The 123082-nt window shown below is 39.1% G+C and overlaps 4 protein-coding genes and 1 long non-coding RNA gene across 5 annotated transcripts; 3 read left to right on the top strand and 2 right to left on the bottom strand.

Annotated features, from left to right (window-relative positions):
* Positions 1 to 24196: 24196 nt before the first annotated feature.
* LOC140236174 (uncharacterized) lies at positions 24197 to 24960 on the bottom strand. Its single transcript, XR_011901763.1, has 2 exons — positions 24754 to 24960; positions 24197 to 24391 (listed from the first exon to the last, which is right to left on the bottom strand). It is a non-coding gene; the product is annotated as an uncharacterized lncRNA (long non-coding RNA).
* Positions 24961 to 35095: 10135 nt separating this feature from the next.
* On the top strand, positions 35096 to 41272 carry LOC140236139 (RWD domain-containing protein 3-like). The gene is made up of 5 exons (XM_072316109.1): positions 35096 to 35210; positions 38171 to 38497; positions 39295 to 39458; positions 40085 to 40200; positions 40947 to 41272. The coding sequence occupies exons 1-5, from the start codon at positions 35096 to 35098 to the stop codon at positions 41089 to 41091; spliced, it is 867 nt and encodes a 288-aa protein (XP_072172210.1). The 3' UTR covers positions 41092 to 41272.
* A 6009-nt stretch (positions 41273 to 47281) lies between these two features.
* On the bottom strand, positions 47282 to 57635 carry LOC140235948 (mitochondrial inner membrane protease subunit 1-like). Its single transcript, XM_072315942.1, has 6 exons — positions 57500 to 57635; positions 55564 to 55767; positions 54818 to 54909; positions 53123 to 53249; positions 52758 to 52868; positions 47282 to 48783 (listed from the first exon to the last, which is right to left on the bottom strand). Exons 2-6 carry the CDS (start codon positions 55657 to 55659, stop codon positions 48751 to 48753), a joined length of 459 nt encoding a protein of 152 aa, XP_072172043.1. The 5' UTR covers positions 55660 to 55767; positions 57500 to 57635; the 3' UTR covers positions 47282 to 48750.
* Positions 57636 to 57960: 325 nt separating this feature from the next.
* Positions 57961 to 78755, top strand: LOC140235615 (elongator complex protein 4-like). Its single transcript, XM_072315621.1, has 10 exons — positions 57961 to 58102; positions 66304 to 66339; positions 67552 to 67673; positions 68411 to 68554; positions 69157 to 69290; positions 71112 to 71220; positions 73837 to 74034; positions 75483 to 75591; positions 76174 to 76280; positions 76984 to 78755. Exons 1-10 carry the CDS (start codon positions 57961 to 57963, stop codon positions 77119 to 77121), a joined length of 1239 nt encoding a protein of 412 aa, XP_072171722.1. The 3' UTR covers positions 77122 to 78755.
* Positions 78756 to 82727: 3972 nt separating this feature from the next.
* LOC140236122 (uncharacterized) lies at positions 82728 to 111260 on the top strand. The gene is made up of 5 exons (XM_072316096.1): positions 82728 to 82796; positions 96231 to 98302; positions 98919 to 99065; positions 107512 to 108022; positions 110793 to 111260. Exons 2-5 carry the CDS (start codon positions 96314 to 96316, stop codon positions 110876 to 110878), a joined length of 2733 nt encoding a protein of 910 aa, XP_072172197.1. The 5' UTR covers positions 82728 to 82796; positions 96231 to 96313; the 3' UTR covers positions 110879 to 111260.
* The last annotated feature ends 11822 nt before the right edge of the window (positions 111261 to 123082 follow it).

Raw genomic sequence — 123082 nt, 5'->3', positions numbered from 1 at the left:
GTGTACATGGTCAAAAGAATCTTTAAAGGAAATATATGTTTTAGATAATTCATTATAATACCATCATTGACAGTGATCTGGTTATTATGAACAATTATGGAATGTATGCCAGTCATAATAACTGATGATGGTGGTAGGTGACATGGAGGTATATATGTTACTAGTATAGGTCTATTTGAAACCAAATATATGAAGATCACCGATTATGATCTCATCCACCTACTAGTATATGTGTTTTCTTATAGGAAATTGCCCATGAGCATGAGAATTTAGACATTTTGCAAAACTAACCAAAGCTAACATAATGAAATATATATTACACTGGCCTATACGTACGTATACGAGTTCTAAAACTAGTCCTATATTCATTGTATATCTCATTATTTCTTTGTATCGCGCACATGTGTATTATTGAACAAAAATTGACAGATAGGTAAGAAAGATGTGTCAATGGTCAATCCTACTTAATGAATGCCAATAAATCCAACCAAACATCAACAAAAAGATCCTGGTTTCACGTTTGAGTTATAGGCCTATATTACATTAGCTCATGTAGTCCCTGGATGTACCTCTCTACCTCATCTACGACAACCTATACACCCCTCCTGCTGGTATTGGTATAGTCCGCTCCGCGAAACCGGACCGGTGTGGTACAGGTAGTCGAATAAAAATAGGTCCAAAGAGAAACCTCGGGATAAAGGCATGGAAAAATAATAGTTGCCTGTGGTCAAATCTCGAAGTTTTATTGGCTGAGCACTGATGTCAATCAAAACACATCGCAGACCCATCAGGAACGATAGTCTATATTCCTACACCCAACATATTTCCTTTTAAAGGGGAAGTTTCTACAAAATACATAATGTGGATTCAGCAGAACACATCTGTGAAAATATGAGGAAAATCCGAGAATCCGTTCAAAAGTTATGAATTTCTAAAGTCGGAGTGCCGCCATTGCTGGATGAGAAGACTACAACAGTTGGTGATGTCACTGCAGAACAACTATCAGAGAAAAATCCAATATAAAGAAATTCCACAATATCTTCCTTTTCCTATCATAATGAAGGAGTAATTGACTTATCTCTCTTAAAAGCAGGGAAATGATTATACGTCAACAACAAGTCAAAGGAACGTCACTTTTTTTTAAAATCAAATTTTATGAAATTCTCTTTCTATCTTCTTTATATCGTTCTGCAGTGATGTCAAAAGCTGTTGTAGCCTTCTCATCCAGCAGTAGCGGCACTAAAACTTAAAAAATATATATTTCTTGAACGGATTATCCGATTTTCCTCAAGCTTTCACTGATGTGTTCTATTGATAATGCTGCATTCACTCAATCGACATGGTTATTTGATGAAACTTTCCCTTCAATGAACGGTAGAATTTGCCCATTCTGTTTCTCATTTTAAAGTGTTTTCAAGATGTACTTTATCCCGATTTACATCAAATGAAAAAATGAATGACGTTAACACAATTCTGACTTAAACTTAACAGGTTTTGGATATATTATACACTACTACAAAATTTCTGCCGAAGGTAAACCCTTCAATATTAACATTAAATGCAAAATGTTTTTCATCAAATTGCCCGCTTTTGCATTAACATAATTACTCCCATTTAGTGTTTTCCATTCGAGATGTTTTATCATTTCAATCTTGATATTAATCAAAAGTGTCTCACTTGAATCGATGCTGAATTACTTGCACATTTTACCCAAATCTTTGGTGTTCAACGCTGAACTCAAACAAGAAAGGTGTTTATTATTAGATCAGGGAGGTGTGAGAGAAGGAAATGCAACTCCTGCTCTCCTTTGAAGTCATGCTCGTCAAAGTCGAGGTGGAACCAAAGTGCTTGCCGAAAGAGAGCATCAATAATCGGGACTGGCGCCCCCACATTTGCAGGAAAGATTTCCCCTCACTGCAGTTCGCTCTCTCTTTCAATGTGATGGCAACAATGAATTTGTGTGCCTTGAATTGCAGCAGCGAATCAAAATGCAGTGGAAAACCAAGGAGGTTTTATACATGGAGTTCCAACTGGCTGCAGTTATTCAAACAGTTGTCAGATTTCTATTGATGTACAAAAGAATTCCACAGGTGCACTTGTGCCTTTGATGATCGATGTTCCAAGCCGCCGTCTTGCTGAGCAAGACTATGAAGATTCATTTTGAACGTTATCATTATGTTGGCCATATTTTGCTTATTTATTTATTAAATGAAATGAAATTTTACGTAATGATAAAGCATGTAAAACAAAAGTCAATTCAGTCCAGAAAATTGCGCATAGGTGTAAATCAGAGCTGTATCATGTGAAAATGTTTAAAACTGTACCATCCTGGAAAGCTGCTTTTATCACTTTTCCGCTTAATTTCCAAAAATGAAACTAATATGAAATAATCTTCAAGTATGATTATTTATTGATAGATATATCAGATTAGTGCCCGGGTATGCCCAGTCGAGTAATTTTTATCTTTATTTTAGCATTTTTGGCTCAATTTCTATTCGGGCATCCTCGTGTCTGTACCACCTACCTTTTATAAGAAGGGATCGCGAAAAGTAATTACCATCACACAGACATATCTTCCTTTGAAAGTGGCTGGTGATTATGCAATGAGAGACGAGTCAATATTGTCTTTCTATCTGCGTGGCAGATCCTGTTTGGCACATGCTTGAAATATTTCTGAGCGGCGGCATCGAACATCTAGTAAAGGAAATAAGACAGTCCATTCTCTAGAACATCCTTGGTAAAACCACTGACCTGTAGGTCAGTGTGTAAAACTGACAATTTGAACAGCACAAAGTTTAAAAGCACGCTGGAACACGCTCTAGCGGAGGACTTTTTTTGAAAGATCAAACTATCACAGATTAAGAGATTAAAAAATAACATGCGCAAATGTGCGCATCATTGAAAAATATTAGGATTTTAAGAGGACCTAATAATCATATCCTGTCAATTTGCGCATTACGTAGAAACTATAGATACATGTACACATGTAATATGTCGAATTCTTTCCCAAACTCTTCTTTATCAATTCGAGAATTTCACTTAAGATTTTACAGTGAAATAAAGCTCATAATTCAATGAAAAGTGAAATGCATTCGTTGTCTCCAAAGTTCGTCTTGCAACTATCTAGAGCGGTGTCCAGCGTATAGTGGAATGTTAGACATCCCATTTACGCGTTGAACCCAAACACGACTGATTTGCGTTTGCATAAATTACGAAGAGTTGCCACTCTTGTGTAACACATCCCTGATTATAAATGCTCTCCTTTATCTGAAGTCAGGAGCGACACGGCCGTGGAGTTATGCGCTCAACTGCAAGTGGCACCCAGGTGTTTTGACAAAAGAAAAGGTGTTTTGACAAAAGAGCGCATCAGTAATCGGGACTAACGCTCTCACAGCAGAAAAGACCTCCCCCTGCTGCAGTTTGCTCTCTCTATGTGCTGGCAACAATGAATGTGTGTGCTTTTAATTGGAGTAGCCATCAAAATACAATATAAAATTGCCTTGTTAACTGCAAAAAGTAGAAAAATACACTGGAACACCCTTTATCAAAGCACTTTGTTTCAAAGATCAAATATGCCAAATTAAAAGATAAGAAACTAACACGCTGAAATGTGCGCATCATGGTAATATCAAGTGTTTAAGATCAACTACTTTTAATTTCTTTTAGATTTGGCCATTACGAAGAGAACAGAAATACAGGTGTATAACTTTAGATTCTTTCCTAAATTGTTCTAAACAAATTATATAATATTTCATTCAAAAATATTACACTGAAATGCATCTTGTAATCCAATGAAGTGTTTCGTCTATAGGAGATGAGGGGCATCGAGGTTATGGCTTGAAAGCGTAGAGGAATGTTAGACATCCTGTTGAAATGCTTAAGAACCCAAACATGTGTTTGTAGGATCACGACTTGTTACCCCATCAATAGGCCTTTTCGGTTTGGGTGCTGTGTTGTAGTGTTTGTTTTTTAATGTTAACGTGTATTTCAACCAATCCTGGTGGGCTTTAATAAGTATGCCCAACAAAAGTTGGTTTATGCACTGACATAGCAACGCACCTGACTCTTGCATAACCTATTGAAGCATCTCTTCCTATTATCTTAGCAGCACCCGTGGTATGTGGCTGACATAAGCTACAGTGTTGGAACTGAATAAATCTACAACACATCCAACACATCCCGGCTCAAACAATCGATGGTGTACAAAATGTGCCGTGAAACAATATCTACTGATGTATGCTGGATTGCAAAGTTGTTGTTTTACACCCTTGTGTGGTTTACATGGTATGATAGATGTATTTAAAGACTTAAACTAGACATAATAGGCCTACTTTCACAAGTCATTCTTTACCCTTCATTAGAGAGTAAAGAGCTGCAAATTGTTGGATTTTGTCCGGTCACGTTATAGCAATATCACGTTTATAATGTGCACATGAAATGAACAAACTTACCATTTATCCATAGCAATTCTTCAAATTTGTAACAATATTGTACTAAGTAAAGTCCCGACATGGTATGCGTCAAGAAAGAGGTACATTGTATCAAAATCCGATCAGATTTAGAAATGAGAGCGGTATTTTTTTTTTTCTCTGCGAAATGTCTAGTTTACATTGAATTGTATGCCTCTGCCCTGCCACTGGTGCTAAATGCATCACGTGTCTTGGGGTTATTCTGTTTAGCCGTCCAGTCTCAATAAAATGATAGTACTATGACGGTCACTCTATTTTGATTGGAACTCCTTTTCTTAGGCCATAACTTCATCCAATGTCCTATATCAAGATAGTAATATGAGTTGATGAAAATAACAGCCATTAATTGGCAAACTTTTACATGAGATTTTTATAGGGGTGATTATAGGGTGAAGGTAAAATCACCATAAATGACTGAAAATACTCTTTCCTGCAATAATTTCAGCTTAAAATGATATTGTCAAATGTTGATATTGCTTGGTTTTGGATTACAATTCTAAATAAACTTTCGAATTACCATGGGGTGATAAGTGAAAGTTAAGGGGAAGCATTTTCCAAGAACTGCCCAGTGTTAACTGGGAAATGAGCTTTATTCAATCCAGAATTATTATAGCTATCAGATGTCAAAATAAAGAAAGGAATACAAGTATATTGATACGCTTAACAGCTTACTTACAGAGCATTACCATTAGTCGTCCCATGCTTTGAAGCACCAGACCAACTATAATCAGAGAGGTGTTGTCTATAGATAGAGTGGCAACTCGTTGTAATTCATGCAAATCGTTTGGGTTCTAAAGCATGCATTACAAGATTCCCCTGCGCTTCAAATCATAAATATACAATAATGTTGTGCAGTACGTGCATGTGTAATAATGATTTAATCAGGGAGGTGTTACAGAGATGGAGTGGCAACTCTTCGTAATTCATGCAAACACAATGTTTGGGTTCAAGGCGTCAATGGGATGTCTAGCATTCCATTACGCTTTGAAGTCATGCTCGGCACCGCTCTAGTTGCAAGACGAAGTTCGGAGACGAAGAACGCATTTCACCTTTTGTTGAATTACAAGAATTACAGTTCTTGGAAAATGCTTCCCCTTAATAATCTTGGAATTTTCATGTATAAACTAACAACTAATGAGTTACCATCCGTTTTTATTCACATGTTCAAAAGAAATCGCTCTATTCATTGCTACCCCACTCGTCAGAGTGACGCTTATCACCTTCCCCGTACTCGCACTATTTTTGCAAAGAAAACAATTATGTTTACTGGACCCAGATACTGGAATGACCTCCCTCAAGATATTACTTCTTCCTTATCCTTATTCACCTTCAAATGCAAACTAAAACGGCTATTACTTAGTGGATGGATACACACTACCCGGCTCTTAGCAACATTTTTTTTAATACCCCCAGTCTTTTGTCTTTGTCTGCAGCTCCAAGTTATTTGACGATACCGTTATAGCACTTTTTGTGTGAGTGTGTGTGTGTAAACACGGCGAAATATGTACAGTCTCGTTTAAGCGATACTAAAGTATTCATGTGGTTCGATAGTTCGTTTTTAATACTGATTTTGCACTGGTACAATTTAAGTTGGTCGAGATAAACATGTCCGTTCTCCGTATAATTTCACGCCTATAAACTCGGGAACCTACAGTTTTTACAAGCATCTTTGCTTTTATGTAGGCCCCATCATATTTCTGACATTTATTTGTGATATCCTCAGATGAAAATGACCATTTATATTTGTGTGTAATGTTTGTTTGTCTTTTTTTTTCTTCAAACATAAGATATGGTTGTATATGTTTTGTAGGCCCTACTTTTGTTTTATTGTCAATCATTTTGTAATCCCATCACCGAGAAATGGAAATATGAAATAAACTTGAAACTTGAAACTTTATTTCACCGCAAAATTTTATATGAAATACTCGAATTGATTTAGAATAGTTTAGGAAAGAATTCAATATTATTAACATGTATTTCTAGTTTCTTCGTAATTCGCAAATCGAAAGGAAATGAAAATTAGGTCCTCTTAAAAACTTAATTTTTTCTTAAATGCGCACATTTCCGCATGTTAATTTTCTATCTTTTAATAAGGGATATTTTGATCTTTCAAATGAAGTACTCCGTTAAAGCGTGTTCCAGCGTGTTTTTAAACTATTTGCTGTTAAAATTGTGGGTTTTACACTGCATTTTGATTCGCTACTCCAATTCAAGGCACACAAATTCATTGTTGCCATCACATTGAAAGAGAGAGCGAATTGCAGTAGGAGCAAATATTTCTAGATGTGAGAGCGCTAGTCCCGATTCTATTACGTAATACTCGTATAAGTCTTCAGAGGTTAGCATTTCCCAGGTGTTTAAGGCAGTGAAGTCACATAATGAAATTCAAAGTAGGTAAAAATTCCAGGCAGTCCCAGTTGGCTATAAATACCCGTGTCAGTGAGGAGTAAGCATCTTTTTCAAGTGTGACGGCAGTGAATTATACCAGGGAGGTGAGACACCTCCGTGATTATACATCTCGAACTCCAATGTCTAGTGATCAGGAAGACGACGCTACCTCTCAGCCCCCATCCCCGCGGGGAGATCAGGGCATGGAAGGCCGCCTTGAAGCTCAGCTAGAGAGACCGAGATACTCTCCCGCTTCATGGATAGGGCGGCGGCACACCGTGGTAATGACAAACGGCATGCGAGCCATGCCAGCTGGTGCAGGAGAGCTTCTCCTCCCGGCGATTAGTCCGGACATGCGAGCCATGTCCGCGGGGACAGGGGCGCTGCCCCGCCCATCGAAGACTTCAGCGAGCTAGCCATCCCCATCGGCAGCTCAACAGACGACGATATTCTCATGTCAGCCTCCTTCCTGGCAAAACTGATTGCGTTGCCCTGTATGGGTGGCCTTGACTCTGCCCTTGTGGTTATGGTCATTTTGACAACCGAATTGATCCGGATGCCATGTCCTTACAGCCAAACTCTTTCAAAGCCTGGTACCAAATTTGATTTTAACTTAAATTCTGATCTCATTTGGGCCAAATTTAAAAATTGGCTGATTTGCTAATGAAGGCAGTCACACTGCCCATATCAGAGGGTAAGTGCTCTATAAAATCGCGAAGCAAATGCTCAATTGCCATCGAATGCCCAAGCAGTTCTCACACCAAAAATCGAGAGCAAAATTCGGGCGATCCTCCTTCACGAGGCCTTGGGTCTTGTGAGCTCCCAACTTCTACAACAAAATGTAGTGAAGGGACTTCTACCACATAGATAAATCCTTTCTGAAATTCACATATCATGCACGGATAATCATCCATGCAATTGACACAACGAGAATTGTAACAACTCATGTCACCATCGATGGCCTGACACTCCCGGGCTTTGCTTATCGTATGATCCGAGCATGCACCATCGAGGTATCTTAAAACCCCTTCTCAACCCTTCTCAGCAACACTTGCGCAGCAAGTCGATTCCACTTGGTAGAAAGTTGTTCAGAAAGACATCTGAGAGAAATTGACAAGTGTCACATAAGCGGTACATCGTGTGTCATGAATGTCTCTACGCAAGCCAGCAAAAAAAAAAAGAAAAAAAGAAAAAAAAAAGGGATGAGTACTGTCCAAGACCGCTCAGTGCTGGAAATCTCAAGCTTTCCAAAGATAACTGGTCAAAATAATTCCCGAGCCTTGGATATTGGCCACAATATTTGGCTATGAAGCCAATAATTTCATTTCAACCCCATACCAATAAATTTTTCCTCTACAAAGTGTACATTCTACCGAGGAGGAAAAGGCAACCCATGAAGAATTGTCTCCGAACATTCTCGCAAAGCAAGCTATTAGAGAGATTCCTCACATGGAGTATCAACTCTATTCTAGCGCTACCAAAGACCGGCGGTCTAAGTCCAATCATAAATCTGAAAAACTTGAACAAATTTGTAAGATACGAACACTTCAGAGTGGAACAGTTTCGCTTGATTACGGCCTTAATTTTGCCCCTCCAAAGAGTGCATATTTATCCGTATCCGTTCACCTTGTTCATCAAGCATAGTCTTTCGAATGGAAATACTAAGTAGTATTTTCACTGCATTCCTTCAGTGCCTTCCATCTGGCCTTAATTTGACCCCACAGAATTCCCTTAAAGTTATGAAACCTGTCTTTGCCTCGGTGAATAGTGGCATTACAACAATTGATTCCACATTAGTTCAACAATTCTCAGTTCTACTGAGTTAGAAAGATACATGTAAATTGTGATAGTATGTGTATATACCTGTATATTAGTATCTCAGTTAAGAACAATGTCATAATACGAGTCAGATAAGACACAAGACCATAAATCACGTTACGTTGTGCATTGGAAAATGGCGACACATTATTCGGCCACTCGTTTAGGAGATTCGGTCCACCAAACTGATGAATTTAAACTCTAATATCAACCCAAAATGCAATGGACTTGCCTCTAATTATTGCTGCAATATTACTATGCCGAGTATGAACTGGTTAATGTCTAATTCTTCCTTCAAATGTACATGAATATTAAGGAACATGATTAGGATTATGTCTTGATTGGAAAATCGGTACAAGAGGTCCATTGTATTTGATTAACTTGTCTGTGCGCTATCATGCTTAATCCTGCTCCAGTTAAAGCACGCAAGGTATCAAAATGATATCATACTCAAAACCTATGCCTTGCACCTTATACTAGTAGGTTCTCAAGCAAACTTTGCTCGAGTTCTTCTCTTGTTTGCGACAATGTGTGTCACCATCGATAGATATTCTCTATGCATGAGGAGTCATGACCAAAGTTTCAACCTTGTTGTGAAAACTGTTCATCATCCTTCTTGTCCTCTTGCCCTCACTCATGCCACTAGACTGACTTCTGTACGGAACTTTGAACATGCTAACCTCTGAAGACTTATACGAGTATTACGTAATAGAATTCCTAAATTATACAAGTAATAAGAAGTATAATTAGAATTCTATTAGTAATAATGAAGTATAAGTCGAAGAGGTTCCCACCCAGCATCTCATTTGATCGATACTCTTCAGTTCTAAACCCTCCCTTTACAACACTGAACAGAAGTCAAAACTGGTGGGCCCTTATACTGTATACTGATGTTTTGCTTAATTGCTTGACTTGAGATGTCCATACGTATAAGAATGCTCCGTGCCTTTGGAACAGCAATGATTGTGCTTTACTTATTGCTTGTCTGTATGATGAGAAGGACCAGTGAGCTAATTGTCTGCATTGCACCCAATACTGCATGGTGTTGCTGGTCTGTCTATTTAGAGCCGTATTCTCTTTGAAAAGATGCTTACTCCTCACTGACACGGGTATTTATAGCCAACTGGGACTGCCTGGAATTTTTACCTACTTTGAATTTCATTATGTGACTTCACTGCCTTAAACACCTGGGAAATGCTAACCTCTTCGACTTATACTTCATTATTACTAATAGAATTCTAATTATACTTCTTATTACTTGTATAATTTAGGAATTATTGATGCTCTCTTTTGTCAAAGCACATGGGTAACACCTGTAGTTGAACGCATAACTGTGTTCATGTGTTCATGTATATTATTATTACATCATCGGATGATTAAATCAGGGATGTGCTAGAGAAGGAGAGGCAACTAAACCTCTCCTTTGAAGTCATGCGCGGCACCGTCGAAAAGTTATGCGTTCTACAGGTGTTACCCATGTGCTTTGACAAAAGAGAGTATCAATAATCGGGACTAGCGCTCTCACATCTAGTAATATTTGCTCCTACTGCAATTCGCTCTCTCTTTCAATGTGATGGCAACAATGAATTTGTGTACCTTGAATTGGAGCAGCGAATCAAAATGCAGTGTAAAACTCACAATTTTTACAGCAAATAGTTTAAAAACACGCTGGAACACGCTTTAACCCTAACTAGGCCGGGCTATTTAGGTAGTTGATAGAGCCGGGGGGGGGGGGGCTCCCAGGCCCCCCCCCCCCCCTTCCAGATCTCGGCCGTCGACCGTGCGATCGCGACGAAAATTGGCACACACATTGCCTATGATGTAATCTAAAATACCTTGAAGTTAATTTTTCACAAAATTATCATTAATATGCTAAATTATGCTAATTTATGCTTAATGATGCATGAAATCAGACTATTTGGTATAAATCACAAAATAAAGCTCAAAACAGGAACATTTTTTGTGTAAATATTCTTTTCAGTGTCCTTAGCAAATGTAATAAAAAAAATTGTGACATCAGAAAAAATTCTTAAGTATTTTATTGTTTTTTGAATTTCTTATATATTTCTTTGTTTTTTTGGCTTTATGTTTTTCATTGTTTTTTCGATGAAATTTGTCCGCGACATCGCTCCGAACAAGAAAATATGTTATTCATTGATTTTAATCAATTAAACACCAAAATAATCATGCTTTTATGAAATTTGCCTGTAAGCACAGTTTGCATTGAGATTGTACACGAATTCACGTTTTTCAGCAATTTTTGGTCTGACATGCACGTACATATCTATGCGTAATTTCAGAACCACGCGCCCGGGCGTCGCAAATTTGGTGTCAAAAGATGCGGGAGACTCGAAAGAAAAAAGTCATGAAACGTCGCGGCGATAGCTTTTTGCGATTGCGATACATCGCGCGGAACGTCGAGGGGGGGGGGGGGGGCTCGGAGGCCCCCCCCCCCCTCCCCCCGGCCTAGTTAGGATTAACGGAGTACTTTATTTGAAAGATCAAAATATCCCTTATTAAAAGATAGAAAATTAACATGCGGAAATGTGCGCATTATAGAAAAAATAGGTTTTTAAGAGGGCCTAATTTTCATTTCCTTTCGATTTGCGAATTACGAAGAAACTAGAAATACATGTTAATAATATTGAATTCTTTCCTAAACTATTCTAAATCAATTCGAGTATTTCATATAAAATTTTGCGGTGAAATAAAGCTTGTAATTCAACGAAAGGTGAAATGCGTTCTTCGTCTCCGAACTTCGTCTTGCAACTAGAGCGGTGCCGAGCATGACTTCAAAGCGTAATGGAATGCTAGACATCCCATTGTAACGCCTTGAACCCAAACATGACAGTGTTTGCATGAATTACGAAGAGTTGCCACTCCATCTCTGTAACACCTCCCTGCATTAATTGCATCAGTTATACTTCAGCACATCCATTTACAATCTTTGTTCAAAAACTGTGGAGGCGTTGCATATTACAGGCAGTTGTCGTTTTGCAAAATTTTTGACTGATTCCTACGATGCCAACATATTGTAGAATGTACTTTTTTGTTGTGCTGTTCACATTAATGATGATGATGATTGAAAACAACAATAACAATAATAGTAATGATAACAGCAACAACAAAAACAACTAAGAACCGGCATGAGATCACTGTACTGACACAAAATCCGCAACCTGGGATTACTATCAAAAAGGGTAGGGGTATGCCTCAGGACCATTGTCTGGGTGTCAACTACACACTCCCATACACACCAATTGACTTCTGTGTAAAGTTAAAGTTTGGTACAGAGGGTTGAAAATAGAGCAAAATCTGAAACCTAACTGAAAAATTAATGTTTCATTAAATGAAAATGAATGAAGCTGTTATTTTAAAATTGCCTCCAACAAAATTGTACGCTATTCAGCTATTGCTCATATTAATGTTATTGTTATCTGATATATAGTTTTTGAACGATAAAAGGATCAAAAGTGGGAAATGTTTTTTTGTAACACCTAGTACCTACTATATACTCAGGGAGGTGTCAGAGAAAGGATGAAATCTCTTCGCAATTTGAGCAGATTTTGCGTAGGTTCTATAGCATGACAATTTGATGCTTAGCATTCCACTGGCTTTGATATTCCATGCGCCAAACCGCTCTTCCACAGAGTTTGGATATAGAGACAAAAAAAAAATGGTCCTTGATTTAAACAATTTTAAGCTGTATGTAGAGGAAGAGGTGAACTCCCGTTTGGAACTTGATGGTAATCTTGTACGGAACAACTACTTTAAATTTTCTTCAAATCTCCTTGTAATTAACACCCCGGACTGGCAGATACATATAACCGTCTTGCGCCCAATGTGTGTGTTCTTTACCAGGTTTTGCACTTGAATGTTAAATCTTTCAAATCAAGTATTGACTAGTGCGTTTGTCTGCGTGTTTACTAGCAATTTACAGTTAAAGAAGTGCAATTTTTACTAATTTTCTTGTCGTGTCCTATATTCTTTGCACACAAAACAATTGCTGTCGAAAAAAAAAAAAATGAAGAGACAGCGCATTGCTGCTGGCTAGGAATGTGTATTTTAGGCATGTGCATACCTAAACATAAGTGTTGTCTTTTGTATCAAAGCAATCTATTAACACCTGCGATAGAGCGCATAACTTCTCGGCAGCACGGAGCATGAGTACAAAGGAGAGATTCTTGTTTCTTCTTCTTTAACACCTCCCGGCTACTACCAGGGAGGTGTTAGGGAAGGAGTGGAATCTAAACTTTACCTATATACGCTTATAGGTTCTAAGCATGCCAACTGAATGTCTAGCATTTCACTGGCTTTGGTGTTCCATGCGCCAAGCTGCTCTTCCATATTAGAGCTTGGATGATGGAGGCCAAAGAAAACGTTCTTGATTTTTGCAATGTTAGGGCTGTATTTCAGAGGGAGTGTTGAAATCCTGCATGGGACTTAGTGGTAATCTTGTACGGAAAAGCTACTTTAAAGTTTTCTTAGAATTTCTTTGTTATTAATACCCTGAACTGAAAAAGAAGTATTGATATCTTTGATAACAGAAAGTTAACAAGTAACCATCTTGCGAACATTTCGTGCACAAATCGAGTTATATTGGCTAATGCGTGTTTCTGCTGTTTAGTAGCATTCTAAAATTAAAGAAAAACAAATTTTAACAATTTTCTTCGCGTGTCCTATATATTCTTTGCATACTGAAAACAAATTCCTGCCGAAAATAGTGAAGGGGACAGCGAAGTGCTGCCGGCGAGGTATGTTGTATTCTAAGAATAATGCATACTTAAAGGGACTGTACAATTCTGCGGTTGAGGTGAGGATTTAGCTTTTAACGTTTTGCGAGATTTTCAGAAACCACTCAATGTGATGTCAAAGGGAATGCAATATTCTAGGGGGTATCAAAAGTTTATTTGATGAAAATCGGTTTTGAAATGCCTGAGATATCCAAAAACAAGGTGAAACAAAGAGATCCTAATAAAAGACGTGGCCTGCCGCCTCTTATTATTATCACTTTTTTTATATATCTCGGCCATTTGAAAACCAATTTTCATCAAATAAACGTTGAATCCTTCATAAAATTACATGCTCTTTCATATTTCATAAGAGGTTTCTCATTATCTCACTTAGGAATGTTATAAACCTGAATCCTCACCTCAACCAGTACTGTACAGTCCCTTTAAACAGAAGTGCCGTCTTTTGTCGCGAGAGCGCATAACTTCTCGGCGGCACGTAACTATACACAGCCCTGTTGCTGTACACCGTGAAGACAGTGTCGCTTCGCACGGCGTCTGGTCGGGCTAGGAGCATGGGTATATACGAAGAACTTTCTTATTTCTTCTTCTTCTCTTTCTCTAACGCCTCCCTGCTACCACTAATAATGATAATGATATCGATAATAATAACAATAACAATTATAATAATAATGATGATATTACTTCATCATAACTTAATTATTAAACTCCAGATCAACGTACGATGTACATCAGCTTGATGGAGTATGCACATTATAAATGCATTCTTAGCATTGGCACATCCCGGGAATGCATATAAGGGAGCACACATCTACTCCTTAACTTTTCTTACTTTTGGTTTTTGTATAAAACCCATCTATTTCATTTCGGTCCATGAGAGTGACAAAAAGCACCCTCATTATGCATGGAGCCTTGTGAGGCTATTATTTTAGATACTTTGTCGTTACCAAGAAACTGTTTGAAAGCTGCTGATAACTTGTTTAGTGTAAAATAGATTCTTGTTTTCTTTGAATGAGCACATCCCGTGGAGATTGGGTAGATCCTTTTACCTCCATCCCCTCTAATCCCTATACACACACATTCACACACATTTTTACAAGGATTTACAAATTCATAAATTTTGACAGATTTTTGAGCGATTTTCATAAACTTCCCTTTATCATAGGCCTATATGTGTTCTACTGTTTCTGGATACTAAACGATTCACATTTATAAGCCTATATACATCATACGGATATGTAATGACAGTGATGACAATAATAGTAGTAATGATGATGTTAATATTAGGCCTATAACACTTGTCGTGCTCCTCCGTGTTGCATATATGCATATAATACACAGTCTTTGACAGTGACAAACACACACACACACACACACACACGCACATACACATTATTTATGCCATGAGTGAAAGCTTTTACATGTTGGTTTGATCATCATTCTTTAATACTAAATAAAAGCTGAAGTTACCGATGAACTGCAATGTGTGAACAAAAAATAATAATGACTGCTAATATCTCTTGCATCGCCCCTAACCTTGTAAAACAAAACGCAACTAGAAATGTCGCTTTGGCGACTGGTATGCCTCCGCCATAATGCATGATTTTCCCAATGGGTCTAGATAGTACATGTGGACAATGTGTGATTACATTTTCACAAAATTGGCAAAATATTGAAATGACAAGTTTGTCACAAATGTGTTGAATGTTCATCTTCCTTGACCTAGGTTTAATTGGATGAATAGGAGAGCATGTATCTAGGGATTTAAGGACTTTAACTTGACTTTGACCCATTCATACATTTAGGCATTGAGTAATTTTCAAGGTACAGGTGTGGAGAAAAAGTGCAATTTCTGAATTGAATAGTAAATTGTTACCATTTTCATCAGGCCCTTGACCCTAAAATTCATAAGATAATCACTTTCAGGTAGAACATGCATAATATGTACTAAGTTTCAAGATAACTTGAGCCACTTCCGAGATATGGAGGAAAAAGTTAGTTCAGCACTTTCACTTGATCTTTGACCTTTTGACCTTTGAGGCAAAAAAACAAGAAAAAAAAAACTTTCCAGAGAATTTCTATTAGGTTACACATGTATGCATACACCAAGTGTTAAAAAAAAAAACCCTGCTGGCATTGCATGATAGGAGGGAAATAGTAAAATTTTGAAGTGTTGCACTTGACCTTTGACCCCATGAACCCTACATTCTCTAGATAATCACTGTTAAACTATTCCAGTCAGTATATGTATATACTATGTTCCATGAAGATACCTTGAACAATTTTCCAAGGTATGGAGAAAAAAAAGAAGCTTTAATATTTTTACTTGACCTTTTGACCTTTGACCTCATGACCAAAACTTTCACCAGAGAATCTTAATTGGGTAATACATGTATACACAAAGTTTCAAGAAAATATCTTCAGGCATTCAATAGATATGGTGGAAATAGTGAAATTTTATGTATTTGACCCTGACCTTTTGACCTTTGACCTTTGACCTCATGACCCAAACTTTCACCAGAGAATTTTAATTTGGTAATACACGTATACACTAAATTTCAAGAAAATATCTTCAGGCATTCAATAGATATGGTGGAAATAGTGAAATTTTATGTATTTGACCCTGACCTTTTGACCTTTGACCTTTGACCTCATAACCCAAACTTTCACCAGAGAATCTTAATTGGGTAATACATGTATACACTAAGTTTCAAGAAAATATCTTCAGGCATTCAATAGATATGGTGGAAATAGTGAAATTTTATGTATTTGACCCTGACCTTTTGACCTTTGACCTTTGACATCATGACCCAAACTTTCACCAAAGAATCTTTATTGGGTAATACATGTATACACTAAGTTTCAAGAAAATATCTTCAGGCATTCAATAGATATGGTGGAAATAGTGAAATTTCATGTATTTGACCTTGACCTTTTGACCTTTGACCTTGAGCATGTGCACCCAAAAGTTGATAGGCACAACTTCACCCTCTAATATACATACATGCCAAGTTTCATTAGGATACCTCAACAGGTTTTGATAGTTACCTTGTCCACAAAATTCATTACGGACGGACGGAAGGACGGACGGACGGACAACCTGAAAACATAATGCCTCCGGCACCACTTCGTGGCGGAGGCATAACAAAAGGAAATGTGAGGATGCCATCGGGGAAAATGGCCCGCTCTGATTGTTCTTTGTCTACTACTTGTTGCAGAAAATGAAATTGTTTGAATCAAGCCAGTTACCAGTTCCCACGAATGTACAATAGTGTGCAAACTTTTGGAAATTGCTCCAATGAGAAGTAAACATTTTTTTTTTTGTTTTTTCTAACCCACCTGTTAAAATCCGGTATATTTCAATACTTACAATGCAGTTTACATGCATTAGCTATACATTGCTAGTCGGGCTAGCCTCGAGCATGCTGTCATGTCCCCAGCATGATCAACCCTTATCATAAATATTTCCATGAAATTTGAATAGCGCCTCTTGTATGAGTAAAATGGCCGCACGCCCTCCTTTCTGTATCACGAAGATTACGTAATGGACCTAGCTTGTACTGTAGAGGAGTCGTCGAATGGGGGGGGGGGGGCGGGGGGTGCATCTCCACAAACATACAAACACACACACACACACACACACACACACACACACACACACACACACACACACACACACAAAGGGCGGTGAGTTGGCTCAGTCGGTAGCGCATCTGCCTCACGATCACGCGGCCCGGGTTCGAACCCGAGTCTGGACTGAGCAATGTTGTGTGTAAACATACCGTCCCCTCTGTAAGAGTCAAAACACTCTGTCCCTCGGATAGGACATAAAATGGAGGTCCCGTGTATGAGAGAGTCACAGCTCATGCACGTAAAAGATCCCGCTTCATTCATTCATCGCAAAGAGCAGGGTGTCTGACCCGGTGAAGTGGTCCCACCCCACATCCAACTGGACCCCATGGAAGACCAGCTTAGTGTAGCTGAATATGGGCTATCCAGCCATCTTCACAGATGGAAAATGAACAACAACAACATTTTTTTTTAACACACAAAAACGGACGAAAACGGGGAAAGAAACATCGAGAAAAAAAAAACACTCTGAAGACTCCGGGCTTTCTAGCGTTCTGCTATGGGATTCTCACCGTTGAATGGGAAAGGAGGGGGTTAGGGAGGGGCATTGATCCTTGACAAAACCAACCATTAACAGCCCCCCCCCCCCTCCCCACGCGGCTGGACCAAAGATAACGGCGCTCTTAGAAATAAAAAAAAAATGCCGCGGCATATCATGACATCCCCATTTCCGCCTTCAGAGACTGTATTACAAGGAACGCTCTCAGAGAGAATACGTTGCTTACCTCACGCATTGGTCGAATGGAAAAAAAGGTCATATTCCCTGGACCCCTCCTTGTATTTGGTGCTGCGTCATAAGCTGAACATGGTGCACGTTGACATCACATACTAAACACGCAAAAACGAACACACATTTAAAACACCTTTTGGAAAGTATAGATCTGTTCAGTTTTAAAACACGTGTATTACGTCATCCGTAACAGGGGGCTTTCAAAACAAGACGAAAAAAGAATGAGATTGAATTTGTTATGCAATGAGTCAGTTGTGCATTGCTATGCTATGTCAGTGCACAAACCCAGTAGGATCGACCGCTAGTTGTTAGGCATAGGGCTGCATGTACTTGACAGTCGTAAATATAAATCTAACCCCCAAATCTCTCAAGGGGCGACCAATGTTGTACAGAGGCGGATAAATGTAGTCTGGTCAGTTAGCTTCTCTCTGTACTGGTCGGGGATTAGGTAATCGCATAGACACAATCATCATCAAATTTCCAAAAGTTAGAAAGAGACTAAATATTGCTTCACAGCAGCAAATATAAAATGCGGGAGAATACTAAAATTTACATGGATAATGTCAATGTTGCTAACAGCATATTTATTCACCGACCTGCCTTCTCGTAGGTCTGAAACAGAGACAAGATTACACAAGCAAATTTCTTTTCTTACTACACAATGGAACACATCACTCATCACTTAATTCTACACCTTTGGAGACCTTTACTTCCTTAACACTTCTTAAGGGAAGGGGAGGGGTTTTTAGTAGGGATATATGATGTTGATGGGTGTGGCCACTTATCTCGACGTCGGCATGGACGCGGGATGAGGTTCTCGCCTGCGTCCGTTGAGCAGTCTGCTGTCACGACCTCATGAAACACTTCGTCACCATCACCGTCTACCTTATATCAGTCTGACAGGGCGATTCAACATCTCCGATGACACCAGTCGACTATTTGGAGTTCGTTACACCCCAGATTGGTGTAAACCAAAATTTTGTCTTGTCGTGGTGTACAGTTTCTCAACTTGTCGTGATGTTGTTCACCAGTTAACTCGTTAACTCTTGGGCAGTTCAACCAAGATCCTCGTCACATTCACAGCGTCGATAGAGTTTAGTTGATTAATATGGAGGGGAGCATGATGTACAAGGAAGGGGATCTCCTGACTCTATCTATGTGGTCTCCAACTATTCTTGACCTTCTCTATCTTCCGGTCTCTCTTATCACGTAGCTCCTCTGTTCTGTTTCCCCTCTAATAATCTTTGCTTAAACATGGTCTTTTATAACAAATTTACTATTGGCATCCTTTCCCTAAAATATTTCATTGGCTAAATCTTATTTTGGGGTGTGATCTTCACTAGAAATTAATTTCTTATTGGTCAAATGTTTCATCAGCTCCTCCCATTTGTTTCTATGAAACTCCATTTTCTCTGATTCATCTCAATTTCCGATTAACTCGCCCACTGTCTTTTAGTTTCTTTATTTCCTTCTTCTCTGTAACCACTGGTCAAGACTTTATTGTTTCTTGGACAGCAAAACGATAAACCAAATGAATGCCAGAGTCCTTATGACGTCCAACGTCACCGTCATCGTTGTTCTGAGTCGTTGTCCCTGAATTTGTCATTGGATTTCCTGTCTGACCCACTCCACTAAAGTACATTAAAATAAAAGTGAGAAATTCTGGCTGGAGAACGACCTTCTAACCCAGAGGGTCATTCATGTTTAGGGATCAGAGGGCAAAAACACGTCATTCCCGTAATTTGGATTGGGGCTTTGGGGATGGAGAGTGCAGGGGACTGACCACTAGCTGGAGAATTTAAGTAGCCAATGTCAAACGCATAAATTCCTAAGACCAATAACTTTTCTTGGGAGAGGAGAAGTGACAAAAAAAAAGAACTCTAGCTGGAAGCAAAATAAAGGGTTTCATCGACTCCAAGAAGGGGAAAAGACTGATTCACTGACGTCACAGGGTGACTTGGAAAACAACTGCAATGCTTCTGTTTTCTTTAACTTTCTATCCTATTCTGTTCCATTCTTTATTATATGTGCTAGTAGCCATCTGGGCTACATAAAGTAATTCCAGTAATCTTTTATACATTTCAAATTTGATAGCCGTAACCGATAAAAAGAGTGGCTTCTAGATGTAGCTTCAGACTTCTATTGATGTAACCGTGGGTATGAATGAAACCATTTTTTAAAAAACATGATACCCCGTTGGTACGACTAAGAGTATTCATTGCATTAAGATGGCCCTATACATATCATGTTTACAGGCGTCACGACATCTTGAAAAGAATAGCTCATGCATGGTTGGGTCGCGGGAAATGCATAAATATATGAATGCACAAGTAAACCCCGTAGAACCAGCCTACGGTTTGGTGACACTCAGGAGCAAAACATCATTCTGTCCATATGTAATAACCGAGAAGATGAATATTTTCTCGTTGTTTTTTTTTAATCGAAATTTGTTCAAAATAAAACAGAGGTTGAAAATATTAAAAAAAAGTTCGTTAGTAAACAATTTCATTTTCCATTTCCTGATTGACGAACCGTCGGAATAACGAGCGCTATTTCATTTAAGAACTAATAAACATTCAGAACAAATCAACAAATGTTGGGAAAATGAATTATATTAACTTACGAATTTTTAAATGAATGAATGAATGAATGAAAGATTGTTTATTGATCATCAAACTTCACAGCCGAATGGCTGAATTGGTCTGATTTACATCGATAAAAATACAGTGAGACAAAATTGATTACATATACAAGACACAAAGAAATATAATTCATTAAGACGACGACGACAACAACAACAACAAACATCAGTACATCAATAGTGGCAATACATTAAGTATATAAATCACATTACAACAAAGGTTGAGTTGAGTGAAAAGAAAATTAAACCCGGTTTACATATATGTACCTTATATCCTCCATTATTGACATATCACAACTATTTCAGCTAATAAAAAGGTTAAGGAGAGGGAGGAGGCGTGGAAGGAGGAATATTGAGAGATAGAGAATGCTACATGAAGTGTGAGGCTGAGACAGGAACAGAGTGACGTGGAGAGAGGAGATACTAATAGAGGCTTGGGGAGGAGAAAAGGGAGGCACAGAGGGAGAGCAGGAGAAATGTAAGTATAACGGAGAAGAAGAAGAGGAGTGAGTAGGGGGAAAAAAGGAAGGAAAGAAAGGGAAAGAAACTGTATGTATCTGGGTAAGAGTAAAAATAGACAATTCAAACATAATGAAAATAAAGATGTAAGCACATTATTGCACTTCAGTTGAAATAAGGACAAATAATGACATAAACATGTATCTATTTAAACTTCTACATATAAACACTTAGAATTATTCAATCTTACGAGTTCTTTAATTATCAAAATATATACAGAAATAGATACACTATATAGGCAATTGTGAACTAATGCAAAACCAATGATAATAATATGATTCCGTCATTAAATAATTAAGTCTCAAACTTTCACCAAATCTCTGAAGGATATATGCGTGTATTCAAATTTCATGAACATAACTTGCTTCCTTTCTAATCTCTTAACCATTACCCTTCAGACTCTGACTTGTACCACAAACAATCAAATTTTGTTGGCTAAAGCTCTCTATGGACAGAACACAGCCAGCTGCCCGCTGGCTCTGCAGCACTACGCACTCCGTACACCCCCTGCACACAGCCAGCTGCCCGCTGGCTCTGCAGCACTACGCACTCCGTACACCCCCTGCACACAGCCAGCTGCCCGCTGGCTCTGCAGCACTACGCACTCCGTACACCCCCTGCACACAGCCAGCTGCCCGCTGGCTCTGCAGCACTACGCACTCCGTACACCCCCTGCACACAGCCAGCTGCCCGCTGGCTCTGCAGCACTACGCACTCCGTACACCCCCTGCACACAGCCAGCTGCCCGCTGGCTCTGCAGCACTACGCACTCCGTACACCCCCTGCACACAGCCAGCTGCCCGCTGGCTCTGCAGCACTACGCACTCCGTACACCCCCTGCACACAGCCAGCTGCCCGCTGGCTCTGCAGCACTACGCACTCCGTACACCCCCTGCACACAGCCAGCTGCCCGCTGGCTCTGCAGCACTACGCACTCCGTACACCCCCTGCACACAGCCAGCTGCCCGCTGGCTCTGCAGCACTACGCACTCCGTACACCCCCTGCACACAGCCAGCTGCCCGCTGGCTCTGCAGCACTACGCACTCCGTACACCCCCTGCACACAGCCAGCTGCCCGCTGGCTCTGCAGCACTACGCACTCCGTACACCCCCTGCACACAGCCAGCTGCCCGCTGGCTCTGCAGCACTACGCACTCCGTACACCCCCTGCACACAGCCAGCTGCCCGCTGGCTCTGCAGCACTACGCACTCCGTACACCCCCTGCACACAGCCAGCTGCCCGCTGGCTCTGCAGCACTACGCACTCCGTACACCCCCTGCACACAGCCAGCTGCCCGCTGGCTCTGCAGCACTACGCACTCCGTACACCCCCTGCACACAGCCAGCTGCCCGCTGGCTCTGCAGCACTACGCACTCCGTACACCCCCTGCACACAGCCAGCTGCCCGCTGGCTCTGCAGCACTACGCACTCCGTACACCCCCTGCACACAGCCAGCTGCCCGCTGGCTCTGCAGCACTACGCACTCCGTACACCCCCTGCACACAGCCAGCTGCCCGCTGGCTCTGCAGCACTACGCACTCCGTACACCCCCTGCACACAGCCAGCTGCCCGCTGGCTCTGCAGCACTACGCACTCCGTACACCCCCTGCACACAGCCAGCTGCCCGCTGGCTCTGCAGCACTACGCACTCCGTACACCCCCTGCACACAGCCAGCTGCCCGCTGGCTCTGCACCAGCTGCCCGCTGGCTCTGCAGCACTACGCACTCCGTACACCCCCTGCACACAGCCAGCTGCCCGCTGGCTCTGCAGCACTACGCACTCCGTACACCCCCTGCACACAGCCAGCTGCCCGCTGGCTCTGCAGCACTACGCACTCCGTACACCCCCTGCACACAGCCAGCTGCCCGCTGGCTCTGCAGCACTACGCACTCCGTACACCCCCTGCACACAGCCAGCTGCCCGCTGGCTCTGCAGCACTACGCACTCCGTACACCCCCTGCACACAGCCAGCTGCCCGCTGGCTCTGCAGCACTACGCACTCCGTACACCCCCTGCACACAGCCAGCTGCCCGCTGGCTCTGCAGCACTACGCACTCCGTACACCCCCTGCACACAGCCAGCTGCCCGCTGGCTCTGCAGCACTACGCACTCCGTACACCCCCTGCACACAGCCAGCTGCCCGCTGGCTCTGCAGCACTACGCACTCCGTACACCCCCTGCACACAGCCAGCTGCCCGCTGGCTCTGCAGCACTACGCACTCCGTACACCCCCTGCACACAGCCAGCTGCCCGCTGGCTCTGCAGCACTACGCACTCCGTACACCCCCTGCACACAGCCAGCTGCCCGCTGGCTCTGCAGCACTACGCACTCCGTACACCCCCTGCACACAGCCAGCTGCCCGCTGGCTCTGCAGCACTACGCACTCCGTACACCCCCTGCACACAGCCAGCTGCGGCTCTACATATTCTTGAATTGTGTAAAAAAAAAACTGTTAGAAAGAGTGGTTGAATGAATGCATTTTTCTTTGTACTGTCTTTTTATCACCAGTGAAGGTAGTGATGATTTGACAGTACAAAGAAATGCATTCATTCAACCACTCTTTAACAGTTTTTTTTTCTTCGATCATATGTGTACATAAAGTGATTGTTCCATTATGTTAATGTCCCTGTTATGTGTTGTTGTTATGTCCCTGTAATGTGTTTTGCGTTTATGTCCCTGTAATGTGTTACGTGTGTGTATACATACTTCATAATATATACACACATTTTCCTCTTTGACACAGCACACTTCACCTCAAATAATGAACCAAGAGCCCAAAACAACACCCTATCTCTCTTGCTTGCTCTGCAGGACAACCAGCTCACATTTTCTTATCAACGTACTCTTTAGATAAATGACCAAGAAATGAAGACAAAAAAAAAAAAGTTTGCTGATATTTTTTCTTCTGTGAGGTTTACTATTCCACTCTCCACTTTAAAAAAAAAAAATGTAAACCAATTAAGAGCCCAAAACAGATTCTAGCAGACGATATCCAATAGTTATACGGTTAAGTCTAGAAGTGAATCTTCCTGCATGGTCATTATTGGAAACGCAGTACAGCGAGTGTGGTAACGGCAACGGTCCGGGTTATTTTTTTCTATGGTAGATTTAAGTGGTATGATAAAAAGAACGATGTCTGGTTCAGTTACAATCAGTTCCCCAGCTAATAAATTTATCTTAAACAAAAAATCAATCTTTACTGCGATGGGTGATTTTGTTGCTCTTGAGATCTAACATTTTGGGTGACTTTCTTTTTTTAAAGAACCAGACAATTCTTTGGCGCACCACAGCCAAAAACACGACCGTTGCCGATACCGTGCTCAGTGCAACCGATGAAGACGTTCGTGGTCGCCAGTTGTCTTCAGTCCCGCAGCACGCCGAGTGAGTCAGGAATTTAGAGTCACTGGAATCTGCATGGTGCCGTCCGTCACTGGCCAAACACCTAGCAACAGGAAATAGAAAACAAAACAAAACCCACAAAATTTGACCTGGCGTTGATACAAAATAAGGTTTGCCAATCCTAATAAGAAATACATTAGCTGTCTACATTTTGAATGGTTGTAATAGAAAATGTATTACACGGACATGCAGTGGTTGTTAAATTAACCAAGTACAGTCATAATTGTATTCTACCGTAACGCATGGCCCTCCCTTTAGCCAGGGAGGTTGTCTCTCCAACCTCCCCGTTTTAGCTACACGAAAAAGAAATGTTCAAATGCGCCGAAAGAATATTAAATGTCGAGCGTAATCTTCCGAACAATGATTGTTTCGTCCTTTCCAAAACAGCGTGTACGCATCACTTACAGTTATCGGCGGTTGTGGTCAAGCCCACGAGACCGCCGCCCTATACTCCCGGAGGATGATGTCCACCCAAACGGATGCTCTTCTTCGCCCGGTTTACGATGATGATGCAGGTGCAGGGACGGACACTTCCTCACGTTGAGTAGCAGAGTAGGGTCAACCGTAACCTCTTCACACGCTCCTTCACAGGCGACACGATGGCAGACTGGTATATCCTCGCTGATGCACCAGGCGTCATTCTCCCCCTTTTATACTTTTTTTCAAATCAAACTACATGCACCTCTATTACAGCCAATCAAAGAAGCAAAATATAGCCACACCTTGCTCTCGGGACAACATCCCTGGTCTTCATTGGTGGAAGTAAAATTACCTGACCCTCATCACCTGATCCAAAGTGGGTGTGGCTAACACTCCTACCCAAATAGTCCTTTCAAAATAGAATTACATGCAAATGCATGCATAATTTCAGCGCTTGTTGCTATGTAAGGCAAGCTTTACTAACTAATAAAGAAAGGATCACACACAATGAAACACGGTATGTTGCCCCCTGGCTCGGCTTGGCGGAGAACGTCAACATGCTTAGCATTCAAGTTTCCCTTCCAGAACTTAAAGGAAAATTCGACCCCATGTTCTACTTAGCAAAAAAAAAAAAAAAAGTAACTCATCCAAATAGATCTAGACCTTTTTTTCTCGATATCGGACGTGAAATGAGGTTGAGGGACATCAGGGTGTGACATCCTTCTTCGACACAGTAATATCTGTCGCAAGTGCAAACGCACAAGCTTAGTGAGAAGGAAATGATGTATAATCAGCCAAAATCTAGTTCTTCGGATAAGGGGTCGTTCAAAATCTATTGAAAATCTTCATTTTGTCTAAAGTACATTTCTGATCTCCAACCATAATTGCTAGAAATTCACTTCTTTAGAATCATTTGATGCAAACGGCTTAGCCCTACAGTGCTTACGTCCTATATTTTTCATGTAAAAAAAAAAAGAATGCTTCTTGCCGACTTGTGCACAAACACATAAGAGATTTTCGAGGTCATAATATCTTCCCCTCATCTTATTTACCCACGTAACTTTAATTGATTTTACATTTCTGGAAAGTCGTGTGAGATTATAGAACTCCATACTTTCTTATATTTGCCTGATTATATTGAAACATTCTTTGTTGTGTTTGCTTGATTTGAAAAAAAAAAATGTTCTGTCTTCAAATCAACTTGACCACGAAGTGTCTTTCCCTTTAAAGGCAAGCGTGGAATAAGGGATGAAAAGAAAAGCCAATCTTTTGAATCTTCCTCGTCAAGTCACCTGCCTTCCTATTCATTCCCTCAGGTTCAGTTTTCGAATAGGTCGTGAATGTCACCTTTGACAGATCAGACAAGTGCACTGAAGAGATTTGCATTTCTCAACGGAATCCTTTCAACAGCAGAAGTTTGTTGAAGTGCATTACATAATATTTGATCTCTTCGCTGACGCGCCAAGTTGTTGCTGTTGTTATTGTTAAAAGCTTTCACACTTTCCTTTTCATTCTACCGTATTCTCTCAATATACCCCTTGGTCAATGAAAGCGGATTACGTCAAACATTCCTAGTCAAATTCCATGCAAATGCGTACAACATATCGGGGCTTGTTGCTACGTAAGGTAAGGTATGTCGACTAACAAAAAGGAGCACATATCGCTCACCTCCGGGTTCGGCTTGCCAGGGGAGGTCATCTACTTAGCATTCATTTTTGCCCTCCGCAACTTAAAGGTAAACTGCAAGCCTTGTTAATAGCAAAATAAAAGAAAAGTAGCAAAGTCACGTGACATTGCAGACATTTTTTTTTTTGGCGATTTTGAAAGAGAAGTGATGTTGTGGAAACGACAGTTCAACATGTTTCTCCAGAAAGAGTAATAACTGTCCCAAGTGCAAATGCACAAGCGAAGAGGTAACTTTCGATGTAAAATTCGTCACCACAGTAAACTCACTCTTCGGAAGGTTCGTTATGTATACATGTATCAATTAACTTATCGATAATATTCTTATGACTGTTTCCAAAGTTATCATAATTGCCAGAACTTCACTTCTCTAGAAGCATTGGACATGGGTTTACAACTCATTCTTCTCCTTTTAAAATGAAAAGACGATTATTTTTGAAGAATTGAGGAAAGTGGGGACAGGATACTTTCAAAATTATAACATCTCTTCATCTAGTTTTCCTACGTATCTATGATTAACATCACAATTTTTGGAAAACTTTCCTGTGTTTACTTGATCCTAATAAAGCAGTCTCTGTTGTGTCTGTTTATTGATTTAGAATTTTCTGTCTCTCTTTAAATTGACTTGAGCAGGGAGTTTTCCCTTTAAAGCAAGAGGGGACTACACAGGGATGGGAAAAACACTAATCTTTCTCGGTCCAATAATCACATGCCTTCCCCACCCTATATTCATTCTTTCGCGTTTTGTTTTCGAATAAGGCGTGATCCGCCAGAGACAACAGATGGTCTGCCACACTACATCGTCTGGCGTATAATACACGGCTACTGAATCGGTTTGCATTCCTCATCACGTTAAAGGAATGGTGCAGTTTTGGTTGAGACCTGATTTCAGGTTTCTAACATTTTTTGGGGGAAGGTAATGAGAAACCTCTTATAAAATATGAAAGAGCATGTAATTCTATGAGGAATTCAATGTTTATTTGATGAAAATTGGTTTTGAAATGGCTAAAATATCAAAAAAAAAAAGAGCAATTCTAATAAAGTGTGGGACCCACACTTTATTACGATCGCTTTGTTTTACTTTGTTTTTGGATGTTACAGTCATTCCAAACACCGATTTTCATCAAATAAACTTTGAATTCCTCTTAAAATGGTATGCTGTGTACTATAATTATCATACGTGTTTTCTTGGTATCTCGCAAAAAGTTAAAAGCTCAATTCTCATCTTCACCAATACTGTACCATCCCTTTAACCCTAAAAGGGCCGGGGGGGGGGGGGGGCGGATACCCCCCCCCCCCCACCCCTCTCGACGTTCGCGCTATAATTCTGTAACGCGAGAAGGCCTCATGGCGAGGGTTCTTGACTTTCTTCGTTCAAGTCTTGCGCAACTTTTGAGACCAAATTTGCAACGTCCGCGCATTCTTTTGCGAAGCCACGCCCATTTTTGTAACGGAATGTCGCCTCAAAACGGGCACAATTTTGTGATTTTGTGTACATTTCCTATGGAAAACAGTGCTCTGTCATGAAAGTCATAAAAACCTGATTATTTTTACAATTAATCACTTTCATTGATTAATTTTGTGCTAATTATGGTAGAAAAGTGGTCAGTGACAATTTCCAATGAAAAAACAAAGAAAAAACAAAAGTTGAAAAACAAAGAAATACATAAGAAATTCTGAAAACAATAAAATACATAAGAATTGAAATGAGTTTTGGAAGTTTTTGTGATGTACAATTGTTGAATATGCTAAAACAGATTTACAGATCAAAAATTAGACTCTCAATGCTTTTAATTAGGCTAAAATATCATCTTGAGCTTAATTTGAATAATTAATTAATTAAAATTAGAAATTGATTGTTTCAAAAATTCTTATGACACAATCTTGTAGATTATGACGCGGGTCTCACGCATGCAAAATTTCATCGCGATCGCACCACCGATGGCCGAGATCTGGGGGGGGGGGGGGCGGCGAAATCCACCCCCCCCCCCCCGGTCTGAGCATAGCCAAAAAAGCCCGGCCCCTTTAGGGTTAAGTGATTCATTCAATAGCCGAAGCTTCTATGGTAATGCGTTATACAGTCTCGACGTTTGTTGCTATGTGAGGAAAGCTGTGCCGATGTAAGAGCGGGGAAAACAGACACAATAAAGGACACAATATAGGCTACCCGGAGTCGTCTACAGACCTGTTCAGTTTGGATGCTGTTTTTTTTTTTTCAATCAACCATAACTGGGGGCTTCAGTATGCTTAACGAAAGTTGATTCATGCACAGGCATTTATTCACCGTACTCATTGCACAACCATTATATTATCTTTTCTACTTATTTTGGAAGTCCCCCATTTATGGCCAAGATTAGCTACAGAATTATAAAACCGAATAGGTCTAGACCTGCATGCTTCGCAGTCATTGCTCCCTTCCACGATTTAAAGGTAAACTCCAATCCATGATCTACTTAACAAAAGAAAGAAGAAAATTATATAATCAAGGTGAAATAAAAGACGTTTTATCAACATCAAATGTGAACGAGGTTTTGGATTTTTTAACATTTCATCAGAGTTTAACATAATTTCCCCCAAACAATGATACCTGTCCTATATATTAGATGCACAAGACATAGTGACAAGGAAATACTTTCATCATCGAAAAACTCATCATTCGAGAGGTTCGTTAAAAGAATGAAATCATAAAAGCATTCTTTTTTTATAACACACCTAGTATGATCTTCTCTTCTGATATCATATTGCTAGAACTTCACTTCTGCGGAATTGTTTGATGTAAATATGTCTCCCATTTCTTCTTTTTCATGTGAAAAGAAAAATGTGGAAGACTTCTGCACAAACAAACAAGAGATTTTCGAGGTGATATGACATCGACCCCTTTTTTAATTTGCCGACGTGACTACATAGGATCGATAATACATTTCTGGGAAAACATGTGAAAATTGGGAATTCAATAACTTTCTTAAGACTTTATTGCCCAATTGTAATGAAACATTCTTTGTTGTGTTTGTTTGGTTGAAAATGTTCTTCCATTCTCACCTTGACTAAATTTTCCATATCTCCCTTTAAAGCAAGAGGGAACTAAGGGTTTGAAAAAAGAAACAGGTCAAGCTTTCTCTTAAATTTTCCTCGGCAATTCACCCGCTTCGTACCTCCGACTGAGACGACAGATGGTCTGCTACGACATTCTGTGACGTAATAAACCATTCAAGCCACCCTTTGTCAATGAAGGAGTAAACTAGCCAATCTTTGCCCTCGTCTTCACAACAAAGCGGGAGCAGTAAACGTTCCTATAAGTCAACCGAGTCCTTTCAAAAGTCGAATTACGTGAAAATACGTACAAAGTCTCTGCGATTATTGCTTGCTATGTGAGGCAAGGTATGTCGACTGAGATTGAAAGGACAGGCACACACAGTACCCCCCCCCCTCCCTGTCGGGTATTCATCTATATCTTCCATTCACAACTTAAGGGGAAATTCCTCTCCATTTTCTATTTGACAAATTGAAAAAAGAAGGTAAAATGGTAGACGTTTTTATCAATATTGGACGTGAAATAAGGTTGTGGAATATGAGAGTTTAGAATGTTTCCCAAATGATTAACATTGTCCCAATTACAAATGTATGAGTGACAAAGAAATGATATCATCACTTTAAAAAGAAAACAATTCTTCGAAATGTTCGTACACTCCAAAAAAGAAACAACGACCATTCCTTTGTCGATAGCGCACCTATGAACTTCTCAGCTATTATCACAGTTGAACAGCTTACATTTCCTTCTTGTTTTGTGTGATAAATATGAATATTGATTGAAGACTTGTGCACGCAAGAAAACAAGAGATTTTCGAAATCATTACATCACTCCCAGTTTAATTTGCCCATGTGAATCTTGTTGAAATTAAATTGTATATTTCTGGAAAGTTCTGTGAAAAATTAGAATTCCGTAATTTTCCTAACTTATTGTAATGAAACAATGTTTGTTGTCTTTGTTTGATTTATTTTTCTCTCATTTCTAAAATCAACTTGACCAAAGAGTGATTTTCCCTTGAAAGCAATAGGGGAATTAAGGATGAAAAAAAAAATATCAAGCTTTCATTTTAATCTTTCTCTGTAATTCACCCACCTTCCTATGCATTTCCTTCGGTTTGGTTTTCCAATAAGGCGTGAATGTCACCTTAACCTCGACAAATAGGTCTGCAAAACGACTCGTCTGACCATGCAGGGCGACCCGAGAAGTTATGCGCTTAATGACAGGTGGTACCCAGGTGTTTTGACAAAAGAGAACATTCAGTAATCAGGACTAGCGCTCTTATCTTACAGGTGGTACACAGGTGCTTTGACAAAAGACAGCATTCAGTAATCAGGCCTAGCGCTCTTTCAACAGAAAAGATTTCCCCCTGCTGCAGTTCGCTCTCTCTTTCAGTGTGCTAGCAACAATCAATGTGTGAGCTTTAATTTAAATTGGAGCAGCGAACCAAAATGCAATGTAAAGTAGAAAATTACGCTGGAACACACTTTAGTGGAATTCTATATTGGGAAGATCACAATTTTGATATGCCAGATTAAAAGATACACAGCTAGCATGCGCATAATTTTTGTTCATTTTTAAGAGGACCTAATTTCCATTTCAGTTCGATTTACGTATTATGAAGAGTAAAGAAATGTATGTTAATAATGTTAAATTCTCTCCTAAGTACTGTTCTAAATAGATTCTAGTATTTCATTGAAATATTGCGTTGAAATATAGCTTGTAATTCAATGAAATGTGAAACATTTTCTTCGTCTCTATATTTCGTCTTGGAGCTAGAGCGGCGCCGAGCAATATATCAACGCGAGGAGGAATGCTAGACATTCCATTGTACTGCTCTTTTAGAACCAAAGCATGTGTTTGCATCGATTTAATACGAAGAGTTGCCACTCCATCCGTAACACTTCCCTGCTCTGACGTACATGTCTGAATACTGAAGCGATTTGCATTTCCCATCATTAATTGAAATTGCCGAAGTTTATAGAAATCAAAATGTAGTCTCGACGCTTGTTGCTATGTGAGGCAGGCTTTAACAAAATAACATGGAGAAAAGGAGCACAGACAATGCGGACCAATTGCACCACCTTCGCGCGCTCACACATAGGCCCTATCTATAATTCTCCCTTGGAACATTTTACTAGGTGTTCTGGTCTTTGACAATAAAAAGAAAAGTCATACAAGCAGAATGGTTAGCAGTGTCATGAAAATCAGACATACGACAATAAAATAATGATTTTCAAAATAATGCTAACATGTTTTCGCAAAACAACCACGTAGGCCTATATGTCACTACTATACATGTGCGTATAATAACAAGAAAATAATGACATATAACAGCACATTCACTCTTCAACTTGCTTGTTTATAAATTATGTCATAAAGGCATTCATTTTGTCAACGTTGTGAACGTTTTTACCATTTTACGTACATTGATTTGTGTATTATTTTGTTCGCCAGGTTTATAGCACCTGAATGTGCTGTAAACCTGGATATAACTATGATAACGGGATAACTATAAAGAATGAATCTTTTGTATTAAGTAGACCTAACAGGCTAATGCGTCCATCTTTGTGAGTTTAGTAGCATTTTTCACTAAAGTACATTTTTTTTTTGTGGTTTTTATTCCCATATCATGTTCTCTGCACACTGATATTGCTGCCAAAATACTGAAAGGGACAGCGAACAGCTTGCTCGCTGGGTCTAAGCACAGACCTCCCTTGAGGTCAGTGTGATAGAGGAGTGAATGTATAAGTGCTGCCTTTTGTCAATGCGATTCATTAATCTTTATAAACACCTGTGATAGAGCGCATAACTTCTCTGGATCACGGAGCATGATGGGTAGGAAGGAGAGATTATTGTTTCTTCCCCAACTCTAGCACATCCCTGGTTGAATGTTATACGAACGTATGTAGCCCCAGCGCTTGTTGCTGTGTGTGGTAAGACCACCTTGCTATCAAAAGACAGATAAGAAAAGAGGCACACACATCAAAGTAACACATTATTATACCCTCCGGACTTCGGCTTGTCACTGGGCGCTTTCCTGGTCAGAATTATTTTCTTTCTTTTAACTTCCTCTCCTTGTTCTAGTTGACTATAAACGGAAACTTAGGGGTACAAGTCAAAAGACGGAAATTTTTCAAAATCAGGCGTATGACGAGGTTTTATAGAATCCCTAAATTTAACATGTTATGTAACATGAAAGTTAACAAATAATGGTCAACTATATAATGTATTCAGAGTGAACAGGAAATGATGTCATTATTTAAAACTCACCACTTCTCCGATTGGAGCGGTGGAAAGATGTCATAAAATCAGTCCTTTTCTTTTACATTTTAAGTCAAGAAGCTTTGATAATTAATGTAATATAGGCTGCAGGCTCCCAGGTTGTTGTTTTTGTTTGTTTTTGTTTTGCTCGTTAAAAAAAAAAAAGAATCGGAAACAAACTAACACCAACGAATTTCCAAAGGTTCCGCCCTTAGATTATTCTCGTCTGAGCAGGGGGTGGGGGGGGGGGGTAGTGGTCTTGAACCCAACCCCCAGGTTCCGCAGCCCCTATCCTCAACAACGTTCGTCGCCCCCCCCCCCCCCCCCCACCCCCCCCCCCCACCCCCACCCCCCGGTTCGTTGTTCCGAAGGTTCGTTAATTCGAAAATGAAATAAGGTTCGTTGTTCCGACGGTTCGTTAATCCGAAAAGATGTTTTTTTAAAAATCTTTATTTGAAGGTTCGTGATTGTACGCACAGTTCTTTTCATTGTCGGATTAGCGTATTGTTGTGGCCTTTTTCGATCGGCAACACCGGATTTAGAAATGTGGTCTACTTTCCAAAGGAACACAGATTTAATATACATGTATGTCAGTTGGGGAGAAAGTCCGTGAACATGTATCTTGCTCCTCCTCCTCCTCTTCTTCTTCTTCTTCTTTTCCTCCTCCTCCTTCGTCTTCTTCTTCCTCATCTTCCTGTTCTTTTCAATTGATTTGGAATATTTTTTTTTCTTTGGAATATAGTGTTTCAGTTGACTTAAAAAATTACCAAAATGTTGAAACGATTTAGTCAAACGTTCAAAAGTAAATTATTATTGACATTTGATCTGTTATATATTTCTAACTCTATCCACTCTCCATCTTTTTATTCTCTCTTTCTATCCTGATTTATTTTATGTTGTTTATTGTGTGTTTCATCTGTGACTGTCATGTTATGTCACATGGGGCCTAAATTACAAACAAGATTTGTGTGCTTCTGTTGAGTTGGTCCCCCACACTTTGTAGAAAAATTATTCTGTTCAAATGTCACTTTTGTTGCAGACTTTTCATGTCGAAATAAATGAAATGAAATTATTTTGTTGTTGTTGTTGTTTGTCTGTTGGCCTTTGATGTCACCATGTACCATCCCAGTTTAGCTTCCTATGAAACGCTGCAACAGGGATTACTTCTTCAAGGTTCAAGGTGTGTATGATGCAGGGCCTAGTATGAATTTAATATTCACCCTGTTAAAATCCCAACACAAAATTACCTGTTTGTGTACTAGTAACTTCTCGGGACATATACCCTCCTTATCTGATACAGTGATCTGATAGTCAGATCGATCACTGTATAGCTATCATGTTCCATGTAAATTTACTGTATGTGTAGCCCTGTAGACCTATTTCGTGATTGATCTGATTGGCATCTTTCTGAATAACTATACACAGCCCAGTCGCTGTACATATGGTACGTCGCGACAGGGCTGTACGCGCGCGACCACCAACCACTAGGAGAGCGACGTAATCGTATTACGATAGCTTTGAATTTTGATACTTAACATCATTTTTGTCACCTCAAACTCAACGAGTATACTTTTCAATATTTACTCTACATCTGATGCTATCAGTATTCAAATGTACGCAATGAAACTTACCGAAATTGATCATCATATCCAGCATGTCCACACGGCTGCACGGTACACAATCTTTCACGCCAGGCCTAACTATACACAGCCCAGTCGCTGTACATGGTACGTCGCGACGTACCGACGGTCAGGAATTGCGCCAGAAAGTGTCATTTATTTGTTCCACGGACTTATCGCAAGTGGTCTCCATGGACCCAGTGTGGCGAACTATTCTTCTGTAATAGAAACATGCATTTAACGTGAGTAAAGTATTCTGTTTAAAGGAGAAAAGTATACATTTTCCTAAGTTTTGTAGTTGTGTTGAGGTTCCTCACTTTGAGGCTGCATGCCGCACTCGTCAGACGCTGTTTTCGCATAGCGTAACAGCGTCTGGTCGGGCTACTTTCTGAATTGATTTGGATTGAATTGAATTGAATTGAATTGAATTGAATTGAATTGAATTGAATTGAATTGAATTGAATTGAATTGAATTGAATTGAAATGAATTGGATTGAATTGAATTGAATTGAATTGAATCAAATTGAATTGAACTGAATTGAATTGATTTGATTTGAAGTGAAATGAATTGAATTGAATTGGGAATGAATTGACTCGTCGACTCATCGCCAGCAACAACATTCATATTTATTACAGCTGCAGCAGCCGACGGTCTGTGTACTGGTGTTTCCCTTCCGATGCCACAAATTGCGCCGCCCGCCCGCAAACCGGACCGCCCCAACTCGGAAAGATCATGATGTCCGCTGCTAGTGGTGATCATGGCGATGCAATTGCAGACGAACTTCACGTATTGGAAGCAGTTTATTGTCAGGATGGCGAGTTTGAGCTGCATGATATCCGGGAGGATGTTGGTAAGGTGATGCTCTTTTCTTATTGTATTATACAAACTACTGCCAACGTTAGATTTGCTCCGAAAGTTTTGCTTTTTGCGAGTGCACGCGATGGGAAGTGGTTTGGTCAGTCCCACGTATTATTAACGCCGTTATTACTAGCTTCTATGTAGTACAATGTAGATCTAGTTATTTTTCTCGTAAAATTTACAGCTGTCTGTGTAGCGCCTAGCTATCTAGCGGGTAGCCGCCACGCACGGCGGCCACTGCGGCGCGGATGCACCGTCACATCAAAAGCACCGATTGATAATGATGACAGCTTGATAGCCCGACCAGACGCCGCTTGCAGCAGTGCAGCGACATTGACTGTAATTTTACTGTGGCCAGGATTTAGTGTAGCGTACGGTGTCAAAATAAACAATGATAAATGTTAACCGCAGCAGTGACCCCATACGGACAAATACGTACTACGTTACAACGCCCCGCACCGGGGTTAAATAAATGTATGTAAATAAGCCATAATAAGTCATGATAAGTAATAAAAGATGTTCTCGATCCTGTAACAGAAATCAACTAGTGCCGTAGTGGTATTTGTAAGAGGGGATAAACTTAGTATATAAAATGTCGACAACTCGGGAAAGGTGCAAATTTTAATAGAGGAACTGAAGTCGAAGTCTGGCAGTACAGTAGAGCATTCTAGTGGTAGTGCTCTGATTTATTCTGGGGGCAACTCGAACTCGCCCTCAGTAAACTTCTGCATGAACATAATTTACATAACCCATATTTACATCTATGATCTAGATATATTCAAATTATCTATACAACAACCCATGGAACGGAGGACTTCAATAAAGTGGATTCAAGTCTAATTCAATACATGAACAAATAAGTAAAGGAGAGCATGACTCCATGAGATCTCTAGATGATGGAAGCAGGAGGGGGCGATTATGTATTGTAAGAATGGGAGCTGTCTGGGCTCAACTCAAGAATCAGGTGAGAAATGGAATGAGTGAACACACCTGGACAGAGACTCCAACCCAAAGCACCTTCTGATCTGGAGATTCTCCCGCCTGCGTGAAACCCCTAGTAAACGGGAGACTGAAAGTTGATGTGTGCGAAGCACCAAGTTCCTAGGGTTCTAGATGCTCTCTGGTGCTATCTAAGCTTATTTTTTCAATATACAATAGCAATAAGTAAGAAATCCTTTCCAACGGGAGACACAGAGCCAGGGCGGGAGAAATTAAATCTCAAGAAGGAGAACGGGAGATTTTGCAAAAATGGGTTTTCGGCGGGAGATCTCCCGTCGAAAACGGGAGAGTTGGAGTCTCTTCCTGGATAGAGAAAGATTGAAGCTGACAAAACTGAAGAAGAGGAAAGGTATCTGAAGTGATGGTCATGGAAGTGACAACTGAATATCATTACTTCACTGAATTATTATAAATGTCAGACTAGACTGATTAGTTATGACTGCAGCTTACAATTAGTTATCAATCATGTTATGACTGCTTGTGTATCAGGCTCCCAAAATTTAAAATTGTAGACAGGACAGGAGTGTCTGCATTTATTTAGTGTGGCCTAAATTCACTTTCATGTCAATTTGTGTTACAAAATGGCTTCAATAATACTAACTACTCTCATACTAGTTAGAAAGATTCTAAGAGTTTATTCCATCAATATCTGTTATCTCTCTGTATAAAGCTGCATGTATCGCAGCAGTATTATTTGCCATTTTTTCAGTGACATGTAGTGTCCACTGTGACGGTGTGCTTGTTTTGCTAGGAAACTTGTTTGAAGGTGTACAGCAAGCACGGTTGATCTTGGTAGATTTTTGTGTGTTGCTGCCCCCACTCAGGTGCCTCTTTTGTGAAGAGCAAAAGATTTTGGGAGCCCATCAGTGCAGGCTGTTTTCATACAATTTTGTAACCTCGCACCTGATCGATATGTTCATTGTTCCATGGCACATGTAGTTGACTGTCGAAAGCTGGTAAATTTACGCATGTACCGCTTGTCTGCTTTGTATATGCACAGGGCAGGCGGATTATGAACCTGTTTGATCTCTGTTGACCTGCAAAAAAGAATCTCGTTTGGGTTCATTGAAGGCGCTCAGAGAATCGGAGGAATGGGTTAACTGCAGAAGTGCTGCAGCCTCCTGCGGATCCTGATGAGTCAAATTTTTTTTACTGCACTGTGCACCTGTCACTTTTAATGTACATTAGTGAGATTTACACTTGTTCACCATGCCACCTCTTACTGATGCACAACACTTCACCATCCCGCAATATAGTTCCAACGAACTGCTGAAAGGAATTATTACCGGTACTTCAATGTTCAAGAATACCCCACCTGTCCCTTGATTAGCAACAGACCTACCGAGCTCATGCATCTGACAAAATAATCTAACCCAACCCAAAGGACAGACGATAGACAAGCTCAATGGAATCAGTGACAATGGTCCACCTATTAAACTGCAACCAGCCTGAGCTCCCACAATGCCACAGTATAACTGTGTACAAGAACATCCAGGGTTAAAAATAACCCTTCTTCCTTTGATAAAGTACAGGCCATACATTGCACTGTGGGGTATAGTGTACCGGTACTGTTATTAAGTGAGGTTAGGGTTAGTATGGCCTATTTGGGCAAAGGGTTAGATCCATGCAGATTATCATGAAGCTGAACTTGACCTGCATCAGCTAGTGCTTGCTTGTTTTGAGGAGGAATGGGGTCCTACTCAGAGGCTGGTCCGATGCAAATTGGCCTGTAGGGAGATCATGAAATTCTTCAACTGAGTTGGAATTCACCACAGAGCTTGCTCTCAGGTATTGGTCATATTGTGTCATGTAATTTTTTGTTTTTTAAGACTGTAAGAGGAAATCTGTACCGCTATCACAAAACTGGGATTTAAAAATTCTGTCTGGAATACATGTTGTATTGAGCTGAAGTACTTGCATTCAAAACTGCACATCCTTTATCTCATTTTGCAGGTTCAGCCTGTTTTACCGTCACTCCGACTGTGAGTCTTGAGGGAAATCCTGCCACCAGAGATGCCGACAGTATACCCTTCGCTGCCAAGTTCGTCATCGAGCCAGGCTATCCGCTCTCACCGCCTCAAATCACGGTGTTGTCCAATGCCTTGACCCGAAAGGCTGCCAAAGAACTGAAGAGAGACCTAGCGACATTTGTTAGGGAACATTTGCTAGGAGAACCTATGGTCATGCAGACATTGGAATGGATCCAGCAACACATTAGCAGCTATACAGACAGAGAAAAACTGTCAGCTGGTGTGTCTATTCAGGGAGAAGATGTAAATGGTGAGATTGTCTTGGCTGCCCCTATAATATGCAGAAAGCCAGTTTTCACAGAGTATTTGTGTACCCTATCCCAGAGAGTAGGATTACAATCATTGTGATTATTAGATATGTTCCACAGGAAATTATGATTTACACTGTACATGATTATTGGTAGTTGCAAATGAAGATGTATAAAAAGACAGAGCATGACAGAAGTAGTGTATGTGTGTATCTGTGTTAGGTGAGGGCAATAGGTTGAGAGATATCTATGTTGCCATGGCAACCTAAATACCCACAATAGTTTGACATTGAATGACAGTGTTCTCATACCAGCAGTACCCTGTTTCATAAAGCTGTTTGTAAAGTTACAAACAACTTACAAGCGACTGGTGATCAGTTCTGATGTGCTATACTTATCAGAATTTCCATAATTCTGCATAAGAACTGATCACCAGTAGCTTGTTAGTCATTCGTAACTTTACGAACAGCTTTATGAAACACGATACAGAGATAGAAGTAGAATTGTAGCATAGTCCTGTCACTTTATGATGAGCAGTGAGTGCCGACTAAAGAAAAGAGAAAAAAGATGGTGAGGCCTGCAGTGCATCATTTGTTTTATAAAATGTGCCTGTAAATTCATGAAAATCATCCTTTTTCCCATCATGCCTCCGGTACGCCTGCAACTATACAAGGCTTGAGCCATGCGTTCAGATTTTACTGGATGCATGCCTCAGTGTGGATCAGTAGAAATCAATGGCATGATAACTGACCAATCAGATTGCAGAGATTCTAAAGCCCTTTTTTTTTTCTCAACCTAGATGGCAGGATGATATATCTGCTGAGAATAGATCACATGAGGGCGAAGACACGCTACATCCAGACTCTACAAGGCTGGGCCTCCGACTTGTCCCTAACTGGAAAGATCTTCTTTGTCGACAAACTCATTTTGGTCCTTTTGGAGGGTCAGCAGAAAAATGTCAAGGTCAGTGGTAATGGCAAGATGTGGAGGATAGTTATGAATGTCGGGGATGTAGCAAAAAGGATGTTTGTCTCATACACAAAGCCAGGTTTTGTAGTGAAATGCTCCATAGGGTTTCTTGTGTATGCCTTTTTACTAGTTCGTGAAGTAAGATTGCAGTAAAACAGAGTTACAGTACAGGAAATTATACATTTTATTCAAATTCATGAAATCCTTCTGTCAAGTTTTTTGTTGTTGTTTGTCTTTTGAGTCGACGTCGATGTAGGGTAATTTGTTACTTGGTTGCAGGAATTTGTAGCCATTTGTTGTTGTTGTAATTGTGTTTGTTGTTGTCCTATGCGATTAGTTGTGACATACATTTTTAAAAAAGGTTCTTCGGTTTTTGAACAACATCCCAATGCAGAGAGACTAGGGCAAATAGAGTGTTATGGTTGTTGAAACACTCCAGTTTTTGCTGCGATATATCATTTAATTTATCCAGTACATCTACTTGTTGATAACCATGCATGCTATGTGGTTGAGTTTGCAGGGTGCACGTCGAGCAGTGTTGATTCTGCATGAACATGGAAATTATTCTTGATGCCAATTATTAAAGCTTATGTGGTCATTTTTGTTTGGTATTTGTCCAGGAATTTGTGTTGAGACTTCGCACCCAGAAGGTGGACGTCGACTCAAGTGGCAAGAGTTGCAAGGAAAAGATGATGACCGTCTTGAAGGAAGCGCCCTCTGTTGGTGACTGTCCCAGGTGAGTTTATGACCATCCTGTGACATAAGGAGTTGCTTGTTTGGCCGAGTTATCACTGGATGCTGTAATACAATGTATGTCATAAAATCTACATTGCACAAATTAATTTGTGAACTCCTTCAGTAGGCATGAAACTGATATAATACCTGTCGTCTACTAACATTACCTAAGAAAGCTTTTTACTCAGTTTGAAACTTTTTCAGCCATGTGTGTATGTATTTTTTTAGCCGTTTCCTCGCAAAGCTGTAGAATATCCCCCAAACCAATGCTTCTCAACCTTTCTTCAACCTGAGGTCCACTTTGGCTCCTACATGTTTTCTAAAGGGCCTGTTAGATAGAATACAAATACCGGGTATCCTTTATTTTTTGCCCATTACCGCAGCCCACTGGTTGAGGAGCAGGGCACTGAACTATGACTGTTACACATCATTATCTCACAATTAATTGTTTTTACACAGAGTTGCATTTTATATGTGAGCAATGAAGTAGAGGCAGCATGCCACAAGTGCTTTGATTCATAAATATCCTTCAAATGATACCTCTGTCATGCTCACAATGAAAGAGGAAATCTCAAAGTAGAGTTTTTCCAAATGAATGAAAAACAAATCATGAAATAATGTTGGAAAAAAGTGCATTGTACACCCATATATTGAATAAACATGTGTCCTAAATGATCATTGTTTCATTGTGATTAGGCATTTTTGCATTTTTCTTTCTTCCTTGAATCTTTTTTTTTCCCTATGCAGTGACAGGTTTGAGTCTTTTGATGTTGCCGAGTTGAACAGCATACATGAACTGAAGTGTGCATTTGATGTAGTGGATTTAGCAGAGCTATACTCACAGTGCGTTCAACCTCTTCTACATCACTCGCATCGAGGAACAGCCTCATGACAGAAAGAGATTTTATGTCAAGCTAGACGGACTGAATGCTGAAGTAAACCAGAGATTGTATCGCAGTGTGGAAATCTTTACACCTTCTACACTCTGTATAGCCACTGTCAAATAGATTTACCGGGGTACTGTATTTTACTACATACTTAGCTTTGTCCAGATTAATTTGCAAAAGTGTATTCGCTTTCTTGTAAAGCATAGGCTGCGTTTATCAACTTTCCCCTGTTTAAACGGCTTTCGATAGCCCTTTCGAAAGCCCTTTCCATAGCCCTTTCGAGAGCCCTTTCCAAAGCCCTGACTGCCTGTACTATTAATGTGCCGCTTGTTTTCTAAGAAGGGACGGCGAAAAGCAATTACCATCATAAAGACATATCTTCCTTTGAGAGTGACGAGTCATGATGCAATGTCACATGAATCAATTGTCTTCCTATCTGTGAGGCAGCTCCAGTTTAGCACATACTTCAAATATTTCTGAGTGGTGGCATGAGACTTTGGCTGCGTTTATCAACTTTCCCCTGTTTAAACGGCTTTCGATAGCCCTTTCCAAAGCCCTTTAGAAACGGCTTTCAAAATAGTTGCTTTTATCAACTCTCTTCGCGAACACGATTTTTTAACTGGCCTGTCACTGCACAGCTGCATTGCGCCATTCGACCCGAGGAGAAGTACAAGTACTGAAGTACAAGACTACAAAGCCGTTTCAAAACAGCTTTGCGTTTATCAACTTCCAAAAGGCTTTTACAAACAGGTTTCTGAAAACCTGTTTAGGAAACCTGTTTGGATAGCCACAAATTTGGGGCTTTCGAAAAGGCTTTCCTAAAGGGCTTTCGAAACAGCTTTGCGTTTATCAACTCGTAAAAATTCCTTGAAAGCTGTTTGGATAACCTGTTTCTGCCGAGAAAGCAGAGTTGATAAACGCACCCTTTTGTAAAGGCTTTCCTAAAGTGCTTTCAAAACAGCTTTGCGTTTATCAACTCGTAAAAATTCCTTGAAAGCTGTTTGGATAACCTGTTTCTGCCGAGAAAAGGAGTTGATAAACGCACCCATAGACAGTCTGAAATACAGTGCACTCCTCTTATAATTGAAAGTGGTTATAATGAAACTTATTTTAACAAAGTAAAAATTCAGGTACCAAATTTATTATCTATATATCTTTATATACATGTACTTTATTGCTCTGGACAGGTGAAATGAAATTTTGATATAACGAAAGAAAAACTGCAGGTTCTGGAGACTTCATTATAATGGGAGTCGTCTGCTGTAAGGGTCAATCCACGTCAAATCAACCAATGCTGTTAACCCGACCCCCTTCAATTTTCTTTAAACTCGCACCAAATGTGCCCCCAAGTGTCTGACGGAAGATTCTGAAATATTTTGCCCCAAGGTCAAACGGTTGCTAAGATACCGCCTCCCTTAGCAACCAATGCGTGGCCGAATAACTGAATTTAAATAAAATTTGCTATTTTTGATTGACTGCTGCAGCCAGGTTAGATGAGATACATTGCTCATTTTCCGTAAATTGGAAGAAATTTATGACCTTAACATGCACAATATATTATGGCGCGGATCTGACAATCCGTTATTGCGCAAGAGGTCACCGAAAACGGTATTAAGCGTCAAAGATAATGTTTTCGGGTGCATGTTTGGAAGCTGATAACTTCAAAATTCAATTAGCTGAGATCCAAATATTTATGCATATTTGGAGACTCTCACTTGCTCTACACACCTACCAAAAATCGGCCAAAAAGTATGCGTCGTTTTCTTGTAGGGCGCCCTCAAAGTTGGATTTTTTCAAAAAGTTGCCAAGTTCAAGGTCACAAATCACCCCTCGTCCCATCGAGGAGTGACACCAATTTTTGTGTATTGATAGACATTTACCTATATTTACATTGGTTACCAAAAAACTTTTGTAACCGGAATGTTTAATAGTTGGTTTACGCATTCGAAAATGGTCGTAAACACCCCCAAAATCAAGGTAAAATGACACCTGGGGTTTACAGCACATTTCAAATTGTGATAAATCAGAGATGAAGTGCCAAGACACAATGGTATCTTCTGTGATGATAGTCTGTAATTAGTACAAAAAGGATATACATCACAAATCGTTTTGTCTCATTGGCAATGACCTTGAAAATGTAGCTGAAAACCGCAAAAAAAACAATAAATCGGTCAATTTTCCATAGCCATAATGGTGTTAAAGCGTGTTTACATTGACTTTCATTTGTCTGCCATTTCAGTACTCTTGGTGACTTTAAGCTGAAAACTGCTAATCATGTTCCATTTTTATTCTATTTTAAGCTACAAATAATATTTCAGGTCATCTTTAGATCTTTTGACCTTGACAATGTTCTAAAAATAGCTGTAAATTCCTTAATATTAGCATATTCCCAACACACAAGATTTAGCCATATTTCAAAACTGATTTTTCTCTCAGGCAGAATGCCTGATCATGTTTATATTTACAGTACTTGTAGTTTGTAACGAGTATTTAGAGGATCTGGGATTAATTTATTTGTCTAACATGACAATGACCTTGAAAATACAGCTGAAAAACATAAAATCAATAATTGTTCAAATTTCCAATTATAGGGTGTTTGCACCGACTTTGAATAGTACGTCATTTTAACATTACTGATGAGTTGCATTGAGCTGATAATTGCAAATCATGTTCCCTTTTTTTCCCATTTTGAGCTACATGTAAAAATAGTATCAAAAGTCACATCCATATCATTTGACCTTGACATTATTCTAAAAATAGCCATAATGCCTTAAAATGAGCATATTATTCACAACATGCAGTCATGAGTATTACAGCATATATTTCAATATTGATTTTTTCACAGACAGAATGCCTGATCTTGTTGATATTTGCAGTTTTGGTAGTCTGTAATGGATACTTTGAGGATCTGTAATGATCAATGCACACACATGCAGTAGTTTCTAATTTATCCAGGTTGTAGGCCTATAGATAATGGATGCACATTATTATCTCCATTAACATTTTAGCCAGAAACCTACAATGATCAAAACACTAACAATTTCAAGACTACTTCCATCCTATGAATGTCATTGACTTAGATTTTCTGGTTCTGAATTTTACACACTCAGCATTCTGTCTGTGAAAAAAAAAAAAAAAAAAAAAAAAAAAAAAAAAAAAAAAAAAAATCAATTTTGAAATGTGCTGTAAAGATCAAGTGTCGTGAATATGCTCATTTCAAGGCATTTATGGCTATTTTTAGAATACTGTCAAGGTCAAATGATATGGATATGACTTTTGATACTATTTGTAGCTCAAAATGGAAAAAAAAAGGGAACATGATTTGCAATTATCATCTATAACTCATCATAATATTAAAATGACGTACTATTCAAAGTCGGTGCAAACACCCTATGAAATTTGAACAATTATTGATTTTATGTTTTTCAGCTGTATTTTCAAGGTCATTGTCATGTTAGACAAATAAATTAATCACAGATCCTCTAAATACTGTTCACAGACTACAATTAGTACTGCAAATATAAATATGATCAGGCATTCTGCCTGAGAGAAAAATCAGTTTTGAAATATGGCTAAATCTTGTGTGTTGGGAATATGCTAATATTAAGGAATTTACAGCTATTTTCAGAACATTGTCAAGGTTAAAAGATCTAAAGATGACCGGAAATATTATTAGTAGCTTAAAATAGAATAAAAATGGAACATGATAAGCAGTTTTCAGCTTAAAGTCACCAAGAGTACTGAAATGGCAGACAAAATGAAAGTCAATGTAAACACGCTTTAACACCATTATGGCTACGGAAAATTGACCAATTTATTGTTTTTTTGCGGTTTTCAGCTACATTTTCAAGGTCATTGCCAATAAGACAAAACGATTTGTGATGTATATCCTTTTTGTACTAATTACAGACTATCATCACAGAAGATACCATTGTGTCTTGGCACTTCATCTCTGATTTATCACAATTTGAAATGTGCTGTAAACCCCAGGTGTCATTTTACGTTGATTTAGGGGGTGTTTACGACCATTTTCGAATGCGTAAACCAGCTATTAAACATTCCGGTTACAAAAGTTTTTTAGTAACCAATGAAAATATAGGAAAATGTCTATCAATACACAAAAATTGGTGTCACTCTTTGATGGGACGAGGGGTGATTTTTGACCTTGAACTTGGCGACTTTTTGAAAAAAATCCAACTTTGAGGGCGCCCTACAAGAAAACGACACATACTTTTTGGCCGATTTTTGGTAGGTGTGCAGACCAAGTGAGAGTCTCCAAATATGCATAATATTGGGATCTCAGCTAATTGAATTTTGAAGTTATCAGCTTCCAAACATGCACCCAAAAACATTAACTTCAACGCTTAACACCATTTTCGGTGACCTCTTGCGCAATAACGGATTGTCAAATCTGCGCCATAATATATTGCACATGTTAAGGTCATAAAGTTCTTCCAATTTACAGAAAATGACCAATTTATCTCATCTAATCGGGTTCCAGCAGTCAATCAAAAATAGAAAATTTTATTTAAACTCAGTTATTCGGCCACGCATTGGTTGCTAAGGGAGGCCGTATCTTAGCAACCGTTTGAACTTGGGGCAAAATATTTCAGAATCTTCCGTCAGATACTTGGGGGCACATTTGGTGCGAGTTATAAAAAAATCGAAGGGGGTCGGGTTACAAATTGTCTGAAAATTGGTTGATTTGATGTGGATTGACCCGTAAATACACATGAATTCAGTCTTTCTCAACCAAGTACACTGTATGAAATTTTATCTCATGACTATTTCCACTTTTATCGTAAATCACTCAGATTATATACGAGTAAATATCCAAAACAGGTGTGCTAGTACTGGGCCATTTTTACTCACAATGAACTCACAGTGGAGGATATTTATGTCTTGCAATATCTCCTTTTTTTTTCTTCTTTTTTTTTAAACTCAACGTGGTTAACGTTGGGTTGTTCTGGGAAACATGCGCTATAAATGTGATCATCTCAATGAAGTTGCAATACCTCTCATGATTGTTTGTTTGTTCATTTCCATCTGAGAAGATGGCTGGATAGCCCATATTCAGCTACGTTTAGCTGTGATGGTGAGGATATTGGTATTAATGATAATGATTACTTTGATGATTGTGACTACAAGGTTTAATATCTATGATGGTCATCCTTTTGTTAACAAGTTAAAGGCTTGGGATAACTCCCCTTCCCTTCCAGAGTTTGGAGCTTTTTGCCTTATTGAGCTGTAAATACTGTAGTGTGATTTAGTGCGTACCAAATCCTGTACAATATTTTTATTTATTCTGATTAATAAAATAGAAGAAGAAAAAAACCAAAAGGTGACTTTTTCTGAGATTGGAAATCCATGTCTCAGGTTTGTTTGTTTGTTTGTTTGTTTGTTTGTTTGTTTTTATGAGGTGGAGGAAAAACCTTTACAGGTGTTTGAACGCGAGAGAAACCCCCAAGACGCGAGACTTGATAGGTCTGGTAAAAACGTGTAATCATTGCGCAGCTATGACATATTGTACTTGTATCACTGTTCCTAGAAGACCTGTGAAGCAGCAAAAGACATGTTACCATGTACCAAGTAGCTTTGCGTTGTGCTGTCAAATTCAAAGAAACCAGAAACTTTGTTTCTGTTATCACAGGTGGAATTCAGAGCTCAAAATCTAGGCCGATAATGATGGTATGGATGATATTGATGATGATGGTGTTGTCGATGGCGATGAGGATTATGATGATGAAAAGGAAGTTTAGGTAAATGATGCCCCATCTCCAGCCTGCCCATGTCCAGGCCAAACAGACACATGGTCACATCGTCCATGAGTAACACATCTTTGGCCCATCAAATGGTCAAGCTGACCCCATGAAATCACATTCCAAGACAGTAGGTTGGTTCCTGCATCTTTTATATGGTGATTTAGTAGATACATCCATCTTACACACGTAAGAAACATCAATGCCAACACTGTGCATTTGTGTGAGTGTACATGTAGTTTGTTTTGTTTGGTGGAATGTAATTCTTTCTCCTTCCACAGTCTATTTCCCCCCAACCCCCATTCACAATTCAACCCTTTACCGAATACAGGAATCATAATTCCCTGTAGAATGTAAGCATGCCACCTCTGGTTCTTGTCAGCAACAGGCTAATATGAAAGAGGACAAGTGGGAATGACACACAAGGGAATGTCTCTGAAGTTCCAAGGCATTCTTTCTTTATTGTGAGCATGTTTAATGCTTTTCACATACATGTACATTTTCCAGGGAAATCCTCTTACAGCTGTGTAACAAGCTCGCTGACAATGAGGCACCACTTTCAATAAGGTGACTATGGCAGTCCCGATTTTTCATTACTACGTATATTCAGCAGGTATCATTTTCTCAAACTTTTATGAGGTACCAGATTTAATGAGGTAAAATCAACTGTTTTAGTGACCTCGTTATAGGGGCTTCCAGTATATACATGTACATATACTCTTATACTCGTAAACACACAATGTACATTGTACATCCATGCATAGCAATTATGAAAAGTGTGCATACAATTTATATGCAATTACATTTGTATATCTTAGCTCGATCAGTATTCCACATGCACGCATTGATGAAAAGTGTGGTGGAAAGTGTAAGGCCATATCAAGTATGAGGCAATCATGTGAAATATGTTAGTTTACCTGAATAGTTCTCCACATTGTTGTGTATGACACTCGTTCAATATTTATCACAAGGAAGAACGTAGAGTGGATAGAAAAGTGACAAACCAGTAATGCACTTTTGATTGTTTTTTTTTTTTTTTTTTTTTTAAATGTTAAGTCAATACATGGCACAGTGTACTCGCCCAAGTCCATAAATACATGTATATTTAGAACAATAAACTTACATGTTGCTTAACTGGAAAAATAAAAACAACAACATAAGACAATTTTATAGTAAAATATTGAACTTAAATTTGTGACAAACACTTATCAGGCGACACAACATTTGCTCCTGCCACAATTGCACTGGTCTTACTTTCTCCAAAGACTTGGGGTTGGGGTTAGGGTTGTGATGGGTTTTAGGCATAGTTTGATGGGAGGATTAGGATAAGGGTTTGGGTTATGTTTGTGCGTAGGTTTTATGTTTGGCTTAGCGTGCAGATATTTCATGGGAGCAATTGCCGCAGGAGCAAATGTCATGGAACCCACATACACTGTACATGTATCACCGCCCCACCATAGCACACTCTAAAACTTCATCAAAGAATCTGGTGCATGTCAGAAGTAGCTTGCCTTTGAGCTTTACAACTCACATGCTCGCTAACACACACACACACACACACACAGAGTGCAGTACTTCATAAAAGAATCAGGGACCTTTTGTCTGTCGTACCTTCAGTCTTTAGGGCTGTAACCCTCAGTGATCTGATATTGGCAACTCCCGTTAAAATGAAATCCTCAGGACCAGCATTTTCTTGTTAAGAGTTTTTTTCATGGATGACTGTGTTTGTTACAGGGGGAGTGCACTGCATATAAGTTCTCTCCAACTCTGGCCACATAGGGAATACAGTAGACCAGTGGTTTGGTGACCATGCCCGACTGATTCCTTCCTCCACAGGTGGGTGGGAGTAGTCCTTCCTCTGTCGGTACGTAAATCTTGATGTAGTCCGCTTGACAAGACTTCATCTCACAGCCACCCAACAGTGGTCCACGGCCAAACCTACGAATGCAAAGTGGCGGGAAAAAAAAAACACCTAGTGGCAAGTTCTACTTAAACAAAAGAATTGATATATGCTTATATCCGTCTAGGGAAAATATTTTCTCAGCTAATTTTTGAACTCGTGAGAGGTTGCCTTAAGCAAGATTAATTGTGCATTCATGAGTACAAAAACAAACAACAAAGGTGGTTCACAGTAACATTAGGAGGTCATTTCAGGCATCTTGCTATTTACTTAATAACAGAACGGGAGAAAGACTGTCGAGCAGTGTTGAAAAAAGCTCATCATCAGCCATGTACAGTACTTAACAATTGGAAAACTTCAATCAGAGTCACAGAAATGACAATTCTGACCGCTTGAGGTGCTCGACCAGCAGATATAGAAACATAAGTTTTTAGTCTAAGGCTCTGCTTTGAATAGTGCTCTCAGTGATAATATCATAGAAATACTGTACAGTGGACTCCCGTTATAACGAAGTCCTCGGGACCGGCAGTTTTCTTTCATAATATACCGAAATTTCGTTGTAACCGAACAAATAAACAACAAATAAAACACAGAGCAAAATATGTTGCGGCCTGAATTTTTACTTCCATATAACCGGAATTTCGTTATAACTGTGTTCGTTGTAACTGGAACGCAGGCTATGGCTACACCCAGGCTACTGACATTCACACATTGAAGGGATGCTCCAAAGAGCAATCAGGGAGATGCTTTTATGTCTGCCTTTGGCAGAAATAAAGCCAAAAGCAGACGGGCTTTATTTCATTCTCTTCCCAGGGCACAAAGAGATATGTGCATTTTCAGGAAGCCTCCTGCAAACCTAGGGAGATAAACAGCTCTGAAAGATATGTGGAACAAAAACATAAATTGTGTATACAGGGTGCTCCTGTTACCACGAACACAGGTTAAGCAATCTTCTGTTTCAATGAAGTAAAATTTCAGGTCCCAAAATCATTGCAAAATTCCCTTCGGTTATAACAAAATTTTGATACAGTAAACCTCGGATAAGTCGACGTCGAGTGAGTCGAAAATCACTTAACTCGAAGCAAAATAAAAAGTCCCGATTTTTCCCTATGTATTTTCTCTAATGAATATTTGGATAAGCCGAAGTACGAGAGTCGAATTTCGGCTGTGTCGAAGTAAAACATCCAGTCCCTTTTGTACAAAATACACGTTGTTTACATCACTTGAGCCGAAGAAGATTTTTCTGGCATTCTCACTACATTTAGAGGAGAAAAAAAAAAATCGGCATGTCGCAGAACCCCGTCCCTGACCTGCTGCAGGTAAGCATGCACACTCACCGTACCGCTCCGCCCGCATGTCGAATATATACACATGTATACATGTATAGACCGATTCAATTTCGATGACCTATTCACCTACCGCCGCCAGCGGCGCTATAACGGTCGCCATAACTGGGGGCCAACGGGGGCTGCCAGCGAGCTAGCTACCCAGCGAGTTGCAATTGCAGCTCAGCAGCCTAGCGTACCCATCGCGCATAGTTAGCCGGGCCTGACCGCTGCGCCGCGGCCGGCGACCGCCGGCGCCGCGCTAATATTGTGATTGTTTACTCACTGTGGAAAAGTCATTCAGCGGCTTTTAATGCCTTTCTTTTGGAGAAATTGAGTGATTCAGACATATTGATCTACTTTGAAAGCTTCAAAGGAAGGATCAGGAAAACACATTGTGCAGTTGTTGGGTGCAAAAATAACAGAAAAAATGGAAATGGAAGCTGCACGGCAGTGTGTGAAATTCAGACACCGCTGACGCATGATAGATTAAGGCAAAATTAAAGACAATTAAGTGAAATACAACGGTATAAAAATGCACAGATTTCGTAACAAACTATGTCTACTAGATTCTCTATCTAATTATGTTATCACTACATATTCGTAAAATATGTTGTTCATCTTAGAAGACAAGTTTAGATCAAAGAATTTGATAATTCACTGATTTTTTTTTTTAATCCTTGGTGTCCTATAGATGCCAAAGTTAGAATACACTTCCTGGCTAGACTTTATGACAAACATTTTACAGCCTACACTACAGCTAAATAAATGTTTCAAGATGCGTTAAATTCTTATATTAGGCCTAACTGTTTTCACTTCTTCAATGTTCAGCACTGAATTGACCATATAGGCCTATTCAATTTTGGCCTGGAACTCTGAATTTGACTTTTGATAAAGTGATACTTAAAAATACTAAACCATGGATGGTGGCAAACATCCGTTTCATAATCATACTAAGGAAGTATGATTTAAAAATCACTTTTGTAGATTATAATATCAGGCGTTAGCGTGATGTTATGGAAGGTTACTTAGACCTAAAACAGTAGAAGTTTTGGTTGTAGACATCAGGCGACGTAGTCGTAAAAGACGTAACTTTATAAGTTTATGCATATACGGCCTAGAAACGCCTAGATTTATATTCCGTTTGGTTTGCTTAGTTAGGCTTTCCTGAAGTTATCGACAACCGAAAATGATATAGGATGTAGGGTTCTAGAAGTCAATAAGTCTAGATCTAGTCTGAACTCTTGCCTAGATTTCTAGACAAGATCTAAACGTTAGGACAGATTCTACCCTGCTGGCCCGACACTCCCGAGTAAAATAATCATTAAAGGCAAAAGCCTGCCCTAAAAAGGTAAAGTTAACTGATAGCTTACAATTTATTGCGCCATATCTAGCTCAAGATTCTTATTCATTATTTGTATTTAATTATATCAGTTAACTTGTCAACAGCCTAGGCTTATTAGCAAGACGTCTGCCTGCGCCTAACAATAATTCTCCCCAGCGGTTTCAATGTGAATATGCGGGGCTTACACGCGAGTACCCAAGTCATCGCCAAAGAAATAGAGTCTACAAACATTCACGGATCGTACCGATATTTACCTTGAAATTCAAGTTTTGGCTACAGCCGTATGTCATCTACCCATTCGCTCATAGTCGGTATAAGTTGTTTGATTTTATTTATTTTCAATTAGCCAGCGAAAAAAAAAAATGTAGACTCTAGTTGTCACAAAGCCAGATGCGTCGATTGCTGCCAGCGCCAGAGATATAGCTATACCTAGCTGGCCGGCTGGCGCCGGGTGGTAAAAGAACTGGCTGCCGCTGGCACCCTTGCCACGCACGCAGGGCGCTTGCCGACCCGGCCTGTTTGGCCCCCAGTTATGGCGTCGCCTTAAGAGGGCGCACTTCCATGAACAGTCGCTTGAATTGGTCTATACACACAGCACATCGATCCATACTTTATCCATACACACAGCACATCCATACTTTATCCAATGCATGTCAAGCCAGAACTCCTTGGTCAACCAATCGCTGCTTTAATATTTTAGTGACAGGCCAAGTGGGCGGAGCTTGTTTGTGCGTGCCCGGCTGGCTGTATAGTTTTCTTCAATATCATGGAGGTGGGATGGGCCTGGGAGAGTGTTTGTCTCAGGGTAAGTTGACAGAGATGGCTACCTATGCTGCACCATAGACATAGCACATGCACATTGCCACATTAGCGCAGACATTCTCAGAACTACGTTTAACTACTAGTATTGACACAAATTCCATGTTCAATTTGGAACAAAATAAGAACATTATTTTCAAGAACAGACAAATTTGAATGCAAACACACACACGCACGCACACACACACACACACATGCATGCAAATGTACTATAATACTTGTACATAACTGTGAGTCGAAAAAAAATCGACTCTCGCGAGAGTCGAAGTTCACTTAAGTCGACGCATTTTTGTCAGTCCCGAGAGCTTCGACTCATGCGAGGTTTACTGTATATGGTAGTGGAAGAAACTGCACGTCCTTTTAACAGGAATTGCCTATACGTTGTATATATCTAGTCTTTTTAATGGGAATTGCCTTAACGTTATATATAATTATCTAGTCATTTGAACAGGAATTGCTTATACGTTGTATATAATATATCTCTCTCAAAGGTGAAAGAGTATCTTTGCAAAAAAAGACTCACTCTGAAAATGGCCCTCCCCCGAATGAGGCCAAAAGGCACGGGACCAAAAACTCTGGAGTCAGTGGAGTTGTCAGTGTTGTCACCCTGGAGCCACACATGTCCTCTTGGGATCTGGAAAAAAACAAACAAACAAGAAAATTAAAAACAAAATGAGAATATAAAAAAAAAAACAAAAATCAAGAGGAATTCATTCATTTCCCTGCCATTACAAAAGGTTCAAGGTGAGTACCTTGGATCTATGTCAAGATGCTGATTTTTCTTTACGAAAACTAGAAACCCCACTAAGTTGTTCTAAATTGATTTTTATCTTGGAAAATGAGCACTGTTGTCGTCATAGTCATGAAAGCCAGCAGTTACAGACTCACATATTTGGTAGTCTTCAGAAACTTCCAGGAGGTATCCGTGGGGATCTCGTCAAACTCCAGGGCAACCACCCTCTTGCAGAGGAACTGTCTTGGGTCTGAAGGGGATTTAAAGATCACTATGTCACCCCTGCAAGAAACGAAAGAGACCCAAGACAGTCAAACTGGAAAGAAATTGATGAAAACTCCTTGGGCAGAGAAACTTTGGGATGTCTGCAGTGAATTGTCAATAAATTGTTGAAGATAAAATTATGTACGTATGTACATGTATGTGCATGTATGTATGTGTATGTATGTAAAACAAAAAATGTACGTAAGAAGTATGTAAGATTAATTGCACCTCACAAGAAGCCAAGAATGTCTACCTTGATTTTGTGTTACAATGGTTTCGAAATTATATTTTTGTTTTTGGTTTCAGTGATTCAATCGGAAAAGGAGTCATTCACATTGACAGACATCATCCCAGTCTTGGCCGGTATTGGAGTGGCCTATCTAGGCTTGTACGCACGCATGCGCAAGCTGAGAAACCTGTTCACGTATACCAAACCGGGCTGGCCAGAAAATACGCAAAAATGGCCAATGATGGGTGGTGACAGTCTGTTTTAAAAACTACACAATTGCGGCAATAATGCAGCAGAATAAATTTTAATTTGTGTTCCTAAAAAAAAAAAAAAAAAAAAAAATATTCATATAAATTTTAGTAGGTAGTAGGCGTAAATATTCATAACTGAATGATACACGCCTTAAAATCAAAATAACAAAAACAACAACAGTGATATGCAAAGTGAAATAATGAGAGTGGCTTGTGGTGTGAAACTATAAATGGATTAAAGACAGAGGACACAATGGAGATGCATGGGTTGAAATAAATGTGACCCGCCACAACAAAAGGATCCTAAAGCTGCTGACGGGTGAGCCACAAAAAGCGGGTTTGAAGTCGGGTCATCAAAATTGGTCAAAACCATCGATTTCTGTTTTTTAAATGATTATGTAGTCTGATGTTTCGTCTATCATCTGCTGAAATTTCGATGCTAAATGATCAAAGGAAAGGAAAATAATTTTTTTTTTTCTGGGCCATAATTTTCCGACTCTCAACTGAACAGGAACGCCTCCAGAGATTTGGATTTAGCGCCACAGACAGACTCCGCCCCGAGCAACGAGGGAGTGATCTTATTTGTCAGTGCATGGCATCCTGGTTACTGATTGATTGTGCGCTAAGCTTGAATGAACATCGTGGAGGTTGCTAAGAGCATATCTTCTATTGAGAAGAGGTGAAAACTGTGTAACCTCCCCTTGAGAGTCATGTTATGCATGAAATTAAAGTGGAAGAGTAAAGGAAATAATGCCATGTCATCTTCAGAAATTTGACCTCCTAGACTTTCAGATCCTTTTGTTGTAGCAGGTCACATATGTTGAAGATCTGGTAAGTGTGAATGGAGTATGGAGACATGGGCACGTGTTGAGAAGGGATGATGATCATATTCGAAGAAAAGTGCTAGAGTTTAACGGGAATGAATACCCAAAGTGAGGACAACCGAAGCAGACGGAAGACATAGGTGGAGGAGGAGCTTGGGAAGGTTGGCTTTAGGAAGGAGGATGCCCATAATCAGGCGAGATAGGGAGAAGATGTGAGAGTTGTGGTTGCTTGTAGAGTGAGGTAAATCCCTTTATAGGGAACAAATCAGGGTCATTGAATACCTTTTGACATTGAAGAAAAACCTGGTGCTGATGTGCTCTGTAAGAACAATGTCTTCCTCCTGGATTGTGGGACGCATGGACGGACCAGTGCACTGCGAAGAAACAAAACAAAACAAAAAAGTACACAATCACTCCATCATGGCAAAAGTACAATTTCACCATAGAAGCCTTTCAAAGAGAAACTAGTGAGATTTTTTTTTTCTCCCATCTACTGAATGTGCAGCATACATCTGCTGCATGATTGGTATTATAGGATATTTGATTTACTGCAAAACATGATATTTTTGCGGCCTGGAATTTGCGGAACTTGCCTCTAAAATTCAGTGCATATAGTGTAGACAAGAACTTTTGCGTTGATTTTCAATTTCGCGAATCTTGGCTCTCGCGAACTTAGAGAAATTAAAATGCATGTGAACACACCTCGTTTTACAGTACATGTATACTAGCTCGAACTTTAAATTTGTGTTAAAACTGTGACAACTGAGAGAGAGGGGGAGAGGAACATGGGAATTGTAATTCAAAAGAAAGAAAGAAAAAAGTAACCACAATGTTCTAACAATTCTAAATTCAAAGCTTTCAACATCTTCAATCCAAGAAGACCAGCTTTACACCAAATCCATGCCACAGGTCAATAAGCCCCCCCCCCCCCACAACGAATAATATATATATATATATATATATATATATATATAAGATTAAAGAAATAGACTTTGCAATGACCTTTGTTTTGATGGTCATTGTCTTACCAGAGTGAAGTCAAAGACGTACTCGGAGACGCAGTAAGCCCCACAGTAGAACAGTGCCGAATACTTGACAACTCTTCCGAAAAGTTTAGCTGCCATCCTGTTACTAGTGTTAGGAGAATCATTTAGAACCTTCTGAAGTAAGGTTAAACCTGACAGATAGTTATGTCCTCTGAGTCATCGAAAGCACGGTGTGTGAAATTCTTCCTGCAAGAAGAAAGAAAAGTTTGGATTCAGTTACAGTTAGTCCAGCCCTGCAGATACTGAAGGCGAACAATAAAATGAACCCAAGTGACTTCTGTTAATATAACAAAATCCTCTGGACTGGCAGTTTTGTCTTGTTTGTTTTGTTTTGTGCTCGTGTGTTTTGTTTGTTTTGTTTTGTTACATCAACATTTTGTTAGAAAGCCAAACAAAAAATGGAAATAAAGTACCGGTACAGTGCACTCCCGTTATAACGAACATGGTTATAACGAAATTTCGTTATAACGAAGTAAAACTTCTGGTCCCAAAATTATCACCATTAAAGTCTATGGTACAAAATTCGCTTATAACGAACACGGTTACAGCGAAATGTTCGATATAACGAAGTCTTTTTGAGCGCCACTGACAAAGAAAAACAAAAGAATTGTGCTCCGTTATAACGAAATGCGAATTGCTTTCGAAATACGTCGCAGAACAAGCATTTATAGCGTCTCTGCATGGGCGAACGCTTCACATCACTGTGTGTTCGCTCCGTGTGTCACACACAGTTTCTGAGGGGAACCTGCGTTTAATATTGTCATACAATAATCCCATCCCATTTCACATATCTTTCCAGTGTATGATGAGTATTCAGCAAACAGAATGCGTGGTTTCCTTGTTTTCGTTATATATTGTCTTTGTTCGGTTATAACGAAATTTCGTTATAACGAAAGAAAACTGCCGGTCCCGAGCATTTCGTTATAACGGGAGTGCACTGTAGTATATAAAGATGTGTCTTTTTTTTTGTTTTTTTTTACTTTAAACACAATTTTATTGTACCGGTATTGTAACCATGCAGGATCATTATCACCAAGCCCAATGAATTTTAAACCAATGATGTTTCACGATTCTCCTATGCCTACGTATCTCCTACACTACGTATGCACCAGACTGCATTAAAGAAACGCTCCAGCGTCACCTCCGTTGTGATTAGCTGCACATCACACCACAGTGGTGAGTGATACTCTATCCAGAGTTTTTCAGTGTATTCATCCAAATCCAGCATTCTACAATGTAAAATTGTCAAAGCTACCTGCCTTGGCCCTTTGCTCCCTGATCAGGCTTGATGGTCGCTATACAGTATAATAATGCTCCCCCCCCCCCCCCCCCGGTACCTTCCTGCCGTTAAACTGTTGTTGTTATTATTTTAATTCTAAGGCGTGTGTCGCGATTCAGTTATGAATATTTACGCCCCAGCAGTGCTGTGTACTAGCTACTAACCAACAGTTAGTCTTGCTAAACTCATTGACAATGTCTCACTCAAAATTTCACTCTCTAAAGGTTGGGATGGCAGCCTGCATAACTAAATTGTTTATCACTTTATCATTCATACAACTTCATAAATACAACAGTCAACACTTGATTATTTAGACGCGGTTGAATGGTCTAGACGTGTGCTAGATAGAGAGTGGTTCGAACATAAACATATCTAACATTTACAATCGTCAAAGAAAGACTCTAATTTTTAAGTAAATATCCGTCCTCGACAAGTCATGTCACTACCGCATGCATGCATTTTCACACATTTAGATCTCTACCACACAGTCCAAAAATTATCAGCTCACTCACCAAGGCACAGTCTACAGAACTGGGTCTTCATCTCTAATTTTTAAGTAAATATCCGTCCTCGACAAGTTATGTCACTACCGCATGCATGCATTACACATTATATCCATTTCAAAAATTATCAGCTCACCAAGGCACAGTCTACGGAAGTGGGTCTTCCTCTGTTGTTAGTCGATCCCGAGCGGTCGAAGATGATGAAACTCCGCCGTCACACCGCCTAGTACCTCCTTGGTCACACCACATCCGATTGTACCCGCCGAGCGAGCCGGCTAGCCACCCGTGTGTTTTCTGACCGACACTGCACAGCACAGCAAAGCATGCAGCTACTGGAGTGGGACTGTTCGAGCGTTGATTCTGGTAGCCTCATTCAAGACCTCTTTGATTTCTGAAAATAATACCTTCAGGTAAATTGTTTCATTGACGTAAGAAGATAGATTTTCTGGTATCTATAAATCAAAGAAATAAACAAAATAAGTAATTGTAGGGTTCAGATACAATCTACACTCTTGTCGAATAATTAGTAGATAGCTTGAATGTTCATTGATGTCTAGATCAGGCTCGAAGAAGACTAGGTTAAAGCTCATTTTCAATATGGCCGCGCCCATGGAGGCCAAAACTAGCTTCCAGAGAAAGTCAAAATCCAAAACCATAGCCGTCAGAGGTACAAGACCTTCACTTCACAATGGCCAGCTTCTTGTGTCAACCGGCGTCCCATCACTCGACCATCTGTTAGGTAACATATGAGTGGAATAACACATCAAACTTGTTTATATTGTCTGTATGACTGTGGGGTGGTGACAGCGACAGTCTACAGAGGAGGTACAGTAGCCTGACTAGTAACCGCTCACCCCTTAGCGCACGAGTGTAGTTGATGATGACCGCGAATATCTGCCCTACATTCTCGAATACGCACTGCACGCACTGCAGTGCGCGTGTGCGCAATGCTAAGAATTCGATGCTCAAACAAATTGCAATATTCAAAGTATTCACGACTATTTTATGATGTTTAAATGCAATTAGCCACATCTGGAGATTCCCGATGGCCGGAAAGGTCTCGTCTACTGAAGTTAGTGAGTAGGCCGTGATTTTTTAGTTAAAATCCCGCAAAGTTGAGATAATTCGTACGAATAGGGACTAGTCGTCGACCTGACAACCGTTGGCAAATAACTGAACGATAGTAGTGTACGAATTTACGTGGACTTGCGTACGCGAACAAAAAAAGTTCGAAACTCGTACAGAGATGGCTCTTGACTAGTTACCGCTCACCCCCCCCCCCCCACTATAGTACGTGTGTACAGTATGTGGCGCGTGCGCTTTCAGACCACTGATTTATTACCTCCCCCCTCCTCCCCGCTAACTATCCTCTTGGATTTCCGACGAAGTGGGAGGCCCCCGAAAATTGATTTTGAATTACAAATGTATAATTAAAGCAACTGACATTTAATGCATTCCTCTATTGTGACATTGCTATAAATAAATATATAATTATATACATACATATAACTATATATATAATACATGTATGGTTACAACTCGATCGTTATTCATAAGGTTCGTTAGTCCCAAAATGAAATAAGGTTTCAAATAAAAATGTCCCCGTCTCTCGAGCATTATATCGAGTTTCCCGAAGTACACGTTCCAGGAAGTCAAAAAAGGAAATTGCAGCTACTGAAGCAATATGAGGAGATGATTTCATAACTCTCATGAAATCCAAACAGCGGAAAAGAGAGTTGAAGAAAAGAAAGGAAGAGAAAGAGAGAGAAACAAAGGAAAAAAAGAAGAAGGCACAAAGACATTGAGAAAGAAGAGGGAGGATCTAAAGAAGAAGATAGAAGAGATGAAGTTGGGTACAGGAAATAGAAAGAAAGATCACAGAGATGGGATTGTAATGAGGATAGAAGAAATGAACCATATATTAGTATATAGAACAGAAGGAAGAAATGAAGTTGGAAGAATCTGAGTGCAAAAAAAAAAAAAAAAAAGAGAGAGAGAGAAGTGAGCTTGGAAGAAGAATGTAAAACTAGAGAGAAGAAAACAAAGAAGATGACTCTACGAAGAAGAATAGCGTAGAAGAAAAGAAAACAAAAAGAAGAGGAACAAAAAGGAAGGAATTGAATCAGATGATGTTAGATATGTATGTCCAGCATGCAGGAAAGAAGAAGCCGTAGAAGATCAATGGGTTTCTTGTGATTTTTGCGACACATGGTTGCACTTGGAATGCAGTGAACTAAAAAATAAGGTTGAAGAAGACATATCAAAATACATGTATCGGTGTCCTTTCTGCTGAACTGAAAGGGGAGCATGATCGCAGTCTCTCTCTCTTCCCTTCTTCCTTTTGGATAACACTGCGTACCAGTGGAAAAAAATGATCTTGTTCATATTGTATTGAAATGGAATTTTCAAAATGATATTTTGAATAACTGTATATTCAAAATAGTGTTGAGGTGTGTGTAGATTAATTGACTTTTTCTTTTCTCAGAAGTAATAATGTGCGTCGACATTATAAAACAAATAATACGTATGAGCGAGCGGCTGAGAAACACAGGTATTTACAGGACTCAAAAGTGATACTGCTGTTCTGACTATATCCCATATAATATTTTTGCTGTATATATTAAAAAAACATATATATATATATATATATATATATATATATATATATAGTTATACCACTGAAGTTTGTTTTTATGCATCTTTATTTCAGACATATTTAACGAAAATTATTAATATGACCGAAATTTTAAGCACAAACATACTCTTGCATTCGTAAGATTTATTATCATAAGTATTACATGTTTGAAGGTATACAATGTTTGAAAAGATGGCCAGCCTTGCTGTAGATTTGCCTGTTTATGAAATGTTTGTAGATACTTTTTTTATAATAACATTTTTCGAAGTGCTCATAACTGGTATGTTTTTATTCTTTTTCAGCATTCCCTAAATTCACCAGAATGTCTGGGGGACTTTCCATTCAATATAGTAAAAGCTTGTGTGGTGAACTGTACAAATATGTATACTTCTAGTCCTTTTTCATATACTTATAATTAATTCCATGAAAATTGGGATGCAATGATCAACAAGAGATTATATCAATGTGTGATCATAAAGGTATGAGGCAATCCCCCCCCCCCCCACCTCCTCCTCCTCCTCCCGCTGAGCGAGATTGTCGGCCCTAACGAAATAATAATTTTTGCATGCATGAAAAGTCAGTTTTCTTTTCGTAATTACGCACCCCCCCCCCCCCCCCCCCGCCTCCATAGGGAAAAAAAGCCTGGTTACGGGCGTGGTTTGCCTCCATGATATCCAGGCAATCACACTTTGGTATTTAGAGGTTCAATTTAAACATTACGTTTTATCAATGGTGGCCGATTTGGGTGAATCCTGGCGTTATCAACGGTGTTAAGATAATTATGTTTACACCATGTTGGTGTAAGAATTTTAACACCCTGATTTTGCCAGTTTATAAGTTATGTGACCTTGAAATCAAAGTCCACACTATGGTATAAAGGTGAAATTTATTGTTTTCAAGCTATATGTTTCTGTATTTCGTAGAATGATGTATACTGATAAGTCTTTTGTTTTATGGAAAGTTTTGAGCCTAAAACCAATTTATGCCAGTTCTGAAATCTATACTGTAGGCCTACAGATATTGACAGAGCACGCCGTCTAGGCTTTTAATGGATGGGTGATATAATGATGTTTATAACGAAAGCTTTGTTGAAAAAGTTGTGAGACATTTACATTACATATAATTGAATGGATTTCTTTGTAAAGTTCCTTGTTTGCCACGTTTGTGCAACTTGAAATGATCTTAGAAAAAAAAATGGAAGAAACAGAAAGCAAGAAAAGAAAAAGAAAAAAGAAAAGGAATATTAGAATAAAACAGCGGAGGGCACTGGTATAATGCACGTGAATTTATTTGCATTGGATCTATTCTGCGTTTTAGATGTTTTAATAATTGATCGCTTTACATCAAAGACCTCACGAATCATTCAGCTCAGTACATTATGAATAATGGCTATTTCATAACTTGTGTACGGGGGAATCCTGTTCTAACGAGATCGGATACAACGAGAATCCGCTTATAACGAGATAAATCGTCCGGTCCCAAATAAATTTGCATGTTAGCCTATTGGAGATTTGGAGTTCCGGCTATTGCGAGATAATTTTCGGGCCTGAAAACAGAGAAAAGCAAAGATGAATTTGTGCGGATTTTTATACAACGACAACTTATTCTCTACAATGGGCAAAATCACGCTTTATTTCAAAACCAGAAAAGGTTAATTCTCCGTCAATTATTTGAACTATCGTTTCGTGCAAACAGACTAACATACCGGTAATAAAAATGCCAGTGCCAAACAGAAGCAATCAAGGTGATAACGGCGCCACAAGTTCATAAAGTGTCTTTCCGAGGGCCGTGATGGAATAGCATCGGAATATTTAGACGCTATAGCCTTCGCTATTTATGCCGAAATGTTATCACAAACGCTACAATTCGAATTAACGTTATCTAATGGCTTAAACAAGAAAAAATGGTGTATACAGTATATGTTTACGTATCCTAAATGTTTCCAAAGATACGTAACGAGAATATCTGTGAGCGGCGAACACAGCGAATTGTATGTTTTGGGAGCTTTGAACATGTTCAAAAATCCTTTGCGATGGAAAGAACTGCTTGTTAAAATTAAAACTGTTCTTGAGTTTGATCGCAACCGTTACCGAGCCCTGACGAAAGTTACAATCTGCCATTATTCGCTGCTTTTGCAAACATTGGCCGCTCAGTTATACATTAACGTAACTTTGATAAGATGAATTGAATTAAATGTCAAAATTAAAATGCGATGGGATTGTATGCTAAAATTTTAAATAAGTCAACTATAGCCCATCGAAATACAAGTACTATTTCACTCGATTTTGCAATCCACAGTTAGCCGGTATCTATACGTGGTTTTCGTTTTCTTATAAAACGGCATTGACCCATCAAAGTCGTCTGGTAAAACATTCACGCAAAGCACGCATTCAACCTCATGGCTCATGCATCACAACCGAGAAGCTGTTTCCCTGGAAGAAATAAAAGATGAGAGTGTAAATTGTGGTGTAAACTTTCACCATAGTACACGTGGTTTATATCAGTAATTTGTCATAGAATGAAGGATACATTCGGATTTTACTCACAGCTTTCACCCACGCGAGTTACGCTATAAAACGCAGCGTTGATAGCGCGATAGTCTTTACCTGTAGTTGCATAAATTTTGCTTCATCTCTCTCTTTCTCTTCTCAGATGTGCAGATTGATCAGCATGGGGCTAACAAAAGGAAGGCCCCATATACGATATGATTATATGACTTGTCAAATCTGAAATATTTGATAACATGTGTCTAGAACAAAAATAATTGTAATTATCGCGAGAATGCTCTCATTTTCCTGTCGCATTTCTTGTTTTTCTGTTCAGCAATATGACGTCGTCACAATAAAATGCAGATAGCCCAATTTTAATAGAGCATTTATAGATAAAGTGTAAATTCCACAAGCGTTCGGATACAACGAGAATCCGGATTTGACGAGCAAAATCACCCGGAACCGACGATCTCGTTATAACGGGATTCCCATGTATCTATAAAATTCTATTTTCGCAACTATAAATAAGCAGACCCGTCTTCCACATAATAATAAATACGACACAATCATGTCCAATGCAGCATACTTACACAATAAAGAAAGTGAACAACAACAAACCGAACATTAATGTGATATTAGATTGTTCGAATTCGGACATGGAAATTGAATACAATTATATAGAATATCCACCACACCTATGTTTATCTCAGCGAGCCTCGGCACACGTGTTGGCAGACTTGCCCTTTGCTAGTTAGCATCATTCAGAAAGGGACTTGTCATCATTCAGAACCTTGTAATGTTCGGCGCGCGCGCCATGTATTATAGTGAGCGGCTACTAGTCAAGGGTGAGCGGCTACTAGTACAGGATGTAACGACGAAGGTATCGCGCGTTTATTCCGTTATAGGACTTCGTGAGCAGATGATCGTAATATACATAAGAAAGAGCAATATCGCCAACCACATTTCACAGGATTGGATCGGGAAGAAGATAATTTGGTAAAGTTATTCACAATAAAGTATCAAAGTGAGCGGTTACTAGTCAAGCTACTGTACCGTTAGTGCACCAGTTTTCAACAGGACCCAGATTTCGACACCCAGCAGATAATTCTTATAAAATTTTATTCTCAATACAAACGTCTGACTTCAGCAATCAACCAAGTTATCAATCACATTTCTAGTCTTATATAAACACCGTTTGACACTTGTCATCATAATCCGACGGTAGAATATTTAGGAGAAAAGCAAGACGGTGTCAGCAGAAATGTGAATGTCAGCCATTTTTAGGGGTTCAAAACAATATGACGCATTTTGTATACATCGCCGTAAAATGAAATTCACCCGTGCCGGTTATCTTGCTTTAGTATCAGTTTGTTTGCCAAATCTTGATGTTTGATTTCATAATCGTCTTTAGTAATATCATGGCTGAATTTGTGATAAATGAGCAAACTTGTAGAAAGAGTTGGCTTTGAGAATGTGGCACCAGATTTCGACATTCCCATATCAAGACACGTTATAGAGGAAACAACAAGTTCTTGCGCCGGTATGATTGCTAGTTTGCGTCCACAATGCAGTGTACGCGTACTGTACGCGCCATGTGATTTCTGTGTGATGCGCGTTGTGATTGTGTCGAAAAATGATGCTGGGTGTCGAAATCTGATGCCAGCGACGGCGTGACGGAAATCGCTAAAATTGAACACAAGTGCATTCAAATTGGAATTCGTTTAAGGCATATTATTATTGGCCTTTGTAGCTCAGCTTCATGCCGAAATTCCGAGGTAAAACGGTGCAGTATTGATGGTAAACAAGGAAATGTGCTAAAGTGTCGAAAACCGGTACCCTTACTGTAACTGCGCATTGTAGCAGATATGATCATGACAGGCGAAGTATAGCGCCTAAATATCAATATAGAACCGCAAAAATTCTGTAATATGAAGACTTACAGGTGAAGTTATAATGTTGAAGACTGACTGCGTTCAACTTTTGGTCCTGTCAATATTCCATTTCTGCTCGAATTGATGAGTTAAATACGACTCGGTCGAAAGAAACTTGGGAGAACGACATCTTATACAGTCAATGGATTTGAAACTTGTGCGCATGCGCTGTCCGTCAATTCATCTGTACAGCTGTAGCTTTATGGCAAGGCCATATCATACTGTTGTGGCAAACCCTCTCGCTGTATATTGCGTTGCTTTCTGGGTGGGTACGCGCGCAGGCCTTGTCAGAAGGCTAAAAGCATTGCGACTCCGCCCAGCACATGAATATTTACGTGCGCAGTGTACTGCATACTGATTTCGAAAATGGTGAATGGGATGGGGAGCTAGGAGATGGACCTGTAAAAAAAACGTTTTTTCAAGATCATTGGACCAGTGTGAACAAGAACAAGGTGAACGTATGGTAGGAATTAGATAAGAATCTTATGTATACTATAAAAGTAAGTTTTTTTCTAGTGAAATTCGAAACTTACGGAGGCGCGAAAATCTGTGACAGACTGTGTATGTTTTTCAAGCTTACCGATATAGCACTCTATTGACTCAGGACGCTCCCTCAGTGTGTAACTGTGTACACGGAGCGTCCCGGGGTTACCTAGGAGGGTGTCTAGTGTAACCGCAGCAGGGACCCCAATACGTACCGTAGTTTATCTATGTTACTGTGTACAGATACAGCGCCCCGCACCGGGGTTAAGTCTTACCCTGCCCAGCTGAGCGCAAAGAAATTAGTCGCGCTAAACTATCCACTTTTAGTTTTACAGTATAAGCCTCTATTTCATCTCTGTCTGACTATACTATATGCACGTCTTGATTCATGGCTATAAAAAAGAAAAGAAAAGTGTCTTTGTTCATGGTTGTTTAAAGTGCATTGTTATTGACATATTGACATGTATTTGTATCGACAGGTTTTCATTGATGCACCACATAGGCCTAGTTGGGCTGTGTGGGCCCTCGAACTATATCTATAGTACTACTAGGCCTATTACGAGCGGGGGGATCCAGGAATTCCGTAAAGGGGAGGCGCCTTTACAAAATTAAAGGGGGGTGCTTGTGCCCCCCATTTTTTCCTTTTATTTCATTTGTTTTAACAAAAAAAAAAAAAAATGGGGGGGGGGCGCTGGTGCGCCCCCTCCTGGATCCACCACTGACGACTACTACTCATCGACCACTTAGTTTTTTATTTCAAAATAAAATTAGAAAGCTCTACCTGTATCTTTCATATATACACTCAAGGCAGAAAATACCGCAGATTCATATCCCGGGCTCAGATTGTTGACTATTGCACGCACAGAATTCTCAGCGACAAACAGAAGTGACATTTTTTTACTGTGCATTGGTGCAAGCTCATCATTTTTATCAACCGCCTGTTCTCCCATTGATAAAGACCGTAAATCTAGTGAATCCTCGGTGAATAGCAAAAGATGTGGTAACAATATACACATATATTTACTAATGAGCATTTTCTACTTCCTCCTGTCTCCTCAGGTAATATTTTGTTGTGTCCCCGTAATTTCTCTTGATTTGTATTCATGTTCGAATGTTCCAGCGTATTACTACTATTGTGCCCTGTCCCACTTGTACTTTTGATTTTTTATGCAAGAGAGCCATTAATTGCACAATGGTGGTGGATCTAAAAGTAGGTAGTTGCTGAGTAGTACAATACACATTTCTCTATTATGAATTGAAATGAATAGAATTCAGAAAGGCAATGATTTGTGTGTTCATATGTCTTTTTTGTCCCAAAATTATTCCTCAAAATCATGAGAGAAATGCCAATTTTGAATTATGCTAACTTCAATCACTTTGTTTATATTCCTTTTCTATCCAGGTGGTGGATTAGCAGTTGGTACTGTTCTCCTTGTAGGTAAGTGATGCCATGAAATAGTAAGTAAAATGCTTTAGGGAAGAGCTAGGATCAGTGTCAAGAAAAAGGAGGAGGAGGACGAGGAGGAGAAGGAACATGTACGGCACAAGTTTGTTAAAACTTTCAAAGATAAAATGTCATATACAATGGAAGAAGTGCACTGTCACAAAAGAAAAAGATGGAGGAGGAGGTGCACATATAGGACCTATGAGATACTTGTTGTAACTTTGAAAAATTAGATGTCATAAACAGCTTAGACCAGCAGTGACTTACATAAGAAATGGTGAACATCTAGTGGCATTCTCTTTGGAGATCTGCAAGTAGATGGTTGTCTGTACTCCATACATGTAATAATTATGCAAAATGGCACATTGCAGATTAATTAGGATGACCAGTTGTGGCAATTGATTAGCTTTCCCACAGAAATGGAGCATAAATTTTATTGCAGCATTAATTGATTTCAGGCCTCCCAACCATTCTGAAGTTGGAGGAAAGAAACAGAATTTTAATCATTTTCAGCTCTTTGTTTCAATAGGATTTTTCTTGACAATGTTTCTACACTCTTTGATTGGAACCGTTCTTTCTGTCCTACTTTTGGTCCAAATCATCCCTATTTTTCAGTCAGAAAGATTTGGAGGTCTGTAATTATATTGCAACTAGTGACACAATTAGAGGCCATTATATAAGATGCATCACGCGTTACCCCCGGGTACCGTTGTACCCCGGGGTACCACGTTGTGTAGCGCCACCTCACGTCCACTCGAGGACAGCCGCAGAGAAATGCATGCACTGTGTGTACGTGTACATAGTCATTGCCGTGCCACTGCATGTTATACTATGTGTGCATGGTATGCTGTGCTAGCAATAGCGTATGCTTCAGTGCAGTGCAGTGTAGTGCAGTGCAGTGACTAGCGTGCGCTAGCTCCAGCACCAAAATAATTTCCCACTTTTTGGCACCCAGGGTAACCTTAAAAAAAATAATAATAATAATTCAACAAAATGGCTGATTTTTATTTGGTACCCCAGGATACCATTTATGTCATCATATATTATATATGTTAATAATTATATAAGGCATTGAGGTAAGGAAACAGGTATATATTATTAAGAAAGAGAGAAAGAGAGAGAGAGAGACATGGAAAGACATGGATGAAGAGAAAGATAGATAGAATGCTAAAATGTTTTCATTTCTTTTGCTCCGTTCAATTCCAGAGGAAGACACATTTGGCAGCTATGCCAGTTTGCTGCTCCGCTATTTCCTGGCTGAAGGCATAATGAGTGGTCATGGACTAATGGTAGCTAGTGCAGAGGAGCAGCCAAAAAAGTTGCTGAAGGTAAAGTCATTTGCTTTGCATGCAGCAAATGGAAACTTATGATATTTTCACCTTGCAAACGTATATTTCTATGTGTGTAGTGTTGTTCACACACACCCTGAATTTAACGTTTTTTAAACTCTAGTTTACTAATGCAATGCAAAAGACATTAATTTGTGTTTGTGGACACACACAACAAAAGTGTTAATTATTGTGATCCACGTCATGATCCAAATATTGACTTCGCTTATTATTTTTCAATTCTTTTTAAATGTCGCGACAATTTTCCCTGAGCGGTGTATGTGAGCGGTATGTGAAGAGAAACTTAAGTCTTTTTAATCCCACAGTGCAATGTGCCACAATAGGTCCATACACTTGGAAGCCAGGGGTCACATTCTGGTCACTGTTGATTTTTGTTGTCGTTGTTGAAACATCTAGATAAACTTGACTTTGACATCGTGATGCAAAAAACGTTAATTCATGAATGGTGGATGCGGCTATAGTCTTTCACTTTATAAGCATGATGTTTACCATTCTATGTGATTTTTTGTTTTCATCATTGAGGTTTATAGTCGACACTCTTGAATCCCCAAATAGGTTTAATATTGATAGAGAATATATTACTACTATAGGCCCTTTGTAGTATTATATGAGCTTGGCATTGTAATGCAACAATAGGGGATAATTCTGGAGGATCTGCAAGTATTGACTTCTTTGAATGATGCAAAAGTCTTCCTAACATGTTTTATTTTTGACAGAGGTTACCACGCCCTCTAGAGGATGACCAGAACCAGGCTAGTGGAGGCAAGTCAAACCCCTCGGCTCAGGGTGAACGAACTCCAGCTGGGACAGGGGAGCAGATGAAAATTGCATGGAGATATCAACATCTTCCACAGCACCAGGTTAGTAACTTACTTGAGATGTTTACAGAACTTATATAAACTGTAGATTTATTCAAATTAACAAAACTCTTGTGCCAGGTTGTTTACATTGCACCTGATTAACAAATTGCCCTACATTGATATAAGTAGGCACATAATTAATTAGTGTTTTATTCAAATTAAGGAAATGCTTGTGTCAGGATGTTTTTACTGCAACTGATTTACAAATTGCCCTATGTGGCTACAAGTAAAACACTGATTGATGCTGTGCTTATTTATGTCGATGTTGGGCAATTAAGAGTTTATTCCATATGTTGAATGATTTTGTGTTCTCATCTTCAAAGAACAGCAACACCAAAAAGACAATAAAAGGACACACTGAAATAAAGAGGGCTTGATCTACTTTCGTCAGTTGTGTACCAAGGCCATGAGGCATGGAACAAGGCATAAATATTATATGGACCTTGACTTTCATCAAGTCATACATGTAGTTCGTTTCACTGTGGTGTTTGGTGTCAGAGCTACATGTCTTCATTTTGATGTGATTGGGCCAATATTTTGATTTGATGCATGATTGTAAAAATGATGCTTCCATGGATTTCTGCATTTATCATTCTTGTCAGATTGTGGATCCCTCCAACCAGTTTGGGCACAGCTACGATATCAGTCGGACCATAGAGGAAGGGAGGTTGGGGGCAGCAAACTGCTCCTGCTTCCACCTCCAGACGGGACTAATTGGCCAAGCGACGGACTCCGAGTGAGCATTTATCTCGTCTCCTTTAATACTGTATACGCCATATATTTCGCGAGTCTAAATTTTCGCGAATTGTGATTAAATTCGCAATCGTGGAGTCTTGTACTGAACGGAGAATTGTAAACACATACGTCACATTCACATTGGGATCAGAGTCAATATTTTCGCATACCAGTCTTTTAATTTCATGAATAGCACATGACTCGCGAAATTCGCGAAATATTCAGCATATACAGTACTGCTAGCCAGCCTGTCTAGGTGTCTACATCGGTGACACGACGTTTGCTCCTGCGACAATTGCTGCGGTGGTATTTTCTTAAAAGGACTTAGTGTTAGGATTGTGATAGGATTTTAGGTTTAGTTTGATATGAGGATTAGGATTAAGGATAGGGTTATATTTGTGGGTAGAATTTATAATTGGCGTAGTGTGCAGAAATTTCATGGGAGCAATTGTCGCAGGAGCAAATGTCATGGAACCATCTAGATCATACAGTGCCGGCAGACCTTGGAGAGATTCTAGTAATCATGCCAAATTTATCAGTCCATTCTCCTTTGTTCCTCATAGATTGCATTCTCTATCAGCCTTGCAGTATGAGCAATGTAACAGCTTAGGACTGTAAGCCAGAGGCAGTGCAGTGTAAACTGGATTTTATACCCCCCTCCAATAAAAAATTATCGTACAGATTGACATAACCAACCCAACCCTAAAATATCCCAGACACTGCTTTTTGAGGGGTTGTTTTTTATACCCCCGCCAAACGAAGTTTGAAGGGGGTATATAGGAATCAGCGGACGGTCGGGCGGTCGGTCCGTTGCAAATCTTGCGTCGTGAACTACTTCCTCAGTTTTCAACCGATTCCCATAGAACTTGGCGCAGATGTGTGCCTTGGGTTGTAGATGTGCAAGACGTATTTTTTGACAGTACCCAAAAGTACGTTGCCATGGTAACGGCATATTATGGGCAAAAATGGGTACAAATCTTGCATCGCGAACTCCTCCCACAGTTTTTGATCAATTTTTATGAAATTAGGTACAGATGTTCATCTGAATATGTTAATGTGCAAGACACATATTTCCGCAGTGGAAAAAAGTGCATTGCCATGGTAACGGCATGTTATTGGTAAAATATAGGGCAAAATGCTTCATGGCAAAACTGCTTCATCAGTGTTCTTCCAATTCTCATGGAATTCATATTGAATGTTTGTCTTAGGATATAGGTCAGCATGACACATTTCTTGACAGTGACAAAAAGTATGTTGCCATGGTAACAGCTCACATATTATGAGCCAAAATGATGGAAAATTTTGTGTTGCAAACTACTTCCTCAGTTTTTGCCCAATTTCCTTGAAACTTGGTACAGATGTGTGCCTTTGGTTGTAGATGTGCAAGACGCATTTTTCGACAGTATCCGAAAGTACGTTGCCATGGTAACGGCATATTAATGGCAGAAGATCAAGGAAAGATCTTGCGGATTTAACTACTTCCTCAGTTTTTTGACCAAAGCTTATGAAATGTTGTTTTGACCAAAGCTTATGAAATGTTGTTTGGCGGGGGTATAACCAGTCGCTGTAGCGACATTTCTAGTTTATTATATTTTGCTATCGATATTGGTTATAATCATGCTGCCTTTGCATCATAATTTGCAGTGGAGAAAGCCCCAGGAGTGTTATGGACAGCTTCCCACCATAAAGTGTGTGAGTTGAGCAGTTTCAGTGAGAGTTGAACCGCTTTTTCCTTTTAGCACGCATAATACCACTTCTGCGGGTGATATCTACTCCAGTATTAAGAGAATACAATATATATTCATTGATTTGTTTCTCTCAGATGTGAGGGAATTTCCCTGAACCCAGCCTACCGGAGTTTGTTTGGTGACCTGGAGAAGGCTATAGAGGAAGGCGGATACAGTCTCACCCCAGCTGCTGTCAAGGCACAGGTGATATTACAATGTTTTCCTAGAAATGTTGTATGTTCTCAAAAAAAAAAAAAAAATAGATAAATAACAGAACCCCCCACAATGATAACTTTGAAAATAGTGAATCCATCCAAACAGATTCAAGTTACGAAACTGTAAAACTTGAAACTGTAACTTATTCCCCACATCTAAACAAAAAAACAAAAAAAAAAAAAACAACAACATCCGATTTGCTTCAGTGGTCAAAGACATATGAGGATCTTTGTAAAGCATGTCAGGAATCCCTTCCCTCCATGTCCTGTCCAATTGTGTTCACACAGTAATATGCAGTTTCAAGAGCATCCAAGTGCTTAACTTGAAAGAAACAGACTCATGACATGCTTTACAACGATCCACATTTCTCTGTGACCACTGAACCAAATTGAATGGGGTTTTCTGCAAAATATTGGTAAGATGAACATTATATTTTAGACCCTGAAATAGCATTCAGACTGTTCAATCATACTGAAAGTTATCAATGCAGAAGTCTGATAATTGTATTTTTGTTTTTGACGTGCTGTACAGTCAATTCTGTCTATAGCAGCCACTTAGGGAGGTGAAAAGAGTGGCCTCTATAGGCAGGTGGCCACTATATTCAGGTTCTTTGACATTTTGTGTGAATCACATGCATGTGTGTACGTATGCACATGTTTCATGGATTGAACAATGATTGATCACATTATTACACACTAGCGTGCTGACAGCTAGCAAGCTTTTACGAGTGCATCACGGGCGGATCCAGGAATTCCATAAAGAGGGGGTGCCTTTACAAAATTAAAGGGGGGTACATTACCATATGCACCCCACTCCCATTTTTATGCCTCCGCCACGAAGTGGTGCCGGAGGCATTATGTTTTCGGGTTGTCCGTCCGTCCGTCCTTCCGTGCTAACGAGAGTATGCTTGTGTGGCTAGGAGAACAATAGTGCACAATAGATGGCCTTTATTCCGTCAGGCTTGTGTGGCTAAAATTTTTGCTTGTGTGTCTATTTTAACAAAAGGGAGAACAAAGGGGTAGACACACAAGCATATCACCGTGAGGTCGTCCGTCCGTCTGTCCGTCCGTCCTTCCGTCTGTCCGTAATGAATTTTGTGGACAAGGTAACTATCGAATCCTGTTGAGGTATCCTAATGAAACTTGGCATGTATGTGTATTAGGGGGTGAAGTTGTGCCTATCAACTTTTGGGTGCACATGCTCAAGGTCAAAGGTCAAAAGGTCAAGGTCAAATACATAAAATTTCACTATTTCCACCATATCTATTGAATGCCTGAAGATATTTTCTTGAAACTTAGTGTATACATGTATTACCCAATTAAGATTCTCTGGTGAAAGTTTGGGTCATGAGGTCAAAGGTCAAAGGTCAAAAGGTCAGGGTCAAATACATAAAATTTCACTATTTCCACCATATCTATTGAATGCCTGAAGATATTTTCTTGAAACTTAGTGTATACATGCATTACCCAATTAAGATTCTCTGGTGGAAGTTTGGGTCATGAGATCAAAGGTCATAGGTCAAAAGGTCAAGTAAAAATATGAAAACTTCTTTTTTTTCTCTCCGTACCTTGGAAAATTGTTCAAGGTATCGTCATGGAACATAGTATATACATGTACTGACTGGAAGTGATTATCTAGAGAATGTAGGGTTCATGGGGTCAAAGGTCAGGGGTCAAAGGTCAAGTGCAAGACTTCAAAATTTTACTACTACCCTCATATTTATGCAATGCCAGCAGGGTTTTTTTTTTTTTTACACTTGGTGTATGCGTGTGTAACCTAATAGAAATTCTCTGGAAAGTTTTTTTTTAAATCTTTTTGCCTCAAAGGTCAAAAGGTCAAAGATCAAGTGAAAGTGCTGAACTAACTTTTTCCTCCATATCTCGGAAGTGGCTCAAGTTACCTTGAAACTTAGTACATATTATGCATGTTCTACCTGAAAGTAATTATCTTATGAATTTTAGGGTCAAGGGCCAGATGAAAATGGTAACAATTTACTATTCAATTTAGAAATTGCACTTTTTCTCCACACCTGTACCTTGAAAATTACTCAATGCCTAAATGTATGAATGGGTCAAAGTCAAGTTAAAGTCCTTAAATCCCTAGATACATGCTCTCCTATTCATCCAATTAAACCTACGTCAAGGAAGGTGAACATTCAACACATTTGTGACAAACTTGTCATTCCAATATTTTGCCAATTTTGTGAAAATGTAATCACACAGTGTCCACATGTACTATCTAGACCTATTGGGAAAATCATGCATTATGGCGGAGGCATACCAGTCGCCAAAGCGACATTTCTAGTTTCTTTTTATTTCTTATGTTTTAACAAAAAACAAATTAAAGGAGGGGGTGCAAGCGCCCAGTGCGCCCCCACCTGGATCCGCCACTGCATCACTATGCCTGAATTAAGGTTGATTGCAACAGTGGCTATCATTGAACTGTTCCTTGTGCATGACTGGCACAGGTGAAAATTTGTCGTGTGATTTATTTTCTGTTGACATCAGTCATCATTAAGATAAGCAAAATTTACAAGAAGTTATGACAGCTGTTGCCAAACTAATTCTTAGTTTTTATCCTCAATCTCACCCTCAATATAAACAGAGTAGCACTGATCGTAGTGTTTTACGGATTGGTCTCCACTCCCTGGCCTCTCCTCTGTGGGAGGTGGGCGGGAGCTCTGGTAGTCATGGCGACGGCCAGGCGTGTGTAGATTTATGCAGATTTCTTCATGCTCTGCGGGGTCTCCTGAGAGTCTCATTGGCAGCATGTGTAGTTACCATGCCAACACACCTGTTTCAGGTATTGTATTAATTTGTCTTTTTGTTTTGTTTTGTTTTTTGTTGTTGTTTTTAGAAGTAGGAAGCACAAGTTTGAAATTAATCAAACTTTAATTTAAGTTTAAATTCATTTAAAATCAAAGATTCTATTTATATATCTTTATATTAAATTTCAGCAGCTTTTTTTGCTACATTAATGAAATTTAGTTACAGTTCACTACCATTACAACAAACACTGTTATAATGGGACTCTTGTTACAGTGAAGTGAAAATTCAGGTCCCAAGATTTTATCTATATATCTTTATATTATTTATTGTTCTGCTCCTAACAAATTTTCAGTGTAATGAAAGAAAACTGCCAGTCCTGGGGACTTTGTTATAACAGGAAAACCTTTATTAGGATTTGTTTTAAAAGTAAAGGCAATAAAGCATGTACGCACATACCAAACAAAAGCCCAAATATGAATACCAGGTAGTCGTAATAGATGTATTGAAATCCTGATGGATTTGTTAGTGTGCATTTCAGAATCATTCGGGGGTATTTGAAGTCGCATTGGTTTTAATCATGAATATCAAATTTGATCAGTATGTTTAGGTATGTTCTTCCTTAATGATTATTTAGAAGGGATGGTAGGCCTATATTTTTGGTTGAGATGGGGATTCAGGTTTTAACTTTCTGTGAGATAATTAGAAACTATGTATATGAAATATTCAAGAACCTACACTTCTAAAAGAAATTCAGAGTTTATTTGATGAAAATCGGTTTTGAAATGGCCGAGATATTAAAAAACGAAGATGTCCTAATAAAAGGTTTGACCCACCTTTTATTAAGACCGCTTTATTTGCCTTTGTTTTGAATACCATTTAGAAGTGTGTGATCTTTGATATTTTTAAGTGGTTTCTAATTATCCCGCAGAAGTTAAAACATAATTCGTCATCTCAACCAAAACTATACCATCCCTTTTAAAAGGCAAGTGAATATTACTTCAAATTTTATGGGATGCAATGTTTGTAGCAGTTTGTCTAATGTGTCTAATTTGGAGAAGACAGTTCCTTACCTCGATATTCAGGTATTTCAAATAATGAAGATTCAACCTTTAACATCAATGAATGAAGCATCGGCATGAAATTTATGAATTTCAATGGGCAAGAAAGAAGATTTATGTTCAATAATGAGCAAGAAAGAAGATTTATAGTCAATTTGCATAATTACATCACAATACAGTGAGAAAATATTGACTGGTCATTATTTGTGGATATTGCCCTGAAGGGTTTGTGTTCTGAGGGTGTACTGCTCTTCTTGCTCTCAGTTTGTCCTTGTAGCCCTTTCTTCAGCCTTGAATGGTTGTTATCTTCTTACTCTTTTTTCCCCTTTTCTCCTCCCCCCTCCCCTCTCCCCTCCTCCTCTTCCCCTCACCCTCTCCTCTCCCCTCCCCCTTTCCCCTCCCCTCCCCCCCCCCCCCCCCCCAGGATGGAAGCACAGTTCGGAAGGTAGAGAGGTTGTGCGACTCGGCAGTCCTGCTGGAATCATTCGCCGGTTCTGACATGGAGACGAACCCTGCCTACAAGGAATATCATGGTAATATAAGAAGGTTCTTGAATGGGAGTGTCAACGGTCCAACTTACCCCAAATTGCTAGAATGAATGCCTCTAAATCCCATACTACCCTCCCCACCACCCCATATTCATCCATTCCAAGGTCCTTGTGGTAACTATGTCAAAATATTTCATCCAGTTACATATACCTCAGTTCAACAGTGTAAAAAAGATGTTAATTTTTATCACGGACTAAACCCTTGGTCTGCCATGCTGTGGTTAACTGTATTACAACACCTGACTTGACTTGTGATTTAGCGTACTATTTAAAAAATATATGCATCGGTGTATATACACAGTATATATATATATATATATATATATATGTGACACTATGTACTCATTAGATTCACATATTCTGTCCTAATGCCCATAGAAAATAGGTATAGAGTTGAAATCAAACTATCTTGTCAATTCTACATTTGATGCCTGTCTGGTCTTTTCTGATCTTAGTCATCCATGTATCTGAATGTTGAATTCAAGAAGAATATATTGATGTAAATATTTGGAGGAGAGATGCCTTTCCCAATTAAACTAAACAATACTTAAAATGTGTGTTTGCCAGGGCTGTTTCACATTCGAAAGTTACCACGGCTGAACTCCCTGACGGCCTGTTTACCGGACTCAGTAGATCTCGCCTTCAAACTGCGCAGGAAAAAGCTCACGATAGAGGTAAGATCATCAAAGCATTAGAATAAAGAAATATGGATTATATTCATCTGATAGCCAGGATTATCAGACATTTGAGAGTAAGTTAGGAGCTGCTCCATTTATTAGATGGTGAGAATACAATCATAGTGTCGTCATTAATTCCCCTTCGTACCGTTTTCTGGGTTGGTTGTCCCCGAATGACCAAGCATGCAGTTTTATCTGTAAATCATTTCTTGTGTTTGATGTGCTGGAGACTAAGGAGAGGATATTGATTCTTGATAAAAATACAAAAGTTGACAATTAAAATATCTCTCATACTTTTTAGAAAGTAGGTCCACTGGTATGGGTTTGTAGAGAACATCATAAATGTTCCAATATTAATGCAGTCAACCTTGCTTATGTTGAATCCAAAGGCAAATCCAAAGTTACCAGAGAATATCCTTCGTCTTACATGAATTTGTCATAGACATCTGTCATAGACAGAATTTTCCTGTGTCTTGGACAATTTTTCGACTTGTGTGAGGACGACTAAGATGAGGTTGACCATTTGTGAATATGAAGTGAATGTAATTTGGAAGCAATGCTGTATGCATAAATCACATACATGTTTTCAGTGTCATTCCATGATTTGCAATGAGAAGGATCATTTTTTAATGCTGGATCAAGAGTTTCTTTCACTCATCTCACATTCCATTTCACGTCTTCCTTTCTCCAAATCTTACAGAAGCTGCATCTACCTCCCGACCTGTCGGAGACGGTGAGTCGCTCCCAGGAGGACCCCGCCAAGCTCGCAGCGAGAAGTGCCGCAGCCGGTGCCTTTTCCTGCGCTTCCTCGCTCTCGGACAGAAAGCTGGACTTTTGACGCTGGAGAAATTTTTAGTGATCGTTCCAAGTCTAACCCAAAGCAGGCCGTCATACGCATACGCACAAACACCTCAGGAGGCCAGCCACTTTTTCACATGAGCGCATTTGAACTGGCAGCTCTCAAAACAACTGCTCTGTATTGACCAAAAAAAAAAAAAATGAAACAAAAAATTAAACAAATGAAACGAGAAATGTATCATTTTAATGAGAAGAAAATTGTCTTTATTTACATGATAAATCACTGGCTTTCAATTCATTCAGTGAATGTAGCATTAATCAAGTTTTAACAAGCAGCTGCATAACTGCTTTTGCAACTACTTGTACCAGGATGGGATACAATGGACTCCCGTTATAATTAAGTCCTCAGAACCGGAAATTTTCTTTCGTTATAACCGAATGAATTAACAATGGAAGAACATGGAGATGATAATGTTGTGGCCTGAATTTTCATTTTGTTGTGACCGGAATTTTGTTATAACCGTGTTCGTTATAATGGGAGTGCACTGTATCTCGTATGTGGCCTCTGAGGGCGTTTATGACGACTATGAGATATTTCGCATCTGGACTGATATGGGTTAATGGATTGTTGGTTTGATGCCAGTCCTTCTGGAGTCTTTCTCAAGAGTATATGGTGTAAAACATCTGAGCAGAGTACTCTGTGGGTAAAACGTCCCTGGCCTTGTAAATGAACTATTGCACACGAGGGCATTATTCGGATTCTGGTCTTGACTTGCAACCATACATGTTTTGATGGCTGGACCAGTGCCAAAACTCACCTAACAAAGAATACGAGAAGAAAGCCACTCTGATTGTTATTCATATAAATTCTGAATATATGTCTGTCTGTCTGTCTGTCAGTATGATCTACATCGAGAATTATAAACTAGTGGGGTGCAGTTTAACTACCAGGTATTTGCTGAGTTTAAGCATTGGAGGAACATAAGGAAGACATGTCGTAGCAATGTGATGTACATGCAAGATTTCATTCGTACCCTCCTCTGTTTATTTATTTTATGCTTCAAAACATGTCGTCTTAGACTTCAAATTCTGCCAGCAGTAAGCTATGCCATCAAAATTCTTCTTTCTTTTTTTTTCTAAACAGATAATATCTAAACATGTCCTAGCAATGTGATGTACATGCAAGATTCCATTCAAACCCTCTCCTTTTAATTTATTTTATGCATCAAAACATGTCGTCTTAAACCTCAAATTCTGACAGCAGTAAGTTATGCTTTCAAGATTCTTTTTTTTTTTCTAAACAGATACCATATTTTTTTTTTTTTTGTATTTCAGCCAAATCAATTTCTACAAAGGTTTTTCAGTTTCAATGTCTACAACGTTGTCAGGGTATCTTGCTGCTGGGTTGTACCTGTAGCTTGTTTCTTTGTAAAAGAGTTGCCAGGATTTGTCATCATTTAACACTGAAGATATCATCAAAACAAACTTATTTCAAGGCCAAACTCCCTATTTATTCAGTAAATCTCAGAGATGATGCTGCCCTCTTGGTTAGGCTTGGTACTAGTGTCTCTGTCCGCTCACATACAACTCTACCAAACTAGTTTTTGTGTGTATAAATGTACATTGCAAAGAATATTACTGTATGTCAATAGTAATAAAATGTTGACAACATTATAGCATGAGTATGTTCCTGTCAATTGAAATTTGCATATATGTGAGTTGAAGATGGAGAGACACACTATGATGAAGTGATATTATAATCAGATTTACTAATATTGACAACAGTGAATCAATATAAACTAGAGAAGCACTCTGAGAGCGCAGACCTCTAACTGCCAAGCAGCTACTTCATTTCCACTGATATCCTGCTCTTCCACAGAGATCAGTGAGTTCTACCCATACGTACTAGTATACATGCTGAAAAATTTTCCAATATAGAAGCTAATTGTTACGTCATAAACCTTCAGCTGCGCGGCGCACCTTGCCCTAACAGAAAGTAGAGCACGCACTTTAGTGCGCGTATAAAAACCTCAAAAATGCGCAGCTTGAACTCTCAAGTTCATTGACCCCACCTGCCAAAATATCAAAAATTCTTCATAAAATCCATAAAAAATTTCTGGATCACTACCAAAATTTAATCATCTGTTCTTTGCTTCATTCTCAACCTTGTTTTTCCTGCAAGTTTCATCTAAATCCATGCACAAATTTTTGAGTTATTTTGCACACATACAAACAAACAAACAAACAAACCAACAGTAATGAAAACATAACCTCCTTCCTTGGCAGAGGTAACAACACAAAAGTGTTGGCTACAGACCCACATCCAAACACGTCAGAAATGGGCCCCAAATGTTATATTACTGCCATCAACTTTTCACTCCTAAATGGTGCACACCTTTAGGACATAGCGTAAGTGTCTTCACCACAGGATTCACATACCCAAAATGCTGTATTTCATTATAGCACCAACTTCCAAGTACAATATCTAAATAGCATTTTTAATAAATACGCTACTGAAGTTTTAAAGCAACGAATGAACACTTTCTTGATATTCAATGTGTAATTCAGTTTAGAATATATCAATTTAGAATTCGGTTATTTAAAAAAGATATCTAAATCTAACACTTTCTTGATATTTCAATGTGGCATTCAGTTAAAAAGATATCAGATCTAACTGTATTTAATCCACAACATTAAGCAGTGATCTTCCTATCATTCTTTCAAATGTTACTCCCAGAATGTCATAAAATTGACTACCTTTAATGTACAATATTTTGCAAAATTGGAACCCTGAAATGACTGAAAGAAAAACAAAGGTATTTTAGGGAAAATGTTGATGACTCGATCTGTATGTCTTAAAACATACCCTTTTATGATGCCTTTTTTCGATGAATGCAGTTGCGTAGCAAGTTAGATGGAGGGTGACCTCCCCCCCCCCCCCCCCCCCCCACCCCATGATAGAAGAGAGATGATACTCTTGTTGAAAGTGATAAAAAAAAAATGAGAATGAAGGGAGAGACGGTGATAAGTGACTTTGTTATTGGATGTCTTGATTGAGTGTAAAGATGAGAATAAAGGTGTGCTACAGATAGCATTAAACTTTAAAGGACAAGTTCACCTTCATTAACATAAGGATTGAGAGAATGTAGCAATATTAGTAGAACACATCACTGAAAGTTTGAGGAAAATCGGACAATCTGTTCAAAAGTTATGAATTTTTGAAGTTTTTGTGCAGTCACCGCTGGATGAGAAGACTACTGCAGTGTATGATGTCACATGCATACAACAATATAAGGAAAATATAAAGAGAATTTCACAAAATTTCATCTTTTGAAAAAAGTACACATTCCCTTGACTCGTTACTGATGTATGTTATGGGTAATATTATTCCCATTGCCTTTAGAAAGAGGCAAGTCAAGTGCTCTTTTATTATGCGCAAAAAGTGAAAATATGTTGAATTTTCTTAACATTTTCTTTATACTGTTGTACTCGTATGACATCATGAGCCTTAGTAGCCTCCTCATCCAGCGGTTCCACCACAAAAACTTTTAAAATTCATAAGTTTTGCATTGATTGTCCAATTTTCCTCAAACTTTCACTGATGTGTTCTACTAATATTGCTGCATTCTCTCAATCCTTATGTTTATGAAGGTGAACTTGTCCTTTAATATGGACATGAATGGTGATGGCTTAGTTGTATGTGGTAGACAGTGATGTAAAAAATGATGTTGATACTAAAATGTGACGTGAGATGCTGTTCTAATCAGTGATGATACATCCATATGAGAAAATAATCTTAGCAATGCAATTGTAATGAATATATTAGTGCACATGCTGACATTATTCTTACAAAATTTATTCAAACAAATACATGTTTATGGTACTATACATGGATAAGAACCAAAATGTAAGGTAAATACACTATAGATGAATCTGGAATTTTCAACAATATTAAGGCATGAGTAAGTTTTCACACAGTGCCAAGCAAGATGAATTTTGTGCATTACTAATCAAGACAGAATCAAGACATTACATATAGTGGTACATATTACAATTAAAAAATTCTTTGTACTTTTATTTTTGCACTAGTTTCTGGTACGCTGCATGAAATGAGTAAAAATTTCCACACTGCAAGATTTTTCACTTTTACAGTGAATGACAATGAGAAGCATATGCAGATTTTGATTGCAAAATGAGTTAACTTCAATTGTGTTCATTTGAGATATTTGTGATTAAAGCTGCTAAAAAAAACAACAAAAACAGATAATAGAAGAATAAAAATATGGGATATCAGACTAATTATTGTAACTTCTAATACATACCTTGTTATATAACAGGTGAGTTATCACAGAAAAGTTTTATTTTACTCTACTTCAAAATGTTTGAAAATGGTACTTAATTTGTTCTGCAATCAAACTCTTCATGTTCATCCTTGGGGGATGCATCGTGAATTCTGACAAGAAATTAAATTGAATGTGATTGGTTTTGTCTCTATAATCATTGTCTACATCATCATCGTCATCACCATCATCATGATTACCATCAATACTGCAAGACAACAAAATAAAGACCTGTCAAAAACAAGTAGGCCTACACATGTCATTTTTATTTTATACCAAAGGCCTACATAAATAAAGAAGTCTACAAACAAACAGAAATTGAGGTAGAGAGATTCATGAAAGGAAATATTGGTCGATAGTAAAATAGGTAGATAAAGACAATATGAAGAGTTTGTTTGCAAAAACCGATAAGTCCATATTTGTCAAATGGAGATATTTGCGATTAAAGGTCAAGAAAAACAAAGAGAATAATAAGAAATTTTTTGCTTCTTTTGACCATAACTACAAAAATATACCTTTATATGTAGTGATCAATATATCATTTAATAGGTATTATTTTGCACTTTATGACAGAGACCGTATTTCAAAATCTTCAAAAATGGACTTATCGGTTTTTGCAAACAAACTCTTCATATTATAACCACATTGCATGGCTGGCGCCACGTTTTGAAAAATGTGGGAAGGGGTCACTCTATAGTTTCTGGTGCCACTTCCGGGTTTCATCAGCTGACAAGCAAAAAAAACTAACAACAATACAACAGTCAAGAAACACTATGCCATACCTATTGTAGATCTCTATTAGCGTACTAGCTACCTGCTAGATTTTATGAATGGGGCGGCTTTCTGGGGGCAAGGACGCAGTGTTTCTCGACTTGTAAACAGCGAAGTCGAGCGCCAGCTGTCGTCTGCTACGAGATATAAGAATGCAGTCAGGCTTGTATGTTGTCGTGTGTTGTACGTGACCGACTGCGCGACGCGACCCGATCTGCATGGTAATGGATTGTGGAGCAGACCCCTATGTTGTGGTGAAATACGGAAGCGTCGATAGATTTGTGTGTATGTTGACTGCATGATCTGCACTAAAGTACTACGCTAGCTAGCTAGCTTTAGACCCGTCTATGTGCAGTTCATCATACCTCTCTTCTAAAAGCTGTGCCCGTGGCAAATCTTTTATCCTAGAGACATACAATTCCACTCCGTAGCAATTGTGATATGCGGGATACGGGACGATGTAATCACCATGGCCATGCATCTTCCATCTCCAGTTTATGGTTTAGATGTGTAGCATTTGGTTCTTCACCATTCACAGCTGAAGAGGAGTCGTATAAACTTTACACAATCCACAGACACAGTACAGCTCCAGCGCCAAGCAAGGGTAAGTAAAAGTTTGACCGAAAGATCGGTCTGTATCTGTCCGTCGGGGAATGTTCCGCGGAGACTACGTCTGGCTTCACGGATCCCCTCCGTATACGGAGGACAGCGTTAATGGCAAAATATAAAAGAGTCCTCCGGACAGACGGATCTTTCTGTCAAAGTAAAAGTGAGCTGAGTGAAGTCAGTCTTGCCCTTCTTAATTCTGGCTACTACTAGATTCTAATGCTAGTTTGCCCTTGGCTAGTAAGTATAGTAACCATGGTATGGGTATAGAGTCTACATCAGTTCGGGAAACCCACTCACAAGGGGGGCCCCTCCTTATAAGTAACCCGTCCCCCTTATAAGTAACCCCGTCCCCCTTATAAGTAACCCCCGGGGCACCCCTTATAAGGAGTCTCCACGCTTTTTTGCAATGCAACGCGAAAATGAAAGGACTGCGGCAATTCGCTTGATTATGTCCATAAAGCTTCACAAGTTTCCTAGTTACTCACGAAATTTGAGCAAAATCGGTTGGAGGCATCATATCTAAAATCATGGATTTAAATGCGATGTCAAACGACCCATGCGAATGCTGAAATGCGAGCGATTACTGGCGTGAGTGTCGCCAGGCGCGGCGGCGCGGCAATGTTTGAGTGCAGACGTGGCGACTGACCTCCGTACTCAGTCGCCACGTCTGCACTCAAGCACTGCCGCGCCGCCGCGCCTGGCGACACTCACGCCAGTAATCGCTCGCATTTCAGCATTCGCATGGGTCGTTTGACATCGCATTTAAATCCATGATTTTAGATATGATGCCTCAAACCGATTTTGCTCAAATTTCGTGAGTAACTAGGAAACTTGTGAAGCTTTATGGACATAATCAAGCGAATTGCCGCAGTCCTTTCATTTTCGCGTTGCATTGCAAAACAGCGTGGAGACTCCTTATAAGGGGTGCCCCGGGGGTTACTTATAAGGGGGACGGGGTTACTTATAAGGGGGACGGGTTACTTATAAGGAGGGGCCCCCCTTGTGAGTGGGTTTCCCGAACTGACATGGTATATGGCCATACCCATGGCTGTTTCGTTGTTTCACCTTGACAGATACGAAAGTAGGGTTTCGTTTGGGAAATTCTGAAGGACCGGACCCTATTTCTTTCTCCTGAAACAACATCTAACCATTTGTCATCATTTGACCGACGAAAGATCGGTCTGTGTCTGATTGTCATCGGGGATACAAAAACGTATGTTTCACGGAGACTACAAACATCTGTAGCTGGCTTCACAGAATCCCCTCCTAAGGAGGGGATTCAAAAAATTATAAAAATGATAAAAAGCTTCTCCAGACAGACAAATTTTTCTGTCTAGAAAACTATACATTAATCAATGTGGACATGTAGGCCTCGAGAAAGCACTTAACGAAGGCACCTTTTTACTTCTTGCTCGACATAAAGAAGAGTCGTCTCGCATGTAATGATTAAATAAAGCACGATCATGAGAGGGACAAATAGTGACAGGTGCATGAATGAGTAATGACTTAAAAGGCACTGGACCCAACTTCGGCAATCTTTGTATCAATACAATGCTACTGTGATCGGCAGTATCATCCAAATAACAGCACTCCCCGCATGTCCGCACATACCGGGTCTATGTGCCTTTATTTTTATTGGTAATTCTATGATGGCGACCGAATGGTAGGTATAACGTTAGCGCCTATTTTATCTACAATGTACACCCCAAGCCTGATATTAAAATATGCAATTAAACCAGTACAAGAGACCCTGTTACTTTATATATCATGCAGTGTTCTAGTCTTTGTAACATTTGAGGAGTCTATTAAATATTTATAAGGAGTAAATTGAGATATGTCCGTACCTTGCCAGGGGCCTGAATACCATCACCCAGTTTGAAATCGTTACAAGTGCACAGAACAAAAATTTATGCCTGAGACTGTGTTCAGTACGCTTGAAACTTGGTAAGGTTACCACAACCAAGCAAAATGTGGTGAAAACTGAACAGTTTTCGCGAAAATCTTAAATTTATTATTAGGAATAGCCTATGTGTTATAAGTATCATCAAAGTTGAAAGATCGTTTTTGGTATCATCACGGTCACCCGCACGCATCTTTTACGTGCTTGATGGGAGCATCACGGTCACCCGCACACGTCTGTTATGTGCTTTGTCTATGGGAGCGAGGATGATGAGTTGCGGGCCCCTTCCTTTAATAGCGCACAACTATTCTGCATCATTCGCGTTTGAAGACGATGGCTGTAAAAATTTCTGGTATCGATAAGTGAACTTGTGGTTCTGTTGGAATCTTCAGTATTTTTCCTGTATGTGAGTGGGATTCATAGAATTTCAGTGACGAAATGTGATTCAAACATGCATATAAGGTGCAGGTCACTCAACTAGACATGAAAAAAAAAGTTTTCTAGGCCTACCAGGTACCTGTAGATCTTTACTAAAATGTACAACAAACTTACCCATTTGATTGCTTTCCTACTGGGTTCTAGAGTAAAAAAAGCAACGGCTGTTCCCAGTAAATACAAATTATCTTTTCCCAACATCCAATCTGTATTTGCCTTGTTGGATAGGAGACATCTTCTTCAGCCTACTTGTTATAAATCATGTTTTTTCAACTCAACTGTTTGTTCTGAAATCATTGCTCTCTGTTTGGCACATAACTTGATGTCTTGATAATCAAAGGTGTTGCTCATGCAGGAAATAGTTGTATACAGTCAACCTTGCCTCAGTCAAATCCATTCTGACTGAAGAAATAACTTCAACTTTAATAGAGAAAATTCGACTCATGAGGGATCAAAATCATATAGAGAAGAGGACTTGAAAAGACCTTCGACTTTACATGCGATTTATTCCTCTTGGTGAGGTTGACTGTACATCCCTTTTGGTACCACCAAAATTTCAGATTTGATAGTTTTAGTTGCCCTAATGGGCCACTTTGTCTGAGAAAAAAAGATTGTCAAGCACTACTGTATTGTGCAATAGGCAGTAATTACCTGAAATTGGTTTTCAAAGCTATACAATGTATATGAAAGAAGCTAGCTCATACAAAGTACATAATGTAGTTGTACAATTGCAGTAAAAATAAAGTGCTGAGGTAAAGTCATATTGCCAACAATTTAGAGATGAACGTTCACTAACTAGTGTAAGCATTTCACGTTCACTAGTGTAAACATTTCACTGTATTTTACCAGCAAGAAAGCTATTCTTGCATCTCACCTACTGTCTGTTAATATCCATAATGACACATTATATATCAAATTCTTGTGAACTATAAGATGTGTTGGAATTCATTGCATTATACTTGATGGATTCACAGACAGTATTATAGACATTGATTTCATGTGTTCTACCACTTGCAAGATTTCTTAAAAGTGGAAGAGATATTTGATGTAAATGAAGTTGATTTGACATTGCTGATTAGTGATGATACATTATTTAAAGAAACAACTCTACATGAATGTCGTAGATTAAAGTCATTATATTCGACCACAGCTGTTTTCTCACCCACAGGATGCTATGTTACTTGGTTTTAATAGTTCAATACTACTGAATGTTCATAGTGTTGTGCTGTATGAATTCTGATTCTGTTAAAACATTTCCAGAGCTCTAGCATACGATATACATGATGTGTATGTACACATTGCATGTTGATACTGTGCTTCCCTTTTAAAATAACTTCCTCATTGCTGCAACGAAGGAGGGTCTCCTGCTTAAGATGGGCACAAGCTTCCAACAACCCTCTTGACTGGCTCAAACCAAACCAAGAGCATACTGTTACAATTGGCATGCTGTTTGTCTGTGTGTAGTTTGCAAGAGTCGGAAAGAATTTGTTTCCTGTTCAGACGACTTGAGATTGTGGACACAGTGTAGGAGATAAAGAGATCTACAATATTGACAAGATCTCCACCCACAAATATTTGTGACTTGGCCTAAACTGAGCTAGTCTTGGAAGTGTACTATTGTAATTTGTAGAGCTGTGATTGTGGAATGTATGGGGGGGGGGGGGGAGAGACAGTACATAAAGGTTTCAAGGAGTGGTTATGAGATCAGAGAATATTCAAGATTTAGCAAGACATCTGTAGACATATCATTCAAAGTGCTAAATTCTAGGGAGAGTGAGCAAGAGAGATAATCATTTTAAATGTCTCTGTGTAAGACTTACGAGTGTATCCTATTGTTCAACTGTCAGCCAGTCTGCCGATAACATTGTATTGCATTCTTTCTGCAGAGCATGAACCCTGCTAATATTGTCATGAACATTCTTTGGGTATGACTCACCACAGAAGTTTAACTTCAGGAATGTGGCTGATTGTGCAGGATGTGGTCATGACAGTACTACAAACTTGTCAACATGACAGAAAGATGGAGAGATAGATAGATGGATAGAATATATGCAAGATAGATGGAGAAAGAAAAAGAAAAAGAAACATGTATACGTACATAATGTAGGATTTTGAGTAAGGACTGCGGTACTCACCGTATTTTGTCGATTTGATAGCTTGATGGTTGATGAGTGAGAGAGTTGAAAAAAAAAGGAGAGATGGCAATAAATGATCATGAGATTGGTAGATGGATTTAAAGAATGATGGAGAAAGAAAAAGATATAACCTTAGTATGTAAGATTTTATATACTAGGAGAGTACTTGTGGATGTGTTGCATATATTTGTAGGTTGAAGGTTTGATCAGTGATTTGAGAGGGAAAGAAAGGAGGGAAGACTGAAATTTAATGACTTGATTTATTTATTAGACAGGATAGATTGGCACCGACAAGAGAAAGAGAGAGAGAGAGAGAGAGAGAGAGAGGCAAACATACAGACTGTACAGGTTCTGGTGAAAAGCCAAAATTGACCTGTTTTTATACTTTGTAGGGCACAATAATCTCACAATCTATCAGCCCCAGGAATAAACAATCTTTGCAACCTTGACCTCAATGAGGACGTAGCATACAATACACCTTAATCTAATATCTCAATTTGTGTGATAAGGATGCAATTGATTCCTTTTGTGTATTGTGTAATGGTAGTTTTATACTTCACACCAGCTTTGAGGTGGTCAGTGAAGCAGTAAAATTAACAAGCAGGACAAAGTTGCGTCACTAGTCCATTTTGTAGAGGATAACATGCTTTTATAGGCATCAACTTGTGCATGTTCTTTAAAATAGCATATTGAGTATCTGTCCATCATGAAGGGAAAAACATAAAAAAAAACTTTCCCATACAAACAAACGAACTAGTATTGGTCTACACTCATTGCCCGATTGTCCCATTCAATTTCACTTTTGATTGTAGGCTACATATGATATGTATTATTGTAGCAGCATTCACCTTCACGGCCTCAGACTAATGGCCCACCAAGTTGTTTGATCAGATTGTGTCTATTGCATGGTAGACTATCTTTGAAGTGTCTTCTTGTGTTGATATACTGGGTAATACTTAACAATAGCATGTAGGTCCTACAATGTGTACAGCATATACAACTGTACTATATGAAAGTCATTGTGATATGATAGCATGATATTTGATACATTAGCATGAATCGGAGGCCTGTCCCATCATTCCCCACCCTCTATGCATTTATAAGCATGGATATAATTTTATGACCTACAAAGCCATTCCAGTAGAAGTTTTGATTAGCTCTAAAAAAGTGTAAACCCCTCCCCCCCCCCCCCCCATTCGCTTTTAGTCTGGAGTCCTCTGGGATATACTGTACATGCCAGTGCAGAAGCCTTTTTCCTTTTCTTGTGATGCCTTACTGATGGTGGAAATACCAAAATATGGCCTTGGCATGTCAAAGGTCAGAGGTCAGGCAGGTGTCAATATTGGTATGATTGATGGGGGGAGGCTGATGCTGTAGACATTGAAAATATTGAAAGTATTTCCAACTGGGTCACAATCTCTCCTGCTGGCAGCTATCATAAAATTTTGGCAAGCAAACTGAAGGTGTGGGTGGTGCTGATAATTTTCGCTTGGTTATCCCAAAGAATGGATGGCCTTTACGACATGCACTTAATACTTGTCTGATATTCATTATCAAGTAGGCCTACTGGTTTAATAGTCTTTTGAACACCTCATTTTTTTTTTTTTTTTGGGGGGGGGGGGGGGGTGAAGAGATTGGGCCCAGATACATTAAACATTATATGTTGATCAAGTTCACCAAATATGAAATTTCCATTAGGCGTGAGACATTTTGAAAATTGATTCTTGTTGGCGATGTACAGTAGCAGTTTATTATTCATGAGAATTCAAAAGTTACTGTACAAATTCTGTGTTTATCAGAAAGAACTCAGGGACCGGTACCTGTATCCCAGAGTCAAGTTTTGTACCGCAGTCTTATTTTTCAATCCTTGCTTTTTGTACAGTTGATCATCTCAGTGTCAATGTTTATTTCGTGTTACAATTTCAGAGTGCTTTAAATTCAATTCATTTTAGTTTATTATTAAATTTAATTAGATTAAACTAGAATTAATTGAATAAGACCAAATCAAATCAAACCAAAAGAATTATTTTTAGTTAAATTAAAGCTGCACAAACTTCATTATATAGCCTACATATTTATACTGCATTTGAAATTGGCATAAATTTGTGTTACCCTGCTTTAGACATCCCACTTTCAGTAGTCCAGTGGTGAACATAAAACTATCTTTTGAATGAAATGTGTGTTGCTTGTGTTAAACAGGATAGTTTTGGTTTAAAGGCAGCCGGTCGTCGCAGGCGATTCGCAGCTCAGTAGAAAAGCACGACCAGCTGCTCCTCCCGTTATTGTACCCCCGTACGTACCGAATGCCGAACACGACGCTACGCAGCGCACCAGCGAAAACCTGATGGGGCACGAGCGCCGTGCGAGCTGTCCACTGTAATTTCAACATGGACGCCCGAATACCTACCGAATGGGGCCGAATGGGTGCATGCACAAAACCGCACAACAGCCATGCGCATGAAAATCTCTCCCGGTCCGCGACACAAGAAGTAGTGAGAGCTGTCGGGTGTACGTACGTACGTATCTGGCTCCAGTCTCTGTTTATATGCACTATGGTGCCAATTTCAGCAATCTAGGCAATAATATTTAAGAATGTCTGAAAATATTATATAACAATATCATAAATTATTCATATATTACGTTGTTTAATATTTGGTATTTATAAATATGCTTTGATGAAGAAATATTAAAACTCTAAGCTTCATGTATAGCAAGTTGCAATGCATATGGCCATATGGCAGGTTAAAAAAAAATGATTTTATCGTGCAATGTTGTCTGCTGCGTCAGCTGCATGTGTTAAAAAGTGCTGTACTGTTTCGGCTTAGTAATGAAACCTCACAATGGAGATCAAACAGCCGTCCAACTCGAGGCAACGTATCTACTTGTTTGACGCTATCGACGAGTGGAGAACGCAGAGAGACGTGTTCTTAGCTGGAGGACAAGTAAGAGACCAGAGGGGGAGGCTTCAGCGTCAGCGTGCCGATGAAAATTTTGCTTTCCACTTGCTGGAGTTGCATGAACAGTTTTGCAGGAATTTTTATTTAGAATGTGCAAATTCGTGTTCCGACACGGCTTACGCCAATCAAGCAACCCCAGCTGGCCAAGTCAACAACTTCAAGGAATCCAGATCCAGATGATGTGTAAGTAGAAGTCTACACATGAATCAGTGATTGAAGTGGAATGACTTTTTCTAATCTAGTATCAGTAACTTTAGGGCATTTGCGTTTGATCGACAAGTAGGCTTATTTTTCTATGTATAATTCCGCGTTCTCATTTATGTCAAATTATGATAATGCCGTAATTGAAATGACATTTGCTGGGTCAGTTTAATGTCATTAGTCCCATTAAATGAGAAGTTTTTCATATCAATCATGTTATGCAAATTCCCCAAGAATATGATTCAGGATTTGCAAATAAATAAAAAAAAAAATGAATAGATCTATCGCAAGCTCCATCATACATGTAGTCTAACCCTATAGATCTGGTAGAACTCTAACGTTTAAATAGGGGAACTAAAGGTTCAAAGATGATAGATCTAACAATAATAGATTCTAGTTTAGGCCCTACTTCGACTTGAAGGTATGTCGGTTGGTGCACGGCCCCCTTCTATCACGGCCTCAGTTACACTGTGCAGTGCAACTGTGGCCGTTGGCCCTGCACGGGCACAGTCGCTTCCCCGTCCTGAATTTACACACGCCAGGGCAAGTATGGTTGGACCTACTACTAATCGACCGCCTGATGTTTATCTGCTTGATAAGAATATTTAACACTGAAATTCACGTAAAAAAAACTTGACCTACGTGATTGAGAAAATCCAGCTCTATCAAATGCCGTTGTTCCGTTTTCGATTCGAAGTTTCAGTGCAAAAATATCGCCGACGAACTTGCGTGGCCTCGTTTCAGCTCCCCGCGGTAAATCGCGTTAATAGGATCGACCGCTGTTTTTGCATTGACAATGCACGCAAACCGAGTTGTATTGAACACCGTGTTGTACGATCCTTTTTAGAAGCCTTTTAGAAACTTCCATAGACATTACATTGTGCTGTCATTACGATTCGGTGAAAATATTCATTCGAAATTTTGTCCTTGATTAAAACCATTAATGAACAATGAATTATCGCGTTTTCCCACACCATCCTCATCTACATTCAAAGCCAATCCATTTTATGTGCTTTGAAGAGAAGTGCGTACTAAGTGTTCAGTGCGCGAATTATACGCGGTCGGTTTCAATAAGGGTGGTCGATATGTAGTAGGGCTACACAAGACACAGGGTCTCCGACCCAATCGTCCGCGTTCAGAATGGACAACTCGGCGGTAATATCCGCTACCCATGACGATGTGTCATCGTCCATGATGGCCACCCTACCTATATTATAATCTGATCTGACGATTACAGTGTAGTTAACGACTGACGACGATCGACGGTGCGATGAAGAGAAGGCGTACACTGTAGTCGTACAAGTATAGGCAGCTAGCTACTATAGCTCATGCGAACATTGCATCACAAAGTACATACAGTATACCATACATTCAATTCACATTACACAAAACGTACTCCCCGCGCTCAGATCAATCAAGCGAGCAAACGAGATACTATAGCGCGATACATTGCTTTAGGGATGTCTTGCGCACACACACATTTCGCTTCGTAGCAACTTCGGAAGCGAGTTTACGTGCTGCCGCCCGCGGCTGAAATATGTCCTTGTATCCTCGCGACTGGGTGTCTTTAAGATAGGGATTCAGCTTTTAACTTGTGAGATAATTATGAAACTACATTAAAAATATCACAGAGCATACGATTCTAAGAGGAATCAAGGAGGTATGAGAGTTCTCTCATAAAATATGTACCTCCTTGGTAAAACAAAGCAATCCTAATAAAAGATTTTATTAGGATTGCTTGTTTTGGGTATCTTTGTCATTTCAAAACTAATTTTCATCAAATAAACTTTGAATTTCTCTCAGAATTGCATGCTCTTTTATATTTCATAAGAGGTTTCTCCATCATCTCACAAAACAGTTGGAAATCTGAAGCTCCAACTATACCATCCCTCTATTAAAGTACAGTTGAACCTCTCGTATCCGGACAAGACGGGACCGGGGCTCATCCGGATAAGGGATTTGGCCGGATACGGGAGACTCAATGCTTTATACACGTACATATACATACATATGTACTGATGTAGCGAATTGTAGTACCACATGTAGTAATGTGTATACTGTAACCTTTCGTTGTTACATTTGGGGATGTTTGGGGATGTTAAAATGTCTGAAGGTATGCAATTTGGAAGGAAATTTGATGTAATGTATGTTAATCATGTTCGAAGTAATATGTAATTCATGTGTGTTTGTGTAGGAGTTCTCAAGGAGTTAGGAATCCCTCTTTCCTCCTGTAATTATTAAAACAAAAATCATGGCGAGATTGCGTCCGTATAATAGAGAGATCCGGATAAAGGGAGGCTGGATAAGAGAGGTTCAACTGTACATGTACAAAAATAACACCTGTACCTTAGAAATACCTGGTTATGAGCCAAAATCTTCCTTCAAGGTCGTTAGTAGACATTCCAAGCATTCCAGGGAGAGATTATTAAAGGAATTCCACATTAATACACCTTCAGTTCTATTAAAGTTGTATGAAAGGCATTCTAGTAGGCTTTCACTGACATGTGACGCACAAGCGTCATAGATTTTTCCAATAGTCAGATATCAAGACAAATTTGGTTGTACAGTTTTGATGGTCTTGAGGAGGATCACTCACTGTAGGGTTCATATGTAAGGGGTAACCTGTCCTCAGACTGACATTTATGGATTGTGGAGTTTCTCAACAAGTGACCCACAGCCACCTCCCTGTATACTGACTTGATGGAGAAGGCGGCTTCATCCCTTACAGAACTTATTTACTTGTAGACCGAGATCAGTCTTTTGCTAGCTCTGGTTCTACAATGCAGCCAGGTTGGAAATTATTTGTCTACAGGATTCAAGAAGGAGTGCTTTAAAGATACTAATCTGATCAGAGCTCTATCAGCTGTAGGCTTGTTTCCAGTCTGTGCAAATCTGTCTCGCCATGTCGTCGAGTGGAGCAGTGACGGAATAGCAGAGTTAGACGTTTACAATTTTATCTCTCTCAGTTGGAGTAATATTGGAATACATTATATACCTTGTGATAGAGCCATCTGTAGATAATAAACTCTACATGCTGATGATAAAGCTAGTGTGATGCCCACACATTGAACTTTGAAAAGAGAAAAGTTTGGGGTAGAGACTAGAGGATGCCCAACGAAGCCAATCTCCCCATTGAGATGGGTACAGTGTATTTGTTCCTGTCAATAGATGGAATGTCAAAGAAAGCAAAGCAGTGTTTTTTAAACTGCCTCGTAAATAGCCGTAGGCGTTCGCTGCAGATAATAGTGCTTGAGAGGAACAGGCTACTCACATGCCTCCACATAGCCAGGGATGTTTTCTATTTTTGTAGAGTGCGGTATCACTTTGTATCCTGTATTGCCAAAGTGTCTGTCATATCCAGTGGTGGCTCTGCAATTTTGGTAATTGCTTCAATTCTGGTTTGATTGTGATGTTTGCTACATAATTATCTCTTTCTCTTGCTGCACAGTGTGAAAAGGAAATAAGTTGAATGAAGAAAGGAGGTGAGCATGATGTATACAAATAGATTGTATTCACTACCACACAGCGTGACCACAATGTCAAACTACGGTATTGAAAACAAGTTGGCCCATATTTGTACTGTAGCAGGTTGTAAAACTACCCTGTACATGAACTTGGGATGAAGTGACTAGGAAGTGCCTTAAAAATCTAATCTTTGTGGCTGTGCATGTTTTTGTCATGTCATTCTATTGTGGACTACATGTAAATGTACAATTTTGATAAACACAGATGTTTACATTGGTCATCATGTTGTTTTTGCAGAGCTGCACTTTAGAGTACGAGAAATGGAAGGGCCGGGGTACACTGTAAATGTCACGTACGATGATCAGTGTGATGATAGTTAATGGCTTTTCCTTTACCAGTACTACAAACTGTACTTTATTGTTTACTAACAGTACATCTGAAAGTGGCTGTACAATGTACATCAAAACTGTACAGGGTTTTACTGTATTTTATCAATTTTGTGACTATTCTGAATCTTCAAAATCTCTGCAAAACTCTGGTTGGATTTTCTGTGACTATCAAAAGTTGCAGTCATGTGATTCACAATCAATGTGTGAAGATTTGGAATGCTGTCAGTGCCTGTTACTGTACGAGCCGAAATTTTCGCGAATTTCGCGAATCGCCTTCGAACCGCAAAAATAACAACACGCGAAAATAACAACGCGCGATTAGTTCAGTTAGACCCTCGTAACCGCGAAATAAACAACACGCGAAAATGTCCTTCAATTAGCAATTCGCGAAAATATCTGTACGCGAAAATTTCAGCTGGTACAGTAGTTCGAGTGTTATTGGTAGGTGAGAGATTCTTTTGAATGAGACCTAATGGAGAATGCTTGCCACGTTTCATGATCCCTGTGGCTTTCAAAGCAAGTTTATGAACTTTTTAGAGAACTTTACAAATATAGACCCACATGAGAATGTGTTTTGCAATGATATTGTGCTCCAAATTGTAAGATGCACTCTCAGAGGTTGGTGTCTAGACGAGACAGTAAGTTGTAAGATTTGTTCCAGACTTTGTTTTGCCCTTAGAGACCTCTGATTGTGTTTGTTAATTTGTGTGTGTGTGTGTTTGTGAATCCTATAGAATTAAGGTTTCCACACAATTTTCAGGGAGTTATAGACAGTTGATATGTGCAAAGCTGTTTTGATTATGGGGTAAGAAACGCATGAAACGCAGAAAAAAAATGTGATCACAAAAGCATTTGAGCCAGAGATGCATTTCTATGGAGTTGATGACAGAAAGTTGTTTTGGTTTTGAAAATATGCGTTAAATGGCTCGGACCTGCTCACACCAATCACTGCCAACTAACACGTAGATCTCCGCTCCTTGGTGGTGCAGTGGAGCTGCACAGTGACAAGTTCTCCCAATTGATTTGAAGGACAGAGTTGATAAATGCAGCAACTCAAGAAATGCGAACTGAAAGGCGTTTGCAAACTCATTATGATAGTGGACATTGAAGCACATTTCAAACATGGGAAAGTTGCTTTTGAAATGCAGCCTCGGTCATATTTTGAAAGATTTTTGTTGTATTATACTTGATGGTTTGGTTGTGGAAAAAAGATTTGGATTGAACAGACTTAAGATTTTGGGGGGTGAGGTTGGAGGGTTTGTAGAGCTTTGAGATTTACGCAGCATCTGTATCAAGCTTATGAAACTTTTATACATATTCATTGGATGTGATGATTCAGTAGAATTTAATCAATGTATGCAACATAGAACAAGTTTCTCCTGTGACCATTTGATGATGTTCATCTGAAGAGCTTTGTTTGTGTCAATTTATATTTTCCATCCAAGCTTGTCAGATTGTAAAGCTGAAATTGAGTCTTATTAAGTGAACTCTGTAAAAATTGAAATGCACAGTATTTAGCTTCTTTTGAAACAGATGGTAGTATTCTTTCATGTATGTTAAATCCTATTTTAATTACCCTTTTTCATGTATGGGTTTCAGAAACATTCGTAATAATGATCTCTTTGAATTTCCCTTTTTCAAACAACAAACAGACAGTTCCACAAAATCAGAATATCATGTGTTCATGATACACAAGTATTATACCATGTATTTATTGAAATTATAAACAAGAAAACAAATGTGTTGTTTGAAGGTTTGCATGGTGAAGTTAATTAGGAAGAAAGATTTGCGGTGACACCATGTGTCAACGATCCGGTTAAGGACTACATACACATGGTGTCACCGCAAATCTTTCTTCCTAAGAAAACAGATGAAAATAATGTTGCCAAAAGCTGGGTGAGTAAATACATCAGTTCAAGTTTGTCTTTTTTTCCCCCATCACTGCAGGTGTGTGAGGAATGCCAGCGTAGCCCTGTCTTGGTGCAGTAACCATGGCGAGATGACACCGTAGCTCTCACCGGCTTCCAACCATGATGGAGTTCAAAGTGTGGGTGGACGGGGTCCCTCGTGTGGTTTGCGGGATCACAGAGGGTACCACCTGTCAGGAGGTAGTGGTGGCTCTTGCCCAGTCCACCGGCCAGGTGGGCCGCTTCAACCTGGTGGAGAGGTCCCCCAAGAGCGAGCGGCTCCTGCATCCCCTTGAGAGTCCCTACCATGCCCTTGAGAAGTGGGGTCCGCTGGCAGGCAACGTCCGGTTCTTCCTCCGCAAGAAGGGTCTTACCCCTCACAGCAGCCGCCCTTCCTCTGTGAACAGCTACAACCTTTCCAGTCCCGACGAACGTTTCATGACCCTAGCGGACTTTGACCTGGACAATCGGGACGACCCGCACGGAGTCGCTGCCAACCACTCGTCAAGCTTTGACCTCGGGAGGGAAGGTGTCTTCCAGAGTCCGGCTGAGGAGGTGAATAGAGTTGGTGGTGATGCGGATAGGCAGAAGGAGCTGGAAGAGGAAAAGATGAATGAGGTGGAGCGGGTGAGGTTGATGGAACAAAGAAGGGAAAGTGAAAGACTCCAAGAACTTGAACTGGAGAAGGAACGACAGAGGAAGAGGGAGAGATGGAAGGAAGAAGCAAGGTCTAGAGAAGTGGGACGCAAGGAAAATTATGGAATGGAGATCAGAAAACAAAGCGTTGAACTTCAGAAGCAGCCGCATTTGCAGCAGCACCAGCAGGTACATGAAATACAAAAATGGAAAGAAGACGTTATGAAAGCAGAGAAGGAAAAGCAGATAGAAATGGAGAAGAAATTAGAGATTGAGAGACTGCAGAAGAAGCAGGAGGAGGAGCAGAGAGTGAAAGAGGAAGAAATCGCCAGGTTAAGAGAGCAGGCAAGGCGGACTGAGCTGGAGAGACAGAGAGAGGAGGACAAGCGGAAAGAAATGGAGAAGAGAAGAGAGATGGAGCAGTTGGCAGCTCAGGAGAGGGAGAAAGCGTGGGAGAAAGAGAGGGAACGACTGCGCCAGGAAGCCAAAGCAATGGAAGAGGAGAAGAGGAGGGAGGAGGAGCGGCGAAAGGAGCTGGAGAGACAGAGAGAAGAGGAGAAGCAGCGAGAAGTGGAAAAGGAGAAACAGAGACAGATGGAAATTGAGCGCCTCAAGAAAGAGGCGGAGAAACGGGAGCTGGACCGCCAGCGGGAAATCCAAAGGCAGAGGGAAGAGGAGGGCCTGAAGGAGGCGGAAAGACAGAAGGAGATAGAAAGGGAGAAGGCTAGGATACAAGAAGAACTGAGACTCAAAGAGATGAGTATGCAGAAGGAGATCGAAAAGCAGAAGGAGGAAGAAAAGAAGCGAGAGACGGAGAGGCAAGCAGCTCTGGAGAAAGAAAAGGCGAGACTTGCTGCCCTCGAAGTACAGAGGCGGAAAGAGCAGAGGGAGAAAGAGCTTGAAAAGCAAAAGGAGATCGAGAAGGAAAAACGGCGGCTGGAGGAAGAGGCAAAGAGGAAAGAAGAGGAGAGGCGGCAAGAGTTGGAGAAAGAGAAAATCAGGTTGGAAGAGGAGGCCAAGCGTCGGGAGTCAGAGCGATTGAAGGAACTGGAGAAGCAGCGACAGATCGAACAGCTAAGGATGGAGGAGTTGGAGAAGAAAGAGAAGGCACGGAAGGAGCGGATTGAGATGGAGAAGGCCAAGATTCTGGAGGCGCGACGCCAGCGGGAACTCTCCCGGAAGAAAGAGGAGGAGCAGCGGAGGAAGAAAGAGCAGGAGAAGATCAGTGAGCTCAACCAGATCGTCAACGTCCAGAAGGAGCGCATCGAGAAGCAGAAATCGCAGCTGGGCAGCATTGAGGAGGCCATCCTCTCCCTCCAGGCCTTCGAGAAGGACCCCGAGATCGACCAGATCGAGGACCAGATCATCGAGTTCCAGCAGGCCGTCAAACGGAACAAGGGCACCCTGAAGGAAATGGAATTCTGGGAGAACGAGCTTGAGATCGAGCAGCAACTGTGCGACAAACTCAAGAAAGAGGTGAGTGAGTTCAAGAAAGTCATCTTCTCCATTCCAGGTTGATACATCTGTATCGGTGCAGCTAAAGACACAGAAATACTTGGTAGGTCGTCTGTATGACCTTTGACATCCGGGGTCATTCATAGTGATTTTACTGTTGAATAATGATCATCTTCCTGGAAATTCAAATTCAATGTTCAAATAACATAATAATCATACCTTTACAAGATATATTAAGATGAAAGATATAAAATGAAATCACATAACAGGGTTTAACGCTAACTTTTTTTCTGTGGTAATGGGCCACTTAAAAATTTTTAATGATTTGAAATTTTGGTCGACCAAAATGGAAATGTATTGGCTGGAAATAAAAGGAAACACAACGATCTGTTTTGAATTGTAGTAGCCTCATCAGTAGATTTCCTTTTTTAAATTTGGTGGCCCGACCTCAGTTTGTCGTGGCCTGCCTGGCCCCCTGGCCACAGCTAATGTGAAGCCTTGCATGTAATAAGTCTAACATTTATGTACTGCATTCTGTTGCACTAGTTTCATGTTGTATAAAATGCACAAAAATGTCCTCTTGTAAAGTATCTGGCACAATGTGGCTTGTCTTTGATTCTTGCCTGGTTCTGGGAAGGTGGCTTCTTTGAAGGAGAAAGTGGAGGTATGTCGGAAGCAGACGGAAGAGAAGCAGGGCGAGATCAAGAAGATCCACGACCAGATTCGGGAGGAAGAGGAGCGGATCAGAATAGAGGGCGACAAACAGGCGAAGAAAGATTTGCAGGTATGCAAGCAATTTTTTTAAAAAATAAATTGCACTGCTCTCCTGGGATTGGTTAAAGTTTCCACATGTCTCTGTGACATACCTTAGAGATTTCAGTCTTTGTATACATGTTCATTTCCTTATCCTATGACAGTATGACCTCATCAGATTATCTTTAATGGTTAGCCATTCAAAGAAATTTGCTCGTTGCACTTTGCACTTTGCAGTTTTGTTTATAGGTTAATCTTGTTCTTATATTTTTTTTTGGGGGGGGGGGGGAGAAGGAGGGTATTTGATGAAAAAAAAAAAAGAGAAAAATATTGCTGCCAAAATATCAACTAATCTTGTGTACATGACACAGGTTACAGCTTTTACTGATGTACATGAGCCTATTAAAAGAGTTTTTGTTGACAAGCATCTGTGTAAAAGGGGAAGTCAAGATTTATTGCCTTTGGAGAATTCAGTTTGAAAATATAATTCTGCTGTATGAAGAGTAACGAAACATGCTTTTCCCATATGGTCAGTTTTACGGTAAAGGGTGTAACTTTCAATTTTTAGCCTTTTGGCCCACCCTGAACACATAGATTTACAGATCTCAAAGATTTTTTCACATGTGAGTCACCTCATGAGTAGCCACCTTGGGTAGCATAATCAGGTCCAGGTATTGATGCGTTTTGTTTTGACAGTCACATATGTACCCTAAAAATGACTATTTTGTTGCATTGAAATTTATCAACATTTTTGAAATGTTAATAATTTTCTACAGCAACTGCAGAGATCTAATTTTTTATGTTAAAAGCATAGTTGTATGGTCAATTGAAGTGACCAAATTAGTTTGGTTTGCATCTGGCCCTTTATTTTAGAATACTATGTCTTCAAATTTGAGGTTTCGGAGGCTTCTTTTTCCGTTAACAATTGTTAGCAAACTTTGATAGACAGTAATGATTAGAGGATGTGTTTTGGTTACTTTCTTTTATGCTGAAAATAGTAAGGTATAGCTAAACTTTAGACTTACATCAAAGTTTACTTGATTCTACGGCTATTTGAAATTTTGTGATGATTTTACTTCGAGTGAAATTTCCGTTAGCAGTTTTGAAGCCTCCGAAACAAAATGTTTAGTCAAATAACATGAATATAGATAAGAGAAGTGACCCAATCTATATATCAAAAAGTAGGATATGGGGCCCTAACCAAATAAACCAAAAATAGTTAGGATCCGCCAAACTCTCTGAAAATAGGAGACAATACAAATTTTCCGTTAACACGTGAAGCCTCCGAAACACATTGAAGCCTCCGAAACAGCAAAAACATCTAATTTGACATTTCTGATAAATTCTTTGAGTGTCTGCCCCAAATTATGCCATGAAATCATCAACAGACATGGACAGACAACAAAAATAATAAAAAAAAAATATGATATTGCAATAATTTTTTGAGCCAATACACTTTATAGAGAAAAAGTGGTTTCGGAGGCTTCAAAAGGATGTTAACACTGCATTTTTGTGATTTTCTCTGGATAAAATCAAATTAGATTTATTGTTCACCCACCCAGTGATCATTTATGACATATCCAAAGATATTTTATCACATTCAATTTTCTGGCTGCTTTGTTTACTCACCAATATAGATTTACTATACGATTTACCTATTTTTCCTAAACAGTGCAGACGTGTCATACATTACTCACCTCTTCATTCGGCAATGAAATATTGGCAGATGAGGATGTTGGCCCACAAATATGTTTAAACAGTGTATATCAACCAAAAAAGACACAATTTACCCATCACTTTCCACATAACATACATAATTTTCATAAAAACATAAGGCATACTGAATTAATTTTCCAGATGTTTCGGAGGCTTCATTTTATGTTAACAGCATGTAAATGGAATGTTTTCATTACAATTTTGTAATTCTAAGTCTATTAAATAACTGTTTGGACTGAATGAGACTTGATGGTTCATCAAGCAAGGTGTAGATAGTTGTTTAAATGTGTGAAAAGCATTTATTTTGTAAGTTTCCTTTTGAAACAATGGAACAGGCTAGATATTGTGAGTAATGAAAGTGACTTCCAGCTTGCGTACATGCCCACATCATGCAACAGTAGTGCAACAAAGCAAGTAGTTGTGGACACATCAATATTCTTAAGTTGGATTTTATAACTCATTTTGTACTCTTGAGAGAAGTTGAAGTGTTGTTTACCATTTTTGTATCACTCTTTCGACTGGTCAGGCTTAAAAAATGAAGACCAAATAATTACTTGATTATTTAGTGTTAAATACACTATTTCCTTTTCTCTTTTTTTTTTCCTTTTTTTGTTTGTTGTTGAACTGAACACTATTCCTGGGCTGAAGATTCAAGGACTTAAATAGATGGATATTCAAGAGGGAAACATACACAAAACTAAGAAATATATTACTTTTGAATTTAAGGTTGTACTTTTACTGCATGATCAAAAGCAAATGGTGGAAAATAAGTTACTTTTTGGATTTTTACACTTTTGACTCACTACCATAGATCTGAGTGAATAGGTTCGAAACACGATCTTTTATATGTTCATTTATAACCCATTGACAAATCCATTCCATTGTTACTCACATGGCATTTGTTTTTGCTATACTAAAATCTGACTTTTTCAGCTTTCCATTTCCTAACAAGTTCTTTGGCTTTCATCTCCAATACTTATTTGGAGGAAAGTAATCAATAAATTTGTGATTGGATAGAAAATAGCTAACAATTTGCAGATTATCATTTTTGTGGTGTAACTTGCATCACAGAGAACTGTTTTGGAATTTTGACATTTGATTACTTCTCTCAGACAGGTTGTTATGTCAGTCTGTATGTCATATCTGATGCATGCTAGGTGCAACACAATCTTGATACTATCACTGTACTTTTCCATATTTTGTCATGCTGGCAGAACCACTTGACTACTTTTGAGCAAACAAAATGTAGCTTATGTTACGAAACATCTTTTCTCATACATGTGTGAGACTCTGACATGTTTGTGAATGTAGTTCCCAGTGAAGTAAACAGTGTATGGATAGTTGGTTGTGATAGGATTGTTAATAAATGACATATAGACCTCTAAATAGCCTGTTGCCGTGGGTACATGTAGTTTACATGGGTGGGGTGACTGGAGAAGTTATGTTCATGAAGAACAATATTGAAATGATTGAAATCTTTATAATTTGTTTAGTCCTGGCTTTTCTGGAAAAAAAAAGTTACAACCCTCTACTGTATTTTGAAATTCAAAGGGTTTAAACTGTAGTCTGTGGGTTTATATTCTAAAACAAACTTAGATATTTAAACACAATTGCTGCTTTTTAATCTGCTTTTCCTAAAAGATTGTCATTTATAGAAACAGTAAAAGTTCTGTTAGTAATTTCTCAATGTGTTACTTTAAAAAACGGGCCTCCTAGCTGTCACAGGAGTCACACAAACTGGAATTTTATATAATTATTTAACTACAAAAAAAAAAAAAGCCTTTGAAGCATAAAAAAAAATAAAAGAGAAAATGATATGAAGCAGAGGTGACTTGTATACCACAGAAAAAGATAGCAAAATTCTAAGTATCACATATTATAGGGAAATATACATTTGGTCAACATTTTTTTAATTCAAAATTCATACACAATCATGGGTAGGGTATGTATCTTTTCAACAGGCGATTCAAAAAGACGAATAGGATCTTGACCATTTTATTTTCTATCTCCATGATAATTTAACCCATATATTGATTATTCCGACTCCATTTTTTCAGTTTGATGATAACCCTTACAATGTTGTACATGGAATGGCTGATCGGTGTTTAAGATTGCTGTTCTATAACCATGATCATTGCATTTGATAGAGCTCTATGAGGATATCAGCCATGGTCCATACGCAAAAGAATGTTTAAAAGTCTATCAGCCACAGTCCATAATATGCAAAAGAATGTTTAAAAGCCTTTTTTCCCCTTTTTATATTTTACAACACTATGTTGTAATCTAACCATCATGCCATCACATAGTCTATTTTCTATCCCATTCTCATCAACAGCTGAAATTGATTTCACATACTCTACAATTATGATGGGTGGTTTACATGTTTGTCAATATACATCCCACAAACTGTCCTTATAAAATACAAATAAAGCAAGCAAACATTATCTTTGCATTAAGTCTGAGCTGCAGTTGAACTCCTTGAAAGTAATCCTTTCTGCATTATGGTGAAAAGTTTGATGAATGCAGACAGCTATACATGTGTGTAGCCTACCCATGTTCTGCATTGCCAAAGTCATATACACATGCAAATATACAACTGAGCATAAAGATCTAAAATCATATTTTTCTTTGTTTCTTAACATAGTTTATGTTGGAAAGTTTTTTTTTTGTGCATACAAATACATACTATTTTACATGTTACAACATTGTTAGTTAATTGGAAACAATCATCTGCATTAATGTACTTCATATCACATTATAATGGACATTTTTTGCATGTTAACACGTATGATGAAGCCTCCGAAACATGTGTTGCTGCTAACTTTAAGCCGCCAAAATAGGTGTTCCTAATCAGTGTACCTTTATTGCTACTGTTGCAGTTTCCTTTAGAATCATAATGCCACATGTAATGTCATAAATTCGAACTGAGCATCGCTCCAAGTGTGTACAGTTTGTTATTCACTTTTGTGGAAGCCAATTTCCTAATAATAATAGGTATGAAGAGTAAACATTATGCACTGCCATAAAATGAACATCTGTATACTGTTATTCACATTTTATTGATGCCCTGTTGTTATTCTAGCATGTTGTGATAGTTGCTTACTGTAGTTTTCTTATTCTAAGTGAATACTGGACTAGAACTTTGTGTTAACAGTTTTGAAGCCTCCGAAACACACTAGTTTGTTAACTGAAGCCTCCGAAACACACAAGTCTGAAAATTTCAACTTTGTTAAAAATAATCGAATTTCTTTGGGATTTGGATTGATAAATGTTTGTTACCAAGAGATAATTTGGGGCTATGTTTAGAGTGGCTCTTTCTTCTAGAACATTCTTTTAACTTAAAAAGAGTTTGTCAGGTACCATTTTTTTACCTTGGAATTTGAAGTTCACATTCAAATAATTGCAAGAGCGAATATCTGTCTGGGGAAAGTGTTTTGATATTTCAAATATATGTTCACAGCAAATGAAAAGTTGCATTGCATCCACCATTTATCTTCATTTGGTCGCTGTGGGTGACCAAAACATTCATGTTGTTTTTGCCTGAATTTATCTAAAATTCCATATTAGTCACTTAATATTTCATATTTAGCCTAAGAATTAAGCTCTGGAATGACAAAATATTGAAAATATAGACATTCCTATATAAAATAAAGGCAAAGATAAATGTGGAAACATAACTTTAATTTTTGACCCTTGCCACATCAAAGTTACACCCTTTACTGTAAAACTGACCATATGTCTAAATACATTGTATTTGGGTGAGAGTCTGACAGTTAACCCGTTGTGTGTACCCTGAGTGAGTATCATAATTGGCAAAGAAAAACTCCACAGCAATGTACGGTCTGTGGTGCAGAAAAGGTTAACTAACTATGTATTCAGGCACTTGACTTGGCAGGCTTTTCTATTAGTATTCACTTAATCCAGTCAATCTTGACATAGTGGGTAAAGTTTCCAAGCTCACTCAGGTGTAGCAATTTACCCCAGTGGAGCAGGAAGGCCACAGTGGCACAATAGACCTTATGCATATGACGTCACACGGTCTTACCAACTGAAGGGCGCCCTCCCTCAGAGGGCAAGCGATGCGTTGCTAGAGCGTGCTTTTACACGCGAGGCAATGGGCATTTACACACAACATCGGTGTTTCTTTTACTGTCTTTTCTATTGCATGTAATCTACAGCCCTAGATCGGGAAATTCAAGCTTGTATAGCAAAATCGACATTTGAGGTATGCATTGCACTCACCAGGTTAATGATATATCCAACATTTTGGACAATTTTCATGAAAAAAGATGCAACTACCAGCGGTCGTAACAGCTCATCAACCTACGAATCCGTTAGCCAATCACATGTGAGGTAGATTTCTACGTGTTTTTTACTAAAACACGTACCTCGCATGTGATTGGCTAATGAAATTCAAAATGGCGACATACATTCAGCGAACGGCGATGTTGCGCTATGGATACAATTTCTGCGATATAACCTAGGAATTCTGCAGTTACTGTGAGTATTTCGATTGCACAATGTGAGAAAATTACCCAAACATTGCTGCATAATGTGTCATGTCATGTCAAACTTGTTTGATGGTAAGAAAAAACCTGCCACTAGCCTGGGGACTGGCGGCGAGTGAGGCGATCGCCGCTAGCGCGCATAGGAAAAGCACATAACAAGCTGCACGCCTCTGCGATGTCAAGGACTTCGCTTGCCCTCTAAGATGGCGTCGCGAGAGGTTGTCAAGCGAGTGATGACGTCAATGCATAAGGTCTATACAGATTAAAAGGGGATCGGGAATTAGGTAATCTCCATTCATTAGCACTTTGCCAGACAGCTGTGTTTATCACCAAAGAAAGCACTCCAACACACCAGGCCATTGACAAGCAAAGCCGTGTAAGGGTTAAACAGGCACATGTCCCTTTTGTATTGTGTTACAAGATCAGGGAATCAAGCTTTCCTTTAATAGCTTTTTGCCTGCTGGCATGGCAGCACTGCTTGCAAGTTGAAAGCAAACTATTGAAAAGAGACATTTAGATATGTGTATCCAGTACCCCATGCACTTTGTTGTGGCATTCTGTGAACCTGGGAAAGTTGTTGTAATCACTCCCAGCAGTGCAATACAAAATATGGCAATAAACTATGAACTTTGCCTCAAAGAGTGCAGCTATCCCTTCTGCGGGCAGGTGGAGTCACTGACCATAAGAGTGAGTGTGTGTGTGTGTGTGTGGGAGGGGTTGGGGGTGCACAGATGTACCCATGAACTTTTCTGACAACATATGGCACTATATCTTGGATATTATTGATGAGGAATGATTGAGAGTTAAAAATGCAGCTCCAAACTGTGACCAACGTGACGTAAGAGTGTAGCTCAGGGTACGTTTGTAAGATTTTTTTTTTTTTTTTCTGGCCAGAAACAGCATTTTGAAACACTGTTTCTGGCCAAACAGTGTTTCTAGCAAGAAAAAAAAAATCTAGCTGTAACTTGAAACAGTGTTTTGAAACACTGTTTTAAAATGCACAAAATAGTGCATTTCAAAACAGTGTTGTAAAAATCTTATAAATGCGACCGCGATCTCAAACACTGTTTAAATGATGTCACAATGCCTTGCGTGTGCCCAATTTGACCTTTTGCTGAGGAACAAACTGTGCAGAGTGAGCTGCGCAATGGTGCAGTATGAGTGAGAACCCCAACACGCTCGGGGAAAAAATCTTATAAATGCTCTCCTGACAAAACCGTGTTTAAAATCAGTGTTCCGAATCAGTGTTTCAAAACAGTGATTCTCGGCACGCAAAATCTTATAAACGCGGCCTCAGATGGATAAAGTTGGAGAAAGGTCAGTGAAATTTGACCCCCCAAAACAGAAAGATGCAGAATTTTACAGTTTCACATGCTTTTTTTACTAAATGTTGATACTGGTGCTTGCAACCACACATGCATGTATTAGAAGAAATGATAGTATTATCTCATCCCAACTCTCCCAATGTATTACATTAATATCATCCCATCCCAACTCTCCCAATGTATTACATTAATATCATCCCATCCCAACTCTCCCAATGTATTACATTAATATCATCCCATCCCAACTCTCCCACTGTATTGCATTAATATCATGTGAAAATCATGTTTTAGTCAATTTGGCAGTTTCAACTTCCTCCAAATGTCCTTGTTTCTAAGCTAATTTTTTGTTGTCACATATCAGATTCACTGTTAGATTGTGAAAAATTGTGAAGATCTAAAATCCTGAAATTTCCTAAATTAGGTATTTTAAAGGTCTGACTAGATTGGTGAAACCTCAACTATTTCTCTTGTCTGATTTTACTTCATTTATCAAAACCAACTTAAATCTAGTGTGGATCATACTGTGAACCCTTTGCTCCTCAGACCGAGGTGCACCATTCATTTAGCCGTAGGGGATTCCCTTTACCTGGAAGGCAACAGGTCAGCCGATGGTTAAACTTTGCTCTCTTTTCATAGTTCAGTTCATCCCTAAGAGAGATTGGAAAAGGGGCGCAAAGGTAGTTTGGTTTGATTGACGAGGAGCAAGAGACCTTACTCTGTTTTTCAAATGCTCCTCAGACACCGTGCCTCTCGCTGGGCGGAGTCGCTCTCCACCATAAAATGACTCATTTTGACCAGCTTGTCCATTTACTGTCAGGACTGGCAATAGTTAGTCTAAGACTTCTGAAAGTGTCTGAAGCTGGACACGTCCGATCCCTCTTTCTCCTGGCTGATACAAATCTTGATCCCTCTGACTCTTTGCATCCAGGCTGTGCAGGTGGAGCTGACTGTCTTCCAGAAGGAACTGGAAGGCTACACTGAAAGTCTGGAGGAAGTGAGTAGGAGCATCCTGGAGGTGGAACGGCTGCTGCAGGAGAAAGAGGCCCAGACCACGTCACTGGAGGCGGACATCAAGAAGGTTGACGAGGAGATGGAGCGGGAGCAGGAGGAGGCCAGGAGGAGGGCGGAGGTGGAGGAACAAAAGAGAAAGGTGGAGGAGGAGGCGGAACGGGCGAGGAAGTTGCAGGAGGAGGAGGAGCGGAAGGAGAAAGAGGCCACCGAGAAGCGCCTTGCGGAAGAGAAGCGTAAAAAGTTAGAGGCGGAGCGCAAGGAGAAAGAAGCCGAGGAGAGGCGACTCAAAGAGGAGAGAAGGAAGGAGGAAGAGAAGAAGAAGAAAAAACAGGTGGAGGAGAAGAAAGAGGAGGGAAAGGAGGGAGGTAGAGGAGGGGAGAAGAAGGTGCCATCTGTGATACCAAAGACTGGAGGCCCCCTTAGTCCAGGTGAGACCTTTCTGAAGATATCCCATATAAATGGAAATTTTTGTGCCTTTTGCATGAAATGAAACTAGAATGACATAAAAAGGAAGCAAATTGTTTGACTTTATACGCAGTATTATTTTGTATCTTTTCCACAAAATGAAATTTGCATGATATTAAAAGCAAGCAAACAGTTTGAACTGATTGACAATTCCCCTACTTCGTAAATCAGTCAATCAGTTGCAATAAAAACAACTTGAAGGTAGAATTTCATCAGTTTGAATGAGCAGATTGTTTGTCTGTTATAAAGTAATTTATTATCTTTTATGCCTCCGCCCAAAGGGTGCCTGAGGCATTACTGTATGCGCCAGATATTTCGCAAGTCTAAATTTTTAATAGTGAATCAAGATTTCCCGAATATTTCGCGAGTGGTTAAATTAGTGATTGTGGAGTCGTGTACTGAACAGAGAAATGTGTACATGTACATCACATTCATATCAGGATCAGAGTCAATATTTTTGTGTGTTAATTTCGTGAATAGCAGCTGACTCGCGAAAATAAAAACCTCGCGAAATATTCGGCGTATACAGTATTTATCTTTTATCTCAAGGTTGGTATTTTATTGCAAGGATGTTATTGTTACGTTATTTGTAGTTTTATGTTGGCTAGTCCTGTAGCATGAGTGAATTTGCTGTCTTGTGGACCAGTTACCTTTTACCGTAATATGTTCTGTCAGAACCTGTAGCCACCATGTCAGCTTTGAGCTTAATTTTCCTGACCATTCTCAAAATTCATCCTACAGTGTGCCCGACCGCATGTGGAAAAACTCTCACTAAAAAAAAAAAAATTCACTTATAAAGTGAGAGCCATGTTTGGGTTATTAACAATTGTGAGTCGTGCTGCCAAAATATTGATCTATGACTGATACTTTTGACAGCTACAAGGAAAACCTCCACAGGCTAGACTTTAATCTTTCCTGCAAGAGATCTAATGGGGGATACAGCACCCCCCCCCCCCCCCACCATGATGGGTAATTGAATAAAACCCAAATATGGATCTACAGCTGATGCTTCTGACAACTACAAGGAAAACCTCCACAGTTTTTTAATCTTTCCTGCAAGAGATCTTATGGGGAATATGGCACCGCCCCCTCCCCCCCACCGTGATGGGTAACTGACTGAAACCAAAATTATCTTCAGCTGAATTTTTTGACACCTGTGCTTTATAGCTCGTCTGTAACTTTTATGAGGGTAAGGGTGGAGTCAAAATTTACCACTTTGACAATCTTTTAACGACATTTTCGCATACGTGCAGAGTCTCATGAATTGTGCTCATGACTATCTTCCCTTGAGTATTGCTGGTGTGTTGATACTGACGTTTTCCAGGTCAACCCTGCTGTTTGGTGTCAGATTACAAACAGTGATAAGAATTCCTAAACAGAGGCTTTTTTTTTTTGTTAAAGATGTTGTAATCAATGGGTAAGAAGGTGAAGGAATATTCTATACAATATCAATCAAGGCTCATATTAAAGTTGGAATATAATTGCTCTTTAACTATTTTTGTGCAGCTTGTCTTCAATCTCAGTGGTCAAACAAAAAAAAAAAAATCACATCAATTTTAATATCTCAAACTATGAATTCAGATCCTGGCAGTATCAAAGTTCAGGCCCTTTTGTATAGGAAAGAACCTGGAATTATAATGTATATGCATTAGTATTGCATGGTGTCTTTCTTACCTTGCATGAATTTTTAATGTACAATTTCCTGTCAGTGAGATTACAGTTTTAGTGTTATCTGAACACTGATGAACAATTAAGAATTTAATTGTGATGCATGTTGTCCCTCTCTGTGCCAGGGACTTTGGACAGTGTGTACAATGCTATGAGGTTTCTGTGCCAATCAACACTCAAAGCATACAATGTACAAAGTGTGAATGGGAGCCTTCCATAGCTTTGCTACATTGTAGCTGTGGTGATTACCTTCACTAATACTCTGCCAGTGCCAGTGATACAATTCTAGGTATTTTCAATACCTACATTGTAGGTGGTGTCCGTAAAGCAGTGTCTTAGATGCATTATGGGATATCTTAGGGGACAAACTTGCCCCGGTTTTGGCTGCTTATGCACACAGTTTATGTTCTGTCCTTATCCAGGAGTATTTTTAGTTGAAGATTTCTTCTCTTCCCATCATGTGACCGGCACATTCAAGCTTTGCAGTAGTGAACCATGACTCTAGTGTCTGCAAATCAGTAAAACTTAGAAACTTTCAAATCTTTTAAAGCTGAATTATAGCCAAGAAAAAAAAGGGGTTAACAACGGAAAAGCAAACAGATAATTTCATTGAATCGTATGGGAACTGCGACTCTCACAAGAAAATTGGAAGCGAACAATGGCACCAAGGAATCCCACAGTGCATCTGTGACAGGGCTCTTCAGCGTGCGCAGAAGTTTTCTACGCATTGGCGATACCGGAATTCTTTTTTTTTAAGATTTGGTTGTTGCAAGCAATGTACCTCATAAGCTGTTATTTTCGCAAACAGATATTTTTACGAAAGAGGAGCTCACAAACATTTTCTTGAGATGTTGCTTTAGCGACGCTAAATCGTAAAACACTTTTACCCCAGTGCATTGGCAATTTGCGATATATTTTTGCATGTTATTAAATTCCCGATCGAACTGTGATTTGTGAAATTCTCAAAATTAAAACCCTTGTGAGAATAACAGCTTATACACGTGTACAGTACGTAAGTAACAATGCTAATGTAGAACCACAATTTTTGCCTCTCCGTTTTTGTAGGTGTGACCGCTAGGAAGCTGCGTAGTCCGCGGGATCTCTTCAGCCAAGCGCCGAGTTCTGAGAATCCAGACGGGATCTACGTCTAAACGTTCCCGGGACTACGCCAAGATTTTAAACTTCATGAGGAATGGATTCTCCGTGCTCGATGCGCCATTCGTAGCCCCCAAGCGACGGCCTGGAATTTTCTTGGGTCGCTGTGGAAAGAAACTCACAAGCAGCTATAAAGAGGTACAGTATTGTATTCCGATTGTTGCCTTATCATCCCCTTGATATCACTTTGTATTCAAGTGTCAATCAGTAATGGCCAAAGATTCTTCTTCTGTATTCCAAGTCTCATTTTCATGCTCATGTGTGGCTAAAGCTTTGTTTTCAATTTACATACAGAACCATCGACTGAAAGACTTAAATCATTTGAATGCTAATATGGTTTACTGTATGCCGTTGGCCGTTTGGTCTATTCAAAACCAAGTTTTGTGCGATGCCTGATTTCCAGTGGCGGCCAACCTGAACGAGTGCCTTGACAAAATGACCTCTGGTTTGAAATGCGTAAGCGGTCAGAACATTTTAATATCGAGTTAGCGAGCGTGGTGCATTCCCCGGCAAAATGTCGAAAAATGCGCAGCCACAATGTTTACCCTGGCAACAACCAAATTTGCGACCAAGTGAAAGTGCAAGTGATAGAGATCACCGATTTCCAATTTGCACAGGAGAGTGTGCCTGTCACTGAACCAAATAGAGTGTTCATGAGTAGAGAGAATACAATTGTAGCTGTGCATTGTTCAAGATCCTTATCATTATGTTGTTCCATGTCTCACAATGTTTCTACACTTAAGTTTTGTCACTGGGGGGACAAGACCTTGTATCTCAAATTATAGGGAAACTTATTTGGGGGGTTTAATTTTCAAATTATTAGTTACATGTAAGTGAGGTTTTCTCCAAATTCTTATCCCAAAAATGAAGCCACCATGGCATGTCAAAGGAAAGGCCATCCCATTTGTTATAGTGCTTTGGCTGCCATGTTTTTTCGCTCTCCTGAGTATATGACAATTTTGAGATACGGGTTTTTGTCGACCCAACAGAGGTATGTACATGTTTTTTTAAGAGATTATCATTAACTATCACTCTATACTGGAAAGGATTCATCAAATGCTTTACAGACCCACAGGGAGTGATCATAGTATCTGCCCAGAGAACATTTTACAAAGAAAAGAACAACAAAATATCATAGTCTGAACCATAAAGTACGATATGCTTGATGTAGACATTGGTTGGGTTGTGATCTCAGATATTACTATTCCAGTACCCCCTTCCACCCACAATCAAGTTTGTCAGGAGAGTCATAAGCATGCCATGCACTTGATGAATTTTATACATGTCAATCATGGTGATGGACCTGTACATGTACATGTGCATGTATGAATACAGAAGGCAATTATTAGACAGCCTACCTTGCAACTCGAAGCCAACATTGACTTGGTCCGCTCAGCAGTCGATGTGGCCGTACTTGACCAATGGGCCTGTTCACACACAACTGAAATTACTGATTTTTGATAATAGATTTTTGCAATGCGATGTGAACAAAGAGAATTCTTTTGTGCAAATACAGAAAAAGAAAATTATTTCCACACTATTGCAATATATGCAAAATACAAAAGCCGGTCTGTCTTGATTTTTTTTTTTTTTTTAAATCTTCGCAATAATTTGTTTGACGCATTTTGTGTAATTGGGACACACACACGAAAAAAAGAGACAAATTGCAATATTTTTTAAAAATCCATGATGCAACTTGCTACCCTAGACCTAGGTCTGATGTGAGAGTGCCTGGAGTCACACTCATGCCATTGTTAAGGCTGCTGAGCTCGGGGACTTAAAGTGCTTTGCTTACAACCAAATTGAATGTTTTCGGCACTGCTTCAACAAAAGTGAACAAAATGAATTCTTACATCGCAGTTCAAAAAACAAATAACAGCTTGTCAGTGAATGGGCCCAATATATGTGATATGTTTTCTTTTATATTCACTTGTGACTTGAGTATGCTTCCAGTTTGGACCAGTGAGAACTAAATGCAAGGTGCACTGAAAATGTTTTGTATCACACTTTGTACAGATTATCACTTAAACTATACACAGAGAATCAAAAAACTTTATTTTTTTTTTTCAATATTGCTTTGCATTACTTATGGATATGATATTTCAGAGAATTGAGAATATCAGATATTATATTTGCTAACGTCATATAGCTGCATATTTAATCCATTCTGTCTGTGACTTTATTTTATATACTTTGGTACTCAGTGGTCTAGAAATCTTGCCAAGTTTTTTCTTTGTATATTCCAGTCAGTCTTGCATAATATATACATATACACCTATATTCATGTATCTATATGTAGTATAGTGAATTGCTTGTCAATGTAAAATAGTATACACCAAATCGTACAATTCAAAACGAGAAAATATGAAGTTGTAGTTTAGTGATGCGTTTCAAACAATGTTCATTTCATCAGATAACTTCCTACACATTCTATGTATTTGTTTCTTTTAGAGAACTATTACACTTTCTTTTTCCCACAAAACTGGAAAGTTTACTTGAGGTAAAGAGCCAATTACTGAACACTGTCATCTGAAGTAGAAAGATGATTTTTAAATGTGAGACATCAAACCAGCCATATGCTTTTCCAAGGATAAAACTAATCACTGAAGTCATATGAAATAAGTGCTTTAATAGTAAATTTACCATGGCATGTTTCACTTCACCATTTTCTGCACATCATTTGTCACAATGTACTCAGTGTGGCATTCAACTTGTGAATGTGTAGTATAAGGCACCCATGTCATTTAATATGATGTACAATGCCAGTACTCTTGACCGAAAGGTATGTTGAAATACTGCGACTACTTTACTTTACATTTCTATCATTTGCAAAACTCAAGAAAAATGCCGAACTATCAGAGCCTTGTTTCAGGTATCTATGCTAACTCCAAACGGTATTACTTGAAAATTCTGCTTGTAATAACTCGAAAATTCTGCCTGTAATTTCATAGCTCAACCAGTTTCAGCTACCTGTTCATATGGAGATTGTTCTTTTGCTGATTGCAGCATCGACTTTGTGGAATAGGTTGCCAGACAAATTTAGGGCTGAGACAGATACTGAGCGATTAGTAAAATCTTTGAGAACTTAGTGTACACGTTTTCTGTCGTATAGGAAGTTGTCATGCCCATAGGATCTCCCAGATTTTATGCGCTATATTTGGGCAAATTATAATTATAATTATTATTATCATTATTATTATTATTATTATTATTATAATAATTATTATTGTTGTTGTTGTTGTTACTATTATTATTATTATTATCATTAATCATTATTATGATGATGTAAGATGCTCAGCCATAGATGAACCCTCGGCTTTGAAACCAGACTTTCTGTTCCTCCTAATTTGGTTCTGATTGTTAGTTGTTGTTTTTGTTTTTGTCTTTTGTCGTCATTATTTTTTTATAGTTCATGTTGATATCTTGACCAGTGGGGGAAAACTGGAATGTTAGTTGATGCATGCATTGCTTTGTGACTTGTATGTTTATATCTTTGTGACATGTTTGTAATCTCAGTAATACTTTCATTCCATATCACTAAGAACTAAGCTAGAAGTACAGTATGTTTGATCTCATAATGTCCACTTTGTTATTTGTTTATTGTACAAGGCGCCTGCCCGACATTTCACCAGTGGTTATCTAATGTTACATTTTCATAATTGCGTGAATCACTATTTCTGCTAAATGTACGCAAAAGATGCAGGATTCATCAGAAGAAGAAAAAAATGTATATAAAAGGAGGATGCCAACCAGTACTATAGTCTGTCAGTATAAGTAAAACACCATTCAGCAATGTCACGATGTCACAGCAGTTTGATGGGGGTAGAGAAAATGTTGTCTACCTTAAAATGCTAGCTATGCATTCTACATGCCACAGGGTTATTTGTCCAATGTCCAACACACTCCAGCACTTTCTTACATCATGAAGACGACGCATTTGAAATTATCAGACAAAATAGCCTACTCATCTTGAAATGTACACATTATCTGTGGGTGTTATTATTATCATTGTCATCACATCTATCAAGGGTTGTTTGCTTTGTTTCAACAGCTGCCTTCAAGATACTCCCACCAAACAGAGGAAAAGTTTGCCATTTTTATGTCTTCCACAAAGGTTTTTTGACAAGCAAAATTGAAGTATTCAATCAGTAAGCCGCCAAATTTATCAATGGAGGGTGTTATCCTGTTGAAAAGTTTTTGTCTAGCAACATGCTGTTCTCATATACAGAGCTTGCTATTTGTATTCAGTGTTCAAGCAATGTATACACTCAATGCAATTATTTATATTTGTACAGGCATGGCAAGTACATAATGTAGAATTTTGGTCGAAGTTTAATCTACCTTCAATCAAAGGAGTGCTATTTTTTTATTTTTTTTATTGTGTTCTTTAGACTATCAGTTTTTTTATCCTACACACACATACAAGTCCACACAGTGTTTGTGTGTGTCTTGTCTGTATTATAATGTGTCTGAGGTTGTATTCAAAAGGCTCACCTTGTTTTTCCTGGCACCTTGTCTCTCCAAAATAAGCGGGGCGACTTTCATCCAAAGAGTTGTCATTCCAATCTCAGTGGGAGCTAATAAAGACTGCGGTGTACCTGATATAGAGGTTAGGTGACTTCAGTGTACAGGTGTCAGCAATAGAGGAACCCCACCTGTTTCTTGTCACCTCTGTAGTAATGTCTTAGAGGGGCATTCCAGACGATTTTCATAATTTCATATCCTGTAGTACATAAATCAACAGCTCTATGTACATGTGGTCCATGAGCAGAGAATTCAATACTCTGTAATCCCATGACAAATTACACTGAACAAAGATGGTGACATTAGAGCCTCACATATTTCAGAAATGTAGCAATGTAATCCATTACAATACCACTTTGGACTTACGTGTACATCTGTGTATGTACAATGCTATGAAGTTTTTTGTGCCAATCGACATGCACAAGCACACACACAGGGTTAATGGTCAGAAAATGAAAACACACACGCACACTTAGATAATATTATAGTCATTAGTGAGCAACCATGTTTGTTGAATATTACATGAGTGCGTGTTTTAGATTTCTTGTTCCAGTAACAAGAGACTTGACGCTCTTATCTACTTTTTTTTTTTTTTTTTTTTTGAGGGGGGGGGGGGGGGTTATGTGGTCAGTGTACTTTTTGTGGTTGATCACATCTTTGAAAAAACATGATAATCGATAATTGCATTGATGAGGATGACGAAAGTGATAGTCGATAATAGTTGTCATAATAACAGTGACGCTAACGATAATATTAATGAAAATACTACTGTTACTAATATTAACGACAATGATGACAATATATTGCTAGTTTCGTAAATTTACAGTAATCATAAAGATATAGAGGTGGTTGTTAATACCATCTTTACCATTGATTTTGTAGTTGATATTGATCATCACTATTACTCTGGCTATTGTTACTGTTGCTGGTGCTAGAATCATTGTGCATACGGTACTGTTGTATGGATAGTCTTTGCTCCATACCTGTCCATTCATTTTTCACAAATCATATCAGGGCTTTGGTTTGAAATAGGAGATAGAGGACGACAAAATGCATTCATCGTCCACAAATACCATACATTATCATTAAAGAGCTGTTGTATGTGGTGCTGTTGAGACTGATAGATCAGTGCCGTATATAAAGAGAGTCTGGACAACTGCTAAATTGGACGCCATGTCGTTACTCAGCGTATTATGCGGTAGATGGTTAACTTGTACCGTACGCTCAGACATCGTAATGAAGGCAAGCCAAATAAAGGGTAGTTACCAATGGGCACTCTGTGTGATGAAAGATTATGGGTCCTGTTTTGACCAGTCACAGGCTTCAAAACTCATAAGCCGAAAAATGAGTTGGCCAGAGTCTGTTGTTAATATACGGCACTGTGGTAGATGACAGTGAATACATTTTGTAGACCTGTGTATGTACTGCTTTGTCGTGTTGAAATGGCTTTATGAAGAATTGTCTCGTACATTGTATTTGTTGTCAACATCCAGTGAATGTTTGTAAGTGTAGATTTGTAGTTCTGCTACCAGAAACCAGGAACCAGGAATTTTGGTCTCCTTTATTGTCAAACTTGTGAGTTATTCTTTTTTGTTTTCCCCCCAGAAAAATTAGTCAATGGGAAGAGGGAGGTCAACTATTGCAATGTATATGACCTTCTTCCATACAGAACATGCAGGTCCATGAGTGTTGTTGCTTTTTGTAGAAGCTATTCTATGTATAAATAGCAGGATATGCTCGATAGCAGTCACTAATGTATGATGTACAGTTTTGTAACAAGGCGATCACAGAGTTTTTTGTTTTTTTTTTTACCTTTGATACATTCGGCAGACTTGGTTTTGAACTCGTCAATATGTTATGGTTACGTACATTATACGACGTGCACTCAATTGAGAATGTGTTAATATGTGTACGTTGCATGTGTACCAATGATTGATTGTCAAATGTACTAATTTCATAATTGTAGTAAGAGGATCCTTGAGTTCCTGACCAGTTCGTTGGAACTTTAACAAAATAAGAAGTTGATTATAAGCATTTTTGACACCTAAATGTTCATGTGGCGATTTCATTTTGTGTAATTTGAGTGTTTCATGTACAACACAGTGAGCAAGTCTGCCATGCAGTGCTCAAAAGCTCGATTAGAAATGAAAAGTGACTTGCCGTATTAGGCCTGAAAAATAGAGTGATATCCATTTCTTTAAAGATCTGAACATGCTGGAGAATATAACTTTTTTCTCTTCTGCTGCCAAAATTTATGTCAGAAAATATCCTGTTATAGACTACCTTTTGTGGTCACAATTTTACTGTTTCCATGTGCTAGTAGCATTTCCCTACATTGCAACTTAAACAAAAAAGGAAAAGAAAAGAAAAAGTGCACTAACAAGTAGATGCACTTCAAGTAATCAACATAGTTGCCCTTTGTGTTTTTTACACTGCATTTATGAAATAAAGTTAACTCAGGTTGATGTTGATATATGCACAAACTTGTCACCAGCTAGCAGTTCCTTAGTTAGGAAGACAGCTCATCCGCTTCTCTTGTATCTTTCACAACAAAATATCAAAGTGATGTGAATATGTTGTATAATTATGCATAAATTGTCCATGAGCCCAGTGGAATTGGCAAGTGCACAGCCTTATGCACAATCACTTTTTATCAAAAAGCTAGTACCCGGTATATATTTAGCACCAAGATGCATATGTCAATAATCAGAACTCTTCCCACTAATGCAACCTTGTAGTAGTTTTGCCACTGGAAATGTGATTATAAAGCCATACAATATTTTAAAGGATTATTTCCTCTGTTATTTCCCTTTGAAATATTGCGCTAAAATACATGTTAGTCTTCCAGAGGAAAAAAACTGAACAATTTTGAAGCTGTGAGGAACTCCATCCAGTCTACCCACAATGCTGTGCAACCTTTGAATTACGTCTGTTCGAGATTTCCTGTCAACAGTGTGTACGTCAGTGAATGCCAGTTGTACAACGCTTTATGTTAGAGAGCAACTTTGTATTCATGGAAGTCTACTTTTTCATCTTTACAACGGTTTAGATATTCACATTTCAAGTGTATTCTGATGACATTGATTTGTTATATTTGTTTAATGTATTGCAAGAGTACTTATATGAAATATATATTCATTGTACACCACAATTTTGCACAATTTTGCATTCTTGTCCTCTATCCGTTCTGTTTAATGTACAGTTGCCGTCACTTTGTTTGGACTTGGACGAGTGGAACACGTGGACACATGGACAACGTCATGGCAACATTTACAATATATGTTAAAGGGGATTATATGTTAAAGGGGAATGGTACCCAATATGTCGATTGAGCGAATTCACCAATATTTTAATAGTAGGACACATTGATCAGCAAAGTTTGAGGAAATTTATCTGTTGAAAAGTTATGCATTTACAGTTTTAGTGCTGCTATCGCTGGATGAGAAGACTACAACAGTTTCTGACATGTATGTGTACAATTTTATGAGAAGTACATGCTCCCTCCACGTGTTGCTTACATACTTGTTACATATAATATTATATCCCATGCTTTCTGAAGGAAAGAACAATATTTATAACTTCTGAAAGGATTGAATTTCCTCAAACTTTGCTGATGTGTTGTACTATTATTGCTACATTCCTGCAATTCACATATATGGGTTTCATTCACCTTTTAGTAGTTTTCATGAAGAAAACCTGTGAATGGTTTAATAGGTGATACAGGGTGAAAGGAAGCCTGTAATATACACACAAGATGCGTGTAACATGATCAAGTATTTGAAACTGGGATACAAATAATAACACACAATGTCATATATCTGAGCATATTATATTGATTTTAATTATATTTTCTCTCACTAGATTTCTCTCTTTTTTTCCACATGGAAATTGAAGTACTGAACAAAATATTACGTACAAAGTTTGGATAAAGGTCATACCATCCAAAAGGTCACAAATGTCAAAGGTCAAGGGTGTCCACACATGTATTACATTCCAATCTCATTAAAACGATTACATCACCACATGATACGAAAGCCGCAATCAGTCAAAATATGTCCCTCATTCTCTGGTGAGATATCTCACAAACAGTACCGATACAACAGAGAGAGAGAGAGAGAGAGAGATGAAAAGGAGCTAAGGTTCACGTTTCTAATTTCACCAAACATTCTATTGCATTGAATGAGTAATCTAATAAATATACAGGCAGGCAGCGAAAACGGGGAAATTCTTAAAATCTAAACAAACAATACGCAGCCAATGATGCTACAACAAATGTCAGTGTATTCCAACTGTATCATGGTATCCAAAGTGCATTTGACAAAAGCCACCTAATTTGCACAACTTGCCAACAACACTAGCGCAGTACTCATTAGCTCTTGTAAACGTTCAACAGAGCTGCCAACTTTGACATCAAAAGCAGGGAGGTTAAAGACAAAACAAACCAACCCAAAACAACCAGGGGCTTTTCTATTCTCTTGCCTATGAATAAAAAAATATACACTTCATTCATTTTTTCTCTTTGGAGTCTGCAGAATAAAGGGAACTTGGTACCTATGCACTGTGACTAAGAAGGATTTTTTCTTTCTTTTTTTTTCTGGATGCTGACTGCACATACCGACTTCTTCAAAATTTTCACCACGATGTTGCATTCCTTGTGCCAATTTCGATCAAAATACATTCAAGTAATCCTATCTTTGGGAGATACTTCTTAATAGTAACTTCCATCAGCAATGGCAGTAAGTCATGTGATTTTACAAATAAAAAAAAAATGGTCAGCAACGTTTGATTTTACTGAAGTACTCCACCATCAACACTCCTGTCGTGCATACCTGTTTGATTTTGCAGGCTTGCATTATCTTCAAACCACTATTCAATTATTATCAAAGTAAAGCTCTTTTGATAGTTTTTATATTTCAATACAAGGATGACTATTGGTTCATTGAGACTATCATCAGACATTTTGTTTTAATATAACATCTATAGATCAATGTGTTATACTACATGTATACCTATATGTTTGAAGGCTAGTTAGGGTTTAATACACAGTACGAAGGCTGGGGGGGGGGGGGGGGGTCACTAACCGGGTAATTTCAATAATGTAACAATTAAGATATTCCAGAGTGACATACATGTAGCCTGGCTTACATGTTGTCAACTGATAAACATCACCATTAAAAATGTGATTACATCTGCCGCCACGCTACTTTTGTGTAAAACTGGAACATACAGATGGGGAAGATACACAGGGCAAACAAGTGAGTCATTGTTTACATTCTCCCATATGTTCGTCATCTAATGAGGGGGTTTCATGTGCGCTATTTGATCAACTATCAAAATCTTATCTGAGACTGGAGAGTTAAGACAACACAGTGGTATACCATTTCATCATTAAATTCACAACCTCGAATATGTTCAAATTCAAATTGCCCTACGTCGATGTAGGGCAATTTGTCAATCAGTTGCAACTCAAATATGTTGCTCTACAGTTACACACAACATGATTCACTTAGCCCCACTGGCAGTATTATTCCACATCAGAAGCAATAAACCAGTTTGGAGTTCCACTTTTGCACATGAGCAGAAAAGGGTCCTTTGTACTATGAAACAGGAATGTTGGTTTATACATTCACTGAGATATTAAGCATCTGTGATGTAACAATTACCTAGTCAAGTAATCCTTACAAATGGGGCAGGCAAAAACATCCACCTGACAACATCAAAGTGTTCAACAAAGCCTGGTACATTGTATTTGGCAATATTACATACCTCGGAAGTGGGCGTAAAGTTAAACCAAACTTTAATACTAACAGAAAATGTGTTGATTTTTTTTTTCAATGCCAAACAAATGAAACGGATGCTTCCCCATGTGTTAATTGATAGACCATTCTGGTTACCTGGACCCTGTTTCATAAAACTTCTTATCAGTGACAAGTTGTCATAGTTGTTATAAGCCACTGAAATCCTTGCATCTGATTGGCGAGGAGCAAATTTGTCAAAGAAATGTGGCAGTTGTCACAAGTTTTATGAAATGGGACCCTGGTCTATGCAAGTTCACCTTTTTTTTTTGGAACATAACTGATGAATTCTATAAATTGTTATGTCGGGCAAGTTTATGCATGGTGCTGCTATGAAAACCAGTGAATTGCTTAGCCAACCCAGAAAGGAGAAAGGCGATTTGTACAAATGTGCACATGAGCTAATCACCAACTGGCTTATTACACATCAACATGGAAGAGATGTAAACCTTAGCCCTGTAATAACTCTAAGGCATGCGACTGTCTAATGGGCATAATACATTGTGTATATTAGTAATTCCTACATCAATGCTTTGCCGCTTGCTTGTCAAAAAATATCAATTCACTTCATTGTGACAACATCCATACATTATACCATCATATCGAATTGACTCTCACATCTATCCAAAAACACAGTATCAAACAAAAGTTGCAATAATACAAAAGTATGGTAAATGCCAGAGTGATTTTGTGATAAGATAATTGTGATTCTATACACTATTTTCTTCCTATTCAATAGTAAATCCACAGACTGTCAAAATCATGACAAAGACTTGCTTTAACACAAAGTTGACGACATTTGGACACAACTGGCATTGTGTGAGCATACATACAGTGTATGTGTATGTCAATGCTTCAGTGCCATTTCAACTTTGGTTACTGTAAAATAGAATAGACCAATAATTAGAATAATACCTTCATAATTTAAGTGCACTCAGGAAGACTACCATAGTTTGTATGACTTGGCACCATGGGATTACATGTGGCTTACCATACACTCTACCATCCAATTCACTACACACGGCATACCATAATATTTTTGGCGAACTTGATCATTTCTCTGTTGTTGTTTTTTTCACTCATTGATGCCAACAGATAAAAATTTGTCAAGATAATACTGTACAAGAAATATGCTCTACCAACATTACAGCAAAAACTAGGGGTTAAAGTTCTTACACAGAAACCTTGTTATAGCAAACTGCTTGGGAGCGCTGAATTTCCCTCATTATACGTATACCAGGAATTTTGTTATATCGGAAATAAAAACAGAAGAATATAAAAGGAATGGGACCTCAAACATATCTGGCTATATCCGACATCATTATAACAAGCTTCCACTGTACTAATTTTATCTTTATTTGGTTCATTTTCTGTCTCGTTTTGGTCTGCTTGGAAGAAATGGGTCTCTGCTCTATCCTATAGTCCTGAGCAGTGAATGATTATCACATTTTTCACTCCACACAAACACACACACACACATACATACACACATTTCCATATATTAATTACAGTGACCTTTTGTTTTTGTGTTTGTCTCAAATCTACCAAGCACTTTTCCAGCTGACACACTGAATATCAAACTGAAAATTTTTTCTTCCCTTCAGTTACATATCTGTAGCTTGTTGTCAGGACGCTGGTGTATCTTGCTCGAGCAACAATATGACAAAAGTAATTCTAAATAGACACTGCCTGTTAATGATTCAAACTGTTTCCCCCTATGCCTAGTGAAAAAGGACTTTCTATTTTCCATGTGGTATTTGTGATGAGCCCATGATATCTGCATTGTATGCTGTGGTAAGTGCAATATATTTTGCCAGTAAAACATTTCAGGAATTGGAAATAGTAATAACACAATTACATGTAAGTGAACAGTTGAATTCA

Source organism: Diadema setosum, chromosome 12 (genome assembly GCF_964275005.1).
Source record: "Diadema setosum chromosome 12, eeDiaSeto1, whole genome shotgun sequence".
In the NCBI taxonomy this organism is placed as follows: domain Eukaryota; kingdom Metazoa; phylum Echinodermata; class Echinoidea; order Diadematoida; family Diadematidae; genus Diadema; species Diadema setosum.
This window is presented reverse-complemented; position numbering and strand designations above follow the sequence as displayed.

Excerpts from the sequence above, each read along its gene's own strand:
- LOC140236122 (XM_072316096.1), top strand. The coding sequence starts at position 96,314 with ATGATGGAGTTCAAAGTGTGGGTGGACGGGGTCCCTCGTGTGGTTTGC. Across the intron at positions 99,066-107,511 it reads AGGCGAAGAAAGATTTGCAG|GCTGTGCAGGTGGAGCTGAC; the intron begins GTATGCAAGCAA and ends CTTTGCATCCAG. Across the intron at positions 108,023-110,792 it reads TGGAGGCCCCCTTAGTCCAG|GTGTGACCGCTAGGAAGCTG; the intron begins GTGAGACCTTTC and ends CCGTTTTTGTAG.
- LOC140236139 (XM_072316109.1), top strand. The coding sequence starts at position 35,096 with ATGTCCGCTGCTAGTGGTGATCATGGCGATGCAATTGCAGACGAACTT. Across the intron at positions 35,211-38,170 it reads TGATATCCGGGAGGATGTTG|GTTCAGCCTGTTTTACCGTC; the intron begins GTAAGGTGATGC and ends CTCATTTTGCAG. Across the intron at positions 38,498-39,294 it reads TCAGGGAGAAGATGTAAATG|ATGGCAGGATGATATATCTG; the intron begins GTGAGATTGTCT and ends TTCTCAACCTAG.
- LOC140235948 (XM_072315942.1), bottom strand. The coding sequence starts at position 55,659 with ATGGCAGCTAAACTTTTCGGAAGAGTTGTCAAGTATTCGGCACTGTTC. Across the intron at positions 54,910-55,563 it reads ACGTCTTTGACTTCACTCTG|TGCACTGGTCCGTCCATGCG; the intron begins GTAAGACAATGA and ends GTTTCTTCGCAG. Across the intron at positions 52,869-53,122 it reads TTCTGAAGACTACCAAATAT|ATCCCAAGAGGACATGTGTG; the intron begins GTGAGTCTGTAA and ends GTTTTTTTCCAG.
- LOC140235615 (XM_072315621.1), top strand. The coding sequence starts at position 57,961 with ATGGCCGCGCCCATGGAGGCCAAAACTAGCTTCCAGAGAAAGTCAAAA. Across the intron at positions 68,555-69,156 it reads AACATCTTCCACAGCACCAG|ATTGTGGATCCCTCCAACCA; the intron begins GTTAGTAACTTA and ends CATTCTTGTCAG. Across the intron at positions 75,592-76,173 it reads TGCCTACAAGGAATATCATG|GGCTGTTTCACATTCGAAAG; the intron begins GTAATATAAGAA and ends TGTGTTTGCCAG.